The sequence below is a fragment of the Aquarana catesbeiana genome, linkage group LG05 (assembly GCF_042186555.1).
Source record: "Aquarana catesbeiana isolate 2022-GZ linkage group LG05, ASM4218655v1, whole genome shotgun sequence".
Lineage (NCBI taxonomy): Eukaryota > Metazoa > Chordata > Amphibia > Anura > Ranidae > Aquarana > Aquarana catesbeiana.
Window position 1 is genome coordinate 606,741,806 of NC_133328.1, and position 144,179 is coordinate 606,885,984.

The window sequence follows — 144,179 nt, forward strand, 5'->3', positions numbered from 1 at the left end:
TAGCGGAGGGTAAAACCCACCCGCTAGCGGCCGAATACCGACGGTAAAGCGCCGCTAACAATAGTGGCGCTTTACCGCTGACGACGCCTCCGCCCCAGTGTGAAATGGGCCTTACAGAGGAGATCTTGCATTAAAATGATTGCTCTCGCTCTAACAATCCCGGCGATACCACACATGTGTGATTTGAACACTTTACATTTGCGGGCACGATTTACTTATGCGTTTTCTTTGAGCGAGCACACAGGGACTGGGGCGCTTTAAAAAAAAATATTTTTTTACATTTATTAATATTTTTACACTGTTCTTTTTTTTAAAGAAAAAAATTCTGATAGCTTTTATTGCTGTTAGAAGGAATGTAAACATCCCTTGTGACAGTAATAGGCAGTGACAGGTACTCTTTATGGAGGGATCTGGGGTCTAAAAGACCCCAAACCTCTCCGCTGCACTTCAAAGTATTCAAAACGCCAACACTGGCATTTTTGAATACCTTGGATTTTTTTTTAAATTGGCGCCGTTGGCTGCCAAGTAAACCGGCTTCCGGGTTACTACATCGGAGACCCGATCAAAGCCGATTCTGCCTTTGTTTGGGACTCTGGCCAGCCGGCGGACGCGCTGGCTGGCCGTTCCGGTCTCCCGGTGGGATGGTAGACCTGGGTGGAGCGGGGGGGGGGGGGGACGACGCCTGCTCCCAATGCTTGTGATAACGACCGAGCGGCTGCTTAGTCTCATTAGGTTGTTCTCACATGAAAGCCGACCATCCGATCTGGCTGCAGGCATCACCCCAAGTATAACCACTTCAACAAAATGACGTACAGGTATGTGATTTTGCGTGAAGTGGTTAGTTAGGCTGATAAGACACAAACAATTCTAATTTCTTGTGTCTTTACTGAACACACCATTTACAGCACTGGAGGAAAAAGTGAATCCATAGACTAATAACTTCAACAAAAGCTAATTGGAGCCAGTAGTTTGTATATCTGGATTCCAAATAACGAAATGAGTTTGGAGGTGCAGTTTAGAGCTACTTTGATAAAAGACACTCGGACATTTTAAGACTGCTGTTCATAAGAAGCATCAGCTGATGTGGACCATGCCTTGAATACAGGAGTTCCCTGAATACAGTCAGTCAAGAGTAGTTGATCTGCATAAGGCTGGAAAGGGATACAAAGAAATCTCATAGTGTTTGGGCATCCATCAGTCGATGATTCGACAAATTATCTATAAATGTAAACAATTTAGTACTATAGCTACTCTTCCTAGAAGGCCTAATGCAGAATCCTCAATGAGGTAAAGAAGAACCCATAAGACAGTTCAAGGCCTGAAGACTGGAATCACTGGAACTGGCAAACATCCCTGTTCATGACTCTACCAAATGTAAGTCTTTGAAGAGGGAGGGTGTCCATGGTGGAACACCACGGAGGAAGCCGCTGCATGTCTGAAGTTTGCCAAAGAGCACCTTGCGAAACCGCAGTGCTACTGGCAAAATGTTTTGTGAACTTATGAAACACAAGTTAAATTTTTCCGGAAGAATACTTAGCACTATGTATAGCACAGCTTATCGACATCAAAACTTTATTCCAATGATGAACTATGGTGAAGGGAGCATCATGATTTGGGCTTGCTTCGCTGCCTTAGTTTCTGGACCCCTTGCCATCATCAAGAGAAAGAAAATGAATTCCTAAGTTTACCAGAATATCCTAAAAGATAATGTCAGGGTGTGTCAGAAACCATGAATCAGACTGAGACAGAATTACAGTTAAATCACACTTGTTTAATAATAATAATAATAAAAAAAGGTAAACAGAATAAACATAGCCAAAGTTCAGGAACCAGAACGGATAGTCAGACAAGACAAAACGTCAGAGAGCCAGAGATGAGCATAATAGAACAGCAAGCAGGATCTGGAGCCAGAAGGAATGTCAGCCAAGCAAGTCTTTAACAGGAACACAGGAGAGCGTCTCTAGGGATGTGACCAAGGCGAAGGCAGAGATCATCTGGGTTGGACGGCTTAAGTAGGCAATTCTGACAAACCTGGTATCATCAACAGTTGAGTCGCTGTGGATAGAGATAGGAGCTGGCAATTAGCCGACAGCTGAGTGGCCAGCTTTGAGAAGGAAGGGCTGAGCCCAGCTCTGACAGGGTGGCTGTCCACCAGCCGAAGCTTAGTCGAAGTTGGTTAATGCAACTAGACAATGAGCCTAAGCATCAAAGTGAATCCAGCACAGACTGACTTCAGAAAAGAAAATGCACCTTTTGGAGTGGCCAAGTCAGAGCCCAGACCCTAACCCCATAAAGATGCAGTGAAATGGCCTCAAGAGAACCGTTCACACCAGACCGCCTACAAATGTGTCTGAGCTGAAGCAGTTTTGTAAAAAGAAATGGTCAAATATTCCTCCTGAACATTGTGCAGGTCTGATCCACAGCTACCAAAAGTGCTTGCTTGAAGTCATTGCTGTCAAAGGAGGCTCGACCAGCTATTAACTCCAAGGGTTCACTTACTTTTTCCTCAAGTACTGTGAATGTTTAATGGGTGTGTTCAATAAAGACACGAGAAATTAGAATTGCTTAAAGTGGGAGTAAACTCCCATGCATGACCTTTACCTATAGGTAAGCCTATAATAAGCCTTGCCTATAGGTACAGTAAATATCTCCTAAGCCATTTAGGAGATATTTACTTTTGATGCAACCGGTGACGTCACCAGCGCATGGGGTCTAAAGGAAAGGCATTCCGTGCTGTTCAGAGTCCTGTGCCGTAAACGGCGGCTCCCGCGCGCATGCACAAGAGTGATGTCATTGCAACTCCGGCCAAGCCACTCACACAGCCGGAGTCTGTGAACCCGGAATGAAGACCGGTGAAGATGGAAGAGCCTTCAGCTGTGACAGTGCGTCGCTGGAGTGCTTCTTTTTAAGGTAAGTTTGACAGCATGTGCTAGTATGCTATGCATTGCCTTGCAGGATTTAAAAAAAACAATGGTTTACTACCGGTTTAAGAACATTGTGTTTGTCTATTGTTGTGACTTAGATGAGGATTCAATCACATTTTATGGCAAATTACTGCAGAAAACCAGTTAATTCAAAGGAGTTTGCATACTTTTTCTTGACACTGTACAGTAGGTGACCACTACTGTAATTTCTAACTATCCCTTAGGCCCCTTTCACACTGGGGCGGTAGGGGGCGTCGGCGGTAAAACAGCGCTATTTTTAGCGCTGTTTTACCGCGGTATTCGGCCGCTAGCGGTGCGGTTTTAACCCCCCCCCCTGGCGGCCGAAAAAGGGTTAAAACCACTTGTATAGGGCGGGTATAGCCGCGCTGTCCCATTGATTTCAATGGGCAGGAGCGGTGAATACAGCGCTCCAAAGATGCGGCTGACAGGAGATTTTTTCTTCTCCTGCCAGCGCACCGCTTCAGTGTGAAAGCCCTTGGGCTTTCACACTGAACAAACAGCGGAGGCTGTTTTGGGGCGGTTTGCAGGCGGTATTTTTAGCGCAATAACGCCTGCAAACCGCCCCAGTGTGAAAGGGGCCTAAAAGTAAGGGTCATCAAACTTTGCAGTATGAAGGCCACGTTGTATATTTTACAAATAATTCTGGGTCAAAAAACATCCCCATCAGGGTCCCCATCAGAGTCTATCCTTACATCCGAAGTGGAAACCATAAGCAGCCTCTGCTGGCCTTAATTCTCAATCAATGCGAGTTTTTTTATAGCTACATTTAGTTGCCTTACTGCAGTGGCATCACTAGGGTTGGTGTCACCCGGTGTGGAAAAACATGGTGTCACCCCCTCCCCTCCACCAACTATAGACCCCCCCCCCTCCCTTAGTACAGATCCCCCCCCTCCCTTAGTACAGACCCCCCAACCAGGAAATGATATCACCTGTGATGTATTTCAGTTATCTTGCAAACCTGGCCTGTTAGTGGGCCCTGAGGACAGGAGTTGATGACCACTGCTTTAGAAGATCTTACACTGCAGGTATACAGCTATGGGGGCTCAAGGCACAGGAAGAACATTGCTATTTTTTTAGAAGCAAGAAAGGAGGACCCTCACCTTGCCAGCGTCCAATTTATATAGGAAAAAAGGGTTGAGAAAGTAGATTCTACATTCTCATAAATAGAGAAAGTATTATTCCTTTATACTGGCTTTTGAAGTTTACAAATGCAGCAATTTAAAAATTGGATGAAAGGTTTAGCAATGGGAAACGCTTTTTAAAAGATAAAAAGTTCATTTTACTCACAACTATATAGATCAGACCAAAATGAGCTACAAATAAGGAAGGACAGATGGACTTTGTTCCAAATCGGGGACAGTCCCTTGAAATCAGGGACAGTTGGGAGATAAGCCTATTGTACTGCTCACTGTTCTCCTTGCTGGAGAGGAAGTTGTACTTGAGGATTTTGCAGCGCAAGAATCCCCCTGCTACTGCTTCATTTGTTCTGCACCTTGTGTTCCTCTCCAGTTGCTACATCAATAGTCCCCCACCTGTAATCAGATTACCAGTCTCTGGGGGGACAGCTCTGACATAAGTAAACAAAGTCCAGCCTCTCTCAAGATGGCTGCCTCCATACAGAGACACGGTAAGTCAGACCTGGGGAAAGATTAGCTGCAGAGACACCACACGCTATACTGGTGACTAGTCATTGCCCCTCTGCCTTCCTTTTTAGGCCCCACAGTTGAGGTCCTCTTTAACAGAAGACTAGAAAAATGCTAGTTAAAAAACTTTCAAGTAGGCAGGCTTTTTATTTCCAGAGACCTTCACTTCTGCAGGAAAACCTTATCTGTCTGTTCTCAGTCTTCTTTTAAATAAACATAGTCCTTCGCATGCCTCAATGCCAGAATGAATGAACTTCTGTCTACATTTACGGAATTATGTCATCCCAGGCTGGTCTATCAGTGGCTGAAAATCCCAAACCCAGAAGAGAACCAAGTGAAAAGTCTGCACGATAATTTTCCCTTAGAGGGCAGGGTGTGGGTTGAACGGTGCTAAACATTATGCAACCTGGAAGACTGAGGACATCATGTGATGGAAAAGAAACGTCAAAGTACTCGAAAAGCAGCTGCATCTGATTGGATGCACCCATTGTTTCACCTGAAAATTTTCCCAGCAGGCTCCTTTTGACAAAAGTTGATGGAAATATCAACTTTTGTCAAACAGAATAGGGCCACCAACTGAGCAAATTTCAGATGGTTCCTCATCTTTTGAAGAACTAGTACATTTTGAGGCTGGAGTTCTGCTTTAAAGTGACACTAAACAATATGCTTTTTGTCAGAAGTAATCTACACACACCCATTACTTAACAGCCATGTACAGTGGAACCTTGGATTACGAGCATAATCCGTTCCAGGAGAATGCTTGTAATCCAAAGCGCTTGCATATCAAAGCGAGTTTCCCCATATAAGTCAATGGAAACAAAGATAATTCGTTCCACATTGACTTCTATTGCATGCAATACTACATGTGGCCAGAGGTGGGGGGGGGGGGGGGGCGCTCGAAAATACTCAGAGACCGCTCGGATGCACTCGGAAAGGCTCTGAAACACTCGGGAATGTTGTATTTCCGAGTGTCACCGGCGCCCCTGCACCTCTGGCCAAATGTGATACTGCACACCACAGAGGCTTGAATCCTGCTTGTTTTGCGAGACAACACTCGCAAACTGAGGCAGGATTTTAAAAAAATAGCTCATTTTGTTAAACACTCGTTAACCGCGTTACTCGCAATTTGAGGTTCCACTGTAATTGGTTTTTCATTAAATTTGTTTTTCTGCCTCTTTGTAATGTTCTTCCTGAGCTCCTTAACCTTTCCTTTTGTCCATTGCTTCTGTTTGTCTGACATGGGCAGTGCACGTTAGTTGTGGTCATGTGAAGTGCTTTATGCACACTGCACACCCCATAGTTCTTAGTCTATCTTGGGAGAAAGCAAGAGAGGGTGGCTGCGTTCCTACATACAGTTCCTACACGGAGAACCAATGGAGCCACCCTCTAACAAGAAGTCAGATCACAGCAGCAAAAAAAAATGAATTTGGAGATTTGGAGGCGGCTGAGAGCAACAGAAGGGACTTTTTAAAAAGTTAAGAATACATAAATACAGGGCTTTTTTCAGTGGGAACATTGCGGCACCTCCAGCACTGAATGTATGCAATGGCAAGGGGTGCTGGGATGAGGCATGCTGGAAGGTCTATTGATCCTGTCTGTTGGGAGATCTATTGCTGCAGGAGGGTCTCATATCTCCCAACGTTTTGAGATGGGAACAAGGGACACCTACTAGCAGACGTATGTGGGCATAGGTCACGCCCCTTAAAGGGGACATAACCAAAAAAAAAAATTAATTAAATCCACAAGTGCTTTTTTTTGTTACCAGCAGGGCTTTTTTTTCTCAGAAAATAGGTGCAGGAACTCAACCATGACCCCTCAAAACCCCCTTGACCCCCACACACACCCTTCAAACAGCATTAAATAGTGGGTGTGGTCATATTTTCCTTACAGTGGAAGGGGCTTAAAGGGGCATTAAATACCAGGAGTGCATTATGTGCAGAGTTCGGGGGTGCGCTGCATACAGAGTGCAGAGTTCAGCCTTCTTCCACAACTGTTTCTCTGCATCCCCCATCAACATCTCACTTTTACCCCTCTTCCCAGCCGGCTCTGGGAACTCCCACACCCCCCACCGCACACTGTAAATGGCTCCGCCTCTCTCACTGAGGCACCCACATGTCCTTTGTCCCCATCCTGCACTCAGTGGGAGCCACTCAAGAGACCAGATTTGTGGGATCTGCTGAGAGTCAAGCTGTAGAAGTCGGACTTCTGTGTTTAAAAGTGATAGTGCAGAGTAGGGAGCAGGGGGTCTGAGCCAGAGGTGGAAAAAAAGCCCTGGTTACCACCAATATTCCTTTATATTGGCTTTTAAAATGGACAAATGCAGCAATTTAGAATTTGGATGAAGAATTTAGCACTGGGAAACACTTTTTGAAAGATAAAAAGTGCTTTTTATATACATCTATGTAGATCAGACCAAAATGAGGGACAAATGAGGAGGAAAGAGGGACAAAGGGACATTTCTTAAAATCGGGGACAGTTGGGAGCTATGGGGTCTATTGCTTGTGGAGGGTCTGTTGCTACTGGGGGGGGGTCATATGTTTCTAGTGGGTCAGTGGTTGCTGAGAGGGATCTTCTGTTGAGGGAGGTGTCTACTGTCTACTGGCTGGTGGAAGTTCTATTGATGCTGGCTGCTGGGAGATCTATTGTTGGCGGGGGGTTATTGTTGTGGTGATGTAATATTGGTTGGGTGGATCTATTGTTGCTGGGGGGTCTATTGTTGCTGGCTGCAGGGGATCTATTTTACTGCTTTTCTTGTTATTATAACATTCCATACAAATTACTTAGCACCACAACATAATACTTGGTTCTGTATTCTCTAAAAGGGGCAGTACTGGTATGTGGGTAGGGGGTGGAACCAAGGGACAGTGCTTGACGGTAGGTAGTGGGTAGAAAGGGTGAACTTGCCCGTCCAGGGGCACGACGTCACCTTTGATGAAACGACGTAGGGAGGAACGGTGTGCTGACACCACCAACACAACGTGTAGTCCCGAAAGCTACAGGCGATCATCTGAATGAGCCGGCCGGCTCGGATGTTTTACGCTACTTTTTTCGCTTATTCTGTAAGTGCAATATATTTTTTATTATTAATAAAGACGTTTACAGTTTTACACTATGGTAGATTTTTCCCTTCCATTGGGTTAACTGCTGACCGTGAGATATGCCCCTTTGTGTCTACCTCCAGAGTGACCCATTGTGTCCTGCTCCTCCAGGGTGCCCCCTAAATTAGTGCCCCCTTATGACCCCCCCTTCTCCTCCAGCGTGTCGCTAAAGGTAGCCCCCCATGTCCTGTTCCTACAGATTGCCCTCTAAATTAAGTGCCCCTTATGTTGTCCTGCTCCTCCAGCGTGCCCCCTAAATTAGTGCCCCCTTATGACCCCCCCTTCTTCTCCAGAGTGCCCTGTTCTGTTCTATCTGCGAATCAGTGAGAGGGGGGAGGAGAAGGAGAGAATTCATGTTCAGAACGGAATGCATCTGCGACTCAGATGCGTTCCCATAAAAGATAATGGGCTTGTAATTCGCACCGCAATGCACAGAAAACGCACACTTTTTTTGGGCAATGCGCTGTGCGAATGCAACGCACATATGTGAACCAGATGCATTCAAATGAATGTATTTTAAAATGTCCTGCGTAAGCCGTATCTAATTCGCATAGGTGTGAACAGGGGATTAAAGTGTTTCATTAGCAGCCGTTCATATGTTGCAAGTCACGGCCAGCCAGGAACAAGGAGGTTTTTTTTATGGCCACTTTTCTCCTGTCCCCTGACAAGAGAAAAGTGCCTACTTTAGCAACACTGAGTCTCGGGGCCCCTCACAGTGGCGGAACGGCAGGGCCCAGTGACAAGTGTGACCTTTGCGACCCTGGTAGTTCCCACCACTGGTTGGTGTCAGTGGGATGAATAGTGCCCCATCGTTGATGTCAGTGGGATGAATAGTGCCCCATTGTTGATGTCAGTGGGATGAATAGTGCCCCATCTTGGTATCAATAGAAAGAAATGTACCCTATCCTTGGTGTCAATGGGTGGAATAGTGCCCCGTTGGCATCAGTGGTAGAAATAGGGCTCCATTGATGGTATCGGTGGGAAAGAAAGTGCCCCATCTTTGGTGTTAGTGGAAAATTATGGGTGATAGTTCTCCATCATTTACACTTACATTACCAAAAGTATTGGGACGCCTGCCTTTACACGCACATGAACTTTAATGACATCCCAGTCTTAGTCCGTCAGGTTCAATATTGAGTTGACCCACCCTATAACAGCTTCAACTCTTCTGGGAAGACTGTCCACAAGGTTTAGGAGTGTGTCTATGGGAAGGTTTGACCATTCTTCCAGAAGCGCATTTGTGAGGTCAGGCACTGATGTTGGGCGAGAAGGCCGCTCTAATTCATCTGAAAAGTGTTCTATCGGGTTGAGGTGCAAAGGGTGGGCCAACTCAATATTGAACCCTACGGACTAATGCCCCGTACACACGGTCGCACATTGCGACAACAAAATCCATTTTTTTTTTTCCGACGGATGTTGGCTCAAACTTGTCTTGCATACACACGGTCACACAAATCTTGTCGGAAATTGCGAACGTCAAGAACGCGGTGACATACAACATGTACGACCAGCCGAGAAAAATGAAGTTCAATAGCCAGCGCGGCTCTTCTGCTTGATTCCGAGCATAAGTGGAACTTTGTGCATCGGAATTGTGTACACACGGTCGGAATTTACAACAACGGATTTTGATGTCGGAAAATTTGAGATCCAGATCTCAAATTTTGTTTGTCGGAAAATCCGACAGAAAATGTCCGATGGAGCCTACATACGGTCAGAATTTCCGTCAACAAGGTCTCATCGAACATTTCCTGTCAGAAAATCCGACCGTGTGTACGGGGCATAAGACTGGGATGCCATTAAGTTAATGTGTGTGTACTATTAGATTGTAAGCTCTTCTGAGCAGGACCCTCTTAATCCTCCTTTATCTTATTGTATTATAACTGTATTGTCTCCCTTTTATATTGTAAAGTGCTGCGTAAACTGTTGGCGCTATATAAATCCTGAATAATAATAATAATAAAGGCAGGTGTCCCAATACTTTTGGTAATATAGCGTATAACAGTGGGAGGAATTATATCCCAATGTTGGAGTCAGTGGAAAGAATAGTGCCTCAAACCAGTGGAAAAAATAGTGCCCCAAGTGCCACATAAAGGTAAGCAAAGGGAAGTATCTGGCCCACGGCCACAGTTTGGAGACCACTGGCATAAGGCAATGCATTCAGTTTAAAAAATATAATTATTTTAGGTCTCTTTCACACGGGCGGCTGGGGGCGGTAAAAACAGCCCACCTAAAAGCTAAACAACAGCCGCAAACTTAACGCAAGATGCCGAGCTGACGCGCAGCACCGCCTGTCAAACTGGGCTATTAAAGTGAATGGGGCCACGCTGCAACCACGAGCCAAAGGCTTGAATTGAGGTTGTGGTGCATTAGCCTCTTTATTGTTTATGGTTTTTAGAGCTCAAACTGCAGCGGAAATATTTATTTCTCAGTACAGGTAACTGTACTACTTTACAAATCTCTGACTATTCCAGGGGACTAAAGCCTCGTACACACGATCGGACTTTCCGACGGGAAATGTGTGATGACAGGCTGTTGGTGGAAAATCCAATCGTTTGTACACTCTATCGGACAATTGTTCCGCAGACAAATGTTGGATCGCAAGCTTTAAAATTTTGCGCGGACAAATGTCTGTTGTGGGATTTTCCAAGCGTGTGTACACAAGTCCATCGGACAAAAGTCCAAAGTACAAACACGCATGCTCAGAAGGACGAGCCAGAAGCGGTCGGTCTTGTAAACTAGCGCTCGTAATGGAGAATTAACATTCGTGACGCGGCAAATTATGAAATCTCGAAATGCAGCGCACAATTCTCTTCTTCTTTAATGGGATAATAATGAAGCTGCTTTGCTGGTGATACTGATGGAGTTATTGAAAACATATTTTCATAGGCTTTTTTTTTCTAGTGATATCAAGAATAATATTATTATGTTTTTTTTTTTTTTTTTTTTTTTTTAATTTGGGCAAGTTACCACAACACCATTATCCTGAAGTTTTTAAGATCAAAGATACAACTGTGTTGGTGTCCCTTGTTAATTTTACATTGTATTTTTTTAATGTAACTGCCTACTCCCAAACTGTCATTTGAAGTAAAACACATAGCCAAGTATTATTATACACATTTTTTTTATTGTGCATTAAAAAAAGAAAAATAAAATTAGACATGCTATCTGCCAATAGAACTTAACCAAAAAGTGCATTCTATGCATCCAAAAATATAGAAAATATACCAAATCAAATTATTATTCAACCAAAAAAATAACATCAAAGCAATAACTCCAAGGCCAATAATAAATAACACGTTATCTCCTTCGATTCCGCAACATGGCTGGTTGACGAACGGCCGTACAGAAAAGAACTGAAAAGTGCGAAATGAAAAGCGCAAAATGAACAGCGCGAATCAACACTCACCAAACTTCTACTAACACGAAATTAGCAGAAGGAGCCCAAAGGGTGGCGCTAAAGAGCTGAAAAACAACGTAGTACATCACTATGTTTGTGTTTGTTGGCCGGCAATTCCTTGCCGTTTGTATGCAAGACAAGTTTGGGCCAACGCCCTTTAGGCAAAATTCTACGGTCTTGTTGGCCAACAATCCGATCGTGTGTACGAGGCTTTAGGCTACTTTCAAACTAGCCAATTCTCTGAAAAGTGATCCACCAAGGCGCAGTTTACACAGGACGCCCAACAGGCGCAACTGCTAGAGCTTGGCCCAAACTAACTACTTAAAGTTGCTGAAAGTGCTTAACCCCCCGTTCACATTGAATGTGGCCTTGAAATCGCAACGATTTCAAAGCCGCGTGTCAGTGCAACTTCATTTGCGACTTTGAAGACACCCGTGCGTTGACCTGTCAAATCGCATGACAAGTCACTTCAATGTGAACAAGGGCTAAAAAAACCTAAAAGTTTAACCACTTAAGGGACCAGCCACCGCAGTTATACTGCGGCAGGTTGGCTCCCCTGGGTGAGCCGTCGTAGCTGTACGTCGGCTGCTTTAATAGCTCCAGGGGGCACCAGCGATGCGATGACAGAGCTGATGCACGTGCCAACTGTCCGTGATGTCCGCCGGGCACCCGCGGTCGCTCCTGAGAGAGAGAACGGAGGTCTATCAATGTAAATAGACAGATCTTTGTTCTGTCAGGGCAGGAGAGACGGGTATGTTGTTCCTACTGATTAGGAACAATGATGTGTCATCTCCTCTAGTCAGTCCCATCCCCCCCCTCAGTTAGAATCACTCCCTAGGACACACATTTAACCCCTTGATCGCTCCCCTAGTGTTAACCCCTTCCCTGCCAGTGACATTTATACAGTAATCAGTGCAAATTTTTAGCTCTGATCACTGTATAAATGTGAATGGCCCCAAAAAAGTGTCAAAAGTGTCCAATCTGTCTGCCGCAATGTCGCAGTCCCCATAAAAATCGCCGCCGCAGATCGCCGCCATTACTAGTAAAAAATAATAAAAATGCCATAAATCTATCCCCTATTTTGTAGACGCTATAACTTTTGCGCAAACCAATCGCTTTTTTTTTTTACCAAAAATATGTAGAAGAATACATATGCCTAAATTAAAGTGGTTGTAAACCCTATGATAAAAATCCAAAAAAAAAAAAGCTGCAGGACAAAGGCATAATGAGCTAGTATGCATAGCATACTAGCTCATTATGAATTACTTACCTGAGATCGAAGCCCCCGCAGCAGTCCTCGTTCACCGTTCTGGCGGCCAACATCGCTCCAGGGGGTTACTTCCGGGTATCGCGGCTCCGGCCAATCACAGCGCAGCTCCGGCGCTGTGATTGCCCGGAGCCGCGATAACGTCACTCCCGCCGGTAATGGCACAGTCTAACTGAAGCAATGGCACGTGCGTGTGTGCCGATGACGTTGTGCAAATACAGGGATATCTCCTAAACCGTGTAGGTTTAGGAGATTTCCAGTGTACCTACAGGTAAGCCTTATTATAGGCTTGCCTGTAGTAAAAAGAAATTACAAAATGCTACATCGGCGCCATCTGCAGACTATCATTAAAACTGCAAAATACATATTGGACTAAATTGATGAAGAAATCTGATTTTTTTACATTTTTTTAAAATGTATTTTATAGCAGAAAGTAAAAAATGTTGTTTTTTTTTTTTTTTTTGAAAAAGAAATTGTCAGTCTTTTTTTGTTTATAACGCAAAAAATAAAAACCGCAGAGGTGATCAAGCACCACCAAAAGAAAGCTTTATTTGTGGGGAAAAAAGGGCATACATTTTTTTGAGTATGTCACGACCGCGCAATGGTCAGTTAAAGCGACGCAGTGCCGTATCACAAAAAATGGCCTGGTCATTAACCCCTTCCCGCCGACTGTACGCACATATGCGTACTCGGCTTTCCGGGGTTATACCGGGATGATGCCCGCAGCTGCAGGCATCATCCCGGTACCGTTGTTTACAGCGGGCGATCGGCTACCCGAGTATAACAACCGATGCGGCTAAAAGCCGCTCGGTTGTTATACCGGAGGAGCGGGAGGGGACATCCCGCCGGCCTCCCGCCGCTGTTACCGGGCCTCCCGTGCGATCGGGAGGCCCGGTGTCCAATCGGGTACTTTCGGCGGCTGGGGGCGGGCTGAAACGAAGCTGTGAGCGGCTTCGTTCCAGCCTTCTTGTTGTAAACGCGGAAGCGACGTCATGACGTCACTTCCCGTTTACTCGGCTGCCAATGGCGCCGAATTTAAAAAAAGTACACAGTATTCAGAATCGCCGTTTTCGGCGATCTGAATACTTTGAAGTGTAAAGGAGGGATCGGGGGTCTTTTAGACCCCCCATCCCTCCATAAAGAGTACCTGTCACCACCTATTACTGTCACAAGGGATGTTTACATTCCTTGTGACAGCAATAAAAGTAAAAAAAAAAAAAAAAATTTTTAAAACACAATTTATAAAGTAAAAAAAAAATAAAATAAAAAAAAAAAAAAAAAAAAAATTTTTAAAGTGCCCCTGTCCCCGCGAGCTCGCGCAGCGAAGAAAACGCATACGGAAGTCGCGCACGCATATGTAAACGGTGTTCAAATCACACATGTGAGGTATCGCCGCGATCGTCAGAGCGAGAGCAATAATTCTAGCCCTAGATCTCCTCTGTAACTCTAACCTGGTAACCGTAAAAAAATTTTAAAGCGTCGCCTATGGAAATTCATAGGTACCATAATTTGTCGCCATTCCACGAGTGCGTGCAATTATAAAGGGTGACATGTTTGGTATCTATTTACTCGGCGTAACATCATCTTTCACATTATACAAAAAAATTGGGGTAACTTTACTGTTTGGATTTTTTAAAATTCATGAAAGTGTCCCTTTTCCAAAAATTTGCGTTTAAAACACCGCTGCACAAATACCGTGTGATAAAAAATATTGCAACAATCGCCATTTTATTCTCTAGATTCTCTGCTAAAAAATATATATATATAATGTTTGGGGACTCTAAGTAATTTTCTAGCAAAAAATATGGATTTTAACTTGTAAACACCAAATTTCAAAAATAGGCTTAGTCATGAAAGGGTTAAGGGGGCAAATCGTCCAGTCCTTAAAGTGGTTGTACACCCTGTACAACCACTTTTACCTACAGGCAAGCCTATATTAAGGTTTACCTGTAGGTGCTGGAAATGTCTCCTAAACCTCCACGGTCTCTGGCTTTCCAGCCTAGAGGAGAGATGTGGGAATTTATACCCTGTTTCCCCGAAAATAAGCACTACCCTGAAAATAAGACCTACAAGGACTTTAACTAGGGCTTATTTGGGGGGTAGGGCTTATATTGCAGACATCACCGACAATCACGCTAGGTCTTATTTTCGGGGAAACAGGGTAGAGTTCAGATCTCTCTCTATAAAGAGGACCTGTCATGCCCTATGTTGCATTCCTTGTAATAGGAATAAAAGTGATAAGAAATAAAAGGGAAAGTGTAAAAATAAGGAAATTAAAATAAAACAAACAATACAAAATAAATAAAAAATTTTAAAGCGCCCTGTCACCTCATGTTCGCACGCAGAAGCGATCGCATACATAAGTCGTGCCCCCATACGTAAATGATGTTCGTACCACACATGTGAGGTATCGCCACGAACGCTAGAGCGAGAGCAATAATTTTAGTGCTAGGCCTCCTCTGTAACTCTAAACTGGTAACCTCTAAAAAATGTTAAAGCGCCACCTATGGAGATTTTTAAGTACTGAAGTTTAGGAATCTATATACTCAGCATAACATCATCTTTCACATTATACAAAAAAAAATTTTAAATGGGCTAACTTTAGTGTTTTGTTTTTTAATTCATTAAAGTGTTTTTTTCAAAAAAATTGTGTTTGAAAAATTGCTGCTGTGTGACATAAAAAAATGCCAGGACCGCCATTTTATTCCCTAGAGTCTCTACTAAAAAATATATATACAATGTTTGAGGGTTCTGAGTAATTTTCTAGCAAAAAAAAAAAAAAATGATATTTACATATATGAGAGAAATGTCAGAATTGGTCAGGTATGGAAGCGGTTCATCTACATACAGGAACAATAACTAGGGATTAGGAGGCCATTTTGTTGTAGTCTAAAGTAAGTGTGGAGGGCGATCGGATCTCAAAGCCGTTGTTTCATCAGTTTAGGCGCTTGCCCCCTTCTCGTGGAGGAGTGCGGGGTGTAGCAAGATGGCCACGACCAAACGTCACTTCCGTTACACATTCTGATGGGTCGCCTAAGGCCTCATGTACAAGTACACAGGGTCGTTTATAGTTGTTTCTAGGCAGTTGTGTTTAGAGGCTTTTTTTGGAACCCAAAAAAAAGTGTTCAGAAGCTGTTTAGAGGCATTATAAAAACGCCAAGCGCGGAAAAACGCGGTAACTCGCGTTTAGCCTAGTTTCGTTTACAGACGTTTTTCATTTTTGGCTATTTTGAAAAAAAAATATTTTTTTTTCTCAAACGCTTCTAGACGCAAACGCGACTAAACGCGGCTAAACGCCCGTTTTTAGACGCTGGTTTCTAGCTGTCAAGTTAAATCATTCAGGAGAGGTTGAACAACGTCCCGTGTACATGAAGCCTAATCTGACGGAACACCGTGCTGACAGCATGCAGTACCAACTTCGCACAAAAGATGGCGCTGCGGTCCCCTAAAGCAGCTGCTGCTTTTAAAATAGAACTTCTAAATTGTCGGATTTCTAAATACTGTATTTTACCTTATAAGTTCCGTTTCCTGTTAAAAAAAAAAAGTGTGCAATGCAAGACTGCGGTGGGTCTAACATGATGTCCGCTTGCCCCCTTCTCAGTGTAGACTTACTCTGGAGGAGTGCGGGGTGTAGCAAGATGGCGGCGACAGAACGTCACTTCCGCTACACATTGTGACGGGTCGCCTAGTCTGACGAAACACCTGTTCCTGTTAAAAAAAAAAAAGTGTGAAATGCAAGCCTGCGGTGGGTGTAACAAGATGTCCGCTTGCCCTCTTCTCAGTGTATCCTTACAATGGAGGAGTGCGGGGTGTAGCAAGATGGCGGTGACGGAACGTCACTTCGGTTACACATTCTGACGGGTCGCCTAATCTGACGAAACAGCTCGGTCACAATGAATTATTCCACTGGCAAGCTGCCATCAGTAAAGATGGCTGACGCTAACATGTTTTCTCCGCCCTGAGCTTAACTTTTACTGAAGTAAATATAAAATGACATACTTTTTTCATTTTATAAGGCTAAATTTGCCCATGCATGCTTTGCTGCACGGAGAAAAAAAAACAAAAAAAAAACGATAAGCCGCTGCCGTTCTGGGTGACCGGAGGGACGTCACCTGTGTGGGCGGAGCGGAGGGATAGGTCACATGTGTGGGCGGGGCGGAGGGATACAGGGAAGTTTGAAGTTCCCGCTGTAGAGCGCGGCAGCCCAGGTGTAGCGTGCAGTGGGCGGGGCTAGTGTAACTCCAAGCAACACATCACACACACCGGGCAACACACAGCCAGGACTGCGGGCATTACAATACACAGCCAGGGATATAGACATTGCAATACACAACTGCTTTATCTACACACACTTGCAGCATACACACCATTACTAGTATATAGCACAGACCCACAACCTGTACCTGTTACCTACACACTGCTCTCTATATATACACCATATACAAGGAAGAACACAGCTACTCACACTACACAACCATTGTGTATAGACACACACAGACCCACAATCATGGTATCTGGGGATATCTGCCTCATACACACTGCTAGAAACTTCTTTACAGCTGCTGCAAACATTTGACAGCGCCGGCACCTATTCCCAGGCCAGCGTACAACTAGAATACAGGCTCGCTGTGCTCCATTTAGCTTCCACACTCGCATTTGCTGCACACTCGCACAACCTGTGTGTACAGAATCTGCTGTACATGCTGTGATCTGACACGTCCAGCACACTCCGAGTGTCTTCATGGATCAAGGCAGGTGTGCGCCTGCTGCATACACTGTGCTGTGACACAACGAACACACACACACACAGTGATAGGACTGCTGCATGGACACACAGCTGTGTACCAGCTTGCAGCATTGCTATAGGCCTGTACAGTTCTATAGCACATCACATTATAGCTATAGACCTGGTATTGTCACCCAATACACACCGCAGGATGCAGCTTTAACACCGGGCACAGCTGGGTTCCGGTTACACACACTCAGAGGTCATTGATACCAACGTTTTTATATTTCATCGTTTACTTTCAAACACTCTTGTGTAGAGGGAGTAGCTGAGTTTCTTTAAATTCCACTTCTGATTACCTCGGAGAAATCGCATCCGCCGGAGATCACCGGGTACAGTGCGGCATTATGCAGACAACCGATTTGGGCAGCAGAGAGACGGGCAAGATCTGGCACAGGAAGCTCACGCCGATCTCCAGTGATGGGTAAGAAAGAAATGCATTTGATATTTTGAAATCTTATTTTATTCTTAACTGGAATGCAAAAGAAGTTAGAGCAACCTTCTAAACAATGGACCAGTTTACTGTCCTTCAGGCTTTAGGGGGGCCGGGCTGTGGCCAGTGGGAGTGGAAAATGCTTTGACGTCAGTGGGGGGGGGGGGGGATAGTTCCCCATCATTGATTTTAATGGGCGTAATAGTGCTCCATCATTGGTGTCGGTGGATAGGCTGGTGCCCCCCCATCATTGGTGTCAGCGGATGGGCTGGTGCCCCCCCCCGTCATTGGTGTCAGCGGATGGGCTGGTGCCCCCCCCCCGTCATTGGTGTCAGCGGATGGGCTGGTGCCCCCCCCCGTCATTGGTGTCAGCGGATGGGCTGGTGCCCCCCCCGTCATTGGTGTCAGCGGATGGGCTGGTGCCCCCCCCCGTCATTGGTGTCAGCGGATGGGCTGGTGCCCCCCCGTCATTGGTGTCAGCGGATGAGCTGGTGCCCCCCCCAACATTGGTGTCAACGAATTGGCTGGTGCCCCCCCCCCAGTCATTGTTGTCAGCGGATGGGCTGGTGCCCCCCCACCCCTCATTGGGGTCAGCGGATGGGCTGGTGCCCCCCCACCCGTCATTGGTGTCAGCGGATTGGCTGGTGCCCCCCCACCCGTCATTGGTGTCAGCGGATTGGCTGGTGCCCCCCCACCCGTCATTGGTGTCAGCGGATTGGCTGGTGCCCCCCCCCCGTCATTGGTGTCAGCGGATGGGCTGGTGCCCCCCCCCGTCATTGGTGTCAGCGGATGGGCTGGTGCCCCCCCGTCATTGGTGTCAGCGGATGAGCTGGTGCCCCCCCCAACATTGGTGTCAACGAATTGGCTGGTGCCCCCCCCCAGTCATTGTTGTCAGCGGATGGGCTGGTGCCCCCCCACCCCTCATTGGGGTCAGCGGATGGGCTGGTGCCCCCCCACCCGTCATTGGTGTCAGCGGATTGGCTGGTGCCCCCCCACCCGTCATTGGTGTCAGCGGATTGGCTGGTGCCCCCCCACCCGTCATTGGTGTCAGCGGATTGGCTGGTGCCCCCCCACCCGTCATTGGTGTCAGCGGATGGGCTGGTGCCCCCCCACCCGTCATTGGTGTCAGCGGATTGGCTGGTGCCCCCCCACCCGTCATTGGTGTCAGCGGATTGGCTGGTGCCCCCCACCCGTCATTGGTGTCAGCGGATGGGCTGGTGCCCCCCCACCCGTCATTGGTGTCAGAGGATGGGCTGGTGCCCCCCACCCAGTCATTGGTGTCAGTGGATGGGCTGGTGCCCCCCACCCGTCATTGGTGTCAGCGGATGGGCTGGTGCCCCCCACCCGTCATTGGTGTCAGCGGATGGGCTGGTGCCCCCCCACCCGTCATTGGTGTCAGCGGATGGGCTGGTGCCCCCCCCCACCCGTCATTGGTGTCAGCGGATGGGCTGGTGCCCCCCCCCCCCCCCCGTCATTGGTGTCAGCGGATGGGCTGGTGCCCCCCCGTCATTGGTGTCAGCGAATGGGCTGGTGCCCCCCACCCAGTCATTGGTGTCAGCGGATGGGCTGGTGCCCCCCCCCCCCCCCCCCGCCATATGCCGATTATGGGGACAAGTATATGTTATACTTGTCCCCATAATTGGCATTTACTTGACATTGTGATTTTGAGCAGAGTTGGGATGGTTTCCCTTGCGGGGTAGCTGTGCGGCGACATGAAACTCCTCAAAGCAATAATGTTGTTTGTTAATGTTTTAAATAAATAAACAAATTGTTAGAAATTTAATTGCAACTTTCTATTTGCCATAAGCTCCTGAAGAAGCGTCTGAATACGCGGAACATGTAGAGCTGAGCTGTATTATGACACACCGCCTCCTTTTCCCACATGCTATTTTCATCAAGTATTGGAGAGTAACCTGATTGGTCCCCCACTTTTAGTATATTACTTTATATGTTATGTAGGTGGTGTGGTGTTCGTGCTTCAAGGCATTTTTGTGAATAGCCAATGAATTTTAATGCAATTGTCTTGTATCTTCTTGTAATGAATCAATTTTTAATTTAGTAACGCCTATAAAGTCCAAGCCTAAAATCATCTGCAGACCTATTTTTAAATTAAAATCCAGTTTATCGGGACGTGGCGCTATATACTTAATTCTTGTATCCACAGTACCACTCTGTGGTGATACCAGCAGTGTATTTAGGTTTTGTGCTGCACTTGGCCTGAGTAAACTCGTGCACCCTCTAATTTAAATATGACCCACCCCTTCCTGTCAAGGCCACACCCCTTGCTGTTTAAGACCCACCCTGAAATTTTCGAGTGGGGACACTAGTTCTGAGGGCCTGGGGGAGGGGTGGCAACGGATTCCCTTAATTTGCATAGATTTCCTCTCACTTCCTGTTTGGCTATGGGCCAGGAAGTGAAGGGAAATCTCTGCAATGGGACAGGGATGGTAAAAAATAAACTGACAGGGGTTATAACCCTCCCTTATTCTATCCAAAATGGAAAAAAAAAAGTGCTGCCTATAGTTCTACTTTAAGCACAAATTTCTGATAATTTTATGGAGAGGACTAAGAAGATATAACCATGTCAATGTCAGGATGATAGGACAGTCAAAATTAGAAGCAGCTCCCCCCCCACAGTTGCGGAATGCCGGCCACCAACATACCAGAAGCAGTGCGGCCGCTTTATGGGGGCTCTAGACTAATTTGCCTCTCAGCCCAGTCCGCCCCAAAAGACTGGCGCTACACTAACACTGTAGCGCAAGCCAGCGGGGACTCTTTCTGGGCTGCCCCCCTGCAAAGTACTGCCCTAGGCCAGGATACAGCGTTGGGTGATTCGATCCCAAAGCCTGTGTGGTGGTACCACCATTTCAGTACAAAGATTGGGGGTGGGTGGAGGTAAGCATAAGACACATTATCATTGCATGCTACAGTAAAGATTTTCATACTATAATTATATTTTTGTGTGCATAAATTATTTAACGATACATTTTTCTTTTTTTTACAGCAAACAAAGCATTGTTGGTGTCTGTATTGCAGTGTGTATTCATTTGAATTCTATACTCTGAATTTACCCGTGTATCTTGGTTTTTCTCTTCCTGTACAGGATTATAGTAAATCTAATCCATGGAGCTGCAGCTTCTCCCGCCCAGACAAAGCGGTTTCTGCAAGTGGCATTTGATGAAGTTGGTGATTGCTTCCTTGCCGGGGATCACTTAGGAAACATCTTTCTGTTCAACCTAAACACAAACAGGTGAGAGGCTCCTCAGACCGTCCTGCTAATGTGTAAATTATTAAATAGCCTGTCTAGGCAACAAGTGAAGCCAACGATTGATTAGTCAATGCCCTTTGTTAAGCACTTAGTAACTGCACAAATCACAAAGTTAAAGCCCAACTCTGGGCACAATATAAAAAAAAAAACTCCTTGCAGTGAGGCCCGTCTCACTCAAAGGAATGAATGCTTAGTAAAGCAGAGCTCTGCCCATAAAAACGTGTTAAAAAATATTGTTCTGTAGCAAGGAACATACATTAATAATTATTCTGCCAAAATTAGAGTGTGCTGTAAACTGTGTCCAGCATTGCTCCTGTTTCTTCTTCCTGGAGGCTGCCATTTGCTGAAGCCCTGAGCAGCAGTAAATCTTTAGGCTCTCAACAGATCGGCCTCTAGATTTTTAGCACAGTGCAGAAAGATGGAGACCAACTAAGCATGTGCAGAGCAGGGTGAGACAGTGTATTACTGAATTTTAAACAGTATAGGCACTTATTTGTAATGTTTTACATAGCTATACCTGCAAAAGGGGTCAGCCTGAAGTGCTCTAGCAGGACTTAATTTTCTGACTAAAGTTCCACTTTAAAGTCTGGGAGATTGTGGGAGAGGCTGTATTATTTGCCTTCTCTTTTCTGCAGCAGGTTCCCTCGATCTGTGCGCCTGGTCCCCCATAACCTCATCTTCAAGTCGCTTTCGGCCACAGTTGCAAGCTCACGTCCTCCATGTACAATGCAGGGATAGAAGCCTTGTGTTGTGCATTAAGCGCTAGAAAGAGGAGTCGGGTACTCCCATGCAAAAGTATTCCCCCCCATGGCATTTTTCGTGTTTTGTTGCCTCACAACCTGGAATTAACATGGATTGTTTGAGGATTTGCATCATTTTATTTACAGAACATGCCCACAACTTTGAAGATGATTTTTTTTTTTTATTGTGAAGCAAACAACAAATAGGACAAAATAACAGAAAAGGTCAATGTGCATAACTATTCACCCCCCTAAAGTCAATACTTTGTAGAGCCACCTTTTGCGGCTATTACAGCTCCAAGTCGCTTTGGATAAGTCTCTATGAGCTTGTCACATCTTACCACTGGGATTTTTGTCCATTCCTCCTTGCAAAACTGCTCCAGCTCCTTCAAGTTGGATGGTTTGCGCTTGTGAACAGCAATCTTTAAGTCTGACCACATATTTTCTATTGGATTGAGGTCTGGGCTTTGACTAGGCCATTCCAACACATTTTTTCCCTTAAACCACTCAAGTGTTGCTTTAGCAGTGTGTTTGAGGTCATTGTCCTGCTGGAAGGTGAACCTCCGTCCTATACTCAAATCACACACAGGTTTTGCTCAAGAATATCCCTGTATTTAGCACCATCCATCTTTCCCTCAACCCTGACCAGTTTCCCAGTCCCGACTGCTGAAAAACATCCCCACAGCATGATGCTGCCACCACCATGTTTCACAGTGTGAATGGTGTTCTTTGGGTGATGTGATGTGTTGGGTTTGCGCCAGACATAGCATTTTCTTTGATGGCCAAAAAGTTCAATTTTATTCTCATCAGACCAGAGCACCTTCCTCCATACATTTTGGGAGTCTCCCACATGTCTTTTCACAAACTCCAAAACGTGCCATTTTGTTTTTTTGCTGAAAGTAATGGCTTTCTTCTGGCCACTCTGCCATAAAGCCCAACTCTATGGGGCATACGGCTTATTGTCGTCCTATGTACAGATACTCCAGTCTCTGCTGTGGAATTCTGCATCTCCTCCAGGGTTATCTTAGGTCTCTGTGCTCCTCTCTGATTAATGCCCTCCTTGCCCGGTCCGTGAGTTTTGGTGTGCGGCCGTCTCTTGACATTTTTGCTGTTGTGCCATGTTATTTCCATTTGGTTATGATAGATTTGATGGTGCTCCTAGGGATCATCAAAGATTTGGATATTTTTTATAACCTAACCCTGACTTGTACTTCTCAACAACATTGTCCCTTACTTGTTTGGAGAGTTCCTTGGTCTTCATGGCAGTGTTTGGTTAGTGGTGCCTCTTGCTTAGGTGTTGCAGCCTCTGGGGCCTTTCAAAAAGGTGTGTATATGTAATGACAGATCATGTGACACTTAGATTGCACACAGGTGGACATCATTTCACTAATTATGTGACTTCTGAAGATAATTGGTTGCACCAGAGCTTTTTATGGGCTTCATAACAAAGGGGGGTGAATACATACGCACATGCCAATTATCAGTTTTTTATTTCTGAAAAATAGATTTATATATATATTTTTCTAATTTTACTTCACCAACTTAGACTATTGTGTTCTGATCCATCACATATAATTTAGATGAAAAAAACATTTAACTAAAGGCTGTAATGTAACAAAATAGGTAAAAAGCCAAGGGGGGTGAATACTTTTTCAAGGCACTGTATTTATCCTCTTGTTCTACCTTTCTACTGCCTAGACCTAACAAGCATTTAACCCTTTTTGTATTGCCACTAATTTTTACGCACTCCAAGCTGCTATGTTTTAGGGTTTAAAATAAACTTCAGGTCTAAAATGATTCTTGTAAAAAACACAAAAATAGCAGCAGCAGGAGCTAATGGCGCTGGGTCTCCATCCTAGCCAATGGGGAGGGAGAGTTCTGGGGCAGCCGAGATACTCCTGCAGCATTGCTGGATCGAGATGAGCTCAGGTAAGTATGAGGGGGTCTGCTGCACACAGAAGGTTTCTTTTTTTTTTTTTTTTTTTTAATCCTAATGCATAGAAAGCATTAAGATAAAAAAAATCTGCCTTCTACAACCACTTTAAACATTGCAGATCTTCTCTCTGGGGCAGCAGTGGGCGCTCTCTACTATCGTTATGACATGATTAAGAGCCCTTTCACACTGGGGCGGTTTGCAGGCGCTATTGCACTAATAATAGCGCCTGCAAACCGACCCAAAAGTGCCGCTGCTTTCATTCCAGTGTGAAAGCCCCGAGGGCTTTCACACTGGAGCGGTGCGCTGGCAGGACGGGAAAAAAAGTCCTGCCAGCAGCATCTTCAGAGCGGTGAAGGAGCGGAGTGTTTACCGCTCCTGCCCATTGAAATCAATGGGACGGCGCGGCTATACCGCCGGCAAAGCGCTTCTGCAGAGGCGCTTTGCGGTGGTATTTAACCCTTTCTCGGCCGCTAGCGGGGGGTAATACCGCCCCACTAGCGGCCGCATACCGACGGTAAAACGCCGCTAAAAATAGCGACGTTTTACCGCCGACGCCGCCCCAGTGTGAAAGGGCTCTAACAGTTCTCTAGTAGTTACTGACTAGTGTTTAGGGACTCACAGATCACAAGGTAAAAATGGGGGGGGGGGGGGCTTTAAAATGGAAAACTTGTGCCACCACCACATCTAAGAATTAGTAAGCTGCCATATAACATTTTTGTTTGTAGAGTACCGCCTTAAAACAAGATATCACTGACCCCTCTAGCTGCTTGTAAGATAAAGTAATTCATCCCCAAATATCTCTCTGAAGTGGGGATTTGGTCAGTTTCTAACAGCTTAGAAACATCTGCTGTGTGTTTACATGGGAGGGCTGGTAGGCTGCCACGATTCTGCTGCAATAGAAAGTAGTAAAAAAAACAAAAAAAATATGAAATTTGGAACTGAATTTCTCCACTATGTTTATAACTGCAGAGGTGAATGAGGGCTTGTTTTAAAGTGCTTTTTCTGCCCGTACACAATGGGGGTTATTTACGAAAGGCAAATCCACTCTGCGCTACAAGTGCACTCGCTGTAAATCTGAGGGGAAGATCTGAAATGAGGGGAAGCTCTGCTGATTTTATCATCCAATCATATGCAAGCTAAAATGCTGTTTTTTTATTTTCCTTGCATGTCCCCCTCGGATCTACAGCGACTGCACTACCAAGTGCACTTGCAGTGCAAAGTGGATTTGACTTTAGTAAATAACCCCCAATGTGTGCATAGTCTGGGCACAGAATCTCTTTACCATCTCTAAGGGAGCAAGTTGGCCAGGGTAGGGAGGGGTTTCAAAAATTGATCACCTGATGTTACACCAATCACAGTGCTTGCTGTGTCCTGCTGCTGTTGTTAAAGGAGTTGTAAAGGCAGAAGGCTTTTTAGCTTAATGCTTTCTATGCATTAAAATAAAAAACCTTCTGTGTGTAGCAGCACCCTCCTAATGACCTACCTGAGCCCCATCTCTCTCCAGCGATGTCCACAGTCCCCCCAGCCATCCTGGACGCTCCTCCTGATTGGCTGAGACAGAGCAGCAGTGCCATTTGCTCCTGCGGCTGTCAATCAAAGTCAGTCAGCCAATCGAGGGAGGGGTCGGGGCTTCATGTGTGAATGGATACGCGGAGTGCTGACTTGGCTGGGGGAGCCCCCTGTAGCAAGCTGCTGGCTGAAGGGCACTCAAATGAGGGTGGGGCTAGGAGCAGCGAAGAGGGACCCGAGAAGAGGAGGATCCAGACTGCTCTGTGCAAAACCAACTGCACAGAGGAAGTAAGTATAACATGTTTGTTTTTTTTGTTCTGTTTTTTTTTTTTTTTTTACGAGCCTTTACAATAACTTTAATATAAAAACAGAAAAGATTTCATGGAATCACTTTGTATCTTTTTGGTTATGCTTCCTGTAAGGATGAGACTTGACTTTCTTCCATTTCTCCCTGCTAGGTTTGATCTGGTCCAGAAAACGATGCAGGCTTGCACAGCGTTGGCATTTACCCTGCACAGGAAATCTGAGTTTCTTGTGGCTCTTGCAGATTATTCTGTGAAGTGTTTCGATAAAGGTACTCATTGTGCCTTCTCTGACTCTATTTATGGATGGTGTCAGTGAAGTACTTTGTGCTGCTTGCAGACCTTTTAGCTTCATAGAGAATTTTACACTCGGAGCTGCAGCCCTATTTTTAGTCACTTTTATTTGATACATGTGTGTAGTTTGATTGTGAGCTTTCATGTTTAATGCCTTATCACAGTTGTTTCTTTATATCCTCTAAGTGCAGTATGTAAAATTTAATAGAGTGCACAAAGGGTTAAAAGCACTTAGAGGCGCCTTTCTTTTCCTTTTTTATATCTTCAGAGTTGCTTCTCCTCTAACCAAAGTGCTGCCAGAAGTGCCATCTCATCACTATCATCCCTCTGACCAGCTACCCACCTCCACCAGAGCGCCCTTATCACCTCTCTGTTTCTTTATATCCTACTGCATTATGTTTTGAATGGTTTTTGTGGCTTTATTAGCTTAAAAATCACTCCCTCTTTGAAGAGCATTCTGCTTTGGGATCGCTTTTCAGAGCGCATTTGACAGGCGGTGAGGAGGCATTCTTTTCATCTGCTTTAACTAGGGATGCACTGATACCATTTTTTTTACAATGAGTACAAGTACCAATACTTTTTTTTTAGTACTCGCCGATTACCGATACCTACCGCAACTGTTTTGTTTTAACTTCAGCTGTCAGCAATGGTACAAAGCATTGAAAAAGTTATTTACAAATGAAATAAATAGATTTTTTTTTTTCATTAGCGCTTTTTCAATGTGAAATGTGTAAATATATGTTAATATATATGTGTAAAAATATTCACTAACAAAGCAAACGAAAAAAAAAAGTTTTAATTGTTTATCATTTATAATATAGACATGACCAAAAGAAAAAAAGCAGGAAAATAATAATTAAATGGAGGAGAATAGGGATTTAATTAAGGCTGATTAGAGTAAATTAAGGGTTATTACGGGGTTAAACAGAGGAACATTTGTTCATCCCTTTGATCTGCAGATGAAGAAACAGAAATATACAAAAAGAAACAATGTTTCTTTTTATTTTAGTGTTTCAAGGCTGAGCAATGTTGTTAATAAACATTGCCGGCTGCTTTTTTTTTTTTTTTGGACAGCTCCAATTACCGGACTTCTTTAACACTGGGGAGACCCACAGACAGCTCAAAGAGCCTGAAAGTATCGGTTTCAGGTATCGGTGCATTTGCACGAGTACCTATACTTGTGCAAATACTCAGTACCGGCACCGATACTAGTATCGCTGCAACCCTAGCCTTAACCCCTTGAACCCCACATTAGCATGTTGCAACCTTCACTTGAATGCATTGTGACAGGGAATATAATTCCTGTAGTGGCATATGTATACCCCTGACCACTGCAACTGCAGCTAAAGGGGGTATTGGTTAGGTGGCAACAAAAGCATGCTTCGACCACTGGGGTTTTATCGCTCCCCAACCTCTTTTATGAATGAGTCCCAACCAAATAATATATATAATGCACCGGATGTTGTTTTAATAGATAGCAAAGAACTGGTAAGCTGGATGCGCGGACACGAGTCCACAGTCACATCGATCTCTGTACACGGTTCTGGCCGTTATGCCGTCACCACATCCAGTGACACCGCTCAGCTCTGGGACCTGGACACCTTCCAGAGGAAGAGAAAGCTGAATGTTCGCCAGTCTGTCGGAATACAGAAGGTAAGGATTACGATTAGGAGTATAAAAAAAAAATGATTTCAACTGAAATGTCTATTGTGGCATGGGAGATAATTATTAACCTCTTCCCGTTTGCTCTGGCAACCTTTAACCACTTGACCTCCAGAAGATTTACCCCCTTCATGTCCAGGCCATTTTTTGCGATACGGCACTGCGTTACTTTAACTGACAATTGCGCGGTTGTGCGACGCTGTACCCAAACAAAATTGATGTCCTTTTTTTTTTCCCCATAAATAGAGATTTCTTTTGGTGGTATTTGATCAACACTGCGTTTATTTTTTTTTGCCCTTAAATAAAAGGCCGACAATTTTGGGGGGGAAAAAACTAATTTTTTTTACATTCTGCTATAAAACACATCTCAAAAAAATATATAAAATCGAATTTCTAAATAAATTTAGGCCAATATGTATTCTACTACATATTTTTGGTAAAAAGAAAATCCCAATAAGCGTATATTGATTGGTTTACGTGAACGTTATAGTATCTACAAACTATGGGATGTATTTATGGATTTTTTAAATTTATGTATTATTTTTTATACTAGTAATGGCGGCGATTAGTGACTTATAGCGGGACTGCGATATTTTGGCAGACAATCGAACACTGACACTTTTGACTCTTTAGGAAGCAGTGACACTGGAGTTTCTATTTCTTTATACTAGTAATGGTGGTGATCAGCAATTTATAGCGGGACTGTGATATTGCGGCAGACAATCTGACATTAACTGACACTTTGTGGGAACCAGTGACACTAATACAGTGATCAGTGCTAAAAATATGCACTGTCACTGTATTAATGACATTGGCTGGGAAGGGGTTAACATCTAGGGCGATCCACGGGTTAACTGTGTGCCTAGCCAGTGTTTTTGTGTACACCGTGTGCTGCTTTCACTAGGTGAAGAGATCAATTCTAGTCCCAGCTTGCAGAGACACAAACTACATCCCTTCCCCCCTGTCAAAATGGAGATGTGCCTTGTTTACATAGGCTTATCTCAGTTCTCTGTATTTTACTGATGATCAGCGGGTGCCGGAGGACGACATTAAGTCCCAGGCACCCGCAGATCGGCTTTTGCTGTGAATCATCACAGCAGAAGTGACCTGCCAGCGGCGCACATGCCCCCTGCAGGCAGAAGTGCAGGATCACTTGTGTGTGTGTGTGTGTGTGTGTGTGTGTGTGTATATATATATATATATATACACACACACATTATCCTGTGCAGAGCTGCTGCCCTGTAGCAGTAAAAGTGCTATAGGGCGGCCAGCAAGTGGTTAAAAGGTTCTGAACGCCCCAGGGGGGCAGGAAGAATCAGTGATCATGTGACCACTGTAATTGGCTGTCAAAGTGGTCATGTAATCGTGAGCCGGTCCCACCGGTTACCAATCATTAGTGGGAACTAAGAGCTGTCTTTGATATCTTAGGCTCTGTGCTGGAAACATTGGCCGCCAAGTGACATGTGTGGGTGGTAAAGTCCACCCTTTTGCCATCACACATATGTGTTATGGGGGGGGGGGGGGGGGGGGGGGCGGGGGCAACAGATTAAAGAAACTTTGACATGAAAATAAAATGAAGACCGTTTTTCATCCCAAACAACCATGCAGATAGCCTCAGAGTGTCAACATGACAGCCAAACAATGAAATTTACAGAAAATGCTCAGCAAATTTTAATGACAGGTTTACTTTCAACTGAAACCGCCTTTTAGTTAATAAAAATAAGTTTTGTGCGGTTGCTGGCCAATTAAAACACATGCCAATTTCTTATCTTTTCACTGATGAGATACTCAATTGCATTTAACTGTTGTGGCCATTAAAATAGTGAAATGATGGAGCCCCTCCCCCTCAATAGTCATTCCATTATAGTACAATAAATTAAACTGGTATTAAACTAAAACGCATAGAATAAACCTCAAAAAAATTGGATTTTATGGGCAATAACAAAAAAAATCTATATATAGATATCTATATCTATAATTATATATATATATATATATATATATAATGTGAGAGAGAGAGATAACTTCACATATAGAAAATGTAATTTATTGTAGAAATTTTTTTTTTTTTAAAGTCTCATATTAATAACAATTTTCTACAATAAATTACTATCTATCTATCTATCTATCTATCTATCTATCTATCTATCTATCTATCTATCTATCTATCTATCTATCTATCTATCTATCTATCTATCTATCTATTATATATTTTAATTGCCCATAAAATCCCATTTTTTGAGGTTTATTGTATGTATTACCAAGGGATGGTTGCAATTTACATGTGTGGTCTGGTGAATCACTTACCGTACTTATCTTAAACCAAAAAGCAAATACATTATATTGCAGCTTATCTATTCTTATATGTGATGGGTGTATTGGTTTCCTTTTTTTTTTTTTTTTTTTTTTTTAGGCTTTGTTCTATTTTCATCTGGTGATCCAGCCAGTAAATCTTTTTTTCACAAGCTCTCCAGCAGAACGTACCAGTTTACGTGGATGATACAAACCGCTTAACTCTGGCAGGGGTGCCTAAAATGATCACGTTTTATTTATTCATGCAGAACCTTTATATCAAAAGGAAAAAACGTTTTGCTGTAACTGATTATAAAGTATGAGCTGGAGTTTGGCTTCAATTTGTTAGAGTAGTTAAACCTGCCAATACAGGCTGACAATGCTGTTGTCCCCAGTGCCTCCTGTGCTCATTCCTCCAGAGTTGTGTCTCGCACCTATACAGGAGGTGTGTTACTGGCCAGATCACCAGGTGAAAGTAGAGGGGTAAAAAGGTCAGAGAAAAGAAAACGAATGCAGCCGCCACATCTAATGATTTGTAAGCTGCAATATAATACATTTTTGGGTTTAATACCACTTTAACTATTGGCGAATTTAGCTACAGAGAGAGTTGACATTTTTATTGTAGACCTAAACTTGTCCAATCCCAACAACGGCATCAATGGGACAGGTGGTTCTCCCCCCATTGGCACTCAAACCTAAGTGTAAATCCAGTCTTAACTGAGCTTGGCCATTTGAAAACAATTGTAGATCATTCTTTGTATATAATTTTTTTTTTTTGACTCTTCTGTCATTTTTATTGCCATAGGTATTTTTTCTTCCGCTAAGTAATACAATCCTGAGCTGTTTTAAGGACAATTCCATCTTTGCTTGGGAAAGCGATACTCTTACCTGCAAATACCAGCTTCCGCCTCCCGAGGATGGGTCCATGGTGCGATACAAGGCCTTCGCTGTTACAAGGTATGACGGGGCCTGTGGCCGGGGATTGATATTATTGAACTGGTAAAAAAATAAAAATAAAAAAAACATCTTAAAAAAAAAAAAACTTTAGTCTTCCTTGCACACACTTTTCTGATGTTGCGGTAGGTTGCACTGGGCATGATTTTCAGGTTAGTGTGATTCTAGCTGGCATGTTTTAGGCCTCGGTCACTTGGAGCTTAAAAATCGCCACTGTTACAGGCATTGAGCATTTTTTTTTTGTTCAGCCTATAAAAGTATCTCTATGTTGGCCTACGTGTTCATGCACACATAGTTATTTACAGGTGTATTAGAAGAGGAGCACTTACAGGCTTTAATAAAAGCACTGTTGGGCGGCGCTGATGGGCGGCACGGATGGGCGGCACGGATGGGCGGCACGGATGGGCGGCACGGATGGGCGGCACTGATGGGCGGCACTGTTGGGCGCTGATGGGCGGCACTGTTGGGCGGCACTGATAATCGAGACAATGATTATCAATGTAGATGTCCCGGGTGTGGATTGGTGCTTATCTCTCTTCCCGTGCTCTCAGCGTGAGGAGAGGAATACTGATAACAGGCAATTTCTGTTTAAACTGTAATCAGGTGTGATTGGGCACAGCTGATCACATGGTAAAAAGCTGCTGTGATTGGCTCTTTACCCTGATCTGTAATCAACTGTGTCCAAAGGACACAGCGGTCACAGATCACTGCCAATGCACGCCACAGGGGGCGCGCTGGAAGCGTAATCATGTGAGGATGCCATTTGATGCCCTCCAGGCAGTGTGCGCCCACTCTGTAGCCGTCATTCAGCTATAGCGCAGTCGTGAAGAGGTTAGAGAATATGTTACCCCAACATTTCATATTCCTGGTATGTGCCCGCTGTACCATGTACTTGTATTAAAGTATCCTGTTCTCCTTGTAATGCTCCCTTTGTGTGAAATCCCTGGTTTTCCTGCCTGTCCCTCTGCTTTCCTATTCAAAACTGACCACGCTAAGCAGGAGAACACAGCATGTTCAGTTTTATGGCTGTGCTGAGAACTCAGTCTGCTCTCCTCCAATGATCAGACCTGTCCTGACACGCCTACACAGCCATTCACTGGGAAGATCAGTGTACTGCTGTTTCTCCTTCTCTAGCTCTTTGAGCTCCTTACACAGCTGAGAACAGAGGCTATGTGATCAATTATCAAAAAGGGGGGGAGGTATTTATATTGTGTTTTTATTTATTTTTTATATGTATACATATTGCCTTTAATTTCTATTTTTAACTTAATGGTTTGCTTTACAAGGTGAGGGTTTTTGTATACTTTAAAGCGGATCTTCACTCCAGCACTATTCACCAAAAACACTATTTGGTTAATTTTTAATATTCAAGGCAAATTCAACCATCCATCCATGTCTTCATGCTTTTATTTTGCTGAGAAATCACTGTGAAACACACCACCTAGCTTTTCTGGCCGCGGCCTTCTTGAGTAAGGGCAGACGATTCATGTAGCATTTACTTCCTCAAATCCATCTGTCCTTAGCTCAGGCATGCAGGCTGGAGGGTGTGCTTAGCTGGAAAAGCTCCTCCTCCTCCTCTCCTGAAGACTCATGCAATGTATGACATAATTTGCCTAGGCAGGAAATCAGGAAGTAACTGAAGAAATGTTAAAAAAAAAAGTTTAAAAAAAGGAAATATGTTAGGAAAGTTTATCTATTATATAATGTTAGCAGCATGAGGATTCAAAATCATCAATGTTGATTGAGGGAGAGAAGTTCCGCTTTAACCTCCAGGTCTCCCTTTAGTTTTGCACAGTTGTACGGTCTCTTCTTCTGTACTAATAACGCTTAGTCTGATTTTACTGCACACTGCGAGCTACTCACAGAGTGTATTAGAAGTTGTAGCAAGCCAGACCAGCCACATTTCCTGGCCGGAGGATGTCCATCATCATCATCATCATCATCATCATCTAGATCTTTCCTCCCCAGTCTGCCTGTCCCTGGCTTGTCCCTGGCTTGTCCCTGGCCTGTCCCTGGCCTGTCCCTGGCTTGTCCCTGGCCTGTCCCTGGCTTGTCCCTGGCTTGTCCCTGGCCTGTCCCTGGCCTGTCCCTGGCCTGTCCCTGGCTTGTCCCTGGCTTGTCCCTGGCCTGTCCCTGGCCTGTCCCTGGCTTGTCCCTGGCCTGTCCCTTTCATTAATTACATTTTCGGTTCTTTCAGTCATGGAGGCACAGCATCTCATTTAGGTGTTACCTAGGGGGGTCTGCTGTTTGCACGAAGTACAACCCTTTCCACCAGCCATGATTTTCCTGCATTGCAAAGAGGAGGACAGCGTTGTCTTTGGGTCTAAAATAAAATATGCAACAAAAAAACGAATTCTGAACAATGACACAAAGGGATGGCGCCAACAATTTTCTGCAGCTGTTGCTTTATTTGCTTTTGCTAGGTTTCCCTTGTGATCACCAATTGTGTAAGCTGACCTATACTGGTAACATTACTTTGTTGTTTTCAGGGACGGAAGGATGTTGGCAGCTGGAGGAAAATCCAACAACGTACATTTGTGGTGTCTGACCTCCAAGCAGCTATTCAGAGTCCTCCAGATGCCCAGTACGGTGCGGAGTGTGCGCCAGCTCAAGTTCCTCCCTGACAGCTTTGATGGAGGGTCCAGTCAGGTATGACCCTGGCCTCCTTAGATTTCTTGCATTGTCTATTACCCAACATGGCCGTACAGTGTACCAATTTCGGTTGATATGTAAGGAACCTGTAGGCCTCCTTCCATTCGAGGCCATGGAAACCTGAAGGGATGGGGTTGTGCGCTTCGTTCCCAGTATTAAGTATATTCTTGACCGTATGCGTTAGTACGTGGCATTAACCACTTGACCTCCGGAAGATTTACCCCCCTTCATGACCAGGCCATTGTTTGTGATGCGACACTGCATTAATTTAACTGATAATTGCGCGGTTGTGCGACCCTGTACCTGTATTAAACCCCCCCCCCCCCACACACACACACACACACACACACAAATAGAGCTTTCTTTTGGTGGTATTTGATCAGCACTGCGTTTTTTATTTTTTTGCGCTATATACAAAAAAAGACCGACAATTAAAAAAACAAAACCATATTTTTTACTTTCTGCTATAAAACCCATCCAATAAAAAAAAAAGTTAAAAATCAAATTTCTTCATAAATTTAGGCCAATATGTATTCTGCTACATATTTTTGTTTTTAAAAAAAAAAGCGTATATTGATTGGTTTGCGCAAAAGTTTTATAGTGTCTACAAACTATGGGATTTATAGTGGAATTTCTATTTGTTTATACTAGTAATGGTGGCGATCAGCAATTTATAGCAGGACTGCGATATTGCGGCAAGCAATCTGACCCTAACTGACACTTTGTGGGAACCAGTGACACTAATACCGTGATCAGTGCTAAAAATATGCACTGTCACTGTGATAATGACACTGGCTGGGAAGGGGTTAAACATCTAGGGTACGATCAAAGGATTAAGTGTGTGCTTAACCAGTGTTTTGGTGTACTGTGTGTGGTGCTTTGACGAAGTGATGTGATGGATTTTCTTCTCCTGCTTTGAATCCATCTCTTCCCCTGTACTTCCTATATAAGCAAGGCAGAGCTTCATCCAGCCTCTCTACTCGCCGATCAGTTGGTGCCAGCGGACATCCATTGACCGGTAACCCGCTGATTGTCTTGTGCATGAACCCCCTACCCAGAAGTGAGGACCGCTCTGCTGCCGTATAACTAAGTTAATGTTTCAGGCCCCTTTCACATTTATACGACTTGTCCCACGATTTTGTACTGCAAAATCGTATGACAAGTCATTCTCCATGATTTTCAATGACTACCATTCATTTTGGCACGACTTTAAGTCGTGTCGACTTCAAAGTAGTCCCTGCACTACTTTGGTCCAACTTCCATACAATTTGTACTCCATAGACCTCAATGTTAAACCCTCAAGTAGCATGCACATAGTACCTGAATAATATAGACACGATTTCAGCACTACTTTGTAAGCACAAGCGGAGAATGGTTAATGCCAAAGTTGTGGCAAAGTCATACAAAGTAGTACTGCTCCCAAATCGCGGCAAAATAGCGGCCGTAAAATCGCGCTACTTTGAAGTCGTATAAGTGTGAAAGGGGCCTAACTGTGTATTTGTACAGAACTGTTTTAAAAGGAATGGTACAGGGTACCTGCACTTAAAGTGGATGTAAACCCAAATATTTTTTTTTTTAATTCACTATTGTACCTTGTAGAGTATAGGATGTCATGTTGTTGTGCCCAGTCTTGCCACAAAGAGCAATCCTCTTATCTTTTTTCAGTAAGATAAAAACAGACACACAGAGAAATAGTTAAATAAAGTATAATGACTGCGCTTAGGACAATTGCGAGGTATGCAGCCCCCCTAAAGAAACTCCCCAAGGTGTTTCGGGTATATGTAAATATGTATAAGTGGGGTAATGGCGCTCCCTGACGAGTAAAAGGGCAGGTGAGTAATATAGGGTTCCAATAATAATTGGAATCAATATACGAACTTTTCGGCGAGTAACCCCGCCTAAATGAGTTGCATGAATAAATAAATGCCAAACAGCCACGGAATAACAAAACTCCCTCACCGTATGTGAATATGCAAAATAAAAAAATTGACAATTAATTAGTGATAGTGTTGGTAGAACTGCCTACCTTTAAACATAATCTATGTGGGTACATACTCCGTGAATGGTGCTTAATCGAGTAATTCCCTCATAAGCGTGTGCACACTCCAAACATATATAGTACTAAATCTGTGCCAAAAACAAGTGTTGATACCTCAAACCGTAGGTACCAATAAACCATAAAATATCTATAAATGTATGTTACGATCCCCCAGCTGAAGATGTACCGTAGGTATATAGATGACCTGTTCATATTATGGGATGGGACGGCAGAGACTTTTGAAAACTTCATGGAGAACTTAAATATCAATAGGTATGGTTTAACCTTCACTGAAAAATGGGACTACCATAAGATCGACTATCTTGACCTTGAAATTTTCAAAATGGACGACAGCCTATATACCAAAACCTTTTTTAAGGCTACGGATAGAAACGGGTATATCCCTATTACCAGCTGCCACCATCCCCGTTGGAAAGGGAATATCCCTAAAGGTCAGCTTATAAGATTAAGGAGAAATTGTGTCACTATTGAAGACTACTTACAACAAGCGGATATCATGATTGAGAGATTCCAGGAGAAAGGATATAAGCTGAATGCGTTACGCAAGTTGAAGAATGACATAGCAAATATGGATCGAAAAAATCTGTTCAAAAAGTCCAAGAAAGAGAAAAACAACACAGATCTGGTGTTCGTTACAGGTTTTAATACCCAATATAAAGAGTTTGAACATATTTTAATGAAGTATTGGCCAATCCTAAAAGAGGATAGAGTCCTAGCTAATATAATACCCAGCAAGCCTAAAGTGGTGTATAGAAGGGCTCCCACGCTTAGAGATTACTTAGTGCATAATGTTATTAACCCTCCAAAACACACACAAATATTCCCAGAGATGAAAGGCTTTTACAAATGCCAAAAATGCCTACCATGTAGGGTCAGTAAAAAGCAACCTCGCAAAAGGGACATCTTTAGATCTAGGACGGACCACAAAGAATACCGCATTAGGAAATTGATCACCTGCCAGAGCACTCATGTGACTTATGTCATTGAGTGCCCATGCCAATTGCAGTATGTGGGTAGAACCACAAGGCCCCTATATGTGCGTATAAGGGAACATATTAAAAACATCAGGAAAGGGTTCCCTAAACATCATCTCTCCCGCCATTTTGACGCTTTTCACAATCGGGATCCCACAGGGCTAGTTTTTTATGGGACCACAGGGCTAGTTTTTTATGGGATTGACTGCGTCAAGGATCACTGGCGAGGAGGCAATAAAACCACACTGGTTTCGCAAAATGAAACCAGTTGGATATAAAGGTTGGGGTCCCTTGCCCCGAGGGGCCTCAATCTGGATATCGACTTAAATTGCTTCATAGCTAATCCATAAAGGGGACTGTATATTCCCCCTCCCTACACAATTTAAGAGCACACCATTGAAATTATCAGTGTGAGCTATACCTCTTGGGAAGTTGCTGATAGGCGGATAGAGACCCCTCAGGGGATACGGTCATATCGTTTGACTGCGCAGGCCTATGTACATACCTTTGTACGTGGAGGGATGGGTCATGAGGGATGGCTTTTGTATGTAGATAGTATAGGCACACTGGCCCGTAGTATCTACACAATTAGATCCTCTATGTGAGATCTAGGTGCAATTTACTTAGCATACCTGAAGCCCCCCCATCTCCTCCCCTGTCTTTCTCTTTCTCTCCCCCCATCCGATACGTGTAGTTCAGTTCCTATAGTCTTACGTTTTCTGTAATACACTAATCATTGTACTGGTATTACCCATTATTATCATCCTTGGTGGTTGAAAATACTTTTATATATATATTTATATATATATATATATATATATATATGTAATTTTTTATAGTTTTTAAGATTTATTATTTTAAATTGTTCTTCTCTACTAGAATTTCCATTATGAGGGTTGATTAATATGGTTCATATTTATGTTGAGCTTAGTAAGAAATACTATAGCAGTTATACCCTTAAACTTCCATTTGTTAGTTTATTTTTGGATATGGGTATATATGCCCCAGTAAGGTGGTTACTCTTAATATCCTTAGCCACACTGACAAAATTCAAAATTCAATACCTGGAATATTAAGTTTTATTTTACATGTCAACCACATGTTCTAAGTATGGACTATATCCCCCATTAGTGGCTCTTCTGTAGGGAACCAGCCATAATTATACGGACGCCATATATGGAGTAAACATAGTAGAGGCTTGACTTTCCCTGCGTACACCCCTGGGGAGAGTAGGCGTGGATTGGGCACGTAACTCCTCCTAAGGATAACTCTGATAGGAGCCTCTGTTCACGAGGGGTGTTCCTGGAATGGCTGTTTCCCTATTAAATGACGTAGTGCGTGGCGTGCGGGTACCGTCGCTGAGGACGTCTATGACGAAACGCGTACGACGGCGCACGCTACGTCATTTCCGCTCAGAAGGCCGGTGGAATGCAGGTGGAGCGCAAACGCTCGGTTCACTTCCACCTAGTGGTACGGGTTCCCCGGCCGGGAATTTTTTAACTATGAGAGCGGCTATGCTAAGCACTGTTTAGGCTCTGCTCAGGCCTATGTTTATATAATATTTTTTTAATTAAGTTTTATGCTGCATACTACTATAGCCAGCTGACCTGGACTATAGTTTTTTAATTGGTAGTCTTTTACGTTGGAATAAACATATGTTTTTTACTACTACACTATGGGAGTCCACTATTCCTCTGTCTTTTTATATGAGTGACTGTGAGCCATTATCCTATGTATGCTGAGGACCTTCCTGGGAGATCCATCCACCACGCCGGCAGGGAGATCGCAAGGAATACCGTTCTATGCGAAATACCCCTTTGGGGTGAATTGATCTGGTGAGTGGGGATCCTTGAGGGGGAGCACTAAGTCACCAAGGACGTTTTGAACACACTCAAGTCACTATCGAAAGTTATTTTCATCAGTTTTTCCTGGGGTACTTATTCATTGCAAGATTTTCTTCATAATTACGGACTGGTTAAGATTTAATGGACTGGTTAAAATTTGCAGGATTGCTCATTTACACTTTTTAAGTGGTTAAAATATTAAATAAGGTTTATATGTGTTTATATGTTTTTGCTTATATGCATTTTGTTTATGCACATGTTGGAGATTTGGCGGAAGCCTAATGTATGCCTGGGTGTTCAAGTAACATACATTTATAGATATTTTATGGTTTATTGGTACCTACGGTTTGAGGTATCAACACTTGTTTTTGGCACAGATTTAGTACTATATATGTTTGGAGTGTGCACACGCTTATGAGGGAATTACTCGATTAAGCACCATTCACGGAGTATGTACCCACATAGATTATGTTTAAAGGTAGGCAGTTCTACCAACACTATCACTAATTAATTGTCAATTTTTTTATTTTGCATATTCACATACGGTGAGGGAGTTTTGTTATTCCGTGGCTGTTTGGCATTTATTTATTCATGCAACTCATTTAGGCGGGGTTACTCGCCGAAAAGTTTGTATATTGATTCCAATTATTATTGGAACCCTATATTACTCACCTGCCCTTTTACTCGTCAGGGAGCGCCATTACCCCACTTATACATATTTACACACAGAGAAATAGGTGTCTGTTTCCCCCCCCCCCCCCCCCCATGCTGTGAGTGACAGGTAATTTCCTTATCTCATGCATGAGCATACAGGACTTTACATCTTCCTCTCTGTGTCTCAGAGCTGTGCTAGCTATACCGAAAAATCCTCTCCACTACAGCTTGTGTGGCACATGCGCAGGCGTCACGGGGGGGCAGCGAGCACGCTCTGCTTCTGCCCAGAACACACTCTGTGTCCCCTATGCACACACTATATAGTAACAAACGTGAGCTTCGTACTGCCAGCACAGCTGGATATAGGTTGAACTTGATGGACTTGTCTTTTTTTCAACCTCGCCTACTATGTAACTATGTAACAAGGGGAGTGTAGAGGTGGGGCGGGAGCCTAGTGACATCACGGCTCCGACTACAAAAAAAATATATATACATATATATAGCCTATCAGGTCTCTAAATAATCTTTTACCACTTCCATCAGCTCATTCCCCACAGCTACAACCTTTTGTACCACCTGCCCCAACCTATTAGATTGTAAGCTCTTCTGAGCAGGGCCCTCTTAATCCTCCTGTATTTTATTGTATCATAACTGTATTGTCTCCCTTTTATATTGTAAAGCGCTGTGTAAACTGTTGGCTCTATATAAATCCTGTATAATAATAATTATATAATTTTTTTTTTTCTCTATGCGGTATATATTTATTATTAAGCATATGTACCCCAAATAGTTTTGATATCCTGTGATCTCCTGTACAGCACTCCTAGGAGAAGGGGCTGTACTTTTTGCACAGAGCACATATGTACATGGTAACAAAAAGGAACAGTGCCAGTGGTTTGTTGCTGCCAAAGGTCATATCTGTATCAAGCTGTGTCACTTAAAGCAGTTCTAAAGGCAGAATGCCTTCTGTTCATTATGGTAGAAAAACTTGTGTGCAGCTCTCTCCCAGCCCCTCCGTCTACTTACGAGAGCCCAATGTCGATCCAGCAATGTACACAAGAGCAGCATCGCCGCTCTTTTTCTCTCTCCTCATTGGCTCAGAGGCATCAGTGGGAGCCATTGGCTCATGCTGCTGTCAATCGCAGCCAGTGAGGTGGAGTAGGGGTGGGGCCGAGCTGTACTCTGTGTCAATGGACACACAGAGTGTGGCTCGCGAGGGAGCCTGCATGAGTGCCCCCCATAGCAAGTGGCTTGCTTTCAGGGCACTCGGCATTGTGCGGCCACAGAAGACCCCTGAAAAGGAGGATCAGGGCTGCTCTGTGCAAAACTATGACACAGAGCAGGTAAAAATGACATGTTTGTTATTTTGTTTATTTTTTTTATACTTTTCCCTTTACAATCACTTTCAGTTTAGCATAGCCTGAGATCAGGTAGTTGGCTGAGCAATCTGTCAGGAAGCCTGGATAACAAAACTTAATCAACACACTTAAAAATGCCTCTGACAATTAAAATAAAAGTTTACTTGTATGTATTTCAGCTGGAGATCAATTTGAATTTTTCTATATAAATTTGTAATTTTAGTTTTTCCTTTTCAATAAACTCTTCCTTTTTCCAGTTAAACCAGGCCACATCTCTGAACATCTGCCAGCATACAGCAACAGCTGCAACTGTCTTTTTGTATATTTCCTCCAGTGATGTTTATATCTGTTTGAACATTTTCCAGTATACAGGAAGGTTGTAACTTTCTTTTTTTTGTTTTTTCCTGCAGGTTTTAGGTGTGCTCAGTCAAGATGGGATAATGCGGTTCATCAGTATCCAAACATGCAAACTTGTGTTTGACATTGGAAGCCATGATGACGGCATTGTGACTTCTTCTGTTAGCCCAAATGGACGTTACATCGCCAGTGTCATGGATAACGGCAGTGTGAATTTGTACAGCGTTCAGGCTCTGACCAAGGAAATCAATAAGGTGAGGGGATTAACCACTTTTTAAAAACAAACGTTTTCCCAGCACACGAACGAGCTAACCTGCAACAACATAACCCCCCCCCCCCAAATGACAGCATCTAACAATTTACATTAATAACAGAGGTGTAAAGCTGAGTACACACTACAGTTTTTTTTTTTTTTTTTTTTCGTGCAACCCAAAAAAAAACCTGACAGCTCCGGTCGGTAGCCATTGTACTAACCATGCAAGGTTAGTGCAACAATCTCCCCGACTGGGCTGTTGTGTTCTGACAAGGGGACGGCACCCCCGCCAGAACACTCTGATCAGTGCTCTCTGCCATTGGCTGAGAGCGCTGATCGGGAGTCAATCGGCTTCTGGCTTTCCAGCATGCACGTCCGACAGAAGCTGGCCGGCTTCCTGACATACATACGGGCAAAATGTCGTCCGGTATTTTTTTTTTGTACCAGCAAATGTTTCCAGACAGTCTGCCCGTGTGTACGGGGCTTTAGTTACACACATTTGCAAACATATGTGGAAGCTGCACTGCCTTGTTCAAGGGTCCTCTCTAAAGTGCGGTCCTAAATCATATTTGCGAGTCTCCTAATTGGAGCACATATAACACCAGATAAATTGCAGGCAAGTATACCTGGAGGCAGCGCATTCCTCAAAGTGTTCCTAAGCCCCAATAGTAAAATCAGTCTGTATATGCAGTAATACATACTTGTTATACTCATTGTGAAACCTAAGGGGTTAATCCTGTGTAAAAAGGCTGTTTGATCCTGTCGTCTCTGATCCTCCCCTTTTTCCACAGTCCCCAATCTATCTCCTGATAGAACAGAACCTTGGGGGCACTCTGCACTTGCTCAGTTTGATGTGTATTGCTAGAGAGTCTTTTTTTTTTTTCTTTTTTTTTTGGAGGGTGCATGTGATAGGCAAAGGGCCAATCATCACTGTCCAGACAAGAGGGTCAGCCTCATAGGACAGTCAGAGGGAAATAAAAACTCCTCCTACAAGCTTTAACCAGTGATTGGCTGGACACTGATAGAAGTCACAAGACTACTATATACAGCTGATGAGAAAAGATTTTTAGCAGTTTATATTTACTAAAATAATTGCAATTCCATGTTCTGTGTACTGTGGGAGACCAGATATAGTGAATGCAGAGTCCTGGGTTTAGTAACACTTTAAGGGTACTGGGACACACTAGAAGCCCAGCAAAAAGTGTGGCCCTACAACTGGTCTTCACAGGAAAGCATTAACGGCTCACAGTGCAGTTTTCAGCCAGTCTGGTTAGTTCGAAGAAGGGAGGAGGATGGAGGAGCAGGGTTGTGCCTTTCCATCCTAGGCTAAAGAGCTGTAAGTTTATATTGATGACCACAGCATAGGGAGACACAACTCCAGTCCCCACATGCAAGGGTGGCTCCATAGGATGCTGCAAGAGAAAATAGGCTCCCTAAAACGGGAAATCTACAGCAGGGCTCAAAATTTCAAGTCCTGAGCTACTAGCCAGGCCTCAAGGGGCTACTCGCCACCAGTTGCCCCGCCCCTAATTCTGCCCCTAATCACGCCCTCATAAATTATCTCATGATATGACACTTAAATGTTTTATGCAGAATTAAGTTACAAAAATATTAACAGCAACTTTACCAGTTCCCCTCAGCACAGCCTCGCCAGTGCCCATCATTGCAGTGTAACCTGTGCCCCACATTGCAGCCTCACCGTGCCCCACATTGCAGCCTCGCCAGGGCGGAGGAAGAGAGCGGGTGGCCGGAGGAAGAGGAGAACCACGGGGTCACCGAGTGGTATAGCACGCTGTTAAAGCTTACATTGAAAATGCCTCCGCTCTGCTCGCCGTCATACGCAGCCCGGCCTCCTCCTAACCCCACCCCTGTGATAGACAGAACACATTCCAGCATTGGATCGCATTCTGTCTATCACAGGCACGGGGTTAGGAGGAGGCGGGGGTGTGTGTGACGGCGAGCAGAACGGAGGCAATTTCTATACCGCTCGGTGACCCCGTGGCTCTCCTCTTCCTCCCATGTTCTCTTCCACCAGGGCGATCGCTGGGAGAATGGCTCCCGATCAACCCCGCCTGCCGGCGGTGCTCGCCCCCCCCCCACTCACAGGCAGTCCAGCTCGCAAGCCCTCATTTTCCATTTGCAAAATGCGAGTAGGCGAGTGGAAAATTTGAGGTCTGACTTACAGAATACTTCTATTTTTTTTTTTTTTTCAATCAAATACTTTATTGATTTTTTTCATTATAACAGAAACTCCAAATTACACATATCCATTATCCCCAAACCACCCCCACCCAAATACAACTCCAGATAAAAAAAAACACTATTATTTCCATATTTGCGCTCACCAGTTTACAATTCAAATCCTCCATCCCATTATTACTCATTAATACAACTCTATATCATTGTTGATTTTCCTCCGTTTCATTAGTTTATTCAGCTGTCTGCTCAGATACATTAGAGACTAACGACCAATGTCAGATTTTCACACATTTTTTAGGGCTCCGCATATGCTTATTCCTCTTATCTTAAATTAAGATTGATCGCTTTAATCCATTGATCAAGTGTTGGGTATTTTGATATCCATTTTTGTAATATAAGTATACAAGCTATATACATAGTTCTCATCCACATTGCATGCATTTCAACTGGGAGGACATCTTCCGATATAATCCCTAGCAATGCTATTTTTGGATCAAAATAAACCTGTGTAGAATTTAAGGAATTCAAAGTATCAAATACACCCTCCCAGTAACGATGCAATTTGGGACATCTCCACAGCATATTCAGAATACTTTATTAATCCCAAAGGGAAATTGTTACGACACACACTTAACAAAGAGAACACAAGATCAGGACAATAGACTGAACAAGAAGCAAAAACACAACAAAATTACCAATAACAGCCATTAACCCTTTCATGACTAAGCCTATTTTTGAAATTTGGTGTTTACAAGTTAAAATCCATATTTTTTGCTATAAAATTAATTAGAGTACCCAAACATTATATATATTTTTTTAGCAGAGAATCTAGAGAATAAAATGGCGATTGTTGCAATATTTTTTATCAGACGGTATTTGTGCAGCGGTGTTTTAAACGCAAATTTTTGGAAAAGGGACACTTTCATGAATTTTAAAAAATCCAAACAGTAAAGTTACCCCAATTTTTTTGTATAATGTGAAAGATGATGTTACGCCGAGTAAATAGATACCAAACATGTCACCCTTTATAATTGCACGCACTCGTGGAATGGCGACAAATTATGGTACCTATGAATTTCCATAGGCGACGCTTTAAAATTTTTTTACGGTTACCAGGTTAGAGTGAGAGGAGAGTACAGAGGAGATCTAGGGCTAGAATTATTGCTCTCGCTCTGACGATCGCGGCGATACCTCACATGTGTGATTTGAACACCGTTTACATATGCGTGCGCGACTTCCGTATGCGTTTTCTTCGCTGCGCGAGCTCGCGGGGACAGGGGCACTTTAAAAAATTTTTTTTTTTTTTTTTATTTATTTTTTTTTACTTTATAAATTGTGTTTTAAAAAAATTTTTTTTTTTTTTTTACTTTTATTGCTGTCACAAGGAATGTAAACATCCCTTGTGACAGTAATAGGTGGTGAGAGGTACTCTTTATGGAGGGATGGGGGGTTTAAAAGACCCCCCATCCCTCCTTTACACTTCAAAGTATTCAGATCGCTGAAAACGGCGATTCTGAATACTGTGTACTTTTTTAAATTCGGCGCCATTGGCAGCCGAGTAAACGGGAAGTGACGTCATGACGTCGCTTCCGCGTTTACAACGAGAAGGCTGGAACGAAGCCGCTCACAGCTTCGTTCCAGCCCGCCCCCAGCTGCCGAAGATACCCGATCGGACACTGGACCTCCCGATCGCACGGGAGGCCCGGTAACAGTGGCGGGAGGCGGCGGGAGGGGGGGGATGTCCCCTCCCGCTCCTCCGGTATAACAACCGAGCGGCTTTTAGCCGCATCGGTTGTTATACTCGGGTAGCCGATCGCCCGCTGGAAACAACTGTACCGGCATGATGCCTGCAGCTGCGGGCATCATCCCGGTATAACCCCGGAAAGCCGAGTACGCATATCTACGTACGGTTGGCGGGAAGGGGTTAACACCAAATAACAAAATTAAAACTACACTACAAATAAAACATCTATACAAATAAAATACAACACAGAATAAAAAACCCTGATTAAAATAACAGGCAAGCTACCAAATACAAATAATACACCACTTTCTCTAACACCACCCCAGATAATAACCAACACCTTGGGCGTAGCATAAGGGGTTGCAGGGGTCCCAATCGCAACCCCACCCCTAGCTCCAGGGAGCCCCTGCAGCCTCCCTGTCATATTTTCATACTCTCCACGAAGTCCAGCTCCGATCTACCCTAGGGCCCCACAGCCATGCTTCCACTTTGCCGTCCACACCCCTCTGTTCTCATTGGGTGGGGAGAAGCTGTGAGACATTTCCTGAATGGAAAGGAGCATGGGGTGAGAACAGCTCAGGATGGGAAAGTGTCTGTGCTGCATGCTGGCAACATAGAATGGTAACCGAGCTCAGCGAGTTAAGAGGAGGAGAGTGCCATCCTGTAGCCACAATGGGACCAATGTCACTGGTGAGATAAGACACCGCTCAGTGTCTTCTAGTCACTAGCTGGAAATTCTCTGTACCCCCCCACCCGGGGATGTCCGCTTACCCCACTTCCCTGACAACTGGGGAAAAGACAACTGGGAGGTGACCTTCCCCCAACACCTGCCAACACTGACAGAGAAACCTTCAGAAATTGCTAAAATCCCTTAACACCTCCTAAGGGGGCCCCTGAGGGGCTGCAGGCTACAGATTTTGTGTCATTTGGCTTTTGCCCCCCCAGATCTAAGTTACGCTCCCCCCCAAAGCCCCCTGACCACCCCCTCCGCCATGGATGCTATGCCTGCTGCTGAGCTTCTTTCCCGGTACAGCACTCTATACTGCTCCTCCTCCCGAGTGCTGAAATCACATTCCTTTACAACACAGCCAGTCAGCCATGATCTGCACAGGGTGTATCTGCCTACTGCAACTACACTAACTATAACTACAATAACTGTATCATTAACTCTATGATACAACCCAAAGGCTAAAAATCACAGTTTTTTTTACCTTTTTAAAAAAAAAAAAAATTGTTTAACTCTTGTATGTTATTTTTGTACAGTGCTTAATTTAAAAAGTCTGTATTTCTAAGTAGTGAGAATACCCATATTTTTGCAGCCTCCGCCACCACTTGTAAAAGTGGTTGATTTAAGTAAAGACAAGGACTCCACAGTGGAAAAGTCTAAAGCCAGCAGTGGGAAAGTTAAAGTTTCATCTAGCCGGATATGTCGCCCGTGGAAGTCGAAGGAAGAAATAGTGAAGACCCGAATTTTGCGCCCAGATGGGGATGATAATGACAGTAATAAAGAGGTTTGTTGTAAATGAACACTTTATAAAAATGTCCTTGTGCAGGGTTTTCCACAGTATAGGAGGTGCGTGAGTGTTGGTACTGGTCCATACTATAGGTAAGTATTGTGGTGGAACATGCATATTGTAGACACCATCCGTGTTCTTTCAGCTGACATGGTAGCATGCAGGAATGTCTGCATAAGTCCAATGACCTATCCCATTGTTCTCCTTCCTCTTGTATATTAGCTGATCAAGCCCTTGCTGTTTTTTCTGAGTGCTTTGAATGAGTCTGGTCCTTGCACGTTGCTGCTCCTCTTAGGAGGGAAGGGGGAAGCCTCTAGCAGTACTGGGACAGGTTCATCTGGCATCTGGGGCAAGGATGCAGAACTGTCCTCCCTCCCCCCACTGTGTTAATGCATGCCGTAGAATGGGTTTACTGCCCTGTATCCATTCTCTGCCCCCTTACTCCACTGTGCCCAGGGCAGCTGCCCCTCCTGCACACCAGTGTTAATTTTGACGTCAAATTTCGATTTAGTTTGAGTCCTAGTCTTTTGACTAAAATGGCATTTTAGTTTTAGTCGTATTTTAGTCACCTGAATTGTAATTTTGGTTGTATTTTAATAGACTAAACTAGTTTTGTTAATTTGGTTGACGAAAATAATTTTGTTGGCCAAATTAACACTGCTGCCCACCCCTTGTCCCGACCCTGGCCTTGCTGTTAGTTTTGTTTATGTATCCAGATATGCTCGATGTGCACATGTGCGTAGATAATATTGTATGGCTTTTCTATATACCGTATATACTCGAGTATAAGTCGAGTTTTTCAGCACATTTTTTTGTGCTGAAAGTGCCCCCCTCGACTTATACTCCAGTCAAGCACTTTTCTGCAGCAAAAAAATTCATTTTCCGAACCGACTTTGGGGCCCCGTATCTCAGGGCCACTGGTACCACAACATATCCAAAGCTGGGGTTTCTAGCACCAAGTGGCCCCGAGATACAGGGCCCCAAAAATCGGTTCGGAAAATGTCATTCTCTGCTGCAGAAAAGTGCTTGACATTTTCTGAACCGATTTTTGGGGCCCTGTATCTCGGGGCCACTTGGTGCTAGAAACCCCAGCTTTGGATATTTTATGGTGCTAGTTCCACTGGGTTTGCACACCAAATTTGGGGTTCCTAGCACTAAGTGGCCCCGAGATACGGGGCCCCAAATTCGGTCAACTGTGTCCATCTGCAGCAATGTCATTTCGGGACCCTTTGGGTTCAGAGACCCTAAATTTTGGCTGCAGCTAGGGGGCATCTAGGAACCCTTAACTACCGAGTTTGAAGTTCAGGGGACCTATGGCTACAAATGGGCACAGTGAGGCATGCAAATGGGCGCAGTGAGGCTGCAAATGGGCATTGTTGACCCTCTTTTCCACTTACAGTAGCTGCGCATTTCTCACCCTCGTCTTATACTCAGGTCAATAAGTTTTTCCCATTTTTTTTGTGGTAAATTAGGGCCTCGACTTATTCTCGGATCGACTTATACTCGAGTATATACGGTATATGCAATTTTATGAAAACCGATATGATTTGTAAAGAAAACTGCTTTAAGAATGCTAATTTGGTTTGACAGCCCACACTCCACATGTGCTGGTCATGCAATCTAAAAGTAGAACCAAAGGCAAAACCTTTTGTTTTTTCATTTTAAATGGAGTATGGGAAGGTTTTTTTTTTTTTTGCCTTCTATGTCCCATTTGAGAGATTTCCCTTTTGCTTCCTGTTCCATAACCAGCAGGAAGTGAGTGGTAATCCCTCTAATGTAGTGGAAGCCTCAGCGTCACTCGAATTGGAGTCTACATTGGAAGATTTCCCTTCTACTCCTGTTCTGGTGACAACTCAGAATTTTGGGATTTACTTTCAACTCTTAGTGATACCGGTAAACAGGAGAAATAGAGAGGGCGAAACAAACCCCTGGCTGTCTCTAAATAGTTTGGGAATAATCTAACATGGCAACTCTAGTACTAAGGAAATTCAAAGCATTTTTTTGGACCAGACAATCCCACCAGTAGCTCTGTTATATGAAGTTAACATGGGTTACTAGTAGTTGCTTTTGAATGTGATCATAGCGGTTCTTTAAATTGAAACTATCCTTTCCCTGAAAGCAGTGGTAAATTGGTGGGTTTACTTCCCCTTTTAGATTCCAGTGAGCTGATTTTCTGAAATATCAGATATTTAAAGCAGGATTCTCCAAACCTTCTAAACAAAGGGCCAGTTTATTGTCCTTCAGATTTTAGGGGGGGCGGACTGTGGCCAGTGGGAAGTTTCCTGGTATCAGTGGGAGTAAACATTGCCACATTTTGGTATTAGGGGGAGGAATAGTGCCCCATTGTTGGTGTCAGTAGGAGAAATGGTGCCCCATAGTTGATGTCTGTTGGGAGAATAGTGTCTCATATCAGTGAGAAGAATAGTGCTCCAAGGGCCGGATATAGGCAAGCAAAGGACCGCGTCCGGGCTGCCGTTTGGAGACCACCGATTTAAACCATTTGATCTGTGTGCTTATTACAGAATGTGTTGCCAACTGGACTGAACAAGCAGCGCCTTTTAGCGTTATTGAAGGGATTTGGAGAGTATCCAACGAAATACAGGTAAAATGTAGCACATTCATTTGTTTTAATTGTAGTTTGTGAATAAAAAGGTGAACTTTCTTTAGTCTACAAACAAGTGGTACCTTCCTAATGACCGCGTGAGCTCAGATTTCAGATTAGAACGGTTCCATTGTACAGAACGGGAGGCGACTTGTCAGGCGGCTAGGTCGCCTGACAAGTCGCCCCCGTGTGAACCAGCTCTCTGGGTATACCGCGGCTCAACCTTAAACATCAAAATCAAACCAGAAAGGGTCATATATCTTAAAAAAAAAAAACAACAAACCTAAAATGCTCCTGTCCTCTGAATGGAAGGAGAAAGTTAATTTAAGGATTACATTTAACTTAAACATCCACCTCTAGGAGTTCCACTGTGGGAGAAGAGTTCTACAAAACGAACTTGGAAGGGCAACAGTGGCATAGATTCCCTATCTATATATTGGCCTGTCAGTACTGTCTAACGAGGGAATCTGGACATTATTGTGTGGCATTGGTTGTATCTGATTCTATCCAAATGTGCCAAATTTGATCAAACTTGGCTGGGCAGCACATGGCTAGGTAATTTGCTTTGTAGAGTGGTACTGCAGAGTTGACCAGTGATTTCCATATATTTAGAGAGGGTACTTCTGGTTGTTTCCATTTTAGAAGCAGCGCCTTCCTAACGTAAAACTGGAGTTGAATAAGGGTCCTGGTTGCTCGGCGGTGGGCTAAGGCTCATCCTAATTTTTAACCTCTCCTCCTGGCTGTTTACCTATGCAAAGGGCAGTAACAATCAAAGTATGAACAGACGTGTTTTTGACTTATGGGCTTTTATTGACTACCTGACTTCATCTTTTCTGTTCTGTGCTATAAGCAAGATGGCAACACCGATGGAAAGGAATAACAGGATCATGGAGACGGGCTGGAGCAGATTTATTGTTCAGCTCTGTTAATACTTGAGTAATTTGAAGCGCAATTTTGAAGCTTCACCAAAAGAACTTCAATACTCGACACTACGATTTACATTTAAAAAGTACATGAGATTCTTTTGAAGCATAGTTACGGGTTTTGGCCTTATTGACTTCAATGGGGGTGTCTAGAAAACAGTTTTTCCTGTTTTTTTTTTTTTTTGGTGGGGTCATGTTTCTTGCCTAGTAACTAGTGTTCCAATGGCTAAAAATGGAAAAAAAGAAAAGTCCAAGCCTGAACTGTACATAGAAATGACCGTACAAGGCACTCAACGCAAAAAGATGACCAAAGACGCTCAGCTCAAGTATGAATGGAACCTTCTATTGTGTACAATGATTGTCCATTAGTGAGTTATTTGTTTGCTGATCTGTTAAAGCGATTGTAAGGCCCATTTCACATGGGATGGCATCCATCTGCTCAGCGAGGAATTTGTCCACTGATCCCCGCTGAGCAGGCAGATCGCTTTTCCATGTCTTCACTTATGCAGAGCAAACAGCCCGCTGTCCTCTATGGGCGGTCAGATGTAAGTGGACCCAACGCTGTATCCTGGCCTAGGCCGACAAGACCCAGGCCTAGGGCAGCACTTTGCAGGGGGGCAGCAGGTATGGAGTCCCCACACTGTTAGTGTGGCGCCAGTCTTATGGGGCGTACTGGGCTGAAAGGCTAATTAGTCTAGCGCCCCCATAAAGTGGCCTCACTGCTTCCGGTATGCGGGCGGCTGGCATTCCGCAACTGTGCTATATGTTTTCTGCTGCACCATAGGCATGGTTATATCTTGCCAATGGTGCAGCAGGGCGGGTCTTAAACAGCAAGGGATGTGGCCTTAACGGGAAGGGGTGGGTCATATTTACATTAGGGGGTGCACGAGTTTAGTCAAGCCTAGGGCAGCACAAAATCTAAATACACTACTGAGTGGACCGCCTGTCCGTTTACACCCAACTGCTATCTGATCTGATCCGCCACACGGATGGGGATCGGATCCCTATCCACCCATTTTTAGCAGATAGGATCAGACTGTATGTCAACTGCTATAGAGGATAATGGATGGTTCAATCAGGTCCACCTATAAAACTGACAGGCATACCTGATCGGTCTGCCTGTGATAAAGGAGCCTTAGGGTCTCAATTTTTCTTTTCTAGAATAACAAACATGTCATACTTACCTGCTCTGTGTAACGGTTTTGCACAGAGCAGCCCTGATCCTCCTCCTCCTCCGCTTGCTATGGGGGCACTCGTGTGGGCTCAGTCCCATGTCACAAATGACACATATCAGATTTGTATTGCTGTCTGTGACCCTATTAGGGAGATTTACCTTCTCTTCATTTGTTCTGTTTATCATTTATTACAGAAAGTGAAAAATAAAAAATTCTGTCCCCGGAACAGTACTAGAGGGGAAATCTTCCAATGGGGATACTAGTTCTGGTGGCAGCCAGAGATTTTTTCTTTTGGAGGGATTTCCTCTCATTTCTTATTTTGGCTATAGTACAGGAAGTGAAGAGAAATCTCCCCAATAGGACATAAATGGCAAAAAAGTAATTTAATGGGTTGTAACACCTTCTGTGCTTTATCCAAAAAGTAAGAAAAAAGAGTGCCTTTTTAGTTTACTTTAAAGTGATATTAGTTAAATTACAAAAAAAAATAACAAGCACCTTTTTTTGTGTTATTGCACACAACAGTCCCAAACCTTCTCTTCTTGGGTCCCCCACCAGTGTTTCTCCCCCCCTGCCTAGTGCCCCCAGAGCAAGCAGGCCCTGGGGGCAATGGGGGCACCCAAGCAGGCACCCTCCCGAGCAGCGGCTCTTCGTGTCTATTCACACACATAGCCACGGCTCGGCCCTGCCCCCTCTCTCTCCTCATTGGTTCACTGGCTGTGATTGACAGCAGTGAAAACCAGTGCGTCTTGCTGCTGTCCTAGCCAATGAGGAGGGAGAGTCCCTGGAGAGCCAAGGTTCTCATGCACATTGCTGGAGGAAGATTGATCTCGGGTAAGTTTGGGGAGGTGGGGGGGGGGGGGGGGGGGGCCTGGGGAGGCTTCTACACAGAGAAGGTTTTTTACCTTCATGCATGAAGATAAACAACATTGAGCCTTTGCAAACACTTTATAGTGATTGTAAAGGATCATTTTTTATTTTTTAAAAATAACAAACATTTCATACTTGCCTCCACTGTGCAGCTCGTTTTGCACAGAGTGGCCCCGAACATCGTCTTCTGGGGTCCCTCGGTGGCTCTCGCCGCTCCTCCCCGCATTAGCTAACCCCCTAGGAGAAGCACTCTCCCAAGGGGGTTATCTTGCGGGTGCGCTCCTGAGTCCAGCATTTGCGTCTACGAACACAAATGCCGGACTCAGCCCTGGCACCCGCATCATTGGATTTGATTGACAGCAGCGGGAGCCAATGGCTGCGCTGCTATCACTCTATCCAATCAAGAGCCAGGACCCCGCAGAGAGAGGGACAGCACGTTCCCGCCAAGGAGATGAAGGGGCTCAGGTAAGTAAAACGGGGGGTTGGTGACTGCAAGGTGTTTTTTCACCTTAATGCATAGTATGCATTAAGGTGAAAAAACACGAGGGTTTACAGCCCCTTTAGGCCCCTTTTACACGTGTGGATCCCGGGAGGATCCGTTTTTGGACATCTGCTTGCTCAGCGGGGATCGCTCTGTTGATCCCCGCTGAGCCGGCGGATGACTAGTCCGTCTCTGCACAGAAACGGACCAGTCAGATCTCTGCTTTCCTCTATGGGGGGATCGGATGAAAACGGACCGTCTGTCCGCTTTCATCTGATCCGCAGACGGATGGAAAAATAGTGTTTTCCTCGTCATCAGTTTCGGAGCATAGTGGAGACTGATGTCAGCGGATGTACATCCGCTATCCCATCATAGGGATACATGTATGTCCGTTTTTCATCCAAAAACGGATGGATGAAACACTGACATACAGTCCGCCCGTGTGAAAGGGGCCTAAAGCTGTCTTCTGGGTTTTACTATGAATATAGTCACTGACCAGAAATGACAAAGCACTGCAGTCAGAACTCTGAAGCAGCATACTTTGGAGATTTGATGATTTTGCTCATAATGTTTCGGAGCACCTAGTTTTTTAGGGTGTTCTATGAAAAACGGAACAGTCTTGGCACCCAGAAGTGCCTACTTTATACGATAAGTGGCAGGATTATAGGTTTTCTGTAGCCACAGGTCTATTTTATGGGTATATGGGGGGTTTTGCGGACTTTAAATGATGCCAATGACATAATATAGTCATACGCATCCATCCCTAAATCTGAAATTTAAAAGGAAAAGGTTTGAGACTTTGAATGATACATATAGATAGATAGATAGATAGATAGATAGATAGATAGATAGATTATATATTATAGAGAGAGAGAGAAATGTATATCTAGAGATTTAGATAGATAGATATATAGAGAGAGATATATAGATATATATGATCTCTCTCTATCTCTATCTCTATAATAGAGAGATAGATATATATCTATATATAGATATCATGATGGCATATTATCATTATATTTCATATATATACACAGATGTCATGAATATCACATTGCAATATAAAGTATAATAGTTGTGAGCTGGCTTGAGATCCATATCATAAAATATATAATATAATCATTATTGATTGCAGAAAGTTTGTAGAAGATAATAATCTACTCTGTAAATGCATGATTATAACGGATCTAAAAAAGCTTGACGCGTGCGTTTCGTTTTTAATTCACGCTAGAAGCAGATGCAAGGTGCGTATCTACAAAAAACATATAGATACCAATGTAGTTTGATAGTTGACTCAAAAAAGAAAAAGGGGGAAGAAAAAGTATCCATCCCTAGGTTACTTACAAGTCGGCTCCAGATTCAGCATGCGGTGTTGCAAATTAAGGGCTGCCTGGGATGTGCCTGTCTGTGTTTTATAGACTCTGTTTTGAAGAGGTGTATTATCTGTGTGTGTAGTGTGAGTGTACTCCATCTAAAGTTAAACTATTAATTCTCCTTAGAATGTTTATCTGGCGCTCACTGCTCCAGCTGCCAGAGAACCATGCAGCTTTCAGCAGCCTTACTGACAAAGGCACGCATCCCCAGTACCTCCAACTTCACCAGGAATACCCCATTAAGAGCAGGAAGCTCCTGAGAGTGTTACAAAGGTAAGCAGGATTTGCTCAACGCTGACACTGCACTGTATTTATTTTCTTTTTGCAAGTTAGGAGGAAACTTGAGATTGGCACATCTCAACTATGGCTGCTTAGAGACCCAAGGTGCTCCTTAAAGCAGAAGCTCCATTTGCACCTTCCACTGCCACATTTGGCACTTTTTTTTTTGGGGGGGGGGGGGGGGGGGGGTACCTGGTTTTGACAGATACCCGCTCCCACTTCTGCTCAGATCGCTGTGGCTATCTACGAGGACCTTCAGCCCATATTCTTTCCCCCCGCAGCTTTCTGGGACACACACAGGTCCCACAGGACTATGGGACCACTCAAAGTGCAGCGCAACCCGCACATACACAGAGTAGAAAACTGTCTGTAAAGCCAGAAGGCTTCACTTCCGGTTTCCCTTACCCGAACATGCTGCAGCGTGCCTGCACCCAAAGCCAATTGAAGAGTCAGCTTGGGTGCCGACATCGCTGGATCCCTGGACAGGTAAGTGTCCTTATATTAAAATTCAGCAGCTACAATGTTTGTAGATTTTGAGTTTTATTTTCTTTTGTCCAGATTGGAGATCCTCTTAATTTATTTAGCATTGAAAGTGATTTCTATAATTGTGGTGTCCTAGACAGAGGAGGAGCCATATAGGACACACCTGGACAGTTGCAAGTCAGGATGGTCCCAAAAGTGCAGATAACAACAAATGCATCTCTGTTGTATGTTCCTTTTTGGCCTGTTAACCACTTGCCAACCCCCTACTGCACTTGTACTGGGTCAGGTCGGCTCTATTACTCAAAACAACAACACCTGTACGTCATTTTGTGCAATAGACACTGGGGGCGGGTGCGCGCACGTCGCTGGAGGCGCGATTGCGGGCTGATTGGACACACAGGATGCCAATCGATGGGTCCGCCGGCCACCTGCAATTGTTCTCAAGAGAGGCAGAACAGCAATCTGCCTATGTAAACAAGGCAGATCGTCGTTCTCACAGGGAGCAGAACGCCGATCTCTGTCTTCATCTAGTCAGAGCAACCTCCCCACAGTTGGCAAGCACCGGCTAGGCAAACAGTTAACCGTTTGGTCGCCCCGGATGTTAACCCCTTCCCTGCAAGTGTCAGTACAGTAACAGTGAATATTTTTAGCACTGATCACTGTCATCATGTCACTGGTTCCCCAAAAAGTGTCAGGTGTCTGATTTGTCCGCCGCAATGTCGCAGCCCCGCGAGAAAAAAGAATTGCTGATCGCCGCCATTAGTAGTAAAAGAAATACCATATTTATCGGCGTATAACACGCACTTTTTTCCCCTTAAAATCAGGGGAAAATCGTGGGTGCGTGTTATACGCCATTCCCGCGCCGATTGTGAGCTTTTTGGCAGCTCTCGGCGGCTGTCAGCTTTTCTCGGCGGCTTTCGCCCATTCTCGGCGGCTCTCGTAGTCCCGCGTGAGCCGGCAAAAGCCGAGTGCGTCCGAGAGCGGCCACGCCATTTTCAAACGACAGAATTTTGCAAACGACACAGGGCAAGGCTATAGATGGACACTGACAAGGCTGCATTGATGGGCATTTAAAAAGTTTTTTTCCTTAAACGTCCCTCCTAAACTTGGGGTGCGTGTTATACGCCGATAAATACGGTACTTAAAGAAAAATGGCATAAAAATATCCCATAAGCTTTAGACTATAACTTTTGCGCAAACCAATCAATATACGCTTATTGGGATTTTTTTTTACCAAAAACATGAAGGCAGAATACATATTGGCCTAAATTGAGGAAAAAATATGATTTTTTTTAAAAAATGTATTTATTGGATGTATTTTATAGCAGAAAGTAAAAAAATATTGTTGTGTTTTTTGTTTTTTTTTTCCCCCAAAATTGTCGGTCTATTTTTGTTTATAACACAAAAAATAAAAACCGCAGAGGTGATCAAATACCACCAATAGAAAGCTCTATTTGTGGGAAAAAAGGACATACCGTATATACTCAAGTATAAGCCGAGGCACCTAATTTTACCACAAAAAACTGGGAAAACTTATTGACTCGAGTATAAGACGAGGGTGAGAAGTGCGCAGCTACTGTAAATTGAAAAGAGAGTCAACAATGCCCATTTGCAGCCTCACTGTGCCCATTTGCAGCCATAGGTCCCCCGAACTTCAAACTCTGTAGTTAAGGGTTCCTAGATGCCCCCTAGCTGCAGCCAAAATTTGCGGTCTCTGGACCCAAAGGGTCCCAAAATTACATTGCTGCAGTTTGACACGGTTGACCGACTTTGGGGCCCCGTGTCTTGGGGGCACTTGGTGCTAGGAATCCCAGCTTTTGGTATGTTGTAGTGCTAGTTCCACTGGGTTTGGGGTTTCTAGAACCAAGTGGCCCCGAGATATGGGGCCCCATAAGTTATCCAAAAAAAGAATAAAGGGACATGGTAAAAAAAAAAAAATAAATAATAAAACAAAAAAAAAAAAAAATATATATATATATATAAATTATAATATGTATGTGTGCCCCCATTCCTGTGTGAACACATATGTAAACAGTGTTCGCACCACACGTGAGGTATTACGGCAAACGTAATGGCAAGAGCAATAATTTTAGCTCTAGGTCACCTCTGTAACTTTATACAGGTAACCTGTAAAATTTAAAGAGTCACCTATGGAGATTTTGAGTATCGTAGTTTGTCGCCGTTCCACGAGCGTGTGCAATTTTTAAGCGTGACATGTTAGGTATCTATTTACTCAGGGTAACATCATCTTTTATATTTTACCAAAAAGTGTTTTTTTATTTATTTTTTGCATTAAAATGAAAGCGTATTTTTTCCAAATTAATTGCGTTTGAAATATTACTGCGCAAATACCATGTGACATATAAAAATTGCAACAATCTCCATTTTATTCTCTAGAGCAGGGGTCTCAAACTGGCGGCTGTTACAAAACTACAAGTCCCATAAGGCATTGCAAGGCTGGCTGTTACAAGCATGACACCCACAGGCAGAGGCATGATGGGACTTGTAGTTTGGCAACGGCTGGAGGGCCAGCAGTTTGAGACCCCTGCTCTAGGGTCTCTGCTAAAAAAATATATATATAATGTTTGGGGGTTCTAAGTAATTTTCTAGCAAAAAATACTGATTTTTACTTGTAAACAAAAAGTGCCAGAAAAGGCCTGTTCCTTTTAATGTGTGGAAAAATATGGAAAAAATGTTTTGGCAGTGAAAGGGTTAAAGAACACATGTGGCCGCCATGTATTTCATATTTTTTTATTCCCAAACAAGTTTCTGTGATTTCATTTGCTCACCAGGACACTTTCAGCCTTGGCTCACTGGTCTGCGATATTTGGAGAGACTAAATACTTACCTCTGATGACCTTCCCATTTGTCAAGCTTTTTCAGAACAATCAGCTCATCTGTTTTGAAGTTGTGGCTACTGTCATAAGTAAGTTGTTTTTGCATGTGTGAAAATACATTGTTTTTTGCTTTTGTTTATGAAAGGATGTTCTAGTGTGAGTGTGTGTAGCATTCAAACGTGTTCTTCTGGTCATAAAGCCAGCAGTGTCCTTCCAGTTGTCCGGAAGCTACAAGGATCGGTATGTAGGGATTGTCCTCCCAGCATCTGGAGGGACATGCATTGGCCTATGATAATCTGTCATGTTCCTCTGCAGCTAACTGGTGTCAGCATTGGTTCGAGTACTTTCCTAATCCACCAATCAACATCCTTGGCATGGTTGAGAATGTTTTGGCGCATCACGACAAGGAGGTTCTTCAGCATTTTGTGAATTTTGGCGTTACGTCCCAGGTAACAGATCCATCCGGTGTATAGTAAGCTCTCAAAGTCAGCATTGTGTTTGTAGGTTCACTAAAGTGATATTGAACCCTCAGTTTTTTGTAATTACTTAGGGTACAGTCACACCACGTGCGGCGAAGGGCAAAATTCCTCGTCTCCTACCTGGCTGGTTCATACCACTGAACTGCAGTGGTACGCACTGGAAAAAAGTACTTCATTACAGTGATTGTAAACCCTCCCATATACCCGGTGAAGTGACTGGCTTCAGATGATACACCGAGATGAAACACATTCTCCTTCATAAGTTGTACCTGATTTTCTGCAGACTTCTCTTCTCTACATCCATTCAAAGTCCAGAATTTATAAAGCTTGTCTTATCCGCCAGAAAAAAGGGGGCAGGGAGGTGAAAATTTACACTGTGCAGAGCTCAGTACGGAGAGCTCTGGGAGCTGATTGGAAGGAAGGGACCCCCCCCCCTCTTTCACAGAGGAACACTTGTCAGAAATGATTGATAGCAGAGGATCAAAGCAGCAGACAGAAATACAATAAGATGAGGATAAGATTTGTATTGGAAAAAACAAATTCACAATGAAATTATATAAATCACAATGAAATGGCAATTTGTTCTCTTTAATGGAGACAAGTACACACTATAGAGGGATATGCTTTGTTCATTTCATGTCTGAGGTTTACAACCGTTTTGACTACATTTTTTAGCACAGTGTGACACAATCCACCACCTAGCACTGCGGCCAATAGCATTTAAAGGGGTCTTTAAAGGCAGAAGGTTTTTTATCTCAATGCATTCTATGCATTAGGATAAAAAGCCTTTTGTGGGCAGCAGCCACCCCGAACACTTACCTGAGGTCGCTCTCTGTCCAGTAATGTCCACGAATGTCTCAGCCGTCCGGGATTCTCCCTCCTGATTTGGCAGAGACACATCAGCGACCCCCTGCTGTGACCCATAGCCAAATCAGTGTGAACTCAGCCTTAAATGTATCGGCACTGCCGCCATCCCATACACCAGTGGCTGGGTTCTAATGCACTAATTGGTGTGAGTGAATCTTTACTGGGTATGCAGCTTCATTATCTTTTAATCCTTGCCTATTTTCCAGTTTAAGTTGGTGCCAGGCCCACTGCGGCAATTTATTTATTTTTTTTCTGGGTGGCTCCTTTCTCTATCCGCATCCTATGGAGCCTTTCTTGCATGCAGTGACTAGAGTACGTGTGCATCAATAGAAAAGCACAGCCCCATAGGCTATAATGGCAAGGCAATCCCCAGCTCCTACCCCCTCTCTTCTCCAAGCTTACAGACTGGATGAAGACTGCACTGTCCACTGTAAATCTTTCCTATGAAGACCAGATGTTTAGGCAAGCAGCACTGAGAGAGCAGGAGCCAGCAGCATTGAAAGTTGTAAATTGCAAGTGCTTAGGTTAGAGTAGTTTGGAATAGAATAGTTTACTGGGGAATGTGTTTTGTTTTTTTTTTTGTTTTGTTTTTTTTGTGCTCAATGCGTTAAGCTAAAAAATGCTGAGGATTTAATACGATCTTAAAACAAATGTATTCTCAGAGAAAAGGATTGCATTTTCTGGCAGGAGATACATTCCTCTCCAATCCGTTGTGTCTGTTTAAACTACATCTGTTGTGGCAGATTTATGAAGGCTGCCATTGCTGACCTCCTCTTATGAGAATGCTTGGTGTTTACCCATCCAGCTGATGCACTGGTTTCAGTGCATTGTAATGCCCTGTACACACGGTCGGATTTTCCGACGAAAAATGTGTGATAGGACCTTGTTGTCGGAAATTCCGACCGTGTGTAGGCTCCATCACACATTTTCCATAGGAATTTCCGACACACAAAATTTGAGAACTTGCTATAAAATTTTCCGACAACAAAATCCGTTGTCGGAAATTCCGATCGTGTGTACACAAATCCGACGCACAAAGTGCCACGCATGCTCAGAATAAATAAAGAGATGAAAGCTATTGGCTACTGCCCCGTTTATAGTCCCGACGAACGTGTGTTACGTCACCGCGTTCAGAATGATCGGATTTTCCAACAACTTTGTGCAACCGTGTGTATGCAAGACAAGTTTGAGCCAACATCCGTCGGAAAAAATCCTAGGATTTTGTTGTCGGAATGTCCGATCAATGTCCGACCGTGTGTACAGGGCATAAAACCCCATACACACTATACATTATTTTTTTTGTCTGATTTCCTTTAAATTTACCAAAACCATGTAGTGGAAGGGCCTGCCTGATTGCATACTAATTGAACCTCATATTATATGGTTTTGGTAAATCTGAAGGAAAAAAATCCACAGAAAACTTGTATAATGTGTATCTGTTGCCCCCACTTGCCACCAATCAACGTACCATTACAGTGCTTGGGTTCGAATGGTTGTACTGTCCAGGTACCGTTTTTTGAGCCGGCGGTCGGCTCGCTTGTAAAAACAATCGGAGCTGCTAACTAGGCCCCCCCCCCCCCTTTCCGCAGCTCAATCGGGCTCTCCTGTCCCACCGGGAGGCCCCAGCAACCAGCCGGCACGTCCGACAGCTGGCTTGACAACCGAACAAAACCAGGATCGGCTTTGATCTGGTCTCCATAGTAGTAACCCAGAAGTGATAAACTGACATCACTTCCGGTTTATCCAGTTGTCACCGGCGCCATTTAAAACTAACTTATTTTTTTCACTAATTTTCATATTGAAAATACTGCCTTCCTGAACCTTATTCACCCCCATGATGATTTTAATTAGATTTTTTTTTTTTTTAAAACAACTGGTAAGCCAGTACTGTTCATTTGCTATAAACATGCTCTTTCTGGCTACTTGAACTACATACTTTAGGGCCGGTTCACACTGGAGCGATGCCAGACATTGCATGTGATTCGCACCGCATTGCTGTGCAGATCACATGCGATGTCTGTGCCATGCAAATTCAGCCATACAAATTGTATTCGGACCAAACTGGTGCAGGACCCTTTGTTGTCCACACCAGAATCTGATCGCATGGGTGTTCACACCATGCAATAAAAAATGGGATCATTTTTTATTTTAATACTTTGTGTTGAGAGAACACATTGAAGAATACTCATGGAGCATTGTTTGCATTGCCATGCATTACTTTTAAAACTTCTCAAACTTCCTTCTATGTTTAAAAAAAAAAAAACTTCAAATTGCTTTTTGGTGACTTTCCCTATTTTGCAGATTTATGCCTGGCCACTCCTGGAAACTCTGTTCTCTGAGGTTTTAACCAGAGAAGAATGGCTGAAGCTGTTTGATAACGTGTTCTCCAACCATCCCTCCTTCCTGCTGATGGCGGTAGTGGCCTATGTCCTGTGCTCACGTTCTCCTTTACTGCACTGCAACCAGAAGGAAGACATAGAGGTACCTTCTCCACTTTGTATGCAGAAGTTACTGTAATGTATATTATTATTATTATACGGGATTTATATAGCGCTAACAGTTTACACAGCGCTTTACAATACTGACAGATAGTACAATTAAATACAGTAGGAATCAGAGGGCCCTGCTAGGTCGGGCTTACAATCTAAGAGATATATAGAAGTTAAAAGCTACAATGCAAATATTTTCTTTATACAGGAGAATTAAAGTGATTGTAAAGTCTCGCTTTTTTTTTTTTTTTTTTTTGAGGATAGGTTTTTTTAAAGATGAGACACACATATAGAAAAAAAAACCCCACAATAAACCTAACTTAAGGCGGAACTTCAGTCATCTTTTCAACTTTCCATCTATTAATTCTTCTGCCCTTGTTGTTTTAACTTTGGATAGTAAAGCATTTTTTTTTTGCCAGTAAATGCCTTATACATCCCACTTCATGTTTCTTGTTTGATCATTAGCCTAGGCCAGTGATGGCAAACCTTGGCACCCCAGATGTTTTGGAACTACATTTCCCATGATGCTCTTGCGCTCTGAATTGTAGTTGAGCATCATGGGAAATGTAGTTTCAAAACATCTGGAGTGCCAAGGTTCGCCATCACTGGCCTAGGCTTATGAGGACGTGCACAGCTCTCTCTCTCTCTCTCTCTCTCTCTCTCTCTCTCTCTCTCTCTCTCTCTCTCTCTCTCTCTCTCTCTCTCTCTCTCTCTCTCTCTCTCTCTCTCGAGAGAGAGAGAGAGAGAGAGAGAGAGAGAGTGTTTGACAGGCATGGAGGGGGGATGAGCCATAAGAGGGCCAATCAGAGCTGCAGAGCTGGAGGTGTGCCTCTGTGTAAATCCAGGAAGTGAACAGGCAGCAGCTTCAGCTACCCACAGTTGAAATGGTTGCATCCAGACTCAGTGGAGGGAGATTTCTGCAGCAAATTTGGCAAGTACGGAATCACAGTATATATAAAATATTATGCAAAGTGGTTGGAGGGAAGCTTCAGAATGGCAAAGATAATTTTATTACAAATTATGTGAGCAGACTGCAGTTCCTCTTTAATGTACAGAGAAAAAAAAACCGTGTAGATAAGATATAAACAGTGCTTATACAATTGTCACATATGTCTCCTGTGGTCAGTAAAGCCTGCGATGAATATGAAATTTACACAGACAACCTAACACAAACAAACATAACGTGTATCAGAGAGGGGTACCTGGCCAGTACAGGTGTATAGGGATGCCATTAATCACAGAGATTCAGAGGTTAAGAGTTGGAGGACTGGCCAGCCATCTATCCCATATTTCATGAAATGTTTTAACTCCTTTTCTGAATTTTAAAGGTGAGCCTCTACAGGGGCAGGGATTCAGTAATCAGTTTTAGCCAGAAGGTTCGTGTTGGGGATACAGATCCTTTCTAGGACAATAAAAGGGACTTCTTTGCATAAAAATAAAGGATGCAAAGCAGTCTCTTGGCATGAGAAGGGATGGTCAAATCACCAAAGATGCCCAAAAGACATTTTTTGGGGTTTACAATATTTGGCAGGCCCAATGCAGAAGAGATAAAAGCGCCCATATTTCCCCCAGAAATCCTGAACTAGGCCCAAAAACAGTGGAAAAGTCAGCAGTTTGACCGCAACCCCTCAAACACTCAGCTGAGGGAGACCCCATTTTATATAATCTAGCGGGTGTAAGGTGAGAGTGGTGAAAGATCTTAAGCTGGATAATACGGTCTGTAGAGGAAATGACAGAGGTTTTAAACATGTCCCCAAATTCAGACCAATCTGCTTCCCTGAAGGGTATATCCTGGGAAGCCTAGAGTTAGTGTCTGTTATAAGGGCAGCATAATAGGTGGAGATACGTTTTGTGGGGTCTGGGTGTCTTAATAATTTCTCTAGGGGCGGCACCTGGATAGGGTCATCCAAAGAACCATATTGCAAATGTAAACCTTGCAGAAGTTGATAATAGCAAAATAAATAAGTGCGTGGCAAGTCAATGTCCATGCGTAACTGGTAAGGGGATTTAAAACCTTGTGCATTGTAGAGGTGACATAAATATTTGACCCCTTTAGAAGACCACCGCTGTAGGTCAGGTAGGGAATATAATTCTTGGAGGTTGGGGTTAAACCACAGTGGAATAATGGGGGATGTCAACCACGAGTCCTTAGAAATTTTTGCAACTATGGATTGAAACAGTGAGAGTGATGTACGGAAAATCAACGTACCCGGACAAGCTGGTACACAGCCCCTATAGATAATATTGTGGAGGGTTTCCAAGAAGGAGGCAATAGTAACGCAAGCATTGGCAGAAACTGGATGCAGCCAGCTGTGTATGTGGAGCAGTTGAGAAGCCAAGTAGCACAAATAAAAAAATTTGGGAAAACTAGACCTTCCAAATTGTCTGGAAGTGGTAAGGTCTCAAGTGCTACTCTGGGAGGGTGACCATTCCATAAGAACGCTGTGCATATTGTAGCAATACGTTTAAAAATAGATTTTGGAATCTTGCATGGGGAATTGGCCGTAACATAGAGACGTTTAGGGAGATGTATAATTTTAATGACATTGGTCCTTCCCATGAGGTCTAGAGGCAAATCCATCCATTGTTTAGTTTGTAATTGCAACTGTGACAGTAAGGGGCACAAATTATTAGTAATATACGAAGATCAAGGTAATTGAATTATAATACCCCGATGTCCAAATGAGGGGACCACCTGTAGTCTGGAATCCATGTGAATCAAGGATATAGCAGCTTGAGCTAAAGGGAAAAAATTGACTTGTCCCAGTTCACCTGAAAGCCAGAATAGTCTCCAAAGGTATTAATTTCAGACAGAAGTTTTTTTTTAGTGAGTCACGAGGGTCAGCCAAGTAAACTAAAGTGTCATCTGCGTACAAAGAGATACGTTCCTCTATAGTACCAATGGGGAGACCTCTGATTAAAGGGAGCTACGAATGCCTGTGGCAAAGGGTTCCATAGCTAAGGCAAATAGGAGAGGTGACAAAGGACACCCCTGCCTAGTGCCCCTAGTTTTTTGGAATGGCTTCAGTAACATGGACGTTAACCCTAATACGTGCCATAGGTGAGACATATAAGAGTCGCATCCATGCTATAATACGAGGGCCAAAACCTTAGGGCTGCAGCACTTTAAATAGGGTCATTCCATACGTATCTAAGGATGTGATAACACGAGTAGGGGAATAATCGTGAAGATGTTGCAAGTTATTATTATTATACAGGATTTATATAGCACCAACAGTTTGCACAGCGCTTTACAACATGAGGGCAGACAGTACAGTTACAATATAAATCAATACAGGAGGAATCGGAGGGCCCTGCTCATTAGAGCTTACAATCTAGAACAAGTTGCAGAATAGTCTACGAAAATTCATCCTTGTAGAAGGACCAGGTATAAAAAGCCTCCCTGATCTCACCCAACCAATTTCGCAACCACTGTGTTTAGACAGTTGGCCAAACCTTTAGCTAGGATCTTTACATCCGCATTAATGAGGGAGATCGGGCAATAGGAATCACATTTGAGAGGGTTTTACGAGGTTTTAGAGCCTTGTTATAGGTATGAAGAAGAAACGGACACAGGAAATGGAGATGGTGGGCAAACCATTTAGCCAGAAATCCATCTAGCCCTGGTGTCTTTTTTTTTTTTTTTTCTCCTATTAAAATAACAAACATGTTAGGCCTCATGCACACGGGATGTTAAAATAACGTTATGAAAACGCCAGTATCTTTGCAGTGATTTTTTTTTTAACTTTTTTCAGCTTTTTTCAACGTTTTTGCAATATTGTTTTTGAGCGTTTTTCTGCGTTAGCGTTTTTTAGCGTTTTTTTTTTTCAATGGATCAAAAACGTTAAACATTGGTGAATGACGTTTTTGAGCGTTTATCAGTGTTAGAGCGTTTTACAGCTGAAAAACGTCTCTCAGAACCCACTGGTCCTGGGTTTTTTTTTACAGCTTAAAAACGCCTATGCCATTTGCAGCTCAAAAATGCCTAGGTGGGCATGAAGCCATAGACTAACATAGACAGGCCTTTTTAAGCTGCAAAAAACGCTCAAAAAAGCAGCTGTAAAAACGTCTGTGTGCAGGAGGCCTTTTACTTACCTGCCCTGTGCATGGGGTTTTGCACAGAGCAGCCTGGATCCTCCTCTTCTTGGGTTCCTGGCTGGATCTCCTGGCCCCTCCCTTCTGTTGAGTGGCCCCACAGTAAGCAGCTTGCTATGGGGGCACCCGAGCTGAGCAACTCTGTGTGTCCATTCAGACATGGAGCCCTAGCCCCGCCCCCTCTGTCCTGATTGGCTGAGTTTGATTGACAGCAGCGGGAGCCAATGATGCCCCTGCTGTGTCTCAGCCAATCGGGAGAGAGCGTCCCGGGTGGCTGAGGCACTTGTGGACAACGCTGGACAGAGATGGCTCTCGGGTAAGTATGAGGGGGGCTGCTGCACACAGAAGGCTTTTTATTTGAATGCATAGAAAGCATTCAGATAAAAAAAAAACCTTCTGCCTTTACAACCACTTTAGGGAGATTTCAAAAGAAAGGGTTTTTGCTATAATAAAGTGATATAGATTGTATAGGAGGGCAATAAGGAAAATAGGATTAAATGCTAATTTTAATTTTAATTTTAAGTTTATTTGCCCAGTGATGATCTGTAAAATTGTATGAATGGTATACATATGATTTGGTAAAGGATGAAGCTAAATGCCAGCAATATGGCTAAATACACCTTTATCCACTTGACCTCCGGAAGATTTACCCCCTCCCCCCTTCATGACTAGGCCATTTTTTACCATACGGCACTGCGTTACTTTACCTGACCATCATGCAACGCTGTACATAAATTACATTTATGTCCTTTTTTCCTACAAATGGAGTTTTTTCTTTTGGTGGTATTTGATCACCACTGGGTTTTTTTTATTTTTTGTGCTATAAACAAAAAAAATACCCAACAATTTTGGAAAAAAAAATGGTATATTTTTTACTTTCTGCTATAAAGCATAGCCAATAAAAAAATTCAAAATCAAATTTCTTCATAAGTTTAGGCCAATATGTATTCTGCTACATATTTTTGGTTAAAAAAAAAATCCCATTAAGTGTATATTGATTGGTTTGTGCAAAAGTTATAGCGTTTACAAACTATGGTGTATATATACTGGAATTTTTATTTTTTATACTAGTAATGGCGGAAATCGGTGACTTATAGCGGGACTGCAATATTGCGGCGTATACTCTAACACTTTTGACACTTTGTGAGAACCAGTGACACTAATGCCCCGTACACACGGTCGGACATTGATCGGACATTCCGACAACAAAATCCTAGGATTTTTTCCGACTGATGTTGGCTCAAACTTGTCTTGCATACACATGGTCACACAAAGTTGTCGGAAAATCCGATTGTTCTGAATGCGGTGACGTAAAACACGTACGTCGGGACTATAAACGGGGCAGTAGCCAATAGCTTCCATCTCTTTATTTATTCTGAACATGCGTGGCACTTTGTCCGTCAGATTTGTGTACACACGATCGGAATTTCCGACAACGGATTTTGTTGTCGGAAAATTTTATATCCTGCTCTCAAACTTTGTGTGTCGGAAATTCCTATGGAAAATGTGTGATGGAGCCCACACACGGTCGGAATTTCCGACAACAAGGTCCTATCACACATTTTCCGTCGGAATATCCGACCGTGTGTACGGGGCATTATGGTGATCAGTGCTAAATATATGCACTGTCACTGTACTAATGACACTGGCTGGGAAGGGGTTAAACATCTAGGATGGGGTAAATGTGTGCCTAACCAGTGTTTTTGGGTTTACTATGTGGTGCTTTTCCAAAGGGATGTGCTGGATTTTATTCCCTGGTTTGCTGGGAAAACAAGTCCAGCTGCTTCCCCGCTGACAGGACAGAGCTCTGCCTTGTTTACATAGGCATAGCTCTGTTCCGACTGTCTCCTCGCCGATCAGACGGTGCTGGCGGGCATCCATTGGCCGGCAACCGCTGATCCGCTTCTGCTGTGACCAATCGCAGAAGTAGCGGCACATGTCTCCCACCCGGAAGTGCCAGATTAAGTACTAGCTACATGATCCGCGACAGGAGAGCCACCTTACCGCCGTATAATGGCAAGTAGTTAAAATACATACACTGTACATGAACCGATTTTTTTTTTTTTTTTTTGTTTACAAACTTTTAATGCAGTTGGTACGAAAAGATAGATACAAAAGCCAAAGTATGTTAAATACAATCAAAAGAATTGCATCAGAAAGAGCATCAAACAACACAATGCCATTATATCTGATAAATGCAAACCATAGAAAAAAAAATGACAAATTTTAGGAATACAAAATACTTCCTAAAAAAGAAGTAGGACATAAGCACTTTCAAATGGCAGTAGAAACATAAAGCAAATCTGGGTGCTTCCAACATGTAGGACATCCTATAGAAGTATGTAGAATTTACATAGCATAAACTAAAGACCGTAATAATAAATAAAATAACAACTACATGAAAAGTCACAGGATCAGTCTACAGAAGGAAGACGATACTCGAACCAAAGGTCCCACTTAGCATCGAAACAGGGTTTTGATTTGTGAATCGTATGAAAAAATTTGTCTTATTTACATAATCACATCCATCCTCGAAATCGTCTGTGTAAACGGTACAGAGATTAACTTCCATTGGTAAGCTATTGCCAGCATGGCTACACATAGGGCATGCATCAATCTTTTCGAAGGGTCGAGGGAGATCTGGAATATGCGCGAATAATAAACATTGGGATTGCAATAAAGTGATTGGTTTATCAGCCAACTTAAACACAATGTGCAAAAAGGATCAAACTTGAGAGCATCCACGGAAGCATTGAGACGAGGCCTGAGGATAGATAATAGAGAGTTTGAGCCGTGTGTAGTACCATTTTAGTAAATAATTTAAATGCAGTGTCCAGGACCAACTGTGCATAAACTGATTTGAACAGATTTGTAATCCTTTTTTTTTTTTTTTTTCCCAATTCATTTTTTTTTTAAGTTGGACTTGTAATTTACAATCAGAATCCTTCTAGACAGGTGGGGGTTGATTTACTAAAACTTTAGAGTGCAATATCTGGTGCAGCTGTGCAAAAAATCAGTTTCCGGGTTGAGAAGAAGAAGCTGATAGATTTCAATGCAGAGCTGCACCAGATTTTGCGCACTCCAGTTTTAGTAAATTGACCCCATGATGTCCCCTTATTTCAGCTTCCTGTGCCACCTTCCTGCTCATTGGCCATTTAACTTCCAGTATGACTATGCTCTTTCATAATTTATAAATGGTGCAATGAATGTAACATGCGTCAGTCACTAGCAGGTCAACCCCTGCACAATTCTGACTTTATTAAAGCAAAAAAAAAAACCATATGTAAATTGTGTGTGTGTTAAATATTACATCCTACATGTTACCATTTAGGATGTGATACCAGTCTATTCAAGTTTATATCTATCTTCATGTGTGCATGAATTCCTTTCTAGAGTTTGCTTTTCTGATTGCATGAGGGAAGCTATGTGGCCATAGAGGGTACTGATAATAACTTCAGCCACTGTGTGTGCTGATGACCACACTCAAAACTACTAGAAAATCCAATGCTTTCCAAAGAAATTTTCAGGTTACTAAGACTATGGTTCCCATAGGCTGTCCCTATACAATTTACTATAAACTGGCATCGCCCTCTCAAATTACACAAATCAAAGACAACCCCAAATAAGATTGCGCGTTGCGCTGCAAATAGCAACTTTCTCAGGGGTACAATATGTACACGTAAAGTGTTAAATGCTCAAGTGCAAAACGGATGCCATCGGAAAATTATGATACAACCAATATATATACTGTATATATATGCTCTTTCATAGTCCAGTAGGACACAGGCAGGTGCAATTTTGAATAGCAGTGTCCCCCTCCTGGCTATGCATCATGGCAGTGTGTGTGTGAATTGCTCACATTCTCAAGAAACACAGCCCCTGTTTCTCTTCTTTCTCCCTCTTGCTTTCCCTCTCTTGCCCTTTTCATTCTCTCTCTCTCTCTCACTCTTTCTTGTTCTTGCTCTCTCTTTTGCTCTCTTTCTTTGCCCCTTCCCATGCTTTTGCCTGTTTATGTTGGATTTCTTTTTAATGTAGTTCTACCATTTAAATTAAAATGTAGCTTATTTTACTGTACATGCTTATGGCGCTTTTTGTTTTTCTGCAGTATTTTTTTCATCACCGGAATAACCTGGATATCAATCTGATGATTAAAGAATCATACCATCTCATGGACGCCACCCCAGCCGAGATCCACCCTCAGCGTCTTCTCAGTGAATTTGTGCCCCTCACTAAGGGACAGTATCCCATATTCAATAAATACCCCAAATTCATTGTGGATTATCAGAGTCAGGAGAGGGAGAGGCTTCACCAGGAGGAACTGGAATACTTACGAGAGAAGTATGGAAGACTTTTATTTTTTTAATGCTACAAATATTAACAGAAATCTGCAGACACCTCAAATTAATTTACTATGGCATAAATATAAAAATAGCTTGTTTTCCCATGTCTGGATTTTATTTTGTTTTTTGGGTGCATTGTATGGCTAAAAAAAATAAATCCATCAAAACTAGCATTTTGGTGGATTTTAAAACCGCTGCAAGCCAATCTTTGTCATTTATTTGCAGGCAAATAATCCATGAAGTTGAGGCAGAAGCAATAAAACGCAGAGCTGGAGACGAAGCCTGGTATCAACAACAAGAACTCCTCCGAGGAGCAGAGCAACAGAGACGCCAACTACTAATTGATGAGGAGAAAAGGCTGCTGTACCAGAGGCAGAGGTAATAACCTTTTGCTATTGCCATGCTAAATGGGACTTCAACAAATCATAATCTTATAGGATCTGTCCAGACAAAACTAAGAATTCAGTTTTTGTTAGATGTTGGTAAGTTGACCCACCTGCAGTGTCCTATCTTAGAATAAAATCTTCTTGTGAAAGGGGGAGATCTACTCGTTCTTCAAGACTTGGGTGCATGAAAATCTAGATACCCAGACCTAATGTAGTAGTGTAAGTAAGCACAGATTAAAGCCTGAACTTTCTATATTTTATTATTGTAATGCATTCTGACTGCTGTTTTTAGGTTTTGTTGGCTGCTGCAAGGGTTACCCACTTCGGCTCCAGGCCATTTCTGGCACTTTTTGTTTACATGTAACAATAAGTATTTTTTGCTGTAAAATTTCTTCCAATTTCCCTATATATATATATATATATATATATATATATATATATATATATGATTATAGTTTTTTAAGCAGAGGCCCATCATGCCTCTGCCTGTGGGGGTCATGCTTGTAACTGTCAGCTTTGCAATGCCTCATGGGACTTGTAGTTTCGCAACAGCTGGAGGGCCGCCATTTTTTTGAGACCCCTGCCCTAGAGAATCAATTGGTGGGTGCATTTTTTTATGTCACACAGTATTTGTGCAGCGGTTTTTTAAAACTCAATTTTTGGGAAATACACTTTTTTGAATTTTAATGCAAAAAAACCTAATACATAATTAAATTTTTCTGTAAAATTTAGAAGATGATGTTACACCGAGTAAATAGACACCAAACATCTAATGCTTTAAAATTGCGCACACCTGTGCAACGGCGACAAACTATGTACATTTTACTATCCATAGGCGACGCTTTAAAAGCCTTTCCAGGTTACCACTTTAGATTTACAGAGGAGATCTTGTGCTAGAATTACTTCCCATGATGTGACGTTTGCGGTGATATATCACGTGTGGGATGATTGCCGTTTGCGTGCGTGCCTTTGTGCAAGAGCATGGGGGGGCGGGGGCACTTTCATTTAGTTATTTTTAATTACTTTATATTATTATTTTTTTTAACTGTTTCTTTAAAATAAAAAATGTGATCACTTTTTTTGCTTTTTATAAAGGAATGTTAAACATCCCTTATGGCAGCAATAGCCACGTGACAGGTACTCTTTATGGAGGGATCTGGGGTCAAAGAGACCCCAAATCCCTCCTTTGCACTTAAAAGCATTTAAAACACCAAGATCGGCGTTTTTTGAATGCTTTTATTTCTTTGAAAATGGCGCCAATGACATGCAGGTAAACCAGAAGTGATATCAGTTCCATCGCTTCCAGGTTACCACTATGGAGACCCGATCAAAGCCAATCCCGGTTTTGTGTGGGTGTCCAGGGGGGGGTGGTGTAACGTCCCCTCCTGCTGCTTGTAACACCAATCGAGGTGCTTGTTAGCCGCTCCGATCGCTTTTACAAGCGTCCGCCGGCTGTAAAGAAAATAGTACTGGGATGATACAACCAACAAGCAACGTACTGTATCTGGCAGGACATTGGGAATTCGGACCACTGCTCCCATACAAACTAACCAGCCTGGGTGATGAGAGGCCCCAACCAATCAGCAGTCTTTGATCAGTTTTCACTGCAGAGCTGGTGAAGGACAGATGCTGCATCCACCTAGGTGAGCATTATTTTTTTTTTTTCAAAACCAGCACTTCTCTTTGAACTTTTTCCCGCTGACCGCACACATATGCGGCCTCACAGAAGAGGGCTTTTTTCCTTGGGGTCGTATATACGCGTATCTTCCTTATGTGCTTCAAGCACAGAGACTGGGCTCTCATACTAACGATCAGGACACGGGATGTTTGTTCTTGGTCACCTGATCACTATGATCGCCTCTGATTGGCTATCACAGTGATCAGGCATTGTGAGTCTACCCCTGTGTTTACTTCCTCTTCTGAATGAAGAGAACTATACATTGTATCTTCCACTTCTTGCAGGAGATGAAAATGTTAACAAACCAAAGTGTGTAAAAGAAAAAAAAAAATCTAAGAAAAAATAAAAAATATAAGATCGTTAAGTTGCTAAAGTTAATGTTGAGGTCAAGGTCGGCGTCAAAGGTCACGGTCATCATATTTTGGGTAGAATTTAAAAATTTTTTTGTAGTAGTGTCAGTGTGTTTTAGGCAGGATAAAAAAAAAAAAAAAACCCACAAAAGTCTGTACTACAGGTACAAGCAACAACTAACATACGCATATGTGGCATCGCTGCAATCATCAGGAGCAGTAGAATTTATTTTGGGTTGTTGTTTGGTGGTAAATAAGGATAATGGCAAGAAAAATACAGCTAAATTTACCAAAAATGTTTTGTTTATTTTGTTACTATTTTGGGCCCGTTTTCCCTTGATAAAAAAAAAAAAAAAAAAAATCAGGAGCTATCTGCTACCATTTACTACCAAAAGAAAGCTCAATTTATCCTAAAAAGAAAAAAAAAAAAAAAAAGGTATAATCAACCTGTGTACACAAAGTAGTTGTGACACTGTGCAGTTTTACTAACATATGTCAAAGTTTCAAAATTGTGCTTAGGCATTTACATTTGTTTTACCCTATACCCCCTTTCACACTGGGGCGCTTTGCAAGCTCTAAAAATAGCGTCTGCAAAGCTCCCTGAAAGAGCCGCTCCTGTCTCTCCCCTTTCACACTGGAGCGGTGCGCTGGCAGGACACTAAAAAAAGTCCTGCTAGCAGCATCTTTGGAGCGGTGAAGGAGCGCTCCTGCCCATTGAAATCATTGGGGCAGCGCGCCTATACCGCCGGCATAGCACTGCTGCAACAGCGCTTTGCGGTGGTTTTAACCCTTTCGCGGCTGGTTTTTAACCCTTGGCCGCTAGCGGGGGGATATAAGCGCCCCGCTAGCGGCCGAATAGCGCTACGATATTCATGGTAAATCGCTGCTAAAAATAGCGGAGCTTTATCGCCGACACACCCACCGCCCCAGTGTGAAAGGGTCCTTAGATGTCAAAGGGTTATGAACACTTTATAGATTAGTCATTCATGAAAATATATCTTTTAAATTTATTTAGAGTATCTGTCATTCATTTTGTATAGACGGCTGCATTGCTTTAGGTGCCGATATCCCCTTCGTTTTCTGAATGTAACCCCGTCACATTATTAAATGACTACCATTTTCCTAGGTTGGCGACTGTCAAACGAGAGCTCAAATTAAAGGAGCTCCAGGTTCTGGATGGTGCACGAAGGCGCTTCTTGAGACACCAGCAGGATCAGCGCAAGATGGAGCTCAAGCGCCTGGATGATGAGATTGAACGCAAGATGTGCATGCGAGAAAGAGAAACTGCGGCGGTCATGCAAGATGTGGAGCTCAAACGGATGGAACTGGAGGCCCAGAGACGTTTCTATGACCAAGTATGTTTTAATCCTAGGTGTCTCTGGATGCTCTGTTATTGTGTATAAAGAGAACTACACAGGTACTCTGAAGGAAATATGAACTTTGGGGTAATAAAAATGCTAACCATAAAAGTTAATATGGAGTGCTGCCACCCCTCTTTTTACCTGCTCCATTTTACTGAGCCTGTTTTAAAATGTAACCTGCAGATGAAACTTACTGTACAGGTACAGATACCTGTGACATCTTTTGTCATATATGAAAGTGTATGTAAAGCTAAGAGTAGGCAAGTGTTGGATCCCTTGTCAGGTTTTTATTGCAGTCTGTGACCCCCACTGTGGAGATGTATTTTCTATATTGGTATTGGTGACCATTGTTCCAAAGTGAGAGGAAATCCCAAGTTGTCTCAGGAAGATGAGGTGAGGAGATATCTTCCAATCGGGAAAACCTGTTCTGGTGACAACTGTCCCCTTAATAAATAAAAGATTCTGCAAGCTACCAATAATATATTAGGCTGAAAGCTTTAAAGTAGCATCCTGATGATGCAAGGAACTATAATAATGCCTTCCAGCTACCAGTCACACTCCCATATGTTATGTTAAACTAAACAAATATATAAATATTGTGCAGCGCTGTATGAATAACTCTGAATAAGTACTGCAAAATTAATACTCAAACATGATTCCAATCCATAAAGTGCAAATGCAAGTAATGATTGTAAATTTAAATGAATATTGTGCCACACTAAGTGAATTGATCTGCTTCAATACTGTTTAGCCTTACATACGTTTTTAAAGACTGCTTTGCAGAAAATTAAACATTCATTGGTAAATATGTAAAAAAAAAGGTCATCAGAGCAGGACATGCTTCAAATGATTGGGAGCAGTTTTTTCTCCCAAACAGTTGACTTCTTCTCTTCTATAACAGAAAAGTGCCGGGTTTTATTTGTATAGCTCTTTTTACCAGGAATAGAAGCCATGTTACAGCAAGGACCATCTCCATTGCACACATTCCTGAAATAGGCTTAAAGGGGTTTTAAAAGTTAAAATAACAAACATGTTTATACTTAGACCCCTTTTACACTGGAGCGTTTTGCAGGCGCTATATCGTTAAAAATAGCGCCTGCAAACCGCCCTAAAACAGCTGCTCCATTCACTCCAGTGTGAAAGCCCTCGGGCTTTCACACTGGAGCGGTGCGCTGGCAGGGCGTCAGAAAAAGTCCTGCCAGCAGCTTCTTTGAAGCAGTGAACTCACTGCTCCTCCACCGCTGCTCCCCATGGAAATCAATGGGGCAGCGCTGCAATACCGTCGGGAAAAAGCCGCTCCGGCGGATTTAACCCCTTTGCGGCCGCTAGCGTGGGCTTAAAACCGCCCCGAATAGCACCGCTTTACCGCTGACGCCGGTGGCGGCACAGTGTGAAAGGGGTCTTACCCACTCTGTGCAAGGGTTTTGCACAAAGCAGCCCTGATCCTCCTCTTATGGGGTGCCCCAAGCGCCGCTTCCCATGGAGGGCACCCGTGCGGGCATGCTCCCGAGTCCCGCTGCTGCATTGACAGACAGTGGTACACAGCCCTGCTCCCATGTCACTGGGTTTGATTGACAGCAGCCGGAGCCACTGTCAATCTATCCAAGGAGGAGAGAGAGACAGTGGTTGGAGCCGCTGCACTCCTCATGCACATCGCTGGAATGGATGTGCTCAGGTAAGGAAAAAGGGGGTCTGGGGGGGAGCTGCAGCAAAGAAGGTTTTTCACCTTAATGCATTGAATGCATTAAGGTGAAAAACCTTGGGACTTTAAAGCTCCTTTTAAGGATAGCGGGGGCTGTAGCAGCAGCCAGCTGGAAACGTCACAGGTTAATATACATAACTGCCAGCTACCATGGATATTCAAATAACATCCAAAGATTTTATGTAAAAGTGATCATATCACAGCGAAAAGAGTGCAAAGTTTTAGAGCCACGTTTCGGACCTCATCGATCTTGCGTGGCCTCGAAATGTTGCACTCTTTTGATGTGATCACGTTTGAGTAAAACCTTTGGATGATATTTGGAGATCCATGGTGTGCTGGCAATTATGTCCATTGGTGTTACAGAAAGGGATGCACTCCAAAGTTGCATAAATGGCAGTTGTGTAGGCCTGACAACTTTACAAATATGTGATTGTTATTAGGCCGTCCATACACAGAGCAAATTTCTTTCCTGCAACCACAGGTTGTAGGAAAGAATTTTTGTTCTATTCCCCCTATCAACACAGACAGTGTTGATGCGGGAATTCCTCCTGCCGGGCCATTGTCTTTATTTTTTTTTTATTTTTTTTACGGCAGGGGATCCTGTCCCGCTAGGAGAAGACAGTGATGATCGCTAGTGGATATAGCAGCTGCTAGGGATAATCACAAGAGAGTCCGGCATGCTCCTTGGACCCAAGTTGATTAATCGATCAGCTCGGTACATTCAGCCTGCCCATTAACGGTTCGAATCTCGGGCAGTTCCTGCTGACCCGGCTGAGATTCGAGCCCTGTATGACCGGCCTTACTCAGTGAAGCACTTGCTCTTAGTAAATATTTAGGTAAAAAATCCTGGTCCTTTTTTCTATGTAAACTGTTTCTCTTTTAGATAAGAGCAGACTGCAGTTCTCCATACCAGCCAATCAGAATTCAACTTTCATTGATCCCACTTCAGTCAGCGTTGGTTGGTATGAGTGCCACATGGCATATCATCATTACGCATTGAGTTTGCACATTTAATAAGCATGTAGATCTGCCAATGAATTAATATGAGCACTAATGCAGAGGCTCAAGGAAGGTTGCAGGACCCCTGGGTATAACCCCACACAAACATCAATAGATGAAATCAATTTTTATTGGTGCTGGAAAGCCCCTTTTGTGTTCAAATAACCCCAGTGACTTTTCCACCTCTATTAAACTGATTGTAGTCAAAAGCTTAAGAGGTGATGGGTCAGTTTGGTAGGTTTGGAGAAGCCGCAGGTATATTTTCCTTTGTAAGTTTCTGTATGTGAACGGACAGTGACCATACACTCATTGTATTCATTCCGACAGCAACTTGCTAAGGAGCAAGAAAAAGAGCGACAGGAAGTTAAAGGAGAACTTGACACCAACCGAAGGAAGGCTGACCTGGAAGAACAAATGTTCTGGAGGCTAATGCAAACTGAGGCTGACCTGAAGGACCAACAGGTTAGTTTCAGTACTGCCACATGCTAACGCTCCTCTTTTCCTCCAACCCCTTGCCACCACTTTGACTATTACACGTCATCAGTGACCAGCTATTTCTTCTTTTTTTATTTTTTACTGCTAGCCCACCAAAGAAGTCAGTGCCCGATTTCGCACATGTGCTGCATGAGATCTGGTGCTGTTTATTATTGTTTATACATTGCCATAGCTATGGCAACATAAGCGGTGTTGTATTAACAGACAGGCCGCTGAAGCCATTGTAGCACATAAACAGTCGTGTGAGAAAAAAAATAAAGTTTCTTCTGAAATCTGGTGAGATCCCACCCTGTACAGACATGATCTCCCTGGGAGGCACTTGTGACTTTAGCCTTCCCACCAGGGCAACTGTGAAATACACTGATTACATTGACAGCGCTCCAATTTACCAAGAAGTGGGAGTAAAATAAGCATAAGTAACAGAATGAATGTGGCTGTAAAGTCACTTTCACTACTAACTAGAATCCCCTCTGTTATATCAGGTTAAATCATTCAGTGCCTTTTGTTTTTTTTTTAAATGTGGCTCATTACCTTTATTTTGCAGTTGCCGCTGTCAGTCAGCTGATGTCCCGGTGCTCTCCTGCCCCGCTCAAAGGACTAATGAGGGAGGGGCTGAGGTTCCCTCTGACGTCACCAGGAGGAGAGGAGGAGAGCCTCGGGCGGTCGCGTGACCACTCAATGGTGGTCTTGCATAAGGCATTGCGCCGCATCATTTAAAAAAACAAAGGCACCGCGCAATATAACAGAGGCTAACGTCACAGAGCCGGTCCAGGCTCTGCAGGGATCGCAACAATAATATCAGCCAGTTACCTGACTGGCTTTCCTCTTTGTGAGGACTGCGCTTTGCCATTTAGCAAATGTGAGAGGGCACGGAGACAACCACTTTTGGGCTATAAGCTAGCTGTATAAACTAGTAGGAAAGGTAGGAATGATGACACAGGTCGATTGACTGCATGTCATCCCATTCAAGTATACACAGAGACATGCTTCCCTGCTAGGCGGGGTAATGAGATATTGAGTGTACCCAAAGGGTATACATAAACCTTCCAGACAATACGTGGTGTGATGCAAAAATGCTCTGTTAGGTAAGTGCCCTGTTGCATATTTCATTTCATCTGAAAGGTGTTCTGTAGGGTTGAGACAAGGGCTGTGTTGCCCACTCAAACACCTCAATCCATGTCTTCATGGTGCTGGCTTTGTGCATGGGGCACAGGAACAGGAAAGGTTCTCCTCTAAACTATTATCACAAGTTTGGAGGTCTTAAAGCGGAGCTCCACCCAAAAGGGGAAGTTCCACATTAAGACTCCCTCCCCCAATCCTGTTTGTGTAATGAAGCTTTTGGGGAGGAAGGGGGGAGCGGGTAACCGATTTTAACAGTTTCACTCTCCCCCCTCCCCTCCTGAAGACTTCTGGGACAAATTACAGGTAACAGAAGACTGTGGGACCATACAGTGCCGCTCACGCACAGTGGGCAACCAGGTGCCCTTAGTAAAGATGCCAGTGAGAGAGGACACAGGGAGAAAACTGCTGGGGTGAGCACACTACTGGATCGTGGCACAGGTGAGTGGCTGTTTATTAAAGGTCAGCAGCTAACATTTTTGTAGCTTCTGACTTTCAGTTTTCACTTAAGAGACTGGAGCTCCACTTTAATATCTTAAATGGCTTTGTATAGCGTAGCAATAACTACCCTTCCTTAGAAACCCCTAAACGCAATAATTTGAAGAGGTGTTCACATAATGTTGTCCATATAGTGTGTGTATGTATGTTGTTGGCACATTTGCCATCTTAGACATGTCTGCCCTGCAATGTCCCTTCAGTTGCTGGAAGAGAGTTTGGCAAAAGCCGATCATCTGTGCTCAGGGACTGAGTGGAGAATTCAGGCTCTTCACAAACAACAGCAGGACGACCTAAATCGCAGCAAACATTATGAAGAAATGTTGAAACTGACCGGAGGTATTAAAGAACAGGAGAAGCAGCTGCATGATGTCGTCAAAGAACTGGAAACCCAAAAGGCAAGTGGCCGCCATCTTATCTTTTTATAAAGGTCTCCTGTATTAGCTTGAATTCAACTGAACTATCCAGACAGGAACATATTTAAATTAATGTTTCTTGACTGATGTGGGTTACTGAGCTTTCCTCACTGCTCTTCATTATTGAATTAACAGAGATGTATGGGGTGTTTTTTTTTTTTTTAGTATCATACTTCCCTAGGTGGATGCAGCATTGGTCCGATGCTGCATCTGTCCCCCGACACCTCTAACACTAAGAACCGAGCGATCGAACATCGCCGATAACTTGGTTCCAACCGCTCCGCGAGCACAGCTCTCTGCTCTGCTCACTGGAGCGGTGGGCTGTAGAGGGGTGGGATCGGCCGGCTCAGGCTCTCCGTGGCTCGTTGGGAGGCTGAGCTGGGTGGCAGTGCAGGGATCTGGGCAGATCCTGACTCTATGGTCATGATGATGCCCGGACTTCAGCCCGCTGTCTGCTAAAGACGGGTCACCGGAGTGCAAAACGAATCACTCCTGTGATCCATAAGAGAAGTCCAGTCAAACGAGCTTTCTCCTTTAATAAGCTGCTATACCTTTTTGTTTACTTTTCCGGATAAATCTTTGATGCGTTTTGCTTGTTTGCTCCTGTGTGAATAGTGGGCTGAGGCGTCTAACAGACTTGGGCAGCTAGAAACAGAACAACTCGCAAAATCCACACAAGATGCTGAAAGGAGGACATTTTTGCGCACAGGAACAGTACAGGAGGTGGCGGCAGAGGACATCTTACTACAGACTGACAAGGAATATTATGGTTAGTATGAAAGTTTGTTTGAACAGCATTAATGCAAAAAGCACACCATTGTGACCTTTACACGTGTAATCAGCATGTACATTTTCAATGAAATTGCAAGCACATTTCTACAGCTTCAAAGCAACTTTAGAGGTGCATGTTGTAAATTTAATCACACCATAAAGTTATTAAAAGGTATGTTTGGTATCAAAATAGTTGAAGTCAACCACATAACGACTGCTGCCTCTTCATCGATCATTCCTGGAGTGGCACTGTCATCCTGCTCACTGTATGATTGGTGAACACACTCTGCAGTGTTTCTATAGTGTTTTATTGAGACAGTGTAACTACAGGTTATGGTGAAAAGGGACTAAAGCTTTCAAAAAGCCCCACACCTGAATTGGTGCATAAAGCTCTCCTGGAACAGATATTAAAGTGGAGGTCTGCCCACCGCTGCAAAAATTAAGCGCCAGCAGCTGCAGATACTGCAGATACTGCAGCTGCTGACTTTTAATAATAGGACACTTACCTGTCCTGGAGTCCAGCGATGTCAGCACCGCAGCTGATGTTTCCATCAGCTGTCAGGTGCTGCCTCCTCGATTGCTGGTAATGGTACCCGGCAAGGTAGCCTTACGGCTTCACACCAGGAACCCTACTGCACATGTGCGAGGCCCCGCTCCTCTCTCCTTCTGGCCCGGTGGCCAGGGAAGGAGGAGGGAGCCCGAGCGGTGATGCAAATATCCGTGGCTGAGGCTCCCGGAAGTGGGGACAGGATGCCTGTAAAAGACAGACAGGTATCCTGTAACCCCCCCCCCCCAAAGGTGCCAATTGTGGCACCGGAGGGGGGAGGAGTACAATGAGCGGAAGTTCCACTTTTGGTTAGAACTTTGCTTTAACATGTCTCATTCCATCACATATCCCAACAAAAAAAAATCATTATTCCTCGTTTTATCCCTCGTTTATTGAATTGTTTTGTCGCCATATTGTTTTAATCTATTTTGTAAAGCACTGCACAATCAGTCCTGCATAAGAATATACATTTCAGGACAGTGGTTGGAGCTATGCAAAGCATCAATTTAGGGTCCCATCAGCAACATTTATATCCAGAACCACTTGTGTATATGGCAAATATTGGTTAATATTATAGAGCCATTTTATTTCAAATAAATTGTATGCAATTTAGAATACAGTGCCTTGAAAAAGTATTCATACCCCTTGAAATTTTCCACACTTTGTCACGCTACAACCAAAAACGTAAATGTATTTTATTGGGATTTTATGTGATAGACCAACACAAAGTGGCACATAAATGTGACGTGGAAGGAAAATGATAAATGACTTTCATGCTTTTTTAAAAATATGTGAAAAGTGTGGGGTACATTTGTATTCAGCCCCCCTGAGTCTATACTTTGTAGAACCGCCTTTCACTGCAATTACAGCCGCAAGTATTTTTGGGGATGTCTCTACCAGCTTTGCACATCTAGAGAGTGACATTTTTGCCCATTCTTCTATGCAAAATAGCTCAAGATTGGATGGAGAGCGTCTGTGAACAGCAGTTTTCAAGTCTTGCCACAGATTCTCAATTGGATTTAGGTCTGCATATTGACTGGGCCATTCTAACACATGAATATAATTTGATCTAAACCATTGCATTGTAGCTCTGGCTGTATGTTCTCTTCTTTGGGAGAGTTGATGAGCCGATGAGATGTAAAAAATTTAAATGAAAACATGTTTTTAAAATATTAAATAATGTCTTCATATAAAAACTGTAAATGCAGACTTTTGTCATTTGTGGAACATCAAAATGCATATGGGTTACCTTGGAAAGAGTAAAGTATTGCCAAAGTGCATGCAGTTTTGGCATCTCTTGTTGGTAACTGACCAAACTACACATCAAGCACATACAGAGATGAATTGAAATCCTACAGACACTCTTGACTAATCATCAGGAACAAGTCTTGATAACCAGTGTGACTTTTCAATGCTTCTCAGAGAGATACAGTACTCTTACAGCGTGGTGAAGATTGCTCTATTGAGTGTGGATTGGGCAGTATTTCTGTACAAACAATACATACACCTATTTACTGCCCCTAATAATGTGGTTTTCCAGGGTAAACACCAAAGTATCATCTGCTAGACTTCTGTTTTCCTCCGAGAACCTTGTCCTTACCTTCTTTCCCATTTTCTACAGAGCGAGTTCTGAATCATGGAGTGCCCACAAGGAATTCTTTACGGAAAGAGGCAGATGGTCAGAAGAAGACAGAAAATGTGTGTTTAAATGATGTGTCTTCCTCTGACTCCTCCACCCACTGTAAGTTCTTTGCACTATGAAGGGTGTATAAGGTTGTTTGGAGAAGTTACCAACAGAAACTTTAGTTATCTCTGTAACTATTTTTTATAGACCTATCCTCTAAATCTGGGGATGCTGCACAATTTTTTTTTTGTTTGTTTCTTTACTCTATGGACTTTCTGTGCCTATGATACCTATTATTGATGTCTTTGAATTTTACCATTTCCAAATGTTGGCGGTTCTAATTTAGATATGCAATCTAAATAGTTCAAGGTCTGCAGCAGATCTGGCTTAGGTAGTGCTACAGGTTCACTTAAATCCCCACCTTATTCACATGCAGAACATACTCCCCTTACATTTACTCCCCCACCACTCTATTCCTCCACCAGTACCGGAACTTTGTGATTGGCCCATCACAGTCACATGGAGTCATTTGAAACGCTGGGTCTTTTCTTGATTCCTGGCAGCTGAAAAGGAGCAGTGGGGGAGCGAAAGGGAAAGCTGGTGAGTATGTGCAGTTGGGGAAGGGGGGGGGGGGGGGGCAAACCTGTTCTATTAAAGGGCAATTAAACCCATGAATTTAACAGTTACATTCCCAGCATGCCGGGAATCTTTTGTCTCATTGTCTATGTTCTCAACCAAACTGTCAAACCATCAAATTGCTGGTTCCATAGCAGTTTGCATGTGGAGCACCACGGAAGTTGCAGATCAAACTAAAGCTTAGTACATAATATTTTTTTTTTTTTCTCATATAAAGCGGAGTTCCAGTTGTTTTTTTTTTTTTAGTAAAAGTCAGCAGCTACAAAAGTGTAGCTACTGACTTTTAATAAACACACAGTCACCTGTCCCATGATCCATCGGTGTGGCCGCCAGAACCCTCACTTCTCTCCCTCGCCTCTCCCCGGTGACGGCATCACTAGTGTGGGCATCCGGCTGTGACAACTTGTGGCTTCACAGCTGCGCACTGCGCATGTGTGAGTCAAGCTGCGCCTCCTTAATGGCCGGGCAATCTTCTTTGACTTGTGACGTGTCCCAGAAGATTGCAGGGAGGGGGAGAGGAGAACTTCTGCTCAAATAGCATTGGCGGCTCAAGTGGAAGTGGAAGCAGGGTACCTGTCAAAAAGACATTTTTGAGGAGGGTGAGGAGTCCTTAAAGCGGAGCTTCCACTTTTGGGTGGAACTCCGGTTTAACCCAGCGGGCTGAGTGAAAAAAAAAACTGAAGAGCTCGGGAGGAGCCGCTGTAGTTAATATGCGATGTTAGTATGGCGAGCTTATATAGTGTTCTGACAGGGGGACTGCCTGAACCCCCCTGGCCGCCAGAACACACCGGTCATCACTCTCATCCATTGGCTCAGAGCGCTGATCGGATGCCAATCTGCAGACCTTTTTCGGTCATGCCCCTTCAACAGAAACCTGCTGAACGGCCAGCTTCTGTCGGATCGCTGCTGTACTCGCGGGCTGAATGTCGGCTAGTTTCTATTGAACTGGCCGATGCCACCCAATATTTGGCCCTGGTGTATGGCCCTTTAGATGGCAGCTTCCTTGCCTGAAAAGGATAGGAGTGTTTAGTTCTGCTTTAAGTTTAGAAGTTCAGGTTCCATTACTGTTTGAAATTCCATAGCAGCTTTCTGCATAGCGAGTGCCAGGCCGCTTCCTTAACCCCGACCCTAATGTAGACTTGGCATACGAGGAATAACACTCAAATGTAAGCATCCAGTCACTCAGCATAGATGTTTCAAAAAGTAGTGGACAGCAACCTGATAAAGACCATGGCCGTTTTTTGTTTTTTTTCTGATTAGCCTATCTCCAGCTTTTTAGTGAAGGTTAAAGCGGAACTTTAGGCTACGATTTAAAAATTGGTGGACAGGCAGGAGCTTTAATGCAGAAAAGATGAGCTTTGTCTATTCTGCACAAAAGTGTCTTACTTGCCCGTCCACCCTTGTACAGCAAGCGCAGCTCACTGCACAAATTCAGGAATGCCGAATCTGACGGAACTCCCGAGCATGCGCAGTAATGACTTCATCTCCGCCTGGCCAATGACAGCGGCCGGCGGGGAGTTCTGGGGAGGGCGCATCGCTGGATTCTAGGTGAGTATAATTCCGCTTTAAATAGTTTGTTATGACCAAGCTGAACCAAACAAACTATTACCTTCACTAAGGGATGCAGTGGCTGTGAGTGCTGTATAAACTGTATGTAGCCTCAGCTACAGTATATAGCACTGTGTTTCGGCAGTGGGATGGAAACCTTCCATCCCACCTCCAGAACAGAATTGAGTCTGGCTAAATGCTGCTCTAGAAGTACAAAGCTTCCTCTGATTGGCTGAAAGGGAGAGGCAAGTAGATGACGATGTTGGGCCATCAGTTACTGTTTTTTTTTTTTAGAAGTGACAAGGGTTTTCTGCAATATTTTATGTCTATTTTTTGTGCTTTTGTAGTTTCTTTGGATCGAGGGAGGGGAGATTTGGAGAATAAAGAGCGTGTTCTCCTGTCAGAAGTACGAGAACTCAGACAGAAGTTGGCTTCCCAGGCTCGCAATAAGTACCCAACCTCGCTTCACTCAGACACACTATGGACTTGATACTGCTCTTGTTACAAAGTTCTTTTCATGTGATTGTATTTATTTTATTTTTCACAGTTTGGCTGTGTTTTGTACAGTTTGTTTTATGATGCTCAGTTATTAAAAGCAGTCTTTGAATAAAAAAAAAAACACAATCTGTGTGTGTTTCTCATCTATTAAGAGACAGAGGAAATCGCAAAAAGTACCCAACCTTGCTTCACCCAGACACACTATGGACTTGATACTGGTCTTATACTGCCTTTGTACTTTGTATACTGCCCTAACTTTGTATATCTAGGTTATACTGCCACCTACAGGAGTATTGCACACTGCCAAACAAAAAACTGTAGACAACCTCAGGGATCAACACCTCTTACTATCAGTATGCTTCTGTTTATTTTCTAGTGTCCTAGTGAGATGAACTAACCTTATTTTACTTGCTTTTTTCCTTTTTGGCTTCATATACAGTTGTGCTCATAAGTTTACATACCCTGGCAGAATTTGTGATTTCTTGGCCATTTTTGCAGAGAATATAAATGATAACACAAAAACTTTTCTTTCACTCATGGTTGGTGTTTGGCTGAAGTCAATTATTATCAATCAACTGTGTTTACTCTTTTTAAATCAGAATGACAACAGAAACTACCCAAATGACCCTGATCAAAAGTTTACATACCCTGTTGACACAAAGGGGTTTGAATGGCTATTAAAAGGTAACTATCCTCACCTGTGATCTGTTTGCTTCTAATTAATGTGTGTGTATAAAAGGTCAGTGAGTTTCTGGACTCCTGACAGACCCTTGCATCTTTCATCTAGTGCTGCACTGACGTTTCTAGATTCTGAGTCATGGGGAAAGCAAAAGAATTGTCAAAGGATCTGCGGGAAAAGTTAGTTGAACAGGAAAGGGATATAAAAAGATATCCAAAATTGAGAATGCCAATCAGCAGTTTTTTTTTTAAATTCTTAATTTTCCAAAAGATTGTGACAAAAAAAAAACTCGCCAGGCCTCTTACTAAATACCTTGGACTGTCTACTTTCCAAAAAGGGGTCATTTGGGGCCTCAAGAAATGAGATAGACTATCAGTACATTGGAATTGATCAATTTTCAGATCTACAGTATATACAGTGCCTTGAAAAAGTATTCACACCCCTTGAAATTTTCCACATTTTTTCATGTTACCACCAAAAAACGTAAATGTATTTTATTGGGATTTTATGTGATAGACCAACACAAAGTGGCACATAATTGTGAAGTGGAAGGAAAATGGTTTTCAACATTTTTTACAAATATATGAAAAATGTGGAGGGCATTTGTATTCAGCTGCCTTTACTCTGATACCCCTAACTAAAATCTAGTGGAACCAATTGCCTTCAGAAGTCACCTAATTAGTAAATAGAGTTCACCTGTGTGTAATTTTATTCTCAGTATAAATAAAGCTGTTCTGTGAAGCCCTCAGAGGAGAACCTTAGTGTACAAACAATCATGAAGGCCAAGGAACACAGCAGACAGGTCAGGGATAAAGTTGTGGAGACGTTTAAATCAGGGTCAGGTTACAAAAAAAATATCCCAAGCTTTGAACATCTCACGGAGCACTGTTCAATCCATCATCCAAAAATGGTAAGAGTATGGATCAACTGCAAACCTACCAAGACATGGCCGTCCACCTAAACTGACCGGCTGGGCAAGGAGAGCATTAATCCGGGAAGCAGCCAAGAGGCCCATGGTAACTCTGGAGGAGCTGCAGAGATCCACAGCTCAGGTGGGAGAATCTGTCCACAGGACAACTATTAGTCGTGTTCTCCACAAATCTGGTCTTTATGGAAGAAAGCCATTGTTGAAAGAAAGTCATAAGAAGTCCCATTTGCAGTTTGCGAGCAGCCATGTGGGGGACACAGCAAACATGTGGAAGAAGGTGCTCTGGTCAGATGAGACCAAAATTGAACTTTTTGCCCTAAAAGCAAAACGCTATTTGTGACAGAAAACGAATACTGCCTATCACTCTAAACACACCATCCCCACCTTGAAACATAGTGGTGGCAGCATCATGTCGTGGGAATGCTTTTCTTCAGCAGGGACAGGGAATCTGGTCAGAGTTGATGGGAGGATGGATGGAGCCAAATACAGGGCAATCTTAGAACCTGTAATGCCCCGTACACACGAGCGGAATTTCCGTCTGAAAAATCTTGGATGTCTCGCAAAATGAGCAGAATTCAAACTAATGGGGTGTGCAGTACCGCATTTGGCCAGAGGTGTGTGGGCGCCAGGGACACTCGGAAGGGTTCAGAGCCGTTCAGAAGTACTCGGAATGATTCAGAAACACTTGGAAATACTCCGTTCCCCAGTGTTTCTGAGGCTTTCCAAGTTCAGCCGAGCTGTCCCCGAGTATTTCCGATGCTCTCCGGTGCCCCCCCACCTCTGGCCACATGAGGTATCGCATGTAATAGAAGTCAATGCGTACAAATTATCTTCGTTTCCATTGACTTCTATGGGGAAACTCTCTTTTATATGCGAGTGCTTTGGATTACAAGCATTCTCCTAGAACGGATTATGCTCGTAATCCAAGGTTCCACAGTACATCTAAATAGTATAAATTTGGGAGAAAGGAATCCAATATAGGACATAGATTGTCTGGGAACGCATTGTTATTACTGAATATCTAAACAAATCACCCTAAGTAAAAAAAACTCCAGGACTATACCAATACCCCAATTCTACATGTATAAAAATATAACATTTTATTAGTACAAATTTTAAACTATAGTAAAAATTTGTCAGAAATGACTCATCATGTGATACATATACTACTTCATACAAACATCAAGTAGTCATTTTTTTAGTTGATATCATTACTTGTGACATTGGTAGATTGTTACTTCCACCAACGCATTTCACGGGTCAGAGCCTGCTTCTTCAGGAAGATATAGAGTAACAGAAGCTCTGTAATGATAAAACACTGTATCAACACCACTGGTTCAGATTTTCACATGCATAACCCATGTGTTAAATTTACAAAAGTCTATCATACCTAATATAGACGCGAACACTGTTAATAAAAACACTTGAGTAGTACGACTAATAGACACCCTCATGGAGAGAACAGATCCAAAAAATGCAATCTATCCACTATATTCAAATGATGAAAATAGCTGCAAGAAATGTATAAATACAGTATATACTATGGGATAAGTAAAGGATAGATCAATAATATATATATATATATATATATATATATATAGATAAGAATTAGTCAACCCATGGATTCCCAACTGCACTTCTACACCCCAAACAGATGGTTATATTAACCTCCTCAGCGGTCACTCGCAGAATTGAGCGATAGTGATTTGTGGGGAAATTCGTCATCAAACACTGAAAGTAACGACAGCGACAATTCTGCAACTGAGCAAATTTCAGTGTTTTTGATTTGATTACATTTTTATCATTTTAGTGAATCATTTTTATTATTATTATTTGTTATAATTATTTATTATATTATAATTTATGATTTCATGTTTCAAACTTTATCATACCCAGGATGTCTACTAGACTCTTGTTTGGACAGATTTAAGTTATTCCTAAGAATTACAGGCCTACAATATAAAACGCCAAATTTCCATGCAAAACAATGTACCACTTTGCGCATCAAAAAATCTGAAATAATCATACCGCCAGGGAGGTTAAAGTGATTGTAAAGGCTGAAGGTTTTTTACCTACATAACAATCAGCCGCCGCAGTTGTACTGCAGCAGGTTGGCTCTCCTGTGCGAATCCTCGTCCTTGTACGTCAGGCGGGTACACATGCGTTCTGTGGGCGCGTGTGTGCCCATTCGCTAGCGGGGGAGCCAATTAGAGGGTCCGGCGGACTCGATCGCTCCACAGAGAGGCAGAACAGGGATCTGCCAGTGTAAACAAACAGATCCCCGTTCTGTCAGGGGAGTAGCGTGAGATTGTCTGTTCCTAGTGATTAGGAATAGCGATCTCTCTCTCTCTACTCCCTGTCAGACCCCTCCCCCCACAGTTAGGAACACCTCCCTAGGGAACATTTAACCCCTTGATTGCCCCCTAGTGTTAACTCCTTCCCTGCCAGTGACATTTATACAGTAATCAGTGGCTATTTATAGCACTGATCGCTGTATAAATGTCACTGGTCCCAAAAAAAGTGTCCGATCTGTCCGCTGATATGTCGCAGTCCTGCTAAAAATCTCAGATTGCCGCCATTACTAGTAAAAAAAATAAAAATGCCATAAATCTATCCCCTATTTTGTAGACGCGATAACTTTTGCACAAACCAATCAATCTAAGCTAATTGGGATTTTTTTTTACTAAATATATGTAGAAGAATATATATTGGCCTAAACTGATGAAGAAATTAGTTTTTTTTTTTAAAGCTATCACATGGTACCTGCTATAATTCTATAGGTGGGATAATTTAATTAACATGTTCCATGCATTTTTATAAAAGGTCCACTTGGTGGCACTGTGGCTCATGTATTTTTCCAGTGTGAACGATGGCAATGAAAAAAAATGTTCTTGCTGTCACAAGGTTTTCATTGCAATCAACCGTAATGTCAACTGGTGTCATCATGATGCACAGGAATTCCTGTTCTGATGCACACCAGTATACAATGTAAAGAGCCATGAAGAATGAATGTGCATGGATTATTTTTGGAAAATAAGGATATCATTCAGATTCACTTCAAGAACACATTTACACCTCTTCATATACGTGTATATTTGTACAGGAAAAAAAATGAGCATTTATTATATTTTCCCACAGGTGCCTGCAAACCAATGCACCTGCGTTCAGTGGATGGCGGGTGCAATGTCAGGCTCCTGCACACTCTCCCCCTAGCTTTTTGCCCATACCTCCATACGGAGTTTCAGTTTGAGATCTGGAGGAAGTGTCAATGGACTGCAAGTCTGCAATGATTATAAATGTGACAGCAGCTGCAGGGGAGAGGACCCCCCCCCGCTTCCGCTATCATGGGGTTGGGGTGCTGGAACATGTTACACCCTAAATACGTGTGTAACGTTTATAGAGATGAACTTATCCTCTATGGCATGTGAAATGTACTATATATATTGCTTACACATGGGGGGTTATTTACGAAAGGCAAATCCACTTTGCACTGCAAGTGCACTTGGAAGTGCAATCGCTGTAAATCTGAGGGGTGGATCTAAAATGAGGGGAAGCTCTGCTGATTTTATCATCCAATCATGTGCAAGCTAAAATGCTGTTTTTTATTTTCCTTGCATGTCCCCCTCGGATCTACAGCGACTGCACTTTCAAGTGCACTTGCAGTGCAAAGTGGATTTTCCTTTCATAAATAACACCCATTGTTTTATATGGTGCTAGTTCACATCAATGCAATGTGTTGGATTGTGTGGTGGTAAGGAGGTCAGCTTGAAATAAAAAAAAAAAAAATATGTAAGGTTGCTTTAACTGATTTTTATGTGCAGATCAAAGAAAATTGCATTTGATGGGCACATAAAAGAACAAGTCTAAATATGTTATAACAGTAATGTTGCGATGTATTTATCAATGATATCTGTGAACACTGTTTGCAGGCATCATCTGCACAGGAACCATTGCAGCTGTGAAACACAAAGGGGTTGATTTACTAAAGGCACAAAAGTGTGTGCACTTTGCAAAGTGGCGTTGCACTCTGCAAGTGCAGTTGCTCCAGAGCTTAGTAAATGAGCAGAAGCTCTACTGACTTCCATCATCCAATCATATGCAAGCGAAAAATGCTGTTTTTTTTTTTTTTTTGTTTTTTTCCTTGCACGTGATTGGATACTCTTTGGTGAGTGAAGCTTTACCTCATTTACTAAGCTCTGGAGCAACTGCACTTTGAAAAGTGCACAGTCTATTTGCCTTTAGTAAACCAACCCCAAAGTGCGCCTCCACCAGGGTAATAAGATACATTGGGCACTGGACTCAATACCAAATCACTTGTGTACCGTGCTCATCGACAACTGTGCTGAATATCATGAGCGGCTCCTGAAGCCTGCAATTCTATAGCTTGATACAAACCTTAAAACAGTATTAAACCCGAAAGCAAACATTTATTATATTGCAGCTACCAGTTTTCTTTTTTTTTTAGGCTTTCTTTCTTCTATTCTCATATGGTGATCCAGCCAGCAAGTCTGTTATCTTCCACAGCACAAGCTCCAGCAAAATGTATCAGTTTACACGAATGAGACAAATCACTTAACACTGGCAGGAGAGATTAAAATGATCAGCTTTTAATTATTTATGCAAAACCGTTTTCCCCAAAAGGGAAAAAAAAAAACTGTTTGCTGTAATTGATTATAAAGTGTGAGCTGGAGTTTGGCTTCAATTATTTTTAGTGTATCTAAATCTGCTAATACATGTAACACTCCCTTCCCCCCAGACTGACAATGCTGCTGTGCCTCCTGTGCTCATTCCTCCAGAGTTGTGTCTCAGTAGTACAGGAGGTGTGTTACTGGCCAGATCACCAGGTGAAAACAGAGATGAAAAAGCCAAAGAAAACGAATGCAGCCACCACACCTAATGATTGGTAAGATGCGATATAATACATTTTTGGTTTTGTGTTTAACCACCTCAGTACTGAGCACTTTCACCCCCTTCCTCCCCAGACCAATTTTCAGCTTTCAGCGCTCTCACACTTTGATTGACAATTACTCAGTCATGCTACATTGTACCCAAATTAAATTTTTATAATTTTTTTTCACACAAATAGAGCTTTCTTTTGGTGGTATTTATTTACTGCCGGGTTTTTTATTTTTTGTGATAAGTGAAAAAAGAGTAAAAATGTTGAAAAAAAACTTTTTTTTTTTTTCCTGTTTAAAAAAAAATCCAATAAAATCAAAGTTCATCATAAATTTAGGCCAGAATGTATTCTGCTACATGTCTTTGGTAAAAACAAAAAATTCTGATAAGTGTATGATAATAGGTTTGTGTGAAAGTTATAGAGTCTACAAGCTAGGCTACGTATCATTGAAAATGATCAATCCTGATGTACTGACGGCCTATCTCATTTCTTGAGGCCCTAAAATCTCAGGACAGCACAGATGCTCCCAAATTACCCCTTTTTGTAAAGATGACAATCCAAGGTATTGAGTAAGAGGCATAGTGAGTTTTTGGAAGTTGCAATTTTTTGCCCACAATTGTTTGGGAAATTAAGATTTTTTTTCCCCACAAAATTGTCATATTAACAAGTTATCTCACACATGGCATAGGTAAACTTGCACCTCAAAATATATTCTGCTACTCCTCTTGAGTATGGCGATACCACATGTGTAAGACTTTTCCACAGCCTGGCCACATACAGAGGCCCAACATCCAAGTAGCACCATCAGGGGTCCCTGTCCTCTGATGCTTCAGCTGTGATCCCTGTCCTCTGCTGTAAAGAGGAATTCTGGGAACTCAAAACTCTTAAGCCACTTTGAGTATCTTGGAGTGTGGTGGGTGTATCTGCACACACAGTGGAAGTGGTGGGTGGTAGTGGAGGGAGGGCCATGTCAACTTTTGCATCGAGGCCCACAAGCTTCAAGCTACGCCTCTGGCCAAGACCATACAGCAGTTTAACAGGACAGGTTCCACTCAGAACAGGCCTCGCCATGGTCAACCAAAGAAGTTACTCCTTTACATTGTAGCAAAGTGTCATTTATTCAGTGTTGTCACATGAAAAGATATAATAAAATATTTACAAAAATGTGAGGGGTCAGATTCTTGCTATCTGCATTACATTAGAAAACCTTCACGTCCTGTCCAGTAGACGCAGCAGGAAGTGAAATGCTCTCTTTCCAATGTCAGGAAATTCTCTTTTCTAGACAGTCGTCACTGAAACAAGTGTCCTCATTGGAAGACTTCTCTTCCTGTCCTGTAGACTCAGAAATAAGTGAATGTCTATTTTCCCAATATAAGGGAATTTTCTTCTTTGAACAGTTGTCACTGGAACAAGTGCCTCCATTGGAAGATTCTTTTCTCCTCCAGTTCTGGTGGCAAGTGATGCACTATAAACAAAAAAGACCGATAATTTTGAAAAAAAACAAACAATATTTTTTACTTTTTGTTATAAATATCCGGAAAAAAATAAGAAAAAAATCAAACTTCTTCATCAGTTTAGGCCGATATGTAGTCTTCTACATATTTTTGGTAAAAAAAAAATCGCAATAAGCGTATATTGATTGGTTTGCGCAAAAGTTATAGCATCTACAAAATAGGGGATAGATTTATGGCATTTTTATTATTCATTTTTTATTTACTAGTAATGGCGGTGATCAGCGTTTTTTAGCGGGACTGGTGACTAGGAGACACTGAGCAGTGTCTTACCTCACCAGTAACATCCGTCCCATTATGGCAACAGGATGGCACTCTTTTCCTCTTAACTCGCTGAGCTCGGTTACAATTTCATGTTGCCAGCACACAGCACAGACACTTCCCCATCCTGGGCTGTTCTCTCCTCGTGCTCCTCTCCATTTAGGAAATGGCTCACAGCCTCTCCCCAGCCAATGGGAACAGAGGGGTGTGGACTGTGGAAGGCATAGTGGAACGGCCACTTTAAATAGAAGCTGGCACACTCTGTTAGCAGCAGACTGAGAGGATGAACTGACAGTGCCTCTGACTTCTTGTCAGAGGCACTAAGCTCAATGGACAGCTTGGAGCCTTGGACCAATGGTAAAGCACCATTGGTCCAAGCTGTCCAATAAAAATGCTGCAGTGGATGCTGTCCTCTCACTGCAGTGTCATAGAAGGGGGCATGTGTCCAAAAGACACATGCTCCCTTCCAGCCCAGCCCTCTTAACTACAAGGAAAAACATGGGTTTATGGGTATAAGATTTACCCATAATCCCATGTTTTTCTCACACAGTTAAGAGGGAGAATCTGCTGCTGCTGCTGCTGCTGCTGCTGCTGCTGCTGTTGCTGCAAGGGTACTTTTTAATCAAGCTAAATAATATATTATTATGCTATATCTTATAACATAATAATTTATTATTTATCTATTTACTGTGTAATTACTGGTTGGAACTTCAAACTTCAGTAATTTGACTGTTAAGCCACCTGCTTGAGTACCGTTTTTGAAAAGATAGTAAATTGCCCTAAAAACAATATATAATGATTATTTGTATATAACTTACTTATGGTCAGGGGTGTTGCTAGGTCTACAAAAGATCTGGGGCTAGAGCCCATAGCAGCATAGTAAAGAAAGTCATAAGCTTGGGCGGGCATACACATGTATATACAGTAATAGGGACAGCATTTGTAAATATTTTTGTTAAATTAGTGTAACTAGTAGAACTGCAATCGCCTACATAATGAGAATCGAATACGTAACTTGTTGTAAATATATAACCTGTGTGTTTCTGGCTCTGATAGTGCCTCACCAGCCACTGACCTCACCACATGTCCCTGGTGCGCAGTCATGTTGGAACAGGAAGGGGCCATCCCCAAACTGTTCCCACAAAGTTGGGAGCATGAAATTGTCCAAAATGTCTTGGTATGCTGACGCCTTAAGTGTTCCCTTCACTGGAACTAAAGGGCCAAGCCCAACCCCTGAAAAACATTCCCACACCATAATCCCCTCTTCACCATATGATTTGGACCAGTGCACAAAGCAAGGTCCATAAAGACATGGATGAGCAAGTTTGGGGTGGAGGAACTTGACTGGCCTGACCTCAACCCGATAGAACACCTTTGGGAGGAATTAGAGCGGAGACTGCGAGCCAGGCCTTCTCGTCCAACATCAGTACCTGACCTCACAAATGTTCTTCTGGAAGAATGATCAAACATTCCCATAAACCTCCTAAACCTTGTGGACAGCCTTCCCAGAAGAGTTGAAGCTGTTATAGTTGCAAAGGTGGGCCAACTCAATATTGAACCCTACGGACTAAGACTGGGATGCCAATAAAGCTCATGTGCGTGTAAGGGCAGGCGTCCCAATACATTTGGTAATATAGTGTATATCTATATATATAGATATATATACAGTCAGGTCCATAAATATTGGGACATCGACACAATTCTAATCTTTTTGGCTCTATACACCACCACAATGGATTTTAAATGTATTTACATCCAAATCAGGAGAATGGTGTAGGAATTACTACAGTTTGTATATATATATGCCTCCCACTTTTTAAGGGGCCAAAAGTAATGGGACAGATTAACAATCATCCATCAAACTTTCACTTTTTAATACTTGGTTGCAAATCCTTTGCAGTCAATTACAGCCTGAAGTCTAGAATACATAGACATCACCAGACACTGGGTTTCATCCCTGGTGATGCTCTGCCAGGCCTCTACTGCAACTGTCTTCAGTTCCTGCTTGTTCTTGGGGCATTTTCCCTTCAGTTTTGTCTTCAGCAAGTGAAATGCATGCTCAATCCGATTCAGGTCAGGTGATTGACTTGGCCATTGCATAACATTCCACTTCTTTCCCTTAAAAAACTCTTTGGTTGCTTTCTCAGTATGCTTCGGGTCATTGTCCATCTGCACTGTGAAGCGCCGTCCAATGAGTTCTGAAGCATTTTGCTGAATATGAGCAGATAATATTGCCCGAAACACTTCAGAATTCATCCTGCTGCTTTTGTCAGCAGTCACATCATCAATAAATACAAGAGAACCAGTTCCATTGGCAGCCATACTTGCCTACGCCATGACACTACCACCACCATGCTTCATTGATGAGTTGGTATGCTTTGGATCATGAGCAGTTCCTTTCCTTCTCCATACTCTTCTCTTCCCATCACTCTGGTACAAGTTGATCTTGGTCTCATCTGTCCATAGGATGTTGTTCCAGAACTGTGAAGGCTTTTTTAGATGTTGTTTGGCAAACTCTAATCTGGCCTTCCTGTTTTTGAGGCTCACCAATGGTTTACATCTTGTGGTGAACCCTCTGTATTCACTCTGGTGAAGTCTTCTCTTGATTGTTGACTTTGACACACATACACCTACCTCCTGGAGAGTGTTCTTGATCTGGCCAACTGTTGTGAAGGGTGTTTTCTTCACCAGGGAAAGAATTCTTGGTTCATCCACCACAGTTGTTTTCCATGGTCTTCGGGTCTTTTGGTGTTGCTGAGCTCACCGGTGTGTTCTTTCTTTTTTAAGGATGTTCCAAACAGTTGATTTGGCCACACCTAATGTTTTTGCTATCTCTCTGATGGGTTTGTTTTGTTTTTTTTCAGCCTAATGATGGCTTGCTTCACTGATGGTGACAGCTCTTTGGATCTTATATTAAGAGTTGACAGCAACAGATTCCAAATGCAAATAGCACACTTGAAATGAACTCTGGACCTTTTATCTGCTCCTTGTAAATGGGATAATGAGGGAATAACACACACCTGGCCATGGAACAGCTGAGCAGCCAATTGTCCCATTACTTTTGGTCCCTTAAAAAGTGGGAGGCACATATACAAATTGTTGTAATTCCTACACCGTTCACCTGATTTGGATGTAAATACCCTAAAATTAAAGCTGAAAGTCTGCAGTTAAAGCGCATCTTGTTCATTTCATTTCAAATCCATTGTGGTGGTGTATAGAGTCAAAAAGATTAGAATTGTGTCCATGTCCCAATATTTATGGACCTGACTGTATATATCTATATAAATATTATTTTTATTTTTTCCTCAAAATACCTGGGTGACTCTTTATCTGTTTGCCGACCAGCCGCTGTCATTATACTGTGGCAGGTTGGCACGGCTGCGCAAATCACTGTAGGTGTATGTCGGAGGATGATGTGTGTGGCCGGCAGCCGTGATGTCTTTTTCCAAAAAAAGGGTATTGTATTGTGTGTTTTTGTACTAAAATTTGTTTTACTATAATTTTTCAGAAAAAATTGTGTTTAACAAACAGTTGTACAAATACCATGTGACGTAAAAAACTGCCACTATCACCTTTTTATTCTACGGGGCCTCTGCTTTCAGAAAATACATAATGTTCTGGGGGTTTAAGTCATTTTATTGCCAAAAGTTAAGATATTTACATGAGAAAAAATAAAAACATTGCTCTGGAGCCAAACTGGTTAAACTGCTTTCATAAAAAAAAAAATGTAATGATGTATTATTCATTACAGAGCTGCGTTAATTTGTGTTTCTTTATATCTGCCTTGAGTTCAGCTTGTGAAAAAAAAAAAAAATCACCCTTGGAGATCCCTTCATAACATTGTGTTTGGCCTTACGTCAATCAACGCCATTTACTTACAGAATCTCTGGCGTGGAAAGAAAACTTCTGCCTCCCAGGTCCATGGGATATTTAAACATTAGGAAGAAGTAGAGATGGCTCATCAAGTTTCCAATCAGTTCATTGATGATCCTTAAAGAAAATAACAATTTCTATGCATTTAAAGTGGAATTGCAGCCAAAACTTTTTTGATGAAGTAGGGAAAAGTACAAAACTAGCAGGTTTTACTGCCACCATCTGCCTTCGTGGTCACCAGGACTGGTGGGTGAAACAGACAGCAATACATCCTCACAGATTTAAACCCTATCCAAAATAATAAAGTTAAAACCATCTCCCTGGTCTTTCCCATTTTAAAAAGCAGAACCAAAGTCTCCTTTTCACCAAAGACAAGTATAAATAGTTTGAGCTCATGTTTTAACCACTTGCCTACCGGGAACTTTTACCTTCTTCCTGCCCAGGCCAATTATCAGCTTTCAGAGCTGTCAAACTTTGAATGACAATTGCGTGGTCATACAACGCTGTACCCAAATACATTTTTGTATCTTTTTTTTTCCCCACAAATAGTTTTCTTTTGGTGGCATTAAATCCCCACTGAGTTTTTTATTTTTTGCTAAAAAAATGCAAAAAGTCCAAAAATTTTGAAAAAAAATGTTTTTCTAATGCCGCGTACACACGAGCGGACTTTACGGCAGACTTTGCCTGGCGGACGGGATTTCGTTGGACAATTCGATCGTGTGTGGGCTCCAGCGGACTTTCTTTTCTCAAAAGTTGGACGGACTTAGATTTGAAACATGTTTTAAATCTTTCCGTCTAACTCTAGTCCGGTCGAAAAGTCCGCTCGTCTGTATGCTAGTTCAACGGACAAAAAGCCACGCTAGGGCAGCTATTGGCTACTGGCTATGAACTTCCTTGTTTTAGTCCGGTCGTATGTCATCACGTACAAATTTGACGGACTTTGGTGGATTGTGTATAGGCAAGTCCGATTCATTCAGAAAGTCCATCATAAAGTCCGTCGAAAAGTCCGCCGGGCAAAGTCTGCCGCCAAGTCCGCTCGTGTGTATGCGGCATTAGTTTCTGTCAGAAAATTTTGTAAATAAGTAATTTTTCTCCCTCACTGATGTGCGCTGATGAGGCTGCACTGATGGGCACTGATGAGGAGGCACTGATGGGCACTGGTGATATTTTTTTATTGGGTATGTCTCATAGCAGAAAGTAAAAAATATTCTCTTTTTTTCAGAATTGTCGGTCTTTTTTTGTTTATGGCGCAAAAAAAAACGCAGAGGCAATCAAGTATCACCAAAAGAAAGCTCTATTTGTGGGGGAAAAAAGGACATTGATTTTATTTGGGTACAGCACCATACGACAGCGCAATTGTCAGTTAAAGTAACGCAATGCCGTATTCACAAAAAATGGCCTGGTCTTTAAGGGGGTAAAACCTTGCGGAGCTGAAGTGGTTAAAGCGTAACTCCACTTTTGTTAAGAAAAAAAACATTCCCCTCTGGGTGATCTATGTACATTGCAAGGATTACAATAAACTTTGTTGCAGATTCCTACCTTTTGTTATTCTGAAGAAATCCCTTGTTTCTCCGTGCTTCTGTTCTGAAATAGGTCTAATGGGAGTGGTTTCATAATTAACTGTCAGGTGTGGAGCTACTGGGCACCAATGAGGAAATCTGCTAGGCCTGCATCCCCTTAGACGTGTTCCTATTGAAAGTATCTCTCCAACAATGACATTTTTGTTGCAAGGGATGCCTGAAATCTGACTTGTATCTTAGGCAGACATAAAAAAAACGAAGGTTTCCCCAAGGGGTTTTTAAAGCAGCAAAACATAAACATAAAGCATTGATATAGGAATAATGTAGGTCAGAAATTCAAGATAAATTCAAATATGCAATAGGTTTATTGTAAAATACAAACTCCGGTTCACGTGTAACAAACAACAACATAAAACATCACTCATGGCCGAAGGGCCCCCAGGAGAACATATTGCCAGTTGCGTATACAAAATTGTTATTTACATGAATACCCCAATGCATTTCGACCCATTCTGGTCTTCTTCAGGGGGATTCAGATTCTAGGAAGATATATCAAAAATAAAATTGGACTTAAAACTTTGGTCAATATACAAAGCATTTTGGCAACATTATAAATTATGCAGAAAAGTGTCTCATCTTATTTGTGGAGGTATATTTACCATTAAGTAGATGATGAAGTAAGGATGCATCACACAAACCACATTGTTAAAAACATTCGAGTTCCGAGATCCCAATGGCCACACACACCCACTAAGCACCATCCAGGCAGATCCAAAGTCCATCGGACTTGCAAAGGGCCACACTCTTGGACCTGGAGGAGAGGACGGGGGGCCAAGCACCTGCAATTAGGTGCCTCCAGATCCCAGCCCCCCACCCTATGTGAATAAGTATGGGGCCCCCCACCCCAAAGCACCTTGTCCCCATGTTGATGAGGACAAGGGCCTCTTCCCGACAGCCCTGGCCGTTGGTTGTCGGGGTCTGCAGGTGGGGGGCTTATCAGAATCCAGGAGCCCCTTTAATAAGGGGGCCCCCAGATCCTGGCCCCCCACCCTATGTGAATGAGTATGGGGTACATCGTACCCCCACCCATTCACTTAGGAAAAAAGTGTCAATAAAAAAACACACTAGACAGGTTTTTAAAGTAATTTATTAGGCAGCTCCGGGGGTCTTCTTCCGACTTCGGGGGTCTCTTCCTTCTTCTCCGCGCTCTCCGGTTCTTCTCCCGCTCTCTGGTGCCTTCTGCTCTTTTGCCAACTCTTTTGCTAGCGTTGGTCCGGTCTTCACCGTCATCTTCTTCCCTCTTCTCTTCTTCCGATGTTGACACGACGCTCTCTCCCGCTGAAATGCTGTGTCCGCAACGACTTATATAGGCATGGGGCGTGGTCACCGGGTGATGTCATCCTGTGACTCTGCCTCTTATGATGTCACCGTCTTATCATGCCCCGGGCGGTGATGTCATAAGGGGCGGAGTCACCGGATGACATCACCCGGTGATCACGCCCCATGCCTATATAAGTCGCATTAAAGCGGGAGAGATCGTCGTGTCAACATCGGAAGAAGAGAAGAGGGAATAAGACGGCGGAGAAGACCGGGCTACCGCTAGCAAAAGAGCGGGCAAAAGAGCAGAAGATAGTGGAGGAGCCCGGCAGAAGAACCGGAGAGCGGGACGGGAGAAGAGGCCGGAGAGCAGGAGAAGAACCGGAGAGCGTGGAGAAGAGGCCAGAGAGCGCGGAAAAGAAGGAAGGGACCCCCGAAGTCGGTAGACGACCCCTGGAACTGCCTAATAAATTACTTTAAAAACCTGTCTAGTGTGTTTTTTTATTGACACTTTTTTTCCTAGGTGAATGGGTCGGGGTACGATGTACCCCATACTCATTCACATAGGGTGGGGGGCCGGGATCTGGGGGCCCCCTTTTTAAAGGGGGCTCCCGGATTCCAAAAAGCCTCCCACCTGCAGACCCCGACAACCAACGGCCAGGGTTGTCGAGAAGAGGCCCTTGTCCTCATCAACATAGGGACAAGGTGCTTTGGGGTGAGGGGGCCGCAGGGCGCCCCCCCTGCCTCAAAGCACCCACCCCCCCATGTTGAGGGCACGCTGCCAGGTACGGTTCAGGAGTAGGGGGGCTGCGTGCTCAGATAAGGGTCTGGTATGGATTTTGGGGGAGACCCCCACGCCGGTTTTTCAGCGTAGGGGGGTTCCCCTTAAGTTCCATATCAGACCTAAGGGCCTGGTATGCTCTTGGAGGGGGAACCCATGCCGGTTTTTTATTTAAAATTTGTCGCGGAGTTTCCCCTCAAGATCATCTGAGCACAAGTCGCATGCCAAAGTCAGATCATGCAAGACAGCGATCCGACTTTGATCCGACTTCAATGATAGTTAATGGGCTGAAGTAGGATCAAAGTCGGACCAAAGTAGTACAGGAAGCATTTTCAAAGTCGGACCGACTTGTGTGGGACCAGTTAGGACGGCTCCCATAGGGAAACATTGATTTTCACACGTCATGCAACATGAGCTCCCAATGTTGGAGCGTTTGTCGCACTAGTGTGGACCTGGCTTAACTTCAGCTTGTTCTATTAAGCTTTGACAATAAAACCTGGAAGCTGATTGGTTTCTATGCAGAGCTGCACCAGATTTTGCACTCCAGCTTATCAACCCCATGGTCTCAGCAAACATGGGGTGTTTACTTTTACCTTGACACGGTCAATGCACAGCAAAAGGCATTACATGACGCCTGTACCGTTGCATGCCATGCAGCCTGAGTGTGCGTTTGGCTTAACTGGCTTATGGAAGAATGGAGTGGTGTAAACTTCTTATGAACTCTGTTGATCAGTCTCAACCTGCCATGAATTCAAATTAAGAGAGTATTTTTTATTGTCATGTTTGAACGTGTAATGACTTGGGGTAAATATAAGAAGGTATTGTTTTGCTAGAGACAGAAAGGGAAATAGCATTTGGAGCCAATTGCTAGTGTGGGAGAATCTATACATTACCATACATACTATACGTACCTGGGGTGGTGAAATGTTCAGTAATAGATTATATTACACAGGTAGATGCTGATATGTGATCCTGCATGCAATAATATTTGTACATTCACAGCAACTGGTAACATGTCTGTATAAGCCATATGACACAGGCTGGATTTGCACCTTTGCATTTTTTGCTTGATGTGTTTTCCATTTAAAGCAAAAGAAGTGCATTAAATGCATCTTATTACATGTTGCACGTTGTCACGCACGTAAATGCATTGTGATGCACATCTACAGGCATTGATGTAAGTCATCACGCGCATTGTCACTTCAATACAAGTACATTGCAACTTTGCACATTCATTTCCATCCACATGCGTTTTGATATGTTTCAACTGATTTCAATGGAAACCGTATCAGGAGGAAAAATGCATAGGTGTGAATCTGGCCTTAGAGTCTTTTTAAATGTTTTTATGCAAGATTCACACAATTGTTACCCAGGCTTTGGGTACTTTTTACAATTAGATTTAATTTGAAAAAACGGACCGCCCGCTGTTGTTATACATCGGTACTTTGAAGAGGGCTATTGTTGTTATGGCAGCAGCTAGCTGCCATAACCCCAGTGTCCTCTTCTTCAGCGGGCAGTCCACTTTCAGATAAAAGCGGTCCCTGCAGCGGATTCGCCGCAAGATCACTTTTATCGCCCGCCCCTCCCGCCGCACTCCGGTGCCCTCTGCCTCTTACCGGAAGCGATCAGGTCCTCTTCCATGTGTGGTATGGAGACGAGTGAGGGGAAGATGGCCCCCACCCGTCTCCATACCATTGCAGGGCGGAAGTGACGTTTTCACCATAGCACTTAAAGAGACTTTTTTTTTTTTTTTCAAATGACATTTCATTTTTTTTTTTTAATTGTATTTTAATGTAAATGTGAGATCTCAGGTCTTTTTGGCCCCAGCTCTCATATTTAAGAGGTCCTGTCATGCTGTTTTTCTATTACAAGGGATAAAAAGTAAAAATAAAATCAAAGGTAAAATAAATAAGAAAAAAAAAAATTTTAAGCACGCCCCGTCCCGCCGAGCTCACGTGCAGAAGCAAACGCATATGTGAGTAGCGCCCGCATATGAAAACGGTGTTCAAACCACACATGTGAGGTATCGCCGCGATCGTTAGAGCGAGTGCAATAATTCTAGCCCTAGACCTCTTCTGTAACTCAAAATATGCAACCTGTAGAATTTTTTAAACGTCGCCAATAGAGATTTTGAAGGGTAAAATTTGTCGCCATTCCGCGAGCGGGTGCAATTTTCAAGCGTGACATGTTGGGTATCAATTTACTCGGTACAACAATATCTTTCACAATATAAAAAAAAATTGGGCTAACTTTACTGTTGTCTTATTTTTTAATTCAAAAAAGTGCATTTTTTCCAAAAAAGTGCGCTTGTAAAACAGCTGCGCAAATACGGTGTGACAGAAAGTATTGCAACAAAAAAATATATAACGTTTGGGGGTTCTAAGTAATTTTCTAGCAAAAAAACTGTCTTTAACTTGTAAACACCAAATTTCAGAAAGAGGCTCGTACTTAAGTGGTTAATGATGAGATTTTAATGTGAAAGTCTAAAGTAGCCCACTCAAAAGCCAGCACCTGGGTTCAGAGGAACCACATAGACTTTAATCTTTTGTATACAACTTTAATTCCCAAAAAATTGCATTGTATATAATTATCTACAGTACATAATATCATCAATATATTCTGAGTATCTGGAGAAATCTCTGTGCCTGTGATATTCTGCCCTTCAGACTGCACTGCATTTATAACAGGCGTGATTCTGTGATGGACATCACTGCATGGGCTCAGGAATACTTCCAAAAATCATTGCCTGTGAACACAGTTGGCCATGCCTTCCAGAAATGCAAGTTAAAGCTCTATCATGCAAAGAAGAAGCCATATCTGAACATGATCCAGAAATGCCACCGTCTTCTCTGGGCCAAAGCTCATTTAGGCTAGGTTTCCGCTATTGCGACCCCAAAGTCGCGCAATTTACAGTGTGACTTTGCAATGCGATTTTTGATGCAATGCCATTCGACTGGTGAGAACCATGGCAAAACAAGTCGCACCGAAGTCAGAACAAAGTAGTACAAAAACCTTTTTTAGAGTCGCTGCGACTTGAGTCGCACCAGTTAGAACAGGGACCATTGAAATATATGGATTTTGACTTGTCATGCCACTTCACATGTGTCAAATCGCATACCAACTCGCAGTAGTGGAAACAGAGCCTTAAAATGGTCCTTTGCAAAGTAGAAAACGGTTGTGTAGTCAGACTGATCGAAACTTGACATTCTTTTTGGGAAACAACTGTTTCTGGGTTTAGACAAGCTAAACACAGGAGTGCCGGTGTGAATGTAGCTTTAGGGCTCATGCATACATCAGCTTTTTTCAGTAAGGCTTCATGCGCACAACCATGTGAAAGTATGCAAAATCTTGGCAGAAACTGGCAGTAAGATCTTGTGTAAATAGTGCTCTCTGTAAGTTTGTAACTCTCATGCCTCGTACACACGATCGGATTGTTGGCCAACAAAACCGTGGAATTTTGTCCGAAGGGCGTTGGCCCAAACTTGTCTTGCATACAAATGGCCACACAATTGTTGGCCAACAATTACGAACTTAGTACTACGTGGTTTTTCAGCTCTTTAGCGCCACCCTTTGGGCTCCTTCTGCTAATTTCGTGTTAGTAGAAGTTTGATGAGTGTTGATTTGCGCTTTTCTTTTTGCGTTTTTTAATTAGGCGCTTTTCATTTCGTGTTTTTCATTCTGTGCTTTTCATTTCGTGCTTTTCAGTTCATCTCTGAACGGCCGTTCATCAACCAGCCATGTTGCTGAATCGGAGGAGATAACGTGTTATTTATTTTTGGTCTTGGAGTTATTGCTTTGACATTATTTTTTGGTTGAATAATGATTTGATTTGTTATATTTTCTATATTTTTGGATGCATAGAATGCACTTTTGGTTAAGTTCTATTGGCAGATAGCATGTCTAATTTTATTTGTTTTCTTTTTTTAATGCACAATAAAAAAATTTTGGAGAATAATATTTGGCTATGTGTTTTACTTCAAATGACATTTTGGGATTAGGTAGTTACATTTAAAAAAAAATACAATGTAACACCAACATAGTTGTATCTTTGATCTTAAAAAAAAATGGCCAAATAAAAAAAAATAAATAAAGCATATTAATATTACCCCTAATATTAATATTACCACCCCCATCAAATCATTCTTTGCAGCTATTACCTTTTGTACCACCAACCCCTCCCTTTAGAATGTAAGCTCTACGAGCAGGGCCCTCCTGTACCTTTTGTATTGAACTGTACTGTAATTGTGTTGTCCCCCTTATACATTGTAAAGCGCTGCGTAAACTGTTGGTGCTATATAAATCTCGTATAATAATAATAATATAATAATATTATTCTTGATATCACTAGAAAAAAAAAAAGCCTTTGGAAATTTGTTTGCAATAACTCCATCAGTATCACCAGCAAAGCAGCTTCATTATTATCCCATTAAAGAAGAGAATTGTGCGCTGCATTTTTAGATTTCATAATTTGCAGCGTCACGAATGTTAATTCTCCATTACGAGCGCTAGTTCACAAGACCGACCGCTTCTGGCTCGTCCTTGCTTCCGAGCATGCGTGTTTGTAGTTTGGACTTTTGTCCGACGGACTTGTGTACACACGCTCGGAAAATCCGACAACACACATTTGTTGGCGGAAAATTTGAAAACCTGCTAGCCAACATTTGTTGGCAGAAGGTCCAACAACAATTGTCCGATGGAGCATACACACAGTCAGATTTACCGCCAACAGGCTGGCATCGAACATTTCCCGCCGGAAAGTCCGATCGTGTGTACGGGCCTTCACAGAACGTTTACATTCTTACAGCTTAAATGGTCCTGTTGCTAAGATGCAGGTGGCTTCTCAAAAAAGCCGCCTATCACCCTTTGTTGCATGTGGCTTCTTATGGATTCCACCTAGCACCCTCCATTGTTAGGGTGCAGGTGGCTTCTCAAGGAAAGCGACAAGGATCTTCGATTGCTAGGATGCAGGAGACTTCTCAATGATGCCACCTCATGACATCAATTGCTAGGATGTAGGTGGTTTCTCAAAGAAGCTGCCTTGTGCCCTCTTTTGCTATGATGCAGATGGCTTCTCTTGGATGCATCTCATGCCCTCCATTGCAAAGCTGCAGGTGGCTTCTCATGGATGCTTCCCAATGATACCACCTTATGCAATCTATTGCCAGGATGCAGATGGCCTCTCAAAGAAGCTGCCTAGCATCTAGTACCAATGTAGCAGCCTTCATTGCTAGGGTGTAGGTGACTTCTCAAAGAAAAACTGCCAGGTGCCAATGCTAAAATGCAGGCAACTACTGCTGCCTAATGTCCTCCATTGCTAAAAGGCAGATGACTATTGCTGCCTAGTATCCTCCATTGCTAGGACACAGGCAGGTTTTGCCACCTAGCATCTTTGAGTTTCTAGGATACAGGTGACTTCTACAGGAAGCTGCCTAGCATCCTTCTGTTGCTAGGATGCATACTGCTCTTGCACCCAAAAGGAGTACGTTTGTAAGCATGTAAACTTTAGCACAGATATTTTCAGCCTAAAAGAACTCAGATGTAGAATTTTTTTATTTTCTTAATGGATCTGAACCCAGTGCAAATTCACTGTTCTTTAGGCTCGATTCACATTTATGCATGTTGCTCTTGAGCGTTTCTGCAGTTCTTTTTGCTGTGCTTTCTGCGTTTTTGTACCGCAATTTCACGACGATTTTGCAGCAGTTTGCCTGTTTTTTTCCCCTACATTCACTGTATATAGCTGGTTGCCCTGATGATGCGCTGTGGGAGGCATACTATGCATCAAAATCTAGGTCTGGGTCTTGTGATTCTCACAATATAAAGATCTTCGATGTAGAATTTATAGTTTTTAAAATACAACCGTTTGAAGTACTGCACAGTTATTACAGCTATCATGATCCTGTGTATTGTGTATTGAGCAGTGGTTGTGAAGCATAAACAGGACATGAGCGTTGCCAGGAAACAGTGAATGTAAACACTGATTATCATCAAACAGATAGCACACCTTCACCTCCATTCTACGTCAAGATGCTGAGACCCCCCCCCAAATGCATGTGGTCATACCTTCATCTGCTAGGCTTGATAATGCTTGTAGACTACTGGTGGAGGCAAGAACACTTCACACAATTTCCCCAGAAATTGTAGCTTTTCTAGTTATTTATTTTTCATTCCACATTTACATATTGTGTTTGCGAGTGCTATATTTATCATTTTTGAGCATTGATTCCAAGCATGCGTGTTTGTACTTTCGACATTCGACATTAGCGCTCTTCACAGCCGGGCCTCTTCAATGTGGGAGCAAGGTGCAGAGAGATGACATCATCTCTCACTGCCCGACCACACATTAGTGCTCTTCCGCCCTCACAGCGCAGTGGAGTGGAGGTCACGTGTGACGGACTTGTGTACTGACCATACGAAAATCTGTTGTCCGCCGAAAATTTACTAGCCTGTCATCCAACATTTGCTGGCCGATTGTTGGACAACAATTGTCAGAAGGAGCGTACTAATGGTTAGATTTTAGGACAACAGTCTGTCAACAGACAATCCCCTGCCAACAATCGTACCGTGTGTACGAGGCTTTAGTCTGCTAGGGCTGATGTGAAGTATGTTTGAAGCAGATGATAGAACGGATTATAGAGGTACCACTGTGTTTATTTGCTTGGGGAAAAGGAGAGCTTCACTGTAACCCTACCCCCAATCACACACATCGCCTTATTCAGGCAGTTTCGACCGTAACCCCGGTCACATCAATTCATCATGTTCTGGAATTTCTCACATTGGGACATGGGCTGATGTATATAGATAATAGAAAATATTTAGTTTGAAGCTATATAACCTTGACAACGAGAATGTTTTTTCCCTGTTTACTTAAGATTAATCCAAGCGAGTGACAGGTAAATATAATGTAGTATCGCTGAACTTTTGTATAACCTCGCGGATGGCTATATGCACCAGTGTCATGTCCTCAGAACAGAGGAGGATCTGTATCGTCAGGGGTTCAACAAAGAAATTCTAACAGAGAAAAACTAACAGAGATCATAATTAAACAGAAAACACGTGTCCTTGTTCTGGTATTTTTTGGTATGACGCAACAAAAATCAACAAAGAAGATGAATCAAAACAAAAAACTTTGACATAGGCATGGCAAAAGGAAGCGACTCTAAACAATATTCTTTATCTCAAAAAATAATCCGTGTACATCCACTACTTAAAGTGTTACTAAACCTACAACAGTAAAATCTGTCTGTATATGCAGTAAAGTGTGCTTGTTATGCCGCGTACACACGATCGGACTTTACGGCATTTGTTTATAAGCTGGACGGGAAGTAGCTAAAATCTATTGTGACCGCTCACTGTTTATTAAGGGTGCTGTGCAAATGATTAAATTGAACCAGTGCTTTGCTCATGTAGGACCAAGCAACAGCTTCCATTTTTCCTCCCCAGCTGCACATGCACAGTTTCCCTTCACTTCCCTGGGTCTTCATGAGGATAAGGTGTCCAGTTTATGAGTCGTACACTCCTTAGCTTACACATGGTTATCCCATGTGACCGCACTGGTTCAAGGTGATTGGCTCAGCACAGTCACATGCTTCTCTATACTCAGAAGTACTGGGTAGTCCCTTTACTCTTGCCAACTGAACAGATAGGCAGGAGGAGTGAGGAAAGCGTGTGTTTTAGTTATGCACAGAAATTTCCGCTGCTGAAAATTATCGGCCGGAATCGGGGTTATCGGCGGTTTGTTGATAGAAAAAAAGGTGCAAATAATGGACCCAAGAAACGCACATGATTTTACCGTGATTATGACTAAATATTACAGTGCTTATGGTGTGTTTTTCATAGGTCATGTGACTCCAAAACCGCATAAAAAATGCAACATGTGTGCGATATTGATGCGTTCTTGCTGCACTTTTAATGCATTTCAATTGGGGGGGGGGGGGGGGGTTTGCTGCAGGTTGCTTAGCTGACCAATGCAGCAAGCAGGATTTTTAATACCACAATGGAAGCACAACGGACCAGTGTGAAGACATACATAGAATTCGAAGGGATGCATTATGCTTTTCTTGGGCTAAAGATGCCGATAATGGCCGACAATAAATTCATATTCATCTAAACTTTCCATCTATTAAATCTTCTGCCCTTGTTGTTTTAACTTTGGATAGTAAAATATTTTTTTTCTGCCAGTAAATACCTTATACAGCCCATTTCTTATTTCTTGTCCGGTCATTGGCTTAGACTTATGATATCATGCACAGCTCTCTCTCTCACTCTCTTGTGAGTTTGCCAGGAAGGGAGGGGGGATGAGTCATAAGAGGGCCAATGAGAGCTGCAGAGCTGGAGGTGTGCCTCTGTGTGTCTGTGTAAATCCAGGAAGTGAACAGGCAGCAGCTTCAGCTGCCCACAGTTAAAATGGTTGCAGCCAGACTCAGCGGATGGAGATTTCTGCAGCATATTGGGGAAGTACAGAATCACAGTATATATATAATATGCAAAGTGGTTGGGGGGACGCTTCAAAATGGCAAAGATGTTTTTATTACAAATTATGTGAGCAGATTGCAGTTCCTCTTTAATCGCTTCAATACAGGACACTTATACACCCTTCCTGCCCAGACCAATTTTAAGCTTTCAGCGCTCTCACACTTTGAATGCCAATTACTCAGTCATGCAACACTGTACCAAAAACAAAATTTTTATAATTTTTTTCATACAAATAGAGCTTTCTTATGGTGGTATCTAACCACCACTGGGGTTTTTTTTTTGTTTATATTGCCTTTTGAAATTTACAAATGCAGCAATTTAAACATTGGATGAAAGGTTTAGCACTGGGAAACACTTTCTGAAAGATAAATAGTGCATTTTATATACAACTATATAGATCAGAGCAAAATGAGGGACAAATAAAGAGGAAAGAGGGACTTTGTTCCAAATGAGGGACAGTCATTCAAATCAGGGACAGTTGGGAGCTATGCATCACCTGCATGAGAAAGAAGCTGCTGTTGGCCCCAATTTGACAGCTGTGCGGGTGCAAGTGAGACTGTCTGCGTTTGGGGCTGTGCACCCATACGGTTGTCAAATTGGGATGATCGGCCATGTCCCTAAAGCCTCTGTGTCCCAATAGACATGTATGGGCTGCCTACACAGATTCTGTGGGTGTCAGTGCCTGTCTGAATGAGGCCTAAGAGACAAGTCACTCTTCATTTTATTATTCCTAGCAGAAGTTTGGTGTATAGGAGAGAACTGAACCGCGGAGGAGCAAGAGTTAAACCACAAGAGTTAGCGTTGTTTATGAAACTAAAGCTGTCATCAGTCTCCATTATGACAGCTGGAACACTGTATACTTATAGGCTCTTTGCATCTAGCACTCTGATGTAAGATATTTAAACAAACTTTGTTTTTCCAAACCTAGAGTTCTTTGTACAGTATATGTATTGTTTTTGACATGTTTAGGTCATGCTCTGTTCCTGTCAATTCCTGTCAAGGGGGAAACTGAGAATTTATAGTATATCTAACCCCAAGAGAAAAAAAAATGGATTGCTGTGTTCCAGGTCCTGTGCCGAGAGGCTGCCCTGCTTCGTAATACACACCTCCCAACTTTTTGAAATGGGAACGAGGGACACCTATTAGTAAAAGTATGTAGCCATAGGCCCCACCCCCGGCCACACCCTCATAAAGGAGAATTATGGGGAAAAAATGATTAGTTAAACCCACGAATGCTTTTTTTTTTGCCACTACTATTCCTTTTTTATTGGGTTTCGAAATTTACAAATGCAGCAATTTAGAAATTGGATGAAAGGTTTAGCACTGGGAAACATTTTTTGAAAAATAAATAGTGTATTTTATATATAACTATATAGATCAGACCAAAATGAGGGACAAATGAGGAGGAAAGAGGGACAGAGGAACTTTGTTCAAAATCAGGGACAGTCCCTCGAAATCAGGGACAGTCGGGAGCTATGATAATAACCACAAGCAGGGGCGTTGCTAGGTCTGCAAAAGATCTGGGGCTAGAGCCCATAGCAGCGGTCATCAACCTTTTTGCATTCCCGTGGGGGGGGGGCACACCGGGGGTAAGCAAGTGGTTCAATTCACCATAATGCAGAATCAGTGGGAGCCCTGGACGTGTCACTTGCCACATCTCCTGCCACCAGATGCAGCGTGTCACTTGCCACCATCACCTGTCACCAGATGCAGCTTGTTACTTGCCACCATCACCTGCCACTAGATGTGGATTGTCACTTGCCATGTCGACTGCCACCAGTAGTGGATTGTCACTTGGCACTGTCACCTGCCACCAGATGTGGATTGTCACTTGCCACGTCACCTGCCACCAGATGTGGATTGTCACTTGCCACGTCACCTGCCACCATTTGCAGATTGTCACTTGCCACAAGATGTGGGTTGTCACTTGCCACGTCACCTGGTACCAGATGTGGATTGTCACTTGCCAACCGATGTGGATTGTAACTTGCCATGCCAGCCAGTGCCACCAAATGTGCATTGTCGCTGCATTGGTGGCAGGCTGGCAGCACTGGTCCATTTAGTGAGAGTAGGAGAGCGGTGATGTGGGGCGGGCAGTGAGAGATGATATCATGTCGCTGCTCCCTGCCGCACCTCCGACATTGAAGCAAGGGGGTCTGACTGCAGAGTCGAGCTCCACCGATGACAGGAAGCACGTGACCTCCACTCCACTGCGCTGTGAGGGCGGAAGAGCACTGATGTGTGGCGGGCAGTGAGAGATGATGTCATCTCTCTGCACCTTGCTCCCACATTGAAGAGGCCCGGCTGTGAAGAGCGCTAATGTGGAGCGGTTGGAGAGAGATGATGTCATCTCTGCTCGTCTGCCTGCTCGCTTCTCTCCTCTCCTCTGCCTCTCTCATGTAGCCAGCCTGCCCACCGCAGCCACGGCCGCAGCCCGCTGGTTAGACAGGGACCTTGCGGCAAGAGACTCGGGGCTATGGGCCCCAGATTAGGGACTATAGCCCCACTAGCCACCCCCTAGTGACGCCTCTGACCACAAGAGTTTGCTTGCTCGGCACAGGCACCATTCAAAGAATACCTTGCATTTTCCTCAAGTAATGCAAAGTGTTCTTTGATTGGATGAAGCGGAGAGGTGGAACAGTGATGTCACAATCTCCACCTCATCGAATCCTAGAGTGCCTTGCATTCCTTCCGAAAAATGTCGTGTTCACTGAATGGCTCCTGTGCCATGCGGGTGACCCCCATGGGTACTGTGCAGCAGAACAGCTGCTCAACCAAGACATTGGGGCCGTGAGGTCACCAGAACTAGTGTCCCCATTGGAAGATTTCCCTTCTATTACTGTTTTGGGGGACAACCTAAAATGTGTGATTTTCTTTTACTTTCACTTTCAATAATAATGGTAAACAGGACAAATCGAGAGGGTGAATCTCCTCAACAGGGGCACAGACAGCAATAAAAACTGACAGGTGTTCTGATCCATCTCCACTCTATCCAAAACTAAATAAAACATTTTGCCTTTAAAACCTTCCTACCAAACGGCATGGGAATCGGACCTAGGGGAAATAGTTGAGGAGGAGGTGTGGACAAAATGGTCGACCATGGTGCACAAAGGCTGCTCAACACCTCATTGGTAGAGGCAAATTACAAGGTGCTATCGCACTGGTACCTTGTTCCTACTAGGCTAAAAAAATTATACCCTGGTACTTCACCCGGGGGCGGATCCAGAGTCTAGTCATGGGAGGGGCACTGCCAGAAAATATGTTTTTTTTTGCGGGCAATTTATCCGGGAAATGGCTGGTGTTGGCACTTCAATTATTCCGGCACAATGGTTGTTATGGTGTCAGAATGATTGAAGCGCATTATTTCTATTATTACATTGTTATATAAAATGAAATCATTCAACTCACCATAATGTAGAATCAGTGGGAGCTCTGAGCGTGTCACTTGCCACCGTCGCCTGCCACCAGATGCCGATTGTCACTTGCCACGTCACCTGCCACCAGATGCGGATTGTCACTTGCCACGTCACTTGCCACCAGATGCGGATTGCCACTTGCCACCTGCCACGCGTTGCAGATAGTCACTTGCCACGTTACCTGCCACAAGTTGCGGGCTGTCACTTGCCACGTCACCTGTCACTCGTTGCCGATTGTCACTTGCCACGCCATCTGCCACAAGTTGTGGACTGTCACTTGCCACGTCACCTGCCACAAGTTGCGGACTGTCACGTCACCTGTCACTCGTTGCCGATTGTCACTTGCTGCTAAGGTGGGGATTGTCCCTTGCTGTGTCCCAGAGTCAGGCAGCAGAGAGATGATGTAATCTCTTTGCTGTCCACGGCTGCCTGCACAGTGAGGGCGGAACTGCAGGGCAGGCGCTGAGAGATGATGTCATCTCTCTGCTCCCCCGCCCGCCAGCTTGCTGATTGGCCAGCCTGTTCTCTCACCCACCCAGCCGCCCGCTCTTTCACCCACCCGCTGAGTCACTCAGCTGCCCGACCCACCGAGCCACTCAGCTGCCCAGCCCGCCCCCGCTCTCTCACCCGCCTGAGGAGCCGCTCCCCCTCGACTCTCACCCGCATCTAATTTCTCGGGGGGGGGGGGCAATTGCCACGTTGCCCCCCCCTGGATCCGCCCCTAACTTCACCCCTATGCTTTCGGGGATGCGGACAGGAAGGAGACATGTATCATGTCTGGTGGTCTTGCCCGAAGGTCCGACATTTCTGGATCAGGATATTCAACCTGATCTACTCATTGACGGGACAAAATATACCTAGAGGAGACAAAACGGGGCTGTTTACTGATTTGCTGGAGGAGATCCCCAGACATCTACGGAATCTCATATTTTTTAATCAAATATAACTATAGCACGTGCATGGAAATCGCCTATAATCAATGTTACCATGGTGAAACACAAAATATCCTGGATTATGATCACTAAAAAATTGACTAGTATTCGACGAGATAAGCACGCTAGGTTTGAAAGTGTGGAATCCCTGGATTGCTTATCTCCAGGCTCCCTGAATATTGGGCTATTTTGAGAGAGAAGGCCCCGGTTAAGGGGACCTCCCTTATGCAGGGTGGACACAGACACAGCACCGCTGTTCTCTATTGGGCTCTCAGATGGAAAAAGATCAGATCGGATGCCGGCGGGTGTCAGCGGAAAGGCAAAAAATATTAACACCTGCTAATATTTTTAAGGGACAAGAGAATGTTGGTTCAACAAGTTGTCCAATTGCCTTTGGAATCAGGAAGGGATTTTTTCCAACTGAGCCACATTTTATAACGGGTCTCTAGACTTTCTCTCGATCAATTTTGGTTTTAGGATTCTCGTGTGTTACATTTCACCTGACCAATAATGAAACTACAGCTATGGAAGAAGATACAAACTCTGTTTTTCTAGTATTCTTGTAGGCGTTTAAATTTAGAACCATTTAGCCACCACCGCGTGTGATCATGTTTTTACATGTGTGTCTCCATGGGGTTAGGTAAGGAGTACCTGCCAATATTAAGATACTAGAAAACACAATTTGTCTTTTTATCCTTTTGTTTAAAATTCTGTGTACAGCTGTGCACAACTATAAATTTCTCAGAACGTCTCTGCATTATTCTTTAACAGATGTAATTATGTTTTAATTACTACTAATTAAACTACCTTGTGATGAAATCCACTTCTCATTAATGCACACTTAAATAAATACTGCTAATTAGATGTATTTCCTGGCTTGTCTTATATCACGTCCTTTACGTGCAATCATGCAGGTGTGCCGAGGCAGAACATCTATTATATAAATGTATTGCTATTTTATGCATTGCTCCACCTTGTTCATGTAGCTGCAGGTGTCACAGTTTACAAATGTTTACCACCAAAGGAAAGCTCTCACTGAAGGCATACATAAGGATGATGAAAGTGAGTTAGTAGGACTTGCCAAAGTTCTCCTGTGTATTTTTGTCTTTGAATACTAATGACAGGCCTGGACTGGCCATAGGGGGCACCGGGCATTTGCCCAGTGGGCCAGGGCCGCCGGGCTGCATGTCCTAACAAGAGCTGGCTAATGCAGGAGTCCCCAACCCCCCGGGCCATGGATCGGTAGCAGGCCATGGCCTGTTGATGACTGCGCCAAACAGCGGGAGGTAATCGGCAACAGTCTGCGTTGGCCCCGTCTGGACCTCGGTCACTGCTCACCTCCGGCTTTGCGACCATGCACATCTCCTGCCAAGCCAATAATGTCATCCTATCAGCAGGCCATGGGGCGAGAGGAGCTGGAGATCTGCACAGAGAACAGGAGTCTTTTCATATTAACAAGCGGGTAATCACTCACTTGTTAATATGATCCAGATCTGCAGCTCCTCCCGCCCTCTGCCCTGCTGATAGGATGGCATCGTCAGCTGGGCAGAAGACCCTGTAGAGGATACACTGGCTGAATCCTGCCTCTGCCCTGCTGAAGATAGGAAGGCGGAGAGTAAAATAGGGCACTGCGATTAGAGAGAAAGGGGGGGGACATGACTGCAAGGGGCACTGTGATGGGGCTGTGATTGCTAGGGGCACTGTAATGTAAATGGGCACTGTGATGGGGGGGCTGTGTATGTTAGGGGTCCTGTAATGTAAAGGGGCACTGTGAAATAAAGGGGACTGCACTGTAAAGGCAGGGGCGTAGATAAGGGGGGGTCAGGGGTGTTCAAACCCCCGCCAGGGCCAAAATGAAATGCATGGTGTCCCTGCTCTGCAGCCACACATGGCACCAGCAACAGGCAGCCTGAGTATTGTGTGTGCACGTGTGTGCCTACCTTGTTAGTACCCGAGTATTGTGAGTACCTGTGTCCTGTGAGTGCACAAGTATTGTATTTTTGAGAACCTGTATATTGTTTATTAGTGTCAGGAAGCTAGTTGTTAGGTTGGACAGGGTATAATCCCCAATCCCCATCAATTTAGTAGGTACGATGCCCGGCGGGTGTGGAGATGCGACTCGGTGTACATCTTGCGGCATGTATGCGTTCCTACAGTAAAGGGGCGCTGTAATCATTACAGTGCCCCTTTACAGTGCAGTCCCCTTTATGTCACAGTGCCCCTTTACGTTACAGTACAGAGGACCGAATCCATAAATATCCGATCACCAATTGCCCCCCCCCACGAAAACGCAAAGATACCATTCCTGGGAAGCATGTGGTGTCACCGCCCAGGCCCCTAACAACATGTTTCACTACCAGTCAGCATTGTCGGGGGTGTGGAGCACCCCTCACTTATGTCTGTGTTCCTTTTTGATCCTGTAAGTACCTATTTTAAATAAAGTCATTTTATTTTACAATAGAACACCATGGCGGCTCCTTTGTAAGGACAAGCTAAAGGTGTTGTTTGAGAGATCTTCACCTTATTTCCGACATCGTTGTTACGGCGGATGGATGGTGGATGACGGTGTGGCCAGTGTTAGTTTGAACACGCACACAAAATCGCTTATTGATCTCCTGTGTAGATCAGAGGAGTAGGCAAAAGGCTGCATATCTGTGGTGGAGGATTCACATTGCACATTGTCTTATGTCGATCGAAGGCTGTCACAATACTCACTTGGATACAAAATATCAAGCACTTTAAGGCTGGGTTCACACTAGTGCGAATTTGATGCACGTTTTCCGCATCCAATTCACACAGCAGGAGATTGTGACCGGCTCTCTATGGAGCCAATTCACATATCTCCGCAGTGGCTCCGGTGCAATTTGCACAGGAGTCCTGTGCATCTTTTGGTCCATTTTAGGTCTGAATTCAGCCCAAAATTTGGGCTGAAATCGGACCTGAAATGGTGAACGAGGACGCACCGGACTCCTGCTGTGAGCCGCTGCGTGCTCATATGTGAACCCGGCCTAAAGCAGAGTTTCACCCAAAAGGGGAAGTTTCACTTTAAGCACTGCTCCCCCCCAAATATGCCAATTTGGTATGTCATTTTTGGGCGGGGGGGGAGCAGGTACCTGGTTTTGACAGGTACCTGCTCCCACTTCTGCTCGAGCTGCCTAGGCGGCTCGGCCGGAAGTTCTCCTCTTCCCCTCCCTCTTCGTAATCTTCTGGGAAACGTCACAGGTCCCAGAAGATTGCCCGACCAATGGGGAGGCGTTGTGCAACTTGCGCATGCGCAGTGCACACCTGGCTATGAAGCCACAGGCTGTCACAGCCGGGTGCCTACACTTGCAATGCCGGAACCGCGGAGAGGCAAGGGAAAGAAACAAGGCTTCGGGCGGCCACATGGCTGGATCGTGGGACAGGTGAGTTTGTGTTTATTAAAAGTCAGCAGCTACACTTTTTGTAGCTGCTGACTTTTAATAAACACAAAAGTGAGTGGAACTCCGCTTTAATACGTGGATATTACTTTAAACCAGTGGTCATCAACCCTTTCCTCAGGGCCCACTAACAGGCCAGGTTTTATGCATTACCTTGGGAAGATGCAGACTAGAATACTGCAATCACTGAGCAGCAAATGATATCACCTGTGATGTATTTCAGTTATCTTGCAAACCTGGCCTGTTAGTGGGCCCTGAGGACAGGGTTGATGATCATTGCTTTAAACTATTTATTTGTTTTGTAGAACATGTCTTATATGGTTACATATTGATTCATTGCACTGTATTCATTCACGGTAGCACCTTTTATGCATACTTTTGTATGCTATTGATGGATTTATTGTATTTTGAGTAGCGCACCTTTTTTTTTTAGATTAAACTACATTAATGCTTTTCATTGCAGGGGACAGCAGGAGGTGATTATATATTAAATATAACACTGCTGCGCCTACCTGATACCTTTATAATGGTATTCGTGCTAAAATGCACTCCAACCTGTGTTAAACACCAATTTTAAAAGGTAACGGGTAACGTGACTTCCTCAGGGGTACCCATGCACCTTGGTAAAGTGGATGTGGTGTGTAGAATCTGAAGATACAGAGAATGCTGCGATGGGGTGCTTTGATGTTTCCATTGTGACATTGTGCTCAGGTATGGACCATTCTTTCTTTCTTTTTTTTTTTTTCTTCTCTCTTTCTCCTCTCTTACTCTTTCATTTTGCACCCATGCACCTTGGTAAAGTGGATGTGGTGTGTAGAATCTGATAGATACAGAGAATGCTGCGATGGGGTGCTTTGATGTTTCCATTGTGACATTGTGCTCAGGTATGGACCATTCTTTCTTTCCTTTTTTTTTTTTTTCTTCTCTCTTTCTCCTCTCTTACTCTCTCATTTTGCACTTTCTCCTATTCCTCCCTTGAATCTGAAGTTGGAGTGCACAAAGTGGTATTTAGCACGAATAACACTATAGAGCTATAAGGTAGGCACAGCAGTGTCATATTTATTATATACATATGTTGGGTGTGGGAATGCACATTACTGCTAGCAGCCACCTAAATATTGTTCAATATTAATTTTTTATTCAATTTTTTTATGTTTTTTTTTTTAAATGGTTTTAGAAGATAATACATCATTTATTTTCTCACTAAACACATAAAGGGTAGTGCAGGATTGACACAATACACATTTATTTGTTGAATGACCACAGGTGATTAATACCAAAGCACACAGGGAGTTGAAGATGGACAGAGTGGGGATTTAGACAGGATCAGTAGTTGTAAGAAAACTATGCTGGACAAGGGCCAGAAGATCAAGTTATCTGGACAGCAGGAACCACATCTTGTGTATGTTGTCCAGTTCTGGGCACCAGTCCTCAGAAGGGATGTGCAGGAACTGGAGAGAGTCCAGAGAAGGGCGACAAAGCTAATAAGGGGACTGGAGAACCTCAGGTATGAGGAGCGACTACAAGCACTAAACTTATTATCCCTGGAGAAGAGACGCCTAAAGCGGTTGTATACACTTTTTTTTGTATTTTTACCTACAGGTAAGCCTATAATAAGGCTTACCTATAGGTAAAATGAATATTAACTTTGCATGCAGCCGCTGACGTCAGCGGCACATGCGCTGTGAAGGTCCGGCTGAAGGTCCGGCAGACGCTGCCGGACCTTGCCGAAAAGAAGTCTCCCGCGCGCACGCGCGGTAGTGACGACATTGCGGCTCCGGCCACTCACAGCGCTGGAGCCGCGAACCCGGAAGACACGCCGAGGGGGAATGTCAGCTCCCTCAGCGTGGATCGGAAACAGCTGCCGACACCTCGTTCTAAGGTAAGTATTTCATAATGAGCTAGTATGCGGTGCATACTAGCTCATTATGCCTTTTGCCTTACAGGTTTAAAAAAATAAATAAAAATTTGTGTTGGTATACAACCGCTTTAAGAGGGGAAATGACCACAATAGACAAATGTTTAAACAGTGACTATAGCATAGGAAGGAAACGTTTTAATCTTAGGTCTCTAAAATGACATGCAGCTACACAATGAAGCTGGACAAGAAGCAGTTCAATCCTAAACTGCTCAAGAGGTTCTTTACTGTTGGGCAGTAAGACTGTGAAACTCCCTTCCACAGTTGGTGGTGTCAGTGGGGAGTGTGGATAACTTCAAAAAAATGTTATATATGTTTCCTAGCAAACGCAATGCACAGTGATATGGAAAACAGTAGACACACACACTCCTTCAGACTGAACTGGATGAACCAGTGGCTTTATTTAACCTTACCAACATAGGTGTGCACAGCCTATTACATTGAGGGGGGGGTGCACTCCAAAGCTCAAACACCCTCGCCTTTCTCTGCAGCCTCAGCTGCACTGGACAGTGAATGAATGGGAAGTGCTCTGTGCTGAGCGGCTTCCCGTTCATTCACAAACTGAAGCATAGTAAACACAGTTGATCATGCTTCCGTTATGAATGAACACATTCAGTGAGTGTGTTCATTTAGAAAAGGAAGGGGCTGGGAAATTACATATTGACGAGCCCTTTCCCACACTCTTATGCCCCGTACACACGGTCGGACATTGATCGGACATTCCGACAACAAAATCCTAGGATTTTTTCTGACGGATGTTGGCTCAAACTTGTCTTGCATACACACGGTCACACAAAGTTGTCGGAAAATCCGATCGTTCTGAACGCGGTGACGTAAAACACGTACGTCGGGACTATAAACGGGGCAGTAGCCAATAGCTTTCATCTCTTTATTTATTCTGAGCATGCGTGGCACTTTGTCCGTCGGATTTGTGTACACACGATCGGAATTTCAGACAACGGATTTTGTTGTCGGAAAATTTTATATCCTGCTCTCAAACTTTGTGTGTCGGAAAATCCGATGAAAAATGTGTGATGGAGCCCACACACGGTCAGAATTTCCGACAACAAGGTCCTATCACACATTTTCGGAAAATCCGACGGTGTGTACGGGACATTATTCTGAAACTCCTGCTGCTGTCAATCAAATCCTGTGGGGGGGGGGGGCAGGGCTGAGCTATTTTGTGTTTGTCTATAGACACACACAGCCCGGCTTGGGAGCACGCCCGCACAAGGCCCAGGCACGCCAGGGGGTACTCGCAGAAGAGAAGGAGCAGACAGCGAAGGTTTGGGGGACCCCAGAAGAGGAGGTAAGGGGCTGGTAAGTATAAATTGTTTTTTTTTTTATTTTAGGTAAAAAAAAATTAAAATCACTTTTAGAACCCTTTGTACGGTAATGACATCACAGTGGTAAGGTACAACATTTCAGAGCCACGCAAGGCCCATGTGACGTGCCTGATGAAGGTGTTCTGCATGTCTCTGAAATGTTGCACATTAGCACTGTGATGTGAATACCTTAATAAACATTTGGATGTTATCTTGAAGATCCATGGTGCGCTGGCGATATTTGCTTTGGCTTATGATGTCACTGGTCACAAGGTGGTAGTTGCTACAACACCTGCTTACTCCTTACCTTTCCATGAACGTGTGCAATGGGGATATTGTATGTTGCAAGTTGTGGTGCATAAGTCACAATATGTAAATCAAAGTTCATCTTACAACTGACAGTACAGTGAAAGATATTTCAGGTTGGTTATCAAGGGCTGATTCACACTTGTGGTTGGGGGGAGGGCAAAAAAAAAAAAAAAACACATCATTGAGCCACGTTTTTACCACTCCCCATCCACCCTCCATTAAAGTGATTGTAAAGCTAAGTTTTTTATTTTTTTAAAATAACAAACATGTTATACTTACCTCCACTGTGCACTTTTTTTGCACAGAGTGGCCCCAATCCTCGACTTCTGGGGTCCCTCGGCGGCACTTGCGGCTTCTACCTGCATTGTATAACGCCCTAGAAGAAGCGCTCTCCTGGGGGGGGGGGGGTTACCTTGCGGGCGCACTCCCGAGTCCAGCATTTGGTGTCCATAGACGCCGAATGTAGGACTCGGCCCCGCCCCCGGTGCCCGTGTCATTGGATTTGATTGACAACAGTGGGAGCCAATGGCTGCACCGCTATGAATCTATCCAATCAAGAGCCGAGAACCCCAGGCAGGGGAAGAGTTCATTTCTGCCGTGGGAAATTCCAGGGCTCAGGTGAGTAAAATGGGGGGCTGGGGGGCTGGTCACTAGATGAAGTTTTTTCACCTTAATGCATAGGATGCATTAAGGTGAAAAAACACAAAGCTTTACAACCCCTTTCAGTTGCAAAGACAGCAGACAGGGAAGTACACACATGCTACGGTGGTGATGGTTTGCTCTTCCACTACAGCAAAAATGATCCACCCCTGTTGCTTTTGGCAGGCAGTAGTCCTGCAAAGATTTTCTGATACAATGCAGAATGAGCAATCCCAGTATAAAGCAATGTTCATCATTGCCCTTTATGTAACCCCTATGTAGCATCCTCTAGTGTGCTCACTAGTTTTAGTGCAGGCAAATTTAAGTTTGTGAGTCTGAAATTGGGTCTGGGTTACTGCAGGTGAGGCTGGATGGCTCACAGAGGCAGGTCTCTGGTGCCTTCCCCTGGATCTAGAAATTTGAAGAAACTTCTAAAAGTTAGTGGGTGGGGGCCAGAAGGTACTGATCTGCATACTTGAGGAAACTTGGCAGATCCCCAGGCAGAATGTCCTGGCAGGGTGGCTAGATCAGCCCTTAAATATGGCAGAGCCATGCCAGCGGGGGAGTTGGAGTCAGGTAGAAAATGGAGTGCTGAGGAGTCTGTCGTGGCCTAGGAGGGACCCCAGGGTCTAGGGGTCTCTGCCTCCAGGCTGGCTTGGGAAGATCCTGACACCATTACGGTTGGGAAAGGAATATTACCTAAGGAGCAGCAAGGAGCAAAGAGGACAGAGTGAGTACACACACACACCCGGGGATTCACAAGGGGAGACACTGCCACATGTAGCAAGCTTTCAGGAGGACAGCGCTGTGCTTAACCCTTCCTATCCCTTGCCCTGGGAGATCTTCGGAGCAGCCCAGTGGGCTGGTGAACAAGCAGCCAGGAGGGCTGGTAGTTCCTGCAGGCAGTAGAGCTGGGGCAGTTCTACAAAGGAGAGGAGATCCTCCTGTATGCAGCTTACAACATATTGTGCTATTTTCAAAAGGGTCTGAGAACTCCTAGTCCTCAAGTGACCTTTGCTTTCGATCACTAAAGACTGTTGGAGGCCTGGAGGGAGAACAGTCCAGGCTTTTGTACATTGAAAGGAAGTTGTCCTCATCCATTGTTCAGTCGAGTTAGGCATCCATTAACCCCTCTATCCCATCCAAGTTATTACCCCTAATAAAAAAAACAAAACCACGATTTTTGCACGAATAGGGGAACCATTTAACAGCAGCTCCTGCGAGGGTAGTGCTACACCTACATAACCTGCTTACAACTCTTGGGCCATGTATGCATATTGCTCCTCATCTTATGATATAATGTAGGTTGGGGCTTGGGGTTCCAATGCAGAAGGCATGTCAGCAGTTGCCTGTATATACCATATATATTGTGATTATCATGTCCATTCCTGTCATTGAAGTGGCAGATTGCTTGTCAGATATGTGAAGACATAGAGCGGTGACAAGTTGGACCCGGTACGAGATGGTGACATCTGAACAATATTGCTTTGTGTTGGTGCTCTGCAGTAACCTTTATACGTAGCTTCACTTTCATCTACAATGCAATGTGGAAGATCAGGTTCTCTCAATGCACACTCACTGTATGCATGATAAACATGGCACTCCTTGTAAAGTGACAATGGGACCCCATTATAGTATTGTTACCATCATAGCCTGACAATGACCTTTTCCACTACCAGCAACCTTTGTGAATGTTCCGTGTGAACCTATATTGGAGCTCAGAACTTGAGGTACCTTCACCTTTTTTGTTTCTTCTTTAAAGCTATGCAATGTTTTGTACTGTAAACCAAATATGTTGATAAATGGAGGTAACATTTAGAACAAAAACTCTTAGTTCTATTCCAAGCACTATTCCCCGGGACCCTGTGCAGGTGGCTGTCACTTGTATTGTGTCCACAGTAAAAAAAAAAAAAAAACAGCTTTTCCCACATAAAAGGAACTGAAGACAATTTCTTATTTTTTACCTGTCCAGGGATCCAGCGCTGGGGAGTAGACGCTCTTGTGCACATCGCTGGATCGAGATGGAGCTCAGGTAAGTATTGGGGGGGGGCTAGGAATACTGCTGCACACAGAAGGTTTTTTTACCTTCATGCATAGAATCAGAGGTGGCTCTAGGCTTTGTGAGGCCTTAGGCAAAAAACTAAAACATGAGGCCCCACTCACGCCCATCAGCCACGCAGCAGGCCTTCCCAGATTGAGATCCTCGATTGGTCTTCCCAGTGTAGCGCTGGTAGATTTGCAATCTACCGCATGTTAGGTAAATTTAGTAAAGTGTGTTAGGAAGGCTAAAAGTTCGCCTCTGTTCCAGCTTGGCTGACGTTGTGGGTGTTTCCGTGCTGACCGGTGGGTGTCGCTTTTACCACTGGTCAGGGTTGGAAAGGCAACGTGTTGAAGCGAATAGATGCTCCTCTGTCCCGAAGGCACGCTCGGTGGAGGTGGTCCTCCGAGTTGCATTCTGGGCGAGGGTATTTATGGGACAGACGCCATATTTTGGGGTTCGTTTTTACAGCCACCTGCTGGCCCTCCTGGCCAACAGGTATGCGTTAAGGAGCTACCTCACGGTCCTCCGATCGGGAGGCCCATGATACAACAGCGCAGGTGTGGGTCCAGGGGCTAGTCTGGGGCCTATCACCGCGGCCGAGGAATGGTCCTGAGCTATCGGTCCTGTGTGACGAAGCTGGACAACCGAGGAGATCCCAGGGGAGGACCCGTCTTGGAGAGATCACGCCGCATGCTGGTCTATAGAGTGGCCTGGTGACTCAGTTGGGGGACATATCCGAAAGTAACTAAACAGCATAGTGTTGCCGGCTCGGCTTAAAGGTTCAAGCACTGTGACTGACTTTCACTACAGCAAATCTATACATCCTGTGGCAGAGGATCGTACGGATTTTATTCCCAAACAAGTCTGTGGCAGAGACTTTGATTCAGGCTGCGTACTGGCTGCTAGACCAGTGAGAGAGGAGTGTGTCCCACGAGGGGAGCGCATTTCAAATAGTATTTGAATTATACCAATACCTTTTGCCAAGAGAACCCTTTCAGAGAATATTTGAGTTTCTCCTGCGAGTTTCCTTTCTACCTCTTTCCTGCTACTTCCTAAGTAGTTTGTTTAATAAAGCATTGAAAACGTACTCCAGTGTTGGTGCGTGTGTCGTTCAGAAGTAAACTCAACGGAACCCTAGACCCGGTGCCGGTGAAACAGAGGGAAGCAAAGTGAAGGTAACAGACACCCGCTTAAACCAGCAGCTCCGCAGAGAGTTAGTGCTACACCAGCTTGAGATTTTACTGTGGTGAATGGGAGGGGTGATGTGCGCGGACGTAACGTCACTCCTCATTGGCTGGTGGGCGGCGCTCCAGAAGTCTTAGGTTACGTGAGAGGTGAATGTGAGGAACCATGAAACAGACAGAGACAGAAAAAGCAGTAAAAATCAAAATGGTAAAAATGGTAGAACTGATAAACTTAGTCAAAACATAGCCAGGGTTCGGTAGCCAAATCGGGTATTCAGAACAAGCCAGGAATTCAGGAAGCCAGAGATCAGCGTAGCCAGGGGCAGCAGACAGGATCAGGAACCAGAAGGGACGTCAGCCAGGCAAGCCTTCAACAGGAACACAGCAGAGAGTCTCTAGATATGTTGACCAAGGAGAAGGTAATTGATTAAATGAACCAGGCAGTTTAAATAGCCAGAAGGAGCTGGCTTTGGGCTTCCCCTCTGGTGGAGCAGGGCAGCGAGGTTCTCTCTCTCTCTCTGATGGCATCCCTTCAGCACAGTCCTCTCCCTCTGGAGTCCTGGGTGCATTTCCCCGAAAGCTTTCCTGGGTTCTTGGCTCTCTCTCCTTCCCCTTCAGCTGGGCATGCTGGGGGCTGCAGTTTCCCTCCTTAGGATTGCAATGTGCCCGCCAGTACTCAGGACTAGATGTCCCATGATCCTCCTTTCTGCTCCTTTTTGATTGTTTTTTCCTATGGCCAATAGGAAGAAGAGGGAAGAAACAGCAGGTGGCTGTCCTGGCTAGCGCCGCTCCCAAGTACAGTGGCATCAGGAGGAGAGGGAGAGGAGGAAAGAAGAGCCCACAGCTGCTCTCTCTCCACACAGAGACACAGCTGCTCCGATCTCCTGCTATTCTGCTCCCTGCTGTTGACAGAAGGAGGGAGGGGGAACTCGGGCAGGAAACAGAGAGCCCTCTTCCCACTGCAGACAGCGGCGGTTCAAGCGTGGGGGGCAGCACAGATCTGCTCCTATCATTTGCCGTGGGGAGAGCAAGCAGGAGGGGGATCCACGGCACCCGCTACGTGCGTTAGGCGAATTAAGTGGCCACGAGGCCCCCATGAGCGCGAGGCCTTAAGCGACCTCCTAATTTGCCTAATTAAAGAGCCGCCTCTACATAGAATGCATAAGGGTAAAAAAACTTGAGCCTGTACAACCGCTTTAATTGCTCATTTAGGGAACATAGAAAAGAAGATATACTGCTCCTCTGTGCTGCTAGACCGATCCGCGCAGTGTCTCCTCCACCGTGCTCCAGCACTCCAAGGTCCTGACGTCATTAAGGCCAATTTAGGGTCCATAGCCCTGCATTGAACATGATTAAACTGAGGGACACATCCTCCACCGGAGTGTGGGGGAGCTTCCAGGGGAACAGAGGATCAGGTAAGTTAAAGTGCAAAAACTCTCCTAGACTAAACGAGTAGTCAACCCTTGCAGCGTGGAAGCAACCCCACTGCAAGGGATCATTTTTAAGTTCCCCAGAGTTGGTCTGTAATGTTTCTTTAATTAATTCCTTAAATTTCATGAAATTGAATAATTAGGAACATTTATATATGTACAGTATATTTAGGTAGCCATATTTGCTAAATACATATGCAGGCTCTACATTCTGCTTAGTAGCTCTGCAAAGTAAGGCCAGTCAGCAGGAACTGGCCAAGACTCGAACCGTGTATGGGCAGGCTGTATGTACCAAGTTGAGCGATTGGTGAACTTGGGTACAACAAGCCTGCCAGATTTTACTTGTGATTATCACTAGAGGCTGGTATAGCTGCTAGCAATAATCACTGTCTTCTCCTGGTTGGGGGTGGCTTTCCTCGCCCCCTGCCGGGAGAAGACAATTGCTTGGCAGGAGGGATTCCCCTGTCAACGTTGTCTGTGTTGATCATGCAAATTTCCTTCCTGCAACCCATGGTTACAGGAAAGAGATTTGCACCGTGTATGACTACCTTAAGTGTGCCCTGATGATTTTTTTTATCTCACTCCAAGTCTATTAGACAGGTTTTCTCTGACTTAAAATATAGGGCCCTTTGATTATGTAATTTATGTAATTCCAAGTCAGGTGATCTAAGCTGTCTATATCTTATTATTATTATTATTATTATACAGGATTTATACAGCGCCAACAGTTTATACAGAGCTTTACAACTTGAGGGTAGACAGTACAAATACAATACACTTTAATACAGTAGGAATCAGAGGGCCCTGCTTATGATTATATTCTATTATTTTCACATAAAAGGCATGACAAGCATTACTTTTATGCATGTCCCTCCCCATCAGAGATAGGCTGGCCATATTTTACACAATTTTCTTGTGCAATTTTCCTTTAGATTTACCAAAACCATATAATATGAGGTCAAACCTAAACACTTTTAATTTGTATGCAATGAGGAAGACCCTTTCACTACATAGTAAAGGTAAATCTAAAGAAAACTGAATAAGACAATTGTATAATGTATGGCCAGCCTAAAGCAATCTTTATTCCATTATATACAAAATGTGTAGAACCTTACAGTGTTTTGTGTATACTATTTAAGAAGGTGGCTTTTAGGGCTCATTATTCTCCATTTGTTTGAGATTATTCCTTAGGCAGCTCGTAATCCTCTCGTTGCCTTCTATTTTATTGCCACTTGCTATACAGCATCTACATTCAATATTTAATAAGACTTTCTTTTTTTCTAATTGCTCTCTGTCTCATTTATATGTGACCTTTCTTCCCTTCCAAAATAGGTTACGCAAAGTTTTTCCTCTCTAAAGGCTATTGTGCCATATCTCGTATGAAGATCAATTCTATGCATCCCTTCTCTAGATTCTCATCTCAATTAAACTCCATACGCAATGCCTAAAAGTCACCATCTAAAGTGAAAAAAAAAAACACAAAATCAAAACAAACACCCCAAAAGGAACAAACAGCTCAACATGTTTCACTGGAAAATGTGTGGCTTCATCAGGGATAGCCATTGTACAAATTGTGCCCTCAACATGCCCATTCAAATTTGCCATGGCTGTGGCATGTGAGCAGTTTCCTCTGGCTGTACTTTACACTTTAATGGACCTGTGTGAAAGAGGTTGTTCACCTCGTAAGGCTGGAAGATCATGGCAAACTGTTGAGATCTTTTTTATTTACTGTCTGTAAATTCAGACGGTATGTCACATCTCCAATTATATATGAATTTATAGCGGTGTGAAATTCTCAGTATGTCTGAAATTACTTCCTTTACACCAGATGACAGTCATTACTTAGATATTAGTTTACAGTGGATTGTTTCTTATGCCATTTAATGCTTATATGTCATAAAAATGGTTGTATTGTCTAAGAAGAAATTGTTGTCTGGAGGAAAGATTTACCCAATCGTATTATTGAGGTATGTTTTATTCCATGAGAAAGCTGAGCTGACCATTCAACATACTTTACAGTTAAGCAATGAAAAGGCATTTAGTAAATTATAGCTACTGCCTATGTATATATATATATATATATATATATATATATATATATATATATATATATATTCCTTATATCTATACACTATTCCTGGCTCTGTTGTGATGGGTTTTTTTTGTGTTTCTTTTTTTAAGAGTAGGACATGTGGAAAAGCAGACCAAGGAAGGCTGTGTTGATGTTCAGGACCTTAGGTAACTCAAAGTTCTACTTCTTATATTGGTGCTTTACCTGAAATTCCATACTTTTTTCTATAGAGTCCAAATTCTGCCTTTGTTGGGTTGTAATCCATAAGGGCCTCCATAGCCCACAGTCCTCCAGGAGGGCACAAGTAGTCAAGTTTGGAAGTTTCCAATTTTGGCCCTGGCCTCAACTTTGCAGCGACTTCTTGCTAATGAGCTAAAAGAGCTTGCTGCTTTGGTATAGAAGTGCAATAACTAACTGGAGACATAATTTTCTCCACAAAGAGTTCCAACAGCAAGTCCACAAATACCTTCACTTCTGCTGCTGAGCTTTGATGCATGTGAATTTGAGTCCTTATAAAACATGACCCTTATTTTCTGCTGCAGATTTGCTTTGATGTGATACCTTGTCATTTAGAATTTTGTAGCCAGTGTTGAAGGACTAATTCAAGGTGTAAATTATGGGCCAAATTTAAGTCTTACATTTGCTTCAAGAGAAAGTAAAGAAGTTTAGCCTAGTCTCTTCCATCGTAGTTTGGTAATAGCATACTTCCCAACTTTCTGGGGAACACATTGGAGAATAATGTATGTAAGCAAAGTATGCACCCCATAGCATGCACTCATTGTTTAGTAATGTAGCAACATCAGAACATAATACTGCAATGTAAGAAAAATAGCAAAAATAGAAAAATAAAAATAAGCAACTAAGCCTACAAAGAATCAGAGGGGATATATACCGGTATATATATATAGTTCAAAAAGTTTCTGCACTTTTATATTTTCGTTGGAAACGGTAAGGGCAGGAGTAGTAATTGGTTGTGTCATGTGACTAGTCTGTCTGGCAAGCCGGCTGACCCTGCCATTTAGTATAGGAGTTGTCATGCTGTGGTGAAGATGGCTGCGAAACTTATCAAAAAAGTGCAGAAAGTTTTTGAAGAATCCTCGTATCAAATGCTAACAAAAAATGATATAAAAGTAATCTGGAATTTTAACGACTACAGAGCTGTAAATAAGTTGCTGTCATGCTAATGTGTGCCCTTGTTAAACTGCCCTGATATTATCTTAAAGTGGTTGTGAATCGCGAATGTTGCAAAAAAAACCCCCAAAAAACCTGCAAAGATTCTCATACTCATTCACATTGCATACTAGCACATTTTGAAATACTCACCTTGGACGAAGCCCTCCAGCGCTGTAATGTCACCCTTATGATGGCTGACATGTTCCCCCAGTCTCTCTCCTGGGACGATGAGGTCACTCCTGTGCATGCGCGCAGAAGCCCTCGGTTTCCGGCACGAAGTTCTGAAGTTCCGGCAAGATGGACCTTCAGCCAGACCTTCAGAGCACATGCGCCAGTGATGTCAGTGGCTGCATGCAGGGTAAATATCTCCTAAACTTTGCTTGTTTAGGAGATATTAATTTTGCCTTCAGGTAACCCTTATTATAGGCTATCATGCCCCTGATGCTCCCATTTGACGAAACATGTAGGGCGGAATCTATGTCTGAAGTTACCACGCTATCCAAGATTGTATACAAGTGGACTTTATCCCAGGAACCATTGTTTTAAATGCTGGCTTTTAACTGGATTGATGTAAGTGTTTAGCAGCTTGTTTTCAAAGCGTCTTACGGTTTTACACTATGTGGATCCCTTTCTCTCCCTTATTGTCAAGCATGGTGGTGGGAGTGTCATGGTCTGGGGCTGCATGAGTGCTGCCGGTACTGGGAAGCTACAGTTCATTTAGGGAACCATGAATGCCAACATGTACTGACATACTGAAGCAGAGCATGATCCCCTCCGTTTGGAGACTGGTCCGCAGGGCAGTATTCCAACATGATAACGACCACAAACACACCTCCAAGACGACCACTGCCTTGCTAAAGAAGTTGAGGGTAAAGGTGATGGACTGGCCAAGCATGTCTCCTGACCTAAACCCTATTGAGCATCTGTGGGGCATCCTCAAACAGAAGATGGAGGAGCGCAAGGCCTCTAACATCCACCAGCTCTGTGATGTCATCATGGAGGTGTGGAAGAGGACTCCAGTGGCAACCTGTGAAGCTCTGGTGAACTCCATGCCCAAGAGGGTTAAGGCAGTGCTGGAAAATAATGGTGGCCACAAAAAATATTGACACTTTGGGCCCAATTTGGACATTTTCATTTAGGGGTGTATTCACGTTTGTTGCCAGCGGTTTAGACATTAATGGCTGTGTGTTGAGTTATTTTGAGGGGACAGCAAATTAACACTGTTATACAAGCTGTACACTCACTACTTTACATTGTAGCAAAGTGTCATTTCTTCAGTATTGTCACATGAAAAGATATAATAAAATAATTACAAACATGTGAGGGGTGTACTCACTTTTGTGAGATACTGTACTTAATTCTTTTTAGCTACGCAATAATAAATTTCTGCTTTTTGCAACTTATAATAGGCTTACCTGTAGGTAAAAATGACCAAGTAGGGTTTAACATTATGCTGTTTACACAAACCATCGCAATTTAGCTAGGGTTGACCACGCTAAAGGATATAATGTTTGGAACCTAGACACCTCCAAAATTAAAGTAAGAACTCCTGATACTCAGGGGGTTAAGGGAGGAAAAAGGCCCCGGGAAATGTTTAACAAATGAGCGCAACATGTTTCACAGTTTCGCATTCTTCCAGCTTTGACTTCTCTTCATCTCTCAGCATTTGTTCACTTATCATCTCAGAGTCGTACAGGAAGCTAATACAGTGAGATTTTCTCTCTGCCAGGAGCCATGATCACAGGTCTGAACAGGGAGCAGAAAACTGTATAAAACCCAGTGGCTGTCTTGGTATATGGTCCTCACTCTGATTGAGGTCTGAATGTGGAATTGTCTCCCCTCAGAGCCATCAGCCCCACATACAGCCTAAGTTCCCCATTGCCCCCCAGCTAGGGTTGCCACCCCATCCCATTAAATCCGAATGCCTCGTACACACGATCAGACTTTCCGCCAACAAAACCATGCAATTTTGTCCGAAGGGTGTTGGCTCAAACTTGTCTTGCATACAGACGGCGACACAAATGTTGGCCAACAATTACGAACGTAGTGACATACTAGACTTACTACGTGGTTTTTCAGCTCTTTTGCGCCACCCTTTGGGCTCCTTCTGTAATTTTGTGTTAGTAGAAGTTTGGTGAGTGTTGATTCGCGCTTTTCTTTTCACGTTTTTCATTTCGCGCTTTTCATTTTGTGCTTTTCAATTCGTTTCTGAACGGCCGTTTGTCAACCAGACATGTTGCGGAATCGGAGGCGATAACGTGTTATTTATTATTGGCCTTTAAGTTCTTGCTTTGACATTATTTTTTTGGTTGAATAATGATTTGATTTGGTATATTTTCTATATTTTTGGATGCATAGAATGCACTTTTTGGTTAAGTTCTAGTGGCAGATAGCATGTCTAATTTTATTTGTTTTCTTTTTTTAATGTACAATAAAAAAAATAGTGTAGAATAATACTTGGCTATGTGTTTTACTTCAAATGACAGTTTGGGAGTAGGCAGTTACATTTTAAAAAATACAATGTAAAATTGACAAGGGAAACCAACATAGTTGTTTCTTTGATCATAAAAACTACAGGATAATGGTGTTGTGGTAACTTGCCCAAATTAAAAAAAAAAAAGCATAATAATATTCTTGATATCACTAGAAAAAAAAAAGCCTTTGAAAATTTGTTTTCAATAACTCCATCAGTATCACCAGCAAAGCAGCTTCATTATTATCCCATTAAAGAAGAAGAGAATTGTGCGCTGCATTTGGAGATTTCATAATTTGCCGCGTCACGAATGTTAATTCTCCATTATGAACGCTAGTTTACAAGACCGACCGCTGCCGGCTCATCCTTGCTTCTGAGCATGCGTGTTTGTATTTTGGACTTTTGTCTGACAGACTTGTGTACACACGCTCGGAAAATCCGACAACACACATTTGTTGGCGGAAAATTTGAAGACATGCTAGCTAACATTTGTTGGCGGAAAGTCTGACAATTGTCCGATGGAACGTACACACGGTCGGATTTTCCGCAAACAGCCTGACATCCAACATTTCCCGTCGGAAAGTCCGATCGTGTGTACGAGGCATTACACATAATAATTACACAGGTTCTGAGGCTAATTTATTGCAGATAAGGCACTAAGTGAGTCTAATTACCACCTTAATCAGCCACAGAACCTGTGTAATTAGTATGTGTTTGGGTTTAAAGGGATGAGGGGGCAACCCTACCCCCAGCCCCGTTCTCCCCTGCTGCATCTCATTCCTGGCCGGTGACCACAGAGCTTACATATGCTGTATGAGTCATGAAATCTGAAAATTACACTGATATTTGGTTTTGTAACAATGTTCCTTTAAGTAGCTATAATTGCACCATTTGCATGCTCTTTGTTAGCGGAGTTTACATATTTCTGTGGCTCCTGTACTGTGTTCCGCTGACACTGATTGACAGTGGATTATTTTATTCTTAGCTTTGACATTATAGAGACATTTGATCGAAACTCAGATAACTTTCTTGTTTCTTTTTAAAGAGCTTTCATTTCCTTTGCTTTTTTTTTTTAGTTGTTTTTTGTCTGTCAACAAAATGAACAGATCAATCGGGCTGTGTTGTCAAAGTCTCCATTATGTGTAGTTACAGGGGATTTCCCCTAAAAAATGAACTTTACGGCCGATTTGTAAATACTGGAATGAGCAGTAAGATGTCACAACAATACCTTCTGTTAACCACTTGCCTACCGGGCACTGACACCACCTACCTGCCCAGGCCATTTTTCAGCTTTCAGCGCTGTCACACTTTGAATGACAATTGTGCGGTCATACAACACTGTACCCAAACAAATGTTTTATCATTTTCTTCACACAAATAGAGCTTTCTTTTGGTGGTATTTAACCACTGCTGGGTTTTTTATTTTTTTACAACAAAAAAAAGACCAAAAATTTGGAAAAACAAATGTTTTTTCCTTTTTTTCTGTCAGTAAATTTTGTAACTAAGTAATTTTTCACCTTTGCTGATGAGGCGGCACTGATGGGCACTGATAGGCTGAACCGGTGGGCATTGATGAGGTGGCACTTATGGGCACTGATTAGGTGGCACTAATGAGGAGGCACTAATATGCAGCATGTATGGGCACTGATATGTGGCACTGATGGGCACTGTTAGGTGGTACTGATGGGCACTGTTAGGTGGCACTGGTGGGCACGGATAGGCGGTACTAATGGGCATTGATGGGTGGCACTGATAGACGACACTGATGGGCATTACTGATGGGCATTGATTGACAGCAGTGATGGGCAGCACCGATTGCCAGCACTGACTGGCATCGCTAATGGGCGCTGATTGCTGCCACTGGTGGGCACTGATAGCTGGCATTGGTGGGCACTGATTTGTGACACTATTTTGCAATATTGTAATTAGGGCACTGATGATCAGTGTCCTGATTACATTCCTAAATGTCCCCCTGTGAGGAGATGCCGCTGATCGGCTGTCTGTCAGTGTGAGGCGAGGAGTGCCGATTGCCGGCACTTCCTTGTTTACATGTGACTGGCTATGATTGGACAGTCGATCACATGGTTAAAGAGCCACGGACGCGGCTTTTTCCAGAGATCGGGGTCGCGCTGTGTCCTAGCAACACAGCGTAGCCGCGATCGCCGCACTGCATGCCCCCCGCAGACACGCGAGATTGGCCGTTCTGGGACGCTGTCATATGATGTCGTCCCAGAACGAGAGCCACACCGCCCCGCCGTCATTTGATGGTGGGTGGGCGGCAAGCAGTTAAAGAGACTGTCACTGGAGGGAAGGGAAGGGGGAAATGAATTCAGGGATGTAGAAGAGCACAATCCAGCATCCAACCAATCCTTCCTGATAGCACTGAAGATTGCCTTCCCCTTACTGTCTTCTGCACATTCCTATTGGCCAATTAGGCTGTTCATTATAATAATGAGCCAATAAGAATGTGTGTGGGGGGGCTTTGTCAGAGTTTTTTTAGGGTTAAGGCAAAACTCTTTCTTAGTTTTAGAAGTAGTGGAGAGGGAATGAGGCTGGGTTTACACTGCTCTCTGCGAACCACTGCGGGTGTTAGTAGAAAGTTAATGACACCCCCATATCAGTTTGCAGATCGGTTTGCAGATCGCAGTGCGAACTGTTAAATGGTGCACCCGTGTGATTCAATTCCAGTGCGGACCAAGAAATGGGTCCTGCACACTGGTGGCTGCTCCATTAGGGGCGCCGCCCACCCTAATCCATGTGCCCCGGCCCCTATTCTACATGCAGGGTGCCGGACGCATGGATTTCAATGGAGTTTTTTTTTTTATAGCACATGATTAGAGCCTGAAGCTCTATTTGGCTTAAAAAAAAGGGTGGTCTTGGGGCGCAGAGCACTGCGCCCTGAACTCACCCAGTTGTGTGACAATAGAGAATTAATTTTCGCGATTGTCTTCTTGCTTCTCCTCCCGGCCAATCGGGAAGCGAGTCTTATGGCCCGAGTGCCCGAGAGGAGCAGCAACCGTATTGGCCACAGAGGAAGAAGCTGCCAAGAAGGAGGAGATGCAGGGAGAGCCGCCGCAGCTGCCCACGACCTAGATGGGGTAAGTGTGAGGGACTGGCAGCTGGACAGGTGAGCGATGGAGGTGGGGGTTTGACTGCCGGACTGACCGACCAACCGGGGGGGGGGGGGGTTGTTTTGTTCGCCACCCCCCAAAAAAATGGAGCACCAGCCGCCACTGGTCCTGCACCATTTTGTGGTTTGTATGGCTGAATTTGCATCGCACAGACATCGCATGTGATCTGCACAGCAATGCGGTGCGAATCACATGCAATGTCTGTGTTCGCACTAGTTTGATCCCAGCCTAAAACCCCTGTCATTTTTTTTATTGCTGTCTGTGCCCCTGTTAGGGAGATTCACCCTCTCTATTTGTCCTGTTTACCATTACCATTGAAAGTGAAATTTAAAAAAAATCCCAAATTTTGTCCCCAGAAAAGCAATAGAGGGGAAATCTTCCAATGGGGACACTAGTCCTGGTGATCTGGGGGTCCCCAAGGGATTCCCGTAATTTCCTCTCACTTCCAGCTTTGGCTATGGGACAGGAAGTGGAGGGAAATCTCCCCAATGGCACACAGATGAGAAAAAAATAAACTGACAGGGGTTATAACCCTCCATTACCCTTTCCAAAATGAAAAAAAAAGTTTTGCCTATAGTTCTACTTTAAATTTTTTAAACTTTTTCCTCAGGTAGCAATGTTCAGGCATTTATTTGTCTGCTTGTGCCCAAGAGCTGCACAAACCCTCCCATATGGGTACTTACCAAAGGCTCCAACAGAGTGGCAGGGGAGCATGGGGGAGGTATGTATTAGTGGATGGGTGGGGGGGAGGTATGTATTAGTGGATGGGTGGGGGGGAGGTACGTATTAGTGGGTGGGGGGAGGTACGTATTAGTGGGTGGGTGGGGGGGAGGTACGTATTAGTGGGTGGGGGGAGGTACGTATTAGTGGGTGGGGGGAGGTACGTATTAGTGGATGGGTGGGGGGGAGGTACGTATTAGTGGATGGATGAGGGGGAGGTACGTATTAGTGGATGGGTGGGGGGGAGGTACGTATTAGTGGATGGGTGGGGGGGAGGTACGTATTAGTGGGTGGGTGGGGGGGAGGTACGTATTAGTGGGTGGGGGGAGGTACGTATTAGTGGATGGGTGGGGGGGAGGTACGTATTAGTGGATGGGTGGGGGGGAGGAACGTATTAGTGGATGGGTGAGGGGGGGGGTACGTATTAGTGGGTGGGTGGGGGGGAGGAACGTATTAGTGGGTGGGGGGAGGTACGTATTAGTGGATGGGTGGGGGGGAGGAACGTATTAGTGGATGGGTGAGGGGGGGTACGTATTAGTGGATGTGTGGGGGGGAGGAACGTATTAGTGGGTGGGGGGAGGTACGTATTAGTGGATGGGTGAGGGGGAGGAACGTATTAGTGGGTGGGGGGAGGTACGTATTAGTGGGTGGGTGGGGGGGAGGAACGTATTAGTGGGTGGGGGGAGGTACGTATTAGTGGATGGGTGAGGGGGGGTACGTATTAGTGGATGTGTGGGGGGGAGGAACGTATTAGTGGGTGGGGGGAGGTACGTATTAGTGGATGGGTGAGGGGGAGGTACGTATTAGTGGGTGGGGGGAGGTACGTATTAGTGGGTGGGTGGGGGGGAGGAACGTATTAGTGGGTGGGGGGAGGTACGTATTAGTGGATGGGTGAGGGGGGGTACGTATTAGTGGATGGGTGAGGGGGAGGTACGTATTAGTGGGTGGGGGGAGGTACGTATTAGTGGATGGGTGAGGGGGAGGTACGTATTAGTGGGTGGGGGGAGGTACGTATTAGTGGATGGGTGAGGGGGAGGTACGTATTAGTGGGTGGGTGGGGGGGAGGAACGTATTAGTGGGTGGGGGGGAGGTACGTATTAGTGGATGGGTGGGGGGAGGTACGTATTAGTGGATGGGTGAGGGGGAGGTACGTATTAGTGGGTGGGGGGAGGTACGTATTAGTGGATGGGTGAGGGGGAGGTACGTATTAGTGGGTGGGGGGAGGTACGTATTAGTGGATGGGTGAGGGGGAGGTACGTATTAGTGGATGGGTGAGGGGGGGGTACGTATTAGTGGATGGGTGGGGGGGAGGTACGTATTAGTGGATGGGTGGGGGGGAGGTACGTATTAGTGGATGGGTGGGGGGGAGGTACGTATTAGTGGATGGGTGGGGGGGAGGTACGTATTAGTGGATGGGTGGGGAGAGGTACGTATTAGTGGATGGGTGGGGGGGAGGTACGTATTAGTGGATGGGTGGGGGGGAGGTACGTATTAGTAGATGGGTGGGGGGAGGTACGTATTAGTGGATGGGGAGGGGGGTACGTATTAGTGGATGGGTGGGGGGGAGGAACTTATTAGTGGGTAAGTGGGGGGGTTAACAAGAGCACCTGTCACTTTTACCTGAACTGGAATTGATGAGTTACAGATTGTTTCTAATTATTATTATTGTAGGTCTCATTAATGCAAATCAAGTGGTTTTAAATACATTGAGTTGCATTAACAGTTCACATTTAATAGACATAATGATTTATTTGTATCTCTCTAAAGCCTCGTACACACGATCCGATTGTTGGCAGGCAATTGTGTGATGACAGACTGTTGGCCTAAAATCTTACCATTAGTACGCTCCATCAGACAATTGCTGTCCAACTTTCGGCCCACAAATGTTAGATGGCAGGCTAGTACATTTTCGGTGGACAACGGTCTGTTGTCAGATTTTCGTATGGTCAGTACACAAGTCCGTCATACAAAATTCCAAAGTACAAACACGCATGCTCGGAAATCAATGCTCACCAAACACGACATTAGCAGAAGGTGCCCAAACGGTGGCGCTCAAGAGCTGAAATTCCACATAGTACGTCACTACGTTCGTGTTTGTTGGCCGACAATTGAGTGCCTTCAGTATGCAAGACAAGATCATGGCACACGCCCTTTTGACAAAAGTCTGACGCTCTGTTGGCCAACAATCCGATCGTGTGTACGAAGCTTTAAAGCTTTAGGTCCAGTTCACACCTGTGCGAATTGGATGCGGATTAAACCGCATCCAATTCGCATAACATTTTAAAATCTATTAGTTTGAATGCAGCTGGTTCACATATGTGCGTTGCATTCGCACTCCGCATTGCCCAAAAAACGTGCGTTTTCTAGGCAGTGCGGTGCGAATTGAAGGCACCTATTCTTCTATGGGAACGCATCTGATTCGCAGATGCATTCCGTTGTGAACAGGCGTTCTCTCCCCCTTCTCACTACACCTCCCCCTCTCCCTGCTCAGCTGATCCTCACCTACAACAGGGAGGAACCGCTGAACAGCTGTTTTTTCTCTTCACAGAGAAACCAGAGCTGGAATTCGCAGTCTGGTGTGAATCTAGCCTTAGGCCTCTTTCAGACAAACGATCTGTTCAGGTCCGCCTGTCAGTTTTTTAGGCGGACCTGAACGGACCCTCCATAGACCTCTATGGAGCGTCGGATGTCAGCGGTGACATGTCCGCTGACATCCGACCCGCTCCGATCCGAAAAAGTGTAACGGAGGAAAAACCTACTTTTCCATCTGTTCTCGGATCGGATCGGGTGACGACGGACTCTACGGTCCATCATCACCCGATCCCCCATAGGGGAGAGCGGCACTGTGACAGGTCCGTCACTGAACAGTGTGCAGAGACAGACCTGTCATCTGCCTGCTCAGCGGGATCCACGGAGCGATCCCTGCTGAGCAAGCGGATGTTCACGGGGCAGGTCATCACGGATCTGTCCAGTGTGAAAGGACCCTTAATCTTCATCTAAAAACAGATTTAAGGCTCTGTTTCCACTACTGCGTGTTATTGTGTGACTTGACACAAGTGACGTCGCATGACAAGTCAAAACCCATGTATTTCAATGGTCCCCGTTCTAATTGATGCGACTCAAGTCGCAGCGACTCCAAAAAAGGGTTTTTGCACTACTTTGTTCCAACATCGGTGCGACTTGTTATCACATGGTTTTCACCGGTCGCATGACATCGCATCACAAATCGCATTGCAAAGTTGCAGTGTAAATCGTGCGACTTTGGGGACGCAATAGTGGAAACATAGCCTTAGCCCCATACACACTATTAGATTTTCTGCAGATTTTTGTCTTCAGATTTACCAAAACCATGTAGTGGAAGGGCCTGCCTGATTGCATACAAATTGAAACTCTTATGCCGCGTACACACGGTCGGACTTTTCGTCTACAAAAGTCCAACGGACGCTGACGGACTAAAGCTGGCTGGTAATCCGATCGTGTGTGGGCTTCTCCGGACTTTCAACGGACTTTTTTAGCCTCAAATCCGACGGACTTTAGATTTGAAACATGCTTCAAATCTTTACGTCGTAAGTACGACGGACCCCGAAATCCGCTCGTCTGTGTGCTAGTCCGACGGACAAAAACCCATGCTAGGGCAGCTATTGGCTACTGGCTATGAACTTCCTTATTTTAGTCCGGTGTACGTCATCACGTACGAATCCGTCGGACTTTTGTGTGGTCGTGTGTAGGCAAGTCCGTTCGTAAGAAAGTCTGCCGCAAGTCCGCCGAAGGTACGTCGGAAGTCTGTTGGACAGGCTGTCGGACTTTTGTAGACGAAAAGTCCGACCGTGTGTACGCGGCATTAGGGTTTGGCCTCATATTATATGGTTTTGGTAAATCTGAAGACAAAAGTCTGCAGAAAATCCAATAGTGTGTATGGGGCTTAAGTCCAGGTTCACATTGCTGCGGGTTAGAAATCGTGCGAGTTCAGCTGAACTTGCACGATTTCAACCCGGTAATGCAGTCCGACTTCAGGGGTGATTTGACAGACATCTGTGCGAGTTCCTGCACAGATGTCTATATCAATCGCCGCCCAAAGTCGCCAAAAGTAGTATAGGAACTACTTTTGGGAATCGGTACGGCGCCGCAAAGTCGTCGCCACACCGATACTGACTGTGCCATTGCCGGCGATAGCCGCCGATTTGGCAAGCGAAATTGCATGCCAAATTGTACCAGTGTGAACCTAGGCTAAAGCTGTGAATTAAAAATGGAAACTCTAGTCGATCTTCAGTAAGTACAATTTTCCAGTTATTATAAGGTTAAGACCTCCTTCATTTAGCTGCATTCATCAGATTCAAGTAGCCACTGGAATAAAAGGTGCATGCGAATAGTGGGGGCTGCTTTACCCTAAACCCCCTCAATCTAAGCTGCTGTATAAATATCTGAGTGATATTAAACTACCCATCCCCAAACAAATTTTTAGAAATGTCTGGATCCTGATGTCAGCTGGGACTAGAGCAAGGATTGAGAGCCAGCAGCTGCACATAGTGCCTGCTGCTGGCTCTCATGGGGGAGAATGTAGTAATGGAAGAGTAATGGGGAGTAATGGATGCAACTCATGTTTGCAAAAAAAAAATTGGGTCCTGCTTTAGCTGTCTAGGAAACACTGCAACTATGCTAAAGTGAAAAAGCATCTAAAGAGCCCTGAAACTCGCCAACATAGGTACATGGTTACATAGTTAGGTTGAAAAAAGACACAAATCCATCTAGTTTAACCAACACTGTTGGCCAATGAAGTCACTCCTCATATTTATGGAGTAAAAGTGAAGTAGGCAGGTGAAGGTGTACTAGGCCTGGATATATAGGGCAATGCACACAAAAGAGTGTGCATTGCCCTATTTCAGGTCTCGAGGCCGGTGTATCCACTGTCCCAGTCTGTTCCCTAGTACAGGACCTTTTCCCCTCCCAGCTCTCCTCTGCAGTGGTTGGTTGATAGGACCATCGGTTACATCACAAACAAACAGCATTTCCAGACAGAAGGACAGAAGTGGACTTTCCTTTGTCAAAACCTGCTGTCTGCTCTGCCTCCTGGCTCCCACACTTTTTTCTGCCTGGTGCTAAAAGGCACTGGGGTACGCTGATGGCGACAACTGATGTAAGGGGCAACTCTGAAGGGTCAATTGATGTAAGGGGGCCATCTAATGGGGCTATTGAAGTAATGGGGTCACTCTGATGTGGGCATGTGTTCTAAGAGGGTACTTTGATGAGGGCATTTGATGTAAAGGGGCATTCTGATGGGGGCAATTGATGTAAGGGGGCACTCTAATAGGATAAGATTTAGGGGCACTCTGATGGGGGGCAATAGATGTAAAAGGGCACTCTGATGGGAACATTTGATGCAAGGGGGCACTTTAATCAGGATATTTAATGTAAGGGGGCACTCTGATGGGGGCAATCAATGCAGACAATTGATGTAAGTGTTCAGCAGCACTTCTCACTAAGAACGAGCAGGGACAGGGAGATAGGGAGGACGCCATCACAAGCCTTCTTTTGAAATAGCTAGATTACTGCCTGTGTCTAATTTATGTAATTGGAATTGAATGACAGCCAGGAAACTAACTTTTTACCTGGAGTGTGTGGCAGTGGCAGCCCACATTATTCTCTTGTGAAAATGTCCCTTAAAGGATTGTGTTGTTGTTTTAACCTCCTAAATCCTGGAATACTGTGCCTCATGCATTGTGCATGATTGTAGGGTGGTTGCAGCACTGGAATGAATGAGGCGTGTTTAGTGGGTAATAGTGCCCACTGAGAGTGACAGGGGGCATAATTCTTGCTGTGGTCATGAAGCAAAGCATTGCATGACATGTGTGCATCCCCGGCTACTGCCTTCCCAGCTAAAGGAGAGCAGTTGAGGGGCAGTAAGCACATGGCTCAACTGCAAGGTTCTCTCCATTCCACCAAACACAAGTGTAAACGAGCCCTGATGGTGCTACTTGCACAAGTATTTACAAAATTACCAGGGGTGCTTAGAAAATTGTAAAGCCTGGTATTCTAACTGGTATGGGCAGCCTCCATCCCATGTATGATTGTATAGATTGACCATAGTTCTTTTTTGAGGATAGTTAATGGACCAGGCTTAGGGGGTTGTTGGCGAAAGGCAAATCCACTTTGCACTGAAAGTGCACTTGGAAGTGCAGTTGCTCTAAACCTAAGGGGTTAATCTGAAATGAGTGGAAGCTCTGCTGATTTTATCATCCAATCATGTGCAAGCTGAAATGCTGTTTTTTACTTTCCTTGCATGTCCCCCCCCGGATCTACAGCGACTGCACTTCCAAGTGCACTTGTAGTGCAAAGTGGATTTTCCTTTAGTAAACAACCCCCTTCTATTTGTTCTATTTTTAGGTCCGTCAGAATTTCCCAAAAGAAAGGTCCGATGAGGCCTACACACGAGCAGATTATACAATGAAAAGACTCCGTCTGACTTTTTCTATCGGACATTCCGCTCGTGTGTACGCGGCATTAGAACCTCTAAGAGCCTTCTTGTCAGTGCTTTTAGCGCCTTTAGATTAGGCACAACTGTCCAATCTGAATTTTCTTTATCCAACTCAGTATTCTTTTCATTTTGCTTCCAAGTTAGACTACAGCCTCTTGTTACATGACTCTGTGCTGTGTGAAACAGAGATGGCAGTGTTCATAATCAGGGAACTTAATGGGGTTGATTTACTAAAGGCAAATAGACTATGCACTCCCCAAGAGCAGTTGCTCCAGAGCTTAGCAAACGTGCCACCTTCCAATCATGTGCAAACAAAAATTCTGTTTTTTTTTTTACATTTTCCTTGCATGTGATTCTTTTTAAAGTGAAGATTTGCCTAATTTACTAAGCTTTGGAGCAACTGCACAGACTATTTGCTTTTAGTATATCAACTCCATTGTCCCATGTTTTCTCAACTCAGGACACAAATTATTGCCAATAAGTATACCCCCAATTTATAGAGATTTAACAAGAAGGGTAGAATGTCTATGTGTGTTTGGTAGGATTATACCTAGCCTGTATGCTCTAATGTATCATAATTTCACAATAATATGATTCATGTTGTTCCTGTCTCTTTTAGAAATCTAGCTAAGCCCCGAAGCCAAAGGATCTTAAGGTAAATGGTTAAAAATGACAATGATAGGATAAAGTGCCGCCTGGACTATTGTTGTCATTACATCTCTAGCGTGAGAGGTGTAAGAAGATTAAAGCCATGTCAAGCCGTAGGCTCAGAATGTACCTATGAACAAGACTCAGCATCTGTGCACAAAAGGTACATAGCCATCCAGAGCACAGGCAACTTGCCTGTACAATAGGAAGCCTATTAAATAAAAGATAGACGTTCCCATAATACCCTTCACCCTGTCCACCTACGCCATGCTGTTGGCTTTTGAGAACCCATACTCCCACCAATCACTTAACACAGCAGCTGGAGCTGTTTACTGAACTTGTTAATGAACTGTGCTGAACTACATTGGAGATGCTCAAGGTCCATTCATGAAAGAGCACACGGGGCCATGTGAAGGACGTGGGAGGTCTGACATCAGTCACTATAAATGTTTTAAATGACACATGCTTTTCATTTTGTAAGGGTGCAGTTATGCTGAGCTTGGTATAGACAAATGCAGACTAGATTAACCTGTCCTTTGCTAAACCAACTGTGCCCCTTTTTTAAAGAACCGCACACCCAACATGGACAGTGACGTTGGGCTTAATAAAACACAGTGGACCAACACCAGCAGATGACATGGCTCCCCAAATCATCATGAACTGTGGAAAATTTTGCATTTCATTTGGAAATCAAGGTCCCACAGTCAGGTCTCAAGTCAAAAGTCAGCGCAGCCTTCTACCAGGAAATTCTAGAGCACTTCATGCTTCTCTCTGCTGACCAGCTTTATGGAGATGCTGATTTCATTTTCCAGCAGGACTTAGCACCTGCTCACACTGCCAAAAGTACCAATACCTGGTTTAATGATCATGGTATCACTGTGCTTGATTGGCCAGCAAACTCCTCTGACCTAAACCCCACAGAGAATCTGTGGAGTATTGTCAAGAGGAAGATGAGAGACACCAAACCCAACAATGCAGATGAGCTGAAAGCCGCTATCAAAGAAACCTGGGCTTCCATAACACCTCAGCAGTGCCACAGGCTGATCACCTCCATGCCACGCCGCATTGATACAATAATTCATGCAAAAGGAGCCCCGACCAAGCATTGAGTGCATACTATACTGTACATGGATATACTTTTCAGTAATGCCCCATACACATGATCGGACTTTCCGACAACAAAACCGTGGATTTTTGTTCGAAGGTTGTTGGCTCCAACTTGTCTTGCATACACACGGTCACACAAATGTTGACCAACAATTACGAATGTGGGAACGTGGTGACGTACAAGACGTACGATGAGCAGATAAAAAGGAAGTTCATTAGCCAGCGCGCCACCCTTTGGGCTCCTTCTGCTAATCTCGTGCTTATCCCATGTTAGTAGAAGTTTGGTGAGAGACGATTCGCGCTTTTCAGCCCCGTACTTTTTAGATCTTTTCTGCTTTGCAGTTTGTGCTTGTCGGTTCGTATCTGTTCTTCAGTGCGTTCTATTTATAGTTCGCTTCTGATTTCCAGTGCGTTCTTGTCCGCTCGTTTCTGATTTTCAGCTCGTTCTTCTCAGGTCCTTTCTGATTTTCAGTGCGTTCTGTCAGTTAGTTTTGAGCATCCGTTCGTTTTCTAGCCATGTTGTGGTTACGTACTCATTGTAGAGTTTGTGCTGTTGTTGGGTTTTGGTGTTGGAGTTATTGTTTTGACCCAAGTTCAGTCCATGAACGGGGAAGAGGAGTTCTTGGACCAAGAATTGGTTGCTTAATCCTGACCAATTCTCTCATATGCCTTTGTTGCGGGAGCTCCAGGAGAATAATCCTAATGATTTCAGGAATTATCTCCGGATGATGGACCCCGTATTTCACCGTCTGTTGGCTTTGCTGTCCCCTTATATTACCAAGCAGGACACCTGCATGCGGCAAGCCATCACTCCCGAACAAAGGCTCATCGCCACCTTGCGTTACTTGGCGACGGGGAGAAGTCTCCAGGACATCAAGTACACGACTGGGATCTCCCCCCGGGCTCTGGGAATCATTATTCCAGAGACCTGTTCTGCCATCATTCAGGTCCTGCAGAAGGACTATATTAAGATAAGTTTTATTCTTTAACATCACATTCTATGTATTTAATGTTTGCTAATGTATTGTATTTATTTCATCATTCCATAATTACCACGATTGTAATATGCTGTGAATGTCTTCTTTGTCCTCATGCATGCTGTAAACTTTTAATGCTCCTTTTTTGTCCTTCATGCATATTTGCCTTCACTAACCTCCCCAGCATGCTATACACACCTAGCCTAGTCACTTAACAATGTATTTTGTCAGCTCCATTGTAGTGCTTACCCTGAACACCTCCTAAAATGTGTCCAAATGTTATTGTTGTCCTTAAATTCAGTAAGAGTGCATCAGGCTTTTTTTGGGGGGGCCAAAACTCATTTGGAACCCTCCCTCCCCCCAACCACTAAGTCAACCGATACCAATACTCTATCTGCTGACTTTGCCAAACCCATACACACTACACCTACCTCTTTTGTGGTCAGATTTAGGGATGAATTCACCAAAGCATGTAGTGCAAGTGCCTGCCTGAATACTTTCAAATG

The 144,179-nt window shown here is 43.7% G+C and overlaps 1 protein-coding gene across 1 annotated transcript; it reads left to right on the forward strand.

The window, feature by feature from the left end:
• Positions 1–15,765: 15,765 nt before the first annotated feature.
• Positions 15,766–84,175, forward strand: TBC1D31 (TBC1 domain family member 31). Its single transcript, XM_073632209.1, has 21 exons — positions 15,766–17,560; positions 20,673–20,819; positions 25,481–25,596; positions 27,093–27,271; positions 30,378–30,529; positions 33,016–33,175; positions 40,478–40,678; positions 45,940–46,131; positions 48,657–48,736; positions 53,682–53,828; positions 57,110–57,243; positions 57,470–57,603; positions 60,802–60,981; positions 69,190–69,422; positions 69,650–69,802; positions 72,965–73,193; positions 76,228–76,362; positions 78,213–78,407; positions 79,041–79,194; positions 81,365–81,484; positions 83,899–84,175. The coding sequence occupies exons 1-21, from the start codon at positions 17,484–17,486 to the stop codon at positions 84,039–84,041; spliced, it is 3,261 nt and encodes a 1,086-aa protein (XP_073488310.1). The 5' UTR covers positions 15,766–17,483; the 3' UTR covers positions 84,042–84,175.
• The last annotated feature ends 60,004 nt before the right edge of the window (positions 84,176–144,179 follow it).

Bases quoted from the DNA above. Each gene is read 5' to 3' on its own strand.
- TBC1D31 (XM_073632209.1), top strand. From the start codon at position 17,484: ATGCAGACAACCGATTTGGGCAGCAGAGAGACGGGCAAGATCTGGCAC. The intron at 40,679-45,939 runs GTGAGGGGATTA...ATATTTTTGCAG, and splicing joins TGACCAAGGAAATCAATAAG to CCTCCGCCACCACTTGTAAA. The intron at 81,485-83,898 runs GTAAGTTCTTTG...GTGCTTTTGTAG, and splicing joins CTCTGACTCCTCCACCCACT to TTTCTTTGGATCGAGGGAGG.